The sequence below is a fragment of the Caretta caretta genome, chromosome 8, assembly GCF_965140235.1.
Source record: "Caretta caretta isolate rCarCar2 chromosome 8, rCarCar1.hap1, whole genome shotgun sequence".
Taxonomy (NCBI): domain Eukaryota; kingdom Metazoa; phylum Chordata; order Testudines; family Cheloniidae; genus Caretta; species Caretta caretta.
The window spans coordinates 15234687-15369576 of NC_134213.1; the positions used below are offsets into that span (position 1 = coordinate 15234687).

At 43.4% G+C, this 134890-nt stretch overlaps 2 protein-coding genes across 2 annotated transcripts; both read left to right on the plus strand.

The window, feature by feature from the left end:
* The first annotated feature begins 11511 nt into the window (after positions 1–11511).
* Positions 11512–72714, plus strand: SLC22A4 (solute carrier family 22 member 4). The gene is made up of 10 exons (XM_048862525.2): positions 11512–11904; positions 24235–24338; positions 28790–28944; positions 42117–42288; positions 47679–47805; positions 50695–50795; positions 51794–52008; positions 52682–52864; positions 64156–64291; positions 67394–72714. Exons 1-10 carry the CDS (start codon positions 11512–11514, stop codon positions 67473–67475), a joined length of 1668 nt encoding a protein of 555 aa, XP_048718482.2. The 3' UTR covers positions 67476–72714.
* Positions 72715–84175: 11461 nt separating this feature from the next.
* LOC125641927 (organic cation/carnitine transporter 2) lies at positions 84176–129171 on the plus strand. The gene is made up of 10 exons (XM_048862526.2): positions 84176–84626; positions 104178–104281; positions 107328–107482; positions 108526–108697; positions 113100–113226; positions 117359–117459; positions 120032–120246; positions 121673–121855; positions 122603–122738; positions 123714–129171. Exons 1-10 carry the CDS (start codon positions 84234–84236, stop codon positions 123799–123801), a joined length of 1674 nt encoding a protein of 557 aa, XP_048718483.1. The 5' UTR covers positions 84176–84233; the 3' UTR covers positions 123802–129171.
* The last annotated feature ends 5719 nt before the right edge of the window (positions 129172–134890 follow it).

Here is a 134890-nt window from a genome sequence, read left to right on the forward strand (position 1 = left end):
CAAGGGGAAATAGGTTTCAGAGTAACAGCCGTGTTAGTCTGTATTCGCAAAAAAGAAAAGGAGTACTTGTGGCACCTTAGAGACTAACCAATTTATTTGAGCATAAGCTTTCGTGAGCTACAGCTCACTTGCTCAAATAAATTGGTTAGTCTCTAAGGTGCCACAAGTACTCCTTTTCTTTAAGGGGAAATAGGTTACATTGCATAATGACTTAGCCACTCCCAGTCTCTATTGAAGCCTAAGTTAATTGTATCCAATTTGCAAATGAATTCCAATTCAGCAGTCTCTCGCTGGAGTCTGGATTTGAAGTTTTTCTGTTGTAATAGCGCAACTTTCATGTCTGTAATCGCGTGACCAGAGAGATTGAAGCATTCTTACAACTACAATACCCACCTGCGGAAGTGAAGAAACAGATTGATAGAGCCAGAAGAATTCCCAGAAGTCACCTACTACAGGACAGGCCTAACAAAGAAAATAACAGAAAATAACAGAACGCCACTAGCCGTCACCTTCAGCCCCCAACTAAAACCCCTCCAACGCATTATCAAGGATCTACAACCTATCCTGAAGGATGACCCAACACTCTCACAAATCTTGGGAGACAGACCAGTCCTTGTCTACAGACAGCCCCCCAACCTGAAGCAAATACTCACCAACAACTACATACCACACAACAGAACCACTAACCCAGGAACCTATCTTGCACAAAGCCCGTTGCCAACTGTGTCCACATATCTATTCAGGGGACACCATCACAGGGCCTAATAACATCAGCCACACTATCAGAGGCTCGTTCACCTGCACATCTACCAATGTGATATATGCCATCATGTGCAAGCAATGCCCCTCTGCCATGTACATTGGTCAAACTGGACAGTCTCTACGTAAAAGAATAAATGGACACAAATCAGATGTCAAGAATTATAACATTCATAAACCAGTAAGAGAACACTTCAATCTCTCTGGTCACGCGATTACAGACATGAAAGTTGTGATATTACAACAGAAAAACTTCAAATCCAGACTCCAGCGAGAAACTGCTGAATTGGAATTCATTTGCAAATTGGACACAATTAACTTAGGCTTGAATAGAGATTGGGAGTGGCTAAGTCATTATGCAAAGTAACCTATTTCCCCTTGTTTTTCCTACCCCCCTCCCCTCCCCGTTCCTCAGATGTTCTTGTTAAATCCTGGATTTATGCTGGAAATGGCCCACCTTGATTATCATACACATTGTAAGGAGAGTGATCACTTTAGATAAGCTATTACCAGCAGGAGAGTGGGGTAGGGGGAGAGAAAACCTTTTGAAGTGATAAACACCCATTTTTTCATGGTTTGTGTGTATAAAAACGTCTTCTGTACTTTCCACAGTATGCATCCGATGAAGTGAGCTGTAGCTCACGAAAGCTTATGCTCAAATAAATTGGTTAGTCTCTAAGGTGCCACAAGTACTCCTTTTCTTTTTTAGTAAAACTCTAAGTTAGCTTTGATAGCTCTTTAGCTTCTCCTAAGCTCTGTACCTCCCACTCAAGAATTGAGGAACCTGGACCTGAACTCTTTTGGCATTCCAGAAGCACAGCTGTTCCTTTGTCTCTTATCACCACCTCATCAAGGAAGGGTGTGAGTATATTAATCAAAGCTTTATACTATATAATATCACATGTATCCAATCTAGAACAATATTACAGCACTTGTAACTCTAATTATTTTACCATTTGATTATAATTCCATTTATCTCAGTAAAAGTTTTTAAGACTACATTTGTCTTAGTGTGAGCATCCTGTCATACCCCCGAGGGTCCTTTGCACACAATGTGTAGACTGATTCTGTGACAAGAACCTTACTATCTTCTGATCGGATTAATTGGCAAGCCTATGACCCATACTATCCAAATTAATAATATTAACCTCCTAAAATCAGATGCCTGCGATGGGCCCCATTCTGGGCCTGAAGGGGTTGTTGACTAATATATGCTGACTAGCATATATATATATATATATATATATATCATATTAATAATAGGTATTAGCCTCACAATATGTATATTACTATGCATTAAGAACCAATAACATTAAGCACAAATATTGTAACAGTGATATAGCCTCAAGTGGCCTATACCATAATCCTATTCACTTATGCTAAGTATCCCATAACACCTTGCATTTGCTGAAGTGAACATTTGGCATAAGCAGATAGGAAACTTGTGAAAATCAAGATACATTTGTTCTCTGCTTTAGTACAAGCTAGGGAAGCATCTTCAAGGGTCAGTATCTGGAATGCTAGTATTCAAAACAAAGATAACCAAGGAACAGAACAATAAATTGGGGAACTGGAACAAATTGATGGGCTGGATTTTAATGACATGTAATGAGATGTGTAACTTGTAAATTCATATAAATACCAACTGAAATGTGTAACCTGGGGAGCACATCTTCTGTATAAAGTGCATGTAATATGGCTGCACAGGACTGCTCTTTGGAGACTGGTATTGTATAGAACTTTTTTTTCCTGTACCATAATAATAAACCTGACTGACACTGGTAATTTGGTCTCTTGAGTATATTTCATAATGGACCAAAGTGTGGTGAAGCAGTTGGCTATACAATTTATCATCTGTGTTAGTAAGAGCCTGTGGGCTCAATCAGCCTCACCCTCAGTGTCAGACCTGGAGGGAAGAGTTAAAAGGGCTGGACAGTGGCTTAGTTAGGGCTGGTCAGGAAGGAGAGCAGCACTCTGCCTCAGGAAGTTGCATAGGACTCTGGCAGACAGAGCTTCCCAGAAGGCAGGTACATCTGCTACAGGGAGCCCAAGGCAGTTGGGAATGAAAGTATCAGGCAGTGAGTCAGCTCAGGATTCTGTGCCCTGGTATGTTTTTTAAGGTTTGTATAGCAGTGGTTCTTAACCAGGGGTATATGGATCCCAGGGGGTCTGTAAAGGTCTTCCGGGGGTTCATCAACTCATCTAGATATTTGCCTAGTTTTACAACAGGCTACATAAAAAGCACAAGCAAAGTCAGTAAAAAATAAAATTTCATACAGACAATGACTTGTTTATACTGCTCTGTATACTATACACTGAAATGATCAATTTATTTTGTAATATATGGTAAAAATGAGAGAGTACGCAATATTTCAGTAATAGTGTGCTGTGACACTTTTGTATTTCTAGGTCTGATTTTGTAAGCAAGTAGTTTTAAGAGAGGCAAAACTTAGGGATACGCAAGACAAATCAGACTCCTGAAAGAGGTACAGTAGTCTGGAAAGGTTAGAGTCACTGTTGTATATTACTAACCTTCCTTAGCCACTTACATGCTAATGGCAAAGTGCTGCTCTCTGATCTGCATATCCAATCTGCTGACTCCCATTTCACATTCATGCACAGAATGTGCATGAGCAAGAAGAGCTGAACTCTGCTGTGTGCATCTGAGAGTATAATTTGGCCCTAAGGATTTTTGTAAATACACTGAGGTTACTTTACTTCTCTCAGACCATCTGTCAACTCCAGCTGTTCAGAAAGTGCTGAGAATATATGGTAAAAACAAACGCGGGTGGGGAAAAGAGCACAGGGACTTGGTGCATTTGTATTTCACTGATGTACGCCCATTTCTGGTCAGTCCCACATCTGCCAAGTGTCCTGAGATCTGTGTTGGAGGAAAATGTGCTATCTCTGAGTCTGTCCTTCTGAGGTGTCATTATTGTACCATTATGACAGGTTTCAGAGTGACAGCCGTGTTAGTCTGTATTCGCAAAAAGAAAAGGAGGACTTGTGGCACCTTAGAGACTAAATAAATAAATTGGTTAGTCTCTAAGGTGCCACAAGTACTCCTTTTCTTATTGTACCATTGCAGCTCCACCTTCAGCTGCTTTCTTCCCATTTCGCCAACACTTTCTTGCACTCAGCCAGCTCCATAGCTGTTTGAGCTCTTCCTTCCAAGTAGGTTTTTTTCCGTTTTCGGCTTTTAACCTACCATTTGTAGGTCTCAGATGCATCTAGAATTTTTTGTCAGTTTATGTGGTGGCTCCTATACAGCACCCCACCTGCTAGTGCAAATGAATAAGTGGGGTATTTGAGGCTTTGAAGGCACAGGCTTCAAACAGCTACACTATTTTGGAGAAAGAAAAGGAGTACTTGTGGCACCTTAGCGACTAAGGTGCCACAAGTACTCCTTTTCTTTTTGTGGATACAGACTTACACGGCTGCTACTCTGAAAACTATTTTGGAGGAAAATGCACACAAGTAGGCAGTAAAATGAAGGAAGAAAACCTAAGTGAAGAAGAGGTGTCTGAAGGGGACCTGGTTTTCCTTGAGTGCTCCTTTAGCACTTTGATTATCCAATGGACCCACTGACTGTTTGGCAGACTTCCTGCTTCTGATGTACTTAAAATTTTTTTGCTATTAGTTTTTGTGTCCTTGGCTAGTTGCTCTTCAAATTCCTTTTTGGCATACCTTATTGTATTTTTATACATGACTTGCCAGAGGTTATGCTCCTTCCCCCAACTCCCGCTAACTAGGATTTGACTTCCAATTTTTAAAGGATGCCTTTTTGCTTCTGACAGGTTTCAGAGGAACAGCCGTGTTAGTCTGTATTCGCAAAAAGAAAAGGAGTACTTGTGGCACCTTAGAGACTAACGAATTTATTTGAGCATGAGCTTTCGTGAGCTACAGCTCACTTCATCAGATGTTTACCGTGGAAACTGCAGCTGTGACACATGGCTAGAAAGGGTTAAACATCCTGAAAAATAAATTACCCTCAAAAGACATGTGGGGAGATAATGTTTGTGTTTTTACATATGTATGAGTAGGGTCCACAATGTAATCAACAGTTCCTGTCTATACTGTATTCTGATCATTCAGAGGTCAAAAGAAGATCCTAACATTTAAATTAATTGTAAACATGGGATATCTTGGTATCCTTCTCTCTTTGAAATGTACTGTGAATGGTGGAGGAACAAGTGTGACATCCTATACCTTGGGGGAGCGTACTGAAATCCCCCATATTCCTCATTTTCATATAAGCGTGATCTTAAATATAAAGCGTGCCTTGTAAGATATATGGGGAAAGGTTATGATCTGCTGAAAGTCATTTCTCTAGCCATATATGTGTATCATTAATGCATATGAAGTTATAAGGATTGTGGTGTATGGTTGTCACTAAAACATGCTGTAAATTGGGAAATCGGCCAGATATCAGCTCTCCAGAGACAACAGCAAGGAAAGTAACCAACGCCCAGGCAGGTTTCAGAGGAACAGCCGTGTTAGTCTGTATTCGCAAAAAGAAAAGGAGTACTTGTGGCACCTTAGAGACTAACGAATTTATTTGAGCATGAGCTTTCGTGAGCTACAGCTCACTTCATCAGATGTTTACCGTGGAAACTGCAGCTGTGACACATGGCTAGAAAGGGTTAAACATCCTGAAAAATAAATTACCCTCAAAAGACATGTGGGGAGATAATGTTTGTGTTTTTACATATGTATGAGTAGGGTCCACAATGTAATCAACAGTTCCTGTCTATACTGTATTCTGATCATTCAGAGGTCAAAAGAAGATCCTAACATTTAAATTAATTGTAAACATGGGATATCTTGGTATCCTTCTCTCTTTGAAATGTACTGTGAATGGTGGAGGAACAAGTGTGACATCCTATACCTTGGGGGAGCGTACTGAAATCCCCCATATTCCTCATTTTCATATAAGCGTGATCTTAAATATAAAGCGTGCCTTGTAAGATATATGGGGAAAGGTTATGATCTGCTGAAAGTCATTTCTCTAGCCATATATGTGTATCATTAATGCATATGAAGTTATAAGGATTGTGGTGTATGGTTGTCACTAAAACATGCTGTAAATTGGGAAATCGGCCAGATATCAGCTCTCCAGAGACAACAGCAAGGAAAGTAACCAACGCCCAGGCAGGTTTCAGAGGAACAGCCGTGTTAGTCTGTATTCGCAAAAAGAAAAGGAGTACTTGTGGCACCTTAGAGACTAACCAATTTATTTGAGCATGAGCTTTCGTGAGCTACAGCTCACTTCATCAGATGTCTGATGAAGTGAGCTGTAGCTCACGAAAGCTCATGCTCAAATAAATTGATTAGTCTCTAAGGTGCCACAAGTACTCCTTTTCTTTTTGCGAACGCCCAGGCAGCGTGTCAAACAACCCATCAACAGCCATTGTCCAACAAGGGAGCTACAATGCAATGACTCACCTGCATGAGGCCATACCAGGGGAATTGCTCAACCTTTCTTGGAGAGACTCAGCAATGGGTTGAGAGTTTAGACTGCGTGCTTATATTTTATTTTATTTTGGTTACCACTCTGACGTTTTTCCTATCACTGAAAAAAACAACCTTTTATAGTCAATAAATTTGTTTATCTTTACCAGTGAGTTTGTATGAAGTGTGGGGCAAATCTGCTCAGGTTGGCAAAGACTGGTGTATGTCCATTTTTCATTGTTGAAGTGGTGAACCTATTAATAAATTTTGCACTGCCCATCTTGAGCAGTGCAAGACCGAATATTCCTGGGGTACAGTGCTGGGAGCTGGGGGGGGATTTGGCTGGTGCCTGTCTCTGCGCGATTGACGAGCGGCTCTGGGAGCATTCATGCAATATAGCTGGGTGTGGGGCTCCACGTGCCGTTGTGCTGAGTGATCGCAGCCCCTGGAGGGGTTTGCTGCTGGTCACTAGCAAGGCATTATGAGAGACAGCCCAGGCTGGGGAGAGTTCAGGGGGCACAGTCTCAGGCTGCATCCCAGTCCCAGGCTGCACCCCAGGGAGATCCCGTCACAACAAGCAAATGGCCTTATATTAATTCAATAGCTAACTACAGGTGATGGACCGCCTTCAAAGTCATGCTAATTACCTTTTGAACTCCAACTTGTCAGAAGACATGAAATTGTATAAAAGATCCTTGGGTCCTAATTCTGTCATCTCAGATCTGCTTAGGCTTCATCAGGGGAAGTTTGAGTCCCAAGACTGAGGTCCCAGTTATGCTGATATGCCCTGAATATGAGATTTGGACATTGGACTATAACCTATGAACTATTTCTGAAAGAACTCTTTACAACTACAAAGCTCACCATTTCTGCTATAAGAAAAGGAGTACTTGTGGCACCTTAGAGACTAACCAATTTATTTGAGCATAAGCTCACGAAAGCTTATGCTCAAATAAATTGGTTAGTCTCCAAGGTGCCACAAGTACTCCTTTTCTTTTTGCGAATACAGACTAACACGGCTGTTACTCTGAAACCTGTCATTTCTGCTATGAATCTGAACCTCAATGAATCGAACTCATGTCTGCATGTATATTAATCTTTTAACCATATTCTCACTTTTTTGTTTTTTAATAAATTTTAGTTTAGTTAATGAGAATTGGCTGTGGTGTGTATTTGGGTAAGATCTGAACCATTCATTAATCTGGGAGGTAATGTGTCCGATCCTTTGGGATTGGTAGAACCTTTTATTTTATATGATGAAATAAGATTTACAGAAATTTTCATCATGTTTTATGTGGGTACCCGGATAGAGGCCTGAGGCTGGATCACTTTAAGGGAACTCTGTTGTTTGGACTCCTGAGTAACCCAGTAAGGTAATAAAGAAGCTGTTTTATGCTGGCTTGGTAAATCTAAGTATTGGAATATCCACCAGCTTTTTGGGGAATGTCTGCCCCATTCTTTGCAGTTCACCCTAATTGAGTGACCACAGCTGGCTCCCCACTGAGACTCCGGTCACAGCGTCTAACTTTTTTAAAAGTCTCTTTTTAGCCCAGGTGGCATTTTTGGTCCTCTTAATGTTTTTTTTGGTTTGATATACACATTTAGTTTGAGCCTCTATTATGGTGTTTTCAATACTCTCCATGCAGTTTGCAGATATTTCACCTTTGTGACTGTTCCTTTTCATTACCTTCCTCATTTTAGTGTAGTTCCCTTTTGAAGTTAAATGCTACTGTAGTGGATTTCTTTGGCATTTTTTCCTCATAAGAATGTTAAATCTAATTACAATATGGTCACTATTACTGTGCAGTTTAGCTATCTTCAGCTCTTGGTCCAGATCCTGTGTTCCACTTAGGACTAAATCAGGGGTTCTCAAACTGGGGGGTTGGGACCCCTCAGGGGGTCACGAGGTTATTACATGGGGGGGTTGCAAGCTGTCAGCCCCCACCCCAAACCCCGCTTTGCTTCCAGCATTTATAATGGTGTTAAATATATTAAAAAATGTTTTTAATTTATAAGGGGGGGCACGCACTCAGAGGCTTGCTATGTGAAAGGGGTCACCAGTACAAAAGTTTGAGAACCACTGGACTAAATAAAGAATTGCCTCTCCGGATGGGTTTCACGACAAGATGCTCCAAGAAACAGTCATTAATGGTGTTTAGAAATTTTATTCCTGCATCCCATTCTGAGGTGACATGTATCGAGTCAATATGAGGAGAGTTGAAATCCTCCATTATTAAAGCATTTTCTGCCTTTGTAGCCTCTGTAATCTCCCTGAGCATTTCACAATAACTGCCTTCATCCTGGTGATGTGGTTGGTAGTATATTCCTTCTGCTATACTGTTTTTGTTCAAGCATGGAATTTCTATCCATAGAGATTCTGTGGTACAGTTTGTTTCATTTAAGGTTTTTACTTTATTTGACTCTATAGTTTCTTTCACATATAGTGCCACTCCGCCACCAGCACATCCTACTCTGTCATTCCTATATATTTTGTACACTGGTGTTACCACATCCCATTGATTATCCTCATTCCACAATACTTATCCTCATTTAATGCCAGGCACTCTAGTTTACCCATCTTAGTATTTAGACTTCTAGCATTTCTACATAAGCACTTGTATGTTTTGTCAATATTCAGTTGGTTGCCTATATGTGTTAGGTTTAAATGGGACTCTTTTACATTTGACTTCCTCACTAGCTCCTCCAGAACATTGCCCCATGCCTATGGTCTATCTGAGCACCCTGACAGAAACGCAGGCCACTAGGCCAGACTATAAACAATTACCTCAATACACTGTCTGGTGGTTAACCAAAGGACACTGAGCCCAACTGCAGCTTGCCCAAGGCCACTTGAAGGAAGAGAGGCCGGTGGCTCATTTGGAACTTGTTTGTTTCTTTTCTTCTCTGCCTTCACCTGTTTTTGTTTCCTCTGAACCCCAAGGAGTAAGCTGAAGGAACTCAGCCAGAGCTCAGAGTTCCCATTCTATGGACAGAGAGGTTAACCACCCCAATCTGGATGATGAGATTCTGTCCTTCGGAGAGTATATTACCCCATCTATCCCATGGAGGTGCTGCAGAGGGCCTAAGTCCTTGACAAGGGCAGAAAGGATAGCCTTCTGGTTAAGGCAAAGGAGCAGGAGATGGAAGTGGGCTGAGTTTGTGGCATTTGTAAAGCAGGGATGAGGATAAGAGGGGATGTGGAGGTGGTTGCAAAGCTAAATTAAAGGGATGTTTGCAGAGAGAGCTGAGATCAGAGGCTCAGGGCTATATAAGTGCAAAGCACTATGAATAAAAACAGCCACTGACCTTATACAAATTCAGCACAGATTTTTTTAATTTAAGGGGAAAGGAAATCTAAGCTTCCCCTCAAAGCTCTCACAGAACTCCAGTACTGTTTGCATAGCCTGTGGCTATTGTCTCTGCCTGCCAGACCAGCACTTCCAGCTTCACTTTCTCTTCCAGGCTTACCGGGGAGGCAGAGAAAGAGAGAGAGAGAGAGAGAGCGAGCCTCCTATATACCTTTGATATCTTGCTGTGACAGTCTGAATGATATGAGATTTCATAAACAATTCCGAGGGAGCTTTTAAAGACGTCACTGAACGGCACATAGCAAATCCCCCTACAATGGAGAGACTTTAGAAGCAGCCTTAAAGTGAATCCCAACAGATTCCCCTGCAGCGTTCTCCAGGAGGCAGCCTTGTGAAACCAGGACAATCTATGCGGGGGCATCAGCATCGTCAGCAGCTGTAGGAGGGGGTTCAGTCTACTTCTGGCCGAAGCTGTAAGGATGCTGCCACTAAGTCCAAAATACCTCAGAGGAGCAGTTTTGTTGCCTTTTGAGCAGCTGGAAGACCGCATCAACCCCATGTCCTGGGGAAAATGGAAGTACAGATACCATGGGATCCCCTTACAGAAGTTGTACACAGGGCCCACCCTTTCCCCTGTCCCAGTGGTGTCTCTGCTCTGCTCCAGCTCCCCCTCAGCCTGCCTTAGAGGGCTGCCCCCAACCCCCTGCACCTCCCACTCTGCCAGCCCTAGAGAGCTCCCTCACCCCCTGCAGCTCCCACTCTGCTAGCCCAGGGGGGGCTCCCTGACCCCCTGCAGCTCCCACTCTGCCAGCCCTAGAGAGCTCCTCCCAACCCTCCCTGCAGTTCCCCCATCAGCCTGCCCTAGAGAGCTCCCTCACCCCCTGCAGCTCCCACTCTGCCAGCCCAGGGGGGGCTCCCTGACCCCCTGCAGCTCCCACTCTGCCAGCCCTAGAGAGCTCCTCCCAACCCTCCCTGCAGTTCCCCCATCAGCCTGCCCTAGAGAGCTCCCTCACCCCCCTGCAGCTCCCACTTTGCCTGCCTTAGATAGCTCCTCCCAACCCTCCCTGCAGCTCCCACTTTGCCTGCCCTAGAGAGCTCCTCCCAACCCCCCCTGCAGCTCCCACTCTGCCAGCCCTAGAGAGCTCCTCCCAACCCCCCCTGCAGCTCCCACTCTGCCTGCCCTAGAGAGCTCCCTCACCCCCCTGCAGCTCCCTCTCTGCCAGGCCTAGAGAGCTCCCTCACCCCCCTGCAGCTCCCTCTCTGCCAGCCCTAGAGAGCTCCCTCACCCCCCTGCAGCTCCCACTCTGCCAGCCCTAGAGAGCTCCTCCCAACCCCCCCTGCAGCTCCCACTCTGCCTGCCCTAGAGAGCTCCCTCACCCCCCTGCAGCTCCCTCTCTGCCAGCCCTAGAGAGCTCCCTCACCCCCCTGCAGCTCCCACTCTGCCAGCCCTAGAGAGCTCCTCCCAACCCTCCCTGCAGTTCCTCCATCTCTGATGCAGCACGCCCAGAGGTGCTGGGGCTAGGAACTTCCAAGCCTAGAGGTGCTGGGGGGCTCAGCCCTGGCACAAATTAAGCACTGCCTCCAGGGCTGCCCTGCCCCACACCCCTGCAGCTCCCCCGCTGCCTGCCTTAGAGGGGTCCCCCCAGCCCGGCATCTCCAGGTCCCCTTGCTTGGCTCCCCCCCCGGGCAGACTCCCCGGCGGCAGAGCCCGGTGTCCCGGCCGGGAGGGGAAGACACAGGAGGAGGAGAAGAAGAAAGCGCGCCCGTGCGAGCGGCCCAGCCGCGCTGCGCCGGAGAGGCAGCGGGAGGGCACGGCTCCGGGCAGAGGGTTATCCAAGGCGAGGCGGTCCCCAAGCCGCGGCCGCACGGGAGGAGGAGGAGCCAGCCGGGGAGACCCCACCTCCGCGGAGGTGACAGGCGAGGCCGGGTGCGGAGGGCGCCGCGCCTCATGTCCAGACGGTGCAGTGCGCGCAGCTGCTGGGGACTACGGGGCATGCGGGACTACGACGAGCTGATCTCCTTCCTGGGCGAGTGGGGCCCCTTCCAGCGCCTCATCTTCTTCCTGCTCAGCGCCAGCATCATCCCCAATGGCTTCAACGGCATGTCCGCCGTCTTCCTGGCCGGCATCCCCGAGCACCGCTGCCGGGTGCCCCCCAGCGCCAACCTGAGCCGCGAGTGGCTCAACGCCAGCATCCCCCGCGAGCTGCAGGGCGGCCGGGAGGGGCCCAGCAGGTGCCGCCGCTACCGCCTGGAGTCGCTGGCCAATTTCTCCGCGCTGGGGCTGCAGCCCGGCCGGGACGTGGACCTGAGTCAGCTGGAGCAGGAGAAGTGCCTGGACGGCTGGGAGTACAGCCGGGAGATCTACCGCTCCACCATCGTCACCGAGGTGCGCCCGGGCGCGGGGCCGAGGGAGGCTGGCCCGGCGGGGATGTGGGTGCCGGAGCAGGGGACGTGGTGTGGGCGGCGCGGTGCCCGTGTTGTGTAATGCGCTTGCCTAAGCCCGCGGATGCGCCTCTGTGTCCGCATCTCCTGCCCCGCCGCCCTGCCGGCCCTTCCGGCCGGGGCCCTCCCGGGCAGGCGTGGCCGCTGTGCGAGTTCGTCCCTGCGGTTTAGCTCAGCCGCCGGCAGCTACATGGCGTTCCGCGCCCACGGGGTTGCGCCTCCGCCTCGCAGCGCCCTTGTCTTCAGCGGTGAATTTAAAAGCTGGTGCAGGCGATCTCCTGCCCTTCCACGCGGCCTCGGACACGTGCAGACATTGGGTGCGTTTGTAGCAACGCATGCGTTCTCTCTCTCTCTCTCTCTCTCACACACACACACACACACACGACAACACTATAAAGCAACAGCAGTCACGCCAGGGGAGTTGCAAGGGGGCGGCACGGAGATCCGCAGCGTGCAAACTGTCGCTAACTTCCTTCCTTTCCTATCCCCAGGCCGGCACTATGCTGATTTGTGGTCTGTAGTCCGTGATCATTGTTGATTGACATTTTCATGCCTTTTATTTCAATTAAAATGCACGCCCTAGAGTTTAGTTCTACAACAGAAGGAGCGTAAGCAGTGTGGTGTAGAATCGGAGCGTTGCAATAGTTAAAGGTGTCATTCAAGGGGCATTTTCATTTTTAAAATAATGTTTTCTTCATCCTCACAAGGATTTTATAACTTGGTCCCAAGATATTAGTTTGGAGCTAAGATTTGGCCGTATGGAATTACAGACTATAGTCAAGCCAAACATAATGGTCTTCAGTTACCCAAACACAAACTGTTTTGAAGATCCCATCAGGACTTGGTTTGGAATAAAACATAATAATAATCTTGACGCCACAAGCAATTGGTTCTTGGAACAGGCGATTCTGGAGGCTTGTTTTGATTATTCAGTCCTATTATTAGTCCAGAGTAAAATGCTGTGAAAACATTTTAATTGTCCTCTTTCCCTTCTTCCACCCTCTTTATTCTGGTAGCCTAGCAAGTGTTTCAATTTCTTGATATTATTGGTTGTTATTCAGATCACTCCTTTTGCTACCTTAAACTTCAGCTGATAAAACTGAAATCTAGGGTGAAATCCTGTTCCTGTTGAAGTCAATGATTCTTTTGCTAATGGCATCAATGGTGCCAGGATTTCATTTAATTGTTCACTGAACACTATGACTCATAAACAAGTCTTATGACATTGGTTCTTGAGAAACCTTATGAAACCAACAGACTAATCGGATATTTTTCCTGTAGATTGTCATAAATTGTTTTTCATGGAAAACAAAAAGCAGTTAGCAACAGAATAGTCAGAGCTTCTAGTGTAGATGAAAGAAGTTTATGCTGGCTCTCATGTTTTAACCCATTTTAGCAGACTATACTTTGGAGCTACCATACTATGAGGACGACACAGTGAGCTATGAAGAGTCATGCTAGTAGGTGTTGTAGGTGCTTAAAGAAACCCAGTCAACTTGAAAATCACACTTGCCTCAAAAATTTGTACCCATTGTGGTTACAAATAAGACCCACTTCTGAATCCGACTCCATGGAGGCAGACCACTGTGGCCACATAGTGCCCCTTTGATTTCTGTATAGCTTTACATGGACACAGCATTGCCCATGCGCAATTAGTTGCAGGGTAGAAAAATATTTATTTTTCCCCAGTCTGATTACTTGCGCATCTGATAGCACTTTAGCTGGTGTAAATCTGGCTGTGTATAGTCAATATGATGTCCCTTTAAAGTTGTGGTGTCTGGTGTTGCCAGTGATGAGCTGCCAAAATCTTAACAACTGGTTCTAAAAGGGCTTCTAAATTTAACAACTGGTTCTAGCGAACTGGTACAAACTGGCTCCAGCTCACCACTGGGTGTTGCTAAGTTGCTCTGTGTTGCTAGTCTCTGTGTTGTCTTAGTTTACTTGTTATCTGTCCCTGGCTTCATCCCCATATCCATGTTGACATGCTCTCGGGGTTCAAAAGGTTTGGCACTGACATAGGAAGGCTTTAAAGAAAATTCTTTATTTGGCATTGGCTTACAGCAATTGCCCGGAAGCCTTTGGCTTTCCTGACCTGACTTGGTGGCCAGTTCTGAGTCTAGCTGACTCGAAGTCAAAATCTTTATTCGGGCACTATATAATGTTACAGTTCACTTCAAAATATTTCAGTTATAGTAAATTGACAGCAGAATATTTTTAAATTGGATTTAAACATTGTTTTTTAAATTGGATTTTAAATCCCTTCCCTTTTGTCTCTTTAAAATGTAAAAAGAGGAACTGAAAGAATTTTTTGCAGACTTTTTCTGATTATCTTCTGTGTTTAGAAATTACAAGAATTTGAAGTTTGGTCTTCATTGGCCTTGTTGGAGGAGGTTTTGAGAGTCTCTGCTGTGATTGTGAGCTCACATGGCTTAACTGAGACGGCTCTGTGCCAAATATGTGGCAAAAACTCTTTCTCCATAATGTCTATTATACTAAATAAGTATTAACAGACAGACCAGTAAGCCATTAGCTGTAGTGTTACAATAGCACCCAGAAGACCAAAACAGATTGGGCTCCTACTTGGATTGGCGCTGTACCGATGCATAAGTGAACAGGCTGACTAAAATTCCTTCCTCTGTTAAATGCTCAGCTTTCATTCTCTTGGTTGTGTGTTGTAATTTCACTAGTCATCTGGGCCGAGATCCTCAGGTATTTAAGCACCTAGCTCCTATTAAAATCAGTGGGAGTTACACACTTAAATACTTTTTGAGGAGCTGGGCCCTAATTGCAATAATCCTTCAGGCTAGATGAGACCTGCATTTCCAGTGTGTGGGTTGTTTTTTAAAGCAAAAATTTTTTATTTAGGGAAGAAGGGGAAAAAAAGGACACAAGTCTAATTCTTTTCCTTTGCAGGTCAGCTATGAAAGGGCACTTTCCATCTTGGTAGACCTTCAGACTGACTTAAGTCAATCATTAATTCCCATTCTCAAGTATACTGTATGTGTAGTTATCTTTAAACGTTGTTTGTTTATGTAAAAGCTTAGTACCTGAATGAGCCAAACAGACTCTGTCTACACTACGGAATAAGGTCGAATTTATAGAAGTCGGTTTTTTAGAAATCGGTTTTATATATTCGAGTGTGTGTGTCCCCACAGAAAATGCTCTAAGTGCATTAAGTGCATTAACTCGGCGGAGCGCTTCCACAGTACCGAGGCTAGAGTCGACTTCCGGAGCGTTGCACTGTGGGTAGCTATCCCACAGTTCCCGCAGTCTCCGCTGCCCATTGGAATTCTGGGTTGAGATCCCAATGCCTGATGGGGCTAAAACATTGTCGCGGGTGGTTCTGGGTACATATCGTCAGGCCCCCGTTCCCTCCCTCCCTCCCTCCGTGAAAGCAAGGGCAGACAATCGTTTCGCGCCTTTTTTCCTGAGTTACCTGTGCAGACGCCATACCACGGCAAGCATGGAGCCCGCTCAGGTAACCGTCACCCTATGTCTCCTGGGTGCTGGCAGACGCGGTACGGCATTGCTACACAGTAGCAGCAACCCCTTGCCTTGTGGCAGCAGACGGTACAGTACGACTGGTAGCCGTCATCGTCATGTCCGAGGTGCTCCTGGCCACGTCGGCTGGGAGCGCCTGGGCAGACATGGGCGCAGGGACTAAATTTGGAGTGACTTGACCAGGTCATTCTCTTTAGTCCTGCAGTCAGTCCTATTGAACCGTCTTATGGTGAGCGGGCAGGCGATACGGACTGCTAGCAGTCGTACTGTACCATCTTCTGCCAGGCAGGCAAGAGATGAGGATTGCTAGTAGTCGTATTGTACCATCTTCTGCCAGGCAGGCAAGAGATGAGGATGGCTAGCAGTCGTACTGTACCATCTTCTGCCGAGCAGCCATGAGATGTGGATGGCATGCAGTCCTTCTGCACCGTCTGCTGCCAGCCAAAGATGTAAAAGATAGATGGAGTGGGTCAAAACAAGAAATAGACCAGATTTGTTTTGTACTCATTTGCCTCCTCCCCTGTCTAGGGGACTCATTCCTCTAGGTCACACTGCAGTCACTCACAGAGAAGGTGCAGCGAGGTAAATCTAGGCATGTATCAGTCAGAGGCCAGGCTAACCTCCTTGTTCCAATAAGAACGATAACTTAGGTGCACCATTTCTTATTGGAACCCTCCGTGCAGTCCTGCCTGAAATACTCCTTGATGTAAAGATACCCCCTTTGTTGATTTTAGCTCCCTGAAGCCAACCCTGTAAGCCGTGTCGTCAGTCGCCCCTCCCTCCGTCAGAGCAACGGCAGACAATCGTTCCGCGCCTTTTTTCTGTGCGGACTCCATACCAAGGCAAGCATGGAGGCCGCTCAGCTCACTTTGGCAATTAGGAGCACATTAAACACCACACGCATTATCCAGCAGTATATGCAGCACCAGAACCTGGCAAAGCGATACCAGGCGAGGAGGCGACGTCAGCGCGGTCACGTGAGTGATCAGGACATGGACACAGATTTCTCTGAAAGCACGGGCCCTGCCAATGCATGCATCATGGTGCTAATGGGGCAGATTCATGCTGTGGAACGCCGATTCTGGGCTCGGGAAACAAGCACAGACTGGTGGGACCGCATAGTGTTGCAGGTCTGGGACGATTCCCAGTGGCTGCGAAACTTTCGCATGCGTAAGGGCACTTTCATGGAACTTTGTGACTTGCTTTCCCCTGCCCTGAGGCGCATGAATACCAAGATGAGAGCAGCCCTCACAGTTGAGAAGCGAGTGGCAATAGCCCTGTGGAAGCTTGCAACGCCAGACAGCTACCGGTCAGTTGGGAATCAATTTGGAGTGGGCAAATCTACTGTGGGGGCTGCTGTGATGCAAGTAGCCCACGCAATCAAAGATCTGCTGATATCAAGGGTAGTGACCCTGGGAAATGTGCAGGTCATAGTGGATGGCTTTGCTGCAATGGGATTCCCTAACTGTGGTGGGGCTATAGACGGAACACATATCCCTATCTTGGCACCAGAGCACCAAGCCGCCGAGTACATAAACCGCAAGGGGTACTTTTCGATAGTGCTGCAAGCTCTGGTGGATCACAAGGGACGTTTCACCAACATCAACGTGGGATGGCCGGGAAAGGTGCATGATGCTCGCATCTTCAGGAACTCTGGTCTGTTTCAAAAGCTGCAGGAAGGGACTTTATTCCCAGACCAGAAAATAACTGTTGGGGATGTTGAAATGCCTATATGTATCCTTGGGGACCCAGCCTACCCCTTAATGCCATGGCTCATGAAGCCGTACACAGGCAGCCTGGACAGTAGTCAGGAGCTGTTCAACTACAGGCTGAGCAAGTGCAGAATGGTGGTAGAATGTGCATTTGGACGTTTAAAGGCGCGCTGGCGCAGTTTACTGACTCGCTTAGACCTCAGCGAAACCAATATTCCCACCATTATTACTGCTTGCTGTGTGCTCCACAATATCTGTGAGAGTAAGGGGGAGACGTTTATGGCGGGGTGGGAGGTTGAGGCAAATCACCTGGCTGCTGGTTACACGCAGCCAGACACCAGGGCGGTTAGAAGAGCACAGGAGGACACGGTACGCATCAGAGAAGCTTTGAAAACCAGTTTCATGACTGGCCAGGCTACGGCGTGAAAGTTCTGTTTGTTTCTCCTTGATGAAACCCCCCGCCCCTTGGTTCACTCTACTTCCCTGTAAGCTAACCACCCGCCCCTCCTCCCTTCAATCACCGCTTGCAGAGGCAATAAAGTCATTGTTGCTTCACATTCATGCATTCTTTATTCATTCATCACACAAATAGGGGGATGACTACCAAGGTAGCCCAGGAGGGGTGGTGGAGGAGGGAAGGAAAATGCCACACAGCACTTTAAGCACAGCACTTTAAAAGTTTACAACTTTAAAATTTATTGAATGACAGCCTTCTTTTTTTTGGGCAATCCTCTCCTTTTTGGGAGAGGTACCTGGAGGAGTGGCCAGGGCAACACACACAGCCTCTGCCCCTCTCTCCCCCAGGTTCCGGCCCCTTCCTGGAGCAGCGCTGGGGCAGGCAGGCAGGGAGCCTGCCCTGCCCCCGGTGCGTGCTGGGCCGGAGCCACTTCTTTGTTGTTTTCAGCTATCTCACTACATAAAGGGGACTAATTGCTCCTTCCCTTGAACCTGAAAGACGGGTGCTTAGCAAACCAGCTTGCAGGCCTCTGTTCTATAGATCACAGATCCACTTGATGACAGTTATTTACACCTTCCAGCAAAACAATACCCCCCCATTTCTGCCTATCCTGCCAATGAATTTTAAAATGGTGAAACCCCAAATGAATTGTCCCAGACAGAAATAATTTAACAAATTAATGTTTATACAAAGCTTAATTGCTTATATTGTGTCTTTCTGTCAGGATATATCCTATCACCGCTGTAGCTCACGAGAGCTTATGCTTAAATAAATTGGTTAGTCTCTAAGGTGCCACTTGTACTCCTTTTCTTTCTGTGAATACAGACTAACACGGCTGCTACTCTGCAACCCAGATCAGTTTTACTCCCATCCAAATCTACATGGAGTTTTCTTCTTCCTCTCTGAGCAGTTTTAGCCAGCTGCAAAGGGCCACTTTCAGGGCTTGTGAGGAGTGTCCAGCAGCAACTTGGGTATGGCATTGCAGTGTGGCTGCTCACACCTGGGTTAGGCTAAACCAGGTGCTCAGACTTGGGTGCCAATCATCCAAGTTAACTCTACAGTGAAGACACTCCCATAGTCTTTGGAGATCAATGCCACCACTTTGAACTGATTCTGGGAACAAATAGGAAGTCAGTGTATGTTTTGGAGAGTTGTTATAATAGGTGTATCCTAGCTAACATTACTGAACAGATAGTGTTAGGCTTGTCAATGCTGGGGTTTTTGGGGCAAGAATTCCCCACTATTGCTAATGCTGATGCAGCTAAAAATGTTAGTGCCTCTTACTGTAAAACACTTTTGTTTTCAGACTGTCCTGAGGAAAGTACTGTCTCTTTGAAATCAGTTAGCAACTTGCTTTTTAATATAGACTTCACTATGATGTGCATAATTCCCAGCTGTGCATCATTGAAATGGGAACTTTGGCTCATCATAAAATAATTATACCCGTCTAATGTGCAGCAGTGGGCAGGGCTGAAAATCTTCTGAATAAAAAGCTGAATACAAACCACCACAATTCTAATGTACCTGCAGAGATTACCCGCTCAGCTGATTTTTCTCAGTGATACTTTTGAAATAAATTTAATGAGATCTACCCAATGTTGGCAGCTGGCAGTATGGCTAAGAGTACAATATCTAATGCTGTCATCTTTGTGATTAGATGGGATAATCTCACTCGTATATTTTGTAGATTTGGTGCAATACGTGTGAAATTTATGAACTACAGACTTTATACAGTCATGAGAACCAGTGACTATTTTTGAGTTTCCCTTGAGCTTCTTGCTGTTGATCTTCACTCTTATTCTTGGATATGAGTTCAGCATTCCTGAGATTTATAGGCTCAGCCTTTTAAACAAGGTTTCAAACTGCATTTATTTGTTTATTATGAACTGGGTGGATTCAAGATACTTTTAGTGTAGTTTCCGCTAAGTATTATGGTCTCTGCACTATGTGATGCTAGGTTGAGCCCTGTAGCACAGTGGAACACTGAAGAAAATTAATCAGTAATTTCTGATAGAGTACCAGAATAAAGTGTTGCGTGTGGGAAGGCCAGTTGGATAATCCCCTAAAAGGGCTCTGTCGCTTTCAGCAATAAAACTGATCTCTGCTATTATTTTGGAGAAGTAATTGGTTTGCAAACCTGTGAATCCTAAGTTGTCACCTATTACCAGCAGCAGACAGAATTCACTGTTCTGCATGCCCTTGCTAGCTTGTAGTAATCAAGTTGAAGTACTTGGCTATTGTAGATGTAGTCTCTTGCCTAAATAGTTTTTGATACTGAAAGTAAACACAGCTTCCTTCCAAGTTTGCCAGGACTTTGCCCCTGGATGTGTTTGGTCAGGAATTCTGCAGAATGACTTGTTTGTTGGTAAATGAACATTTTATTCTGTTAAGATATTTCAGAAGGTGTGTTTATAGTTAATCTATAAAAGGGCTAAACTATAATTTAATTACTGCAGTCCATTTTTTGTGGCTGATTGTAAATTGACTTTATTGGCAATAATCAAGTCTTCATGTTTAAAAGTTGCAGGTTCGGGCCCAATAAAGGAGTAAAAGGATCTCGTTTATCCATGGAAACCTGGTATGATGCGAGGGAGAAGAGGAAAAAAATTGGCTAGTTTAAAAACTCTAAAATCAGGAGTTTGGTTTAGAAATGTAGTTTGTTGCCTCTCCCCTTTTCCATGACTGGTGATGGCACTCCATAAGATGTGCCTGTTGGACAGATGCTAATATCTCAGAACAACTACTGTCACATTTTAGTAAATGAAGTTGTGTTGTTAATAGTGTAATTATTGTACTCCATAGAGAAAAGGAGGATTCACACTTACTACCCTCTCCTAAATTCTAGAATGTAGGTGTTCAGTTGACAGAAAAGTACTATAGACTAATAGGCTTGGTGCCAATAAGAGGGAGAACGTAAATCTCCATTGAATGACACTAGATAGCTAATTTCATGCGTGTGAAAAGAGTCAGATTTCACACACTTAAAAATAGAATCCTTCCATTCACTGGCGGTTCTATTCCCTTGCCACCTCTGCTTGAACTGACAATGAAACGGTGACTGTCAGAAACAGTGACCGTCTTTGTGTTGAGGAGACCTGTCCATTGGGAGTTGTACCTGAATTCAATTTACAAAGACCACTCAGCAGCCAGCCAATCAGAATAAATGTTGGTTATGTCAGCAGAACCAAATCTGATCTACTGATCTAGATGTGAAATATCACATTGCCTATTTCTTGAGTCATCCGGTATGACTTGCTTAAGGACTTAGCCATGTGTCTTCTATAACATTAACAGCAATACTTTGGCTAACTCAACACGTTCTGGTTGACTGTTCTCTACTACAGTGGTGCGCAAACTCTTCCACTTGCCGCCCCCTCTACCATTCCTGGAATTTTTTGTGCCCCTCCTCCAGTTATTTCCCATTGCCACCTTTACTTCAGAGCTAGACAGCCGGCGAGTGGCAGCTGCTGGACGGGGCCGCCCTGAAAAACCCACTCCCATCCGCTCCTGCATTGTGTGTTGAATTTTTATCCCGCTCCTGCTATTATGGCAGTGGGTTCTGTGGGCTCCTGCAGGACCCACTGGCATAATAGTAGGAGCAGGATTAAAATTCAGAGTGGGTATCCTGGGATAAAAATAGAGTTGTGGGGTATTCTGTATGAAAATAAATGTTGTGGGTTTTTTCCCCCTCTAAATCATTTGAAAATTAGGCTGACAGTCTGAACAATCCACCATTGAGATTTCAGTGGAGGCTATTCTTTGTCTAACTATAGTACATTTGAATAGATTTTATTTACTTTTTCAATCATTGCCTCAGCATTATATTTCATGCGCCACCCACTGCATTACCGAAGGACAAGTTCCTGTAAAGGAATAGTTTTAAACATGATTCATATTATGTTGTACAGATAATATTGCTTTGATCTGATGCTTAATGAGCCTAGATTTATGGCGAAATGATCTAATCTGAAGTCGATATTTGTGAACTCTGAATTCAGAAGCAGTTCTGGCAAACACATCTTAACAAGTTTGTTTATTTGAACTTGCTGTGACAAAAACATACTCAATTGTCACTTGGCTGGGATGAGAATCATGAACATTCTAAAAATACCTTGTGCTATCAGGTTGATATAGGCTTAAACTGAAGATCAATAGAAATGTTTGGACTCAGTTTAAAGGTCCAATCAAAACAAATTCCAGTGATGAGAATAAATAGTGAACACTAAACTAGCTCTGTAGTTTATTAAATCAGAAAGCATTTTAAAGTTTTTAATGTGTGCAATGAGTTGACTTTTTTTTTAACCTGACAGTATTTTTTAGATATAGCAACAAGCCTTGTACTAGAGCAATGCAGGTACAACGAAAACTTTCACAAATGTGGGATCATGCTGCCCGCAAGCCTGTGACCCCCTTCCTCCCTCCCCACCCTGTTTTAAACCAGGAACCTCATCACATATGTAAATGACTCTTTTCTTGCTGAGCTCTTGTGGTGAGAGTCAAAGAACTGTTGTAGGACCCAGAAAACTCTTTGTTCCTGCTACTTCATTCAGGCGTGTGTGTGTAGGGGGGATTGTGCCCTCTCAGAGCTTCTGCCCTCACTCCCCCCCCATCCCCCCCATGTGTATATCCAGGGCACCATGATAGCATTGTTTTTGCAGTAGCTGTACTGGCCACTGCTCCTGGATCTCCATTCAGAAGAGCAAGATAAGGTTGCATTTCTCAGCATTTATTGTACTAACTTATTTTTCCCACAGCTTTGTGGGGAAGGAAGCTATGATGCCTCTGATATCAACTGTGCCATCCACCCCACCCTCTTTGGCACATGTAGAGCCCAAACTCCTAGGATGCCTCAGTGGAGGAACTTCTACAGGGTTCTATGAAGGAGATAATGCTGTGGAGCTCTTGTTCTCTCTCTAAACCCTCTTCCATGCTCGTGACACCACACCCCATAGTGGTGTTTTTTGGAGGGGGGTGAGGGGGTGAGAGAACCTGGATTTGTGCAGGAAATGTCCCACCTTGATTATCATGCACATTATGTAGAGAGTTGTCACTTTGGATGGGCTATTACCAGCAGGAGAGTGAGTTTGTGTGTGTGGGGGGGGGGGGTGGAGGGTGAGAAAACCTGGATTTGTGCTGGAAATGGCCCAACTTGATGATCACTTTAGATAAGCTATTACCAGCAGGACAGTGGGGTGGGAGGAGGTATTGTTTTATGATCTCTGTGTGTATATAAAGTCTGCTGCAGTTTCCACGGTATGCATCCGATGAAGTGAGCTGTAGCTCACGAAAGCTCATGCTCAAATAAATTGGTTAGTCTCTAAGGTGCCACAAGTACTCCTTTTCTTTTCACCCCATAGTGGGGAACTACTGGGCCCTGGAAAATAGCCTGTTGTCAGACTAGAAATATTTACAGTTCTTGTTGTAGTAGTGCGTGGCTCTCTCAGTGCCATAGCTGCAATCATCAACAAACCTCTAACAAAGCTGCATAGCTAATGTTTTGACTAAATGCTTTTCCCCCCAGTGAAAATGGAGCTGCTATAAATCCCATTAATTTAGAAAAAAAGTCAGAAAGGTTTTGTGAAGGGGATGTGCGGGGGGCGGGGCGGAGAGAGGGAGAGATTAGTAGTGAATATTTTATATTATGATAGCGTCTATGGGCCTCAGTCTGGGTCTGGGCCCCATTGTACTGGGTGCCATGCAGACATAGCAAAGACAGTCCCTGTCCTAGTGGGCTTAAAATCTAAAACCCCGGACAGATGAAGAAGTAGGTAATGGGGAGCCAATGATACAAGCATATAGTCGGAAAACGTTTGGGTGCTTGTCAGCCTTTTCGAATCTTTTCTGTCTTCCCCACAGCTTTCTAGCCTGCTCTGACCTTGTAAACGTGTCTCAATCTCCATTTTTTCTGTGTGGCCACAATAGCCAAGATTGCCAAAAATAACTGGTGGTCTTTGGGTGCCCAATTTAGGCTCCCCCTCTGGTTGTCTTGATTTGCATTGGTGGGTGCTCAACCCTTTCTGAAAATTAGGCCCCTTTAAGGTGTCTCAAGTTGGACATCCAAAAGTACCCTCCACCTCCCAGGGGTGTCTGTGTCAACCATTGTGCTGCACCCAGCTGTCACCAAACTCTGACTTGTCTGCTCTGTGGTCACATGTCTCAGAGTGCATTGTAGGTCTGATAGAACCTAGGGGCGGGGGGTGCGAGATTAAATTGGGGCCAAATAGGGAGGCAGCTAGAGTTGGGGCCTTACAGAAACCATATTGAAGGGGGAGCAAGGTTCCTTATCCTGACTTCTATGAAGTCAATTGTAATTTTGCCCATCCCTAGAGGACATTCCATTTTTTTCTTTTTTACTGTCTGTAAACTATGCTTCTGGGTAGCGAGCCATCGCTGTCTAATTAATATACTATGCCTAGAAGTGCCCGATATTCAGACCCAGGCAGAAAAACAAGTGTGGGCAAATTAGACCAAAGAATGTTGAAATCCATACACTTTCAAAATGAAATTGTTACTAAGCAGCTAATATAAATCATCTTTTGATCTGAATGATTGTGAAATGATATTAAGAAATAGGGAATGTTACATGTTGTTCTTTCTTTTGCAGTGGAATCTGGTATGTGATGATGACTGGAAAACCCCCCTGACTACCTCCTTGTTTTTTGTGGGGGTGCTTATGGGATCCTTTGTATCAGGACAGCTCTCAGACAGGTAAAGTACATGGAGAAGGTTAGCCTTGTTGCTTCTAAAATTTTACAGCTTGACCTTACCTTTTAAAAAGATGAGCGTAAGCCTTCCTTTCTGAGCATGTTTCAAGACTGATCTGTGCTCAATGAAAATGAGGGCGCTAAGTCATATACAGTGATATTTTAAAAGGAGCCTAAGGGAGTTAGGTGCCCTATTCCCATGACTGTCATTGGAATTGGGCACCTACTCCATTAGTTTCTTTGAAATTCCCAGCTCTGTTCTTCTGTTTGTTCAGTAGGCACCTTTAGAATTAATATCAATGATGCACTTCAAACTTAGAACTAATCTCTGCAAAGTGCACATGTATTTGCCTTGTACTCATACGTGGTGGTATCTGACCATTCAACAAAGGGTCAGTTGATGTTTCTTTGTCCATACTCTTCAAGTAGTTTCATCAAGAGTAAAACATCTAACATCATAATGGAAGATCCAGTCTAGGAGCAGTGAGATGGCTTGAACTCAATTCACCATTTTTGTCAGTGTACTGAAGAGGGTTTGATGGAGACAAACTGAGCAGATCCAAAATGAAGGGCGGAGCCAGCCCTAAATTACTGTAAATCCTAACATGATTCATCAGGAGCAGATATATTTTTCATAGATCCATTCTTCAGATAAAAGGCTAGAAGGGACCATTAGATAATCTGGCCTGACCTCCTGTATATCACAGGCCATTGAAAACCACCCATTTAATCCTGTATTAAACCTAAAAGCTTGTTTGGTTAATGTCTTTCTTCCAGAAAGGCATCCAATCTTGATTTGAAGACATCAAGAAGATATGGAGAATCCACCACTTTCTTTGTTAGTTTGCTCCAGTGGTTAATCAGCCTCACTGTTAAAAAAATATGTGCCTAATTTCTAATTTGAATTGGTCTGGCTTCAGCTTCCAGCCATCAGTTATTGTTATGCCTTTTTCTGTGAAAGAGCCCTTTAGGACCTTTCTCTCCATGAAGGTACATAGACACTATAATCAAGTCACTCCTCTCAACCCTCCTCCCAAAGAGCTGCCATGGTGGGTTTGAGGATGAGCTCTCGCTCCCTAGAGAATGCCTCATGCAGCTGGCATAAGATATAGCCTCTGACAGACAAACTCCTATCATGTCTTCTTGTTGCGGAGGGGTCCTTAACTGAAAGTATGGGTGTGAAAGGTGGGTGTCTAGTACCTACTAACCAGATTGCTCTGGACACATGGGGCTTGTTAGCTGTGGCTGGGAGCCCACCTAGGCGAAGGGACTCCAATTTCAAACTAAGAACTTCTGGCCTGGACAGCCAGTTTGTAAAATTTGTGCCAATCACACATGCTCTATGGGTCTTTGTCTTCGGGGAGTATATCAGTACAATGCTAGGGCATCCCCTGGAAGCAATATGTGACCGCTTCTCCTGAAGGCTGGGGAAAATGGGAAAAGGCTACTGCATTCTGGGTGCATGTGGCTAAAGGAGTGAGTCCAAGACCTATGTTTGGCTTTCTTGAATGTGGGAGCAATGACTGGGAAATCAAGAGAAGTAGCCAAGATGCTGAAGAGCAGGGGAATGCACATTATCTCCATACAAGAGTAAAAATGGAAGGGGTTGAAATCCACTGATATTGGGATGGGTTACAAGATAATGTATTATGGCTCTATAGCAAGGAGGAATGGAGTAGGTATGATCGTAGCAGTAATATTAAAGGATAGGGTAATGGACATCCAAAGGAAGAGTGACTGGCTGATGAAATAACAGTACTGAGCAGAGAACAAATATTGAATGTTATATGCAGATACGCACCACAGGTTGGTTGCATGTTGGAAGACGAGGAGCTCCAGATAGTGCTGGACCAGGTGATAAGTGAAGTACCACAAGTTGAGGACACATGGGAGAATACAGTGAGGGCCACAGTGATTGTCATGGAGAATGAGGCTTTGGAACTAGAAATGAAGCTGGTGTAGATACCTTAGCGTTAGCCCAAGCCCACATCTGGTTGTTGCCAGTACCTACTTTGTAAAGAGAAAGCATCACTTAATGACATACAAGTTCTTTGCCAACAGGCCCCAGATAGATTACTTCCTGAGAAGAAGAGGAGACTAGAAAGTGATCCCAGGAGAGCAGACTGCAGAGCAACATACATTATGCGTAGTCGATTTCCATGGGGGGAGGCTAATGGGGGGACGAAAGAGTGGAGTGGGAAACCTCTTTAAAAAAAAAAAAAAGAAAGAAAGAAAATCTTCAGAATTTCAGATAAATTCCGTTCTGCCTTGCTGCTGTCAGGGCCCTGGTAGGACTTTTTAGCAAAATTTTTGACAATAAAGAGTTGTATGTTCTGAGTTTCACCTGTGCTGTTGCAGAAACCACTCTCCAAGTGAGAGACTATTGTAGCCACCCTTTCTAATAAAAGCCCCTTAAACTCCACATACAGATCAGTGTGTCCTTATGGCTGAGGCAGGTATTCTGTGGAAAAATAGTATAGACTCATGTCATTAAAGACTGTATCATAATCCATATGCACGTCGGGGCCAAATTAAGGTTGCAGATGCAATCTTAATTCTGTCCTTTCCTAACTTTTGAGTGCTTGACTTTGCAACCTTAAACAGCATGTGGAGGAGTTGTGTGTCTTTAAATCCAGAGGTAAGCTTACAGTTATATTTCCATAAGAAAAAGGAATAGAAATGTAATATAGACAACAAGTGGAGAAGAAGGAGGTTGAAAGATGGCGAGAGGATTGTATAGTTAAATCATTGGTAGATTTCCACTACCTTGGTTTTATTGTTCCAGCAGAATAAGCTGCTATGAGATTCACTCTCCTGCATGAAGAAAAGGAGTACTTGTGGCACCTTAGAGACTAACCAATTTATTTGAGCATGAGCTTTCGTGAGCTACAGCTCATGTTGATTCTGCATCCGCTGAAGTCACTGGCAAAGCTCCCATTGACTTTAATGCATTGCAAGATTAGGCCTCTGATTAATTGTATATTTATCACACTTATTGGCACTGTGACCACCTTAGATAGATACATTTCTTGCATAACTGCAGCTGTTGTGTTACTGTTATCCAAATTGTGCGCTCTTCTATACTTTTGGGAGCTGAGCTATTTCTGCCAGTATGTGAAAATCAGAAGTGTCCTTCAAGAAGGGCAATAATATTAAGCCTTCTTTGTACTACCTATTATTAAAGTTGTCCAACACATCCCATTTTAAGAAACCCTTTTTTCTGTTGCTTATAGTGTGACCAAACACATTAAGGGTTTGGGTTGAAATTTTCCATGCCAGGTGTCTGACTTTTCTTTATTAAAAAAACAAAAAACAAACAAAAAAATCTTCAGCCAGAACAGTTCATTTGTTTCCAAGAATGAGATTAGGTCAAGGAGCTGGGAGGTGAAGTGAGAGCGGCATGGAGACTAGGGTCAAGGAGCTGGGGTGGGACTAGATTGGAACTTGGACAGTGAGCCCGGAGTGGGAGAGTGGGACTGGGCTGAGAAGTTTAAGGAGTGGAGAGTGGGTCTGGGTAGACAATAGGGTGGCCAGGTGTCTGGTTTTTGACCTGAAGTCTGCTGACCCAAAATCCAGTTACTGTGGGTGGGGGAGGCGCTGAGTCATCACCTGTGCCAGCCCCTACTCAGCCGGGGCCACCTCCTACCTGCAATGGGTGGCTGCAATTCCCAGTGCTGGCTCTGCAGACGAGTCCCTCCCGACCCACACAGAGAGTGGAGTGGGGGGGAGAGGGGAAAAGCAGTGAGCAACAGAGGGAGGGGGAAAGAGGTGAATGGGGGTGTGGCCTCAGGGGAAGAGGTGGGGCCTTCGGGGAAGGGTGTGTTTTTTAAATATTACAAAGTTGGCAACCCTACAGTAGACAGGAAGAATGGAATTGGGGCAAGGAGCCAAGGGTAGGGTAGAGACAGATTGGCACAGGGACAGGTTGGAAATGATGATATAATATTTGTGAAGCACTCAGATATTATAGGGAGGAACTTAATAAATTTGTCTTCAGAGTAGCCTTTGAACAAGGCCTAGAGCTCCATACTGAACAGTGAGGAGAAAATAAAATATTGAATAGCTTCTCATTAAGTGAGCAGTATCCATCCTGCATGCTGAACGAGAAATGGGATCTGGAAAAAATAGTATGTGATGATGTAATTAAAGGCTGTCATAATGTATATGCACAAGGGGGCTGAATTGTATCTGTCACAGAGATACTAACAACTCTCTTTAGGATGTCTGCTCTTCTGAATTATTTTTGTTAATGTCTTGAGTTCCAAAGAGCCTCCATTTTTAATGCTCCTAAAAATGATGGCCTAATAGAGCACTGCGCGTGTTGATAAACGATGTGGTTTTGAGTGGGATGAATGTGCTAGGTCTGTATTGCCTAGCCATGCACCTTGAAATTATTTTTATTCTGTATTTTTATTTTTTTTAAATATAACTTTCCTCTCCTTGTTTTTGCAAAAGGTTTGGCAGGAAGAGTATTCTCTTTGCAACCATGGCAGTACAGACTGGCTTCAGTTTTGTGCAGGTCTTCTCTACCAGCTGGGAGATGTTCACAGTGCTGTTTCTTATAGTTGGCATGGGACAGATCTCGAACTACGTGGTGGCCTTCATTCTGGGTAAGAACATGTCTGTTACATTAAATGCTTGCTGGGTGTGCTGGTGAATGACTTAGTTTTTAATTCCAAGCAGACCGTTTGATAAGAGCCTGTCACATTCTCCACCATGCATAATCCTCAATCTACTCCACTAGGATATTTTCTTGAAAAAATTAAGGAATCTCTGTAAACAAGCATGAACTATATGCTGAATGTACATTTTATTGTCTTAGACGGAAAGAGTATTTTAAAAGACTTTTAAATAATAATGAAAAAAGTTTAAACTGTAAACCACAGTGCCCAGTATCTTTATAAACTGAGGTGGAAAAGAAGGAATTCCCACACCCCCTTTTTTTTAACTACCTGCATTAGGACCCAATTCAGCAAATCACTTAGATATATGCCTAAATCCCTTTGATTTCAGCATATGCTTAAAGTGAAACATATGATTAACTGCTTAGCGAAATCAGGGGTTTAACAAACTTCCATATTCGGAGAGCTACTCAAATGGTGAATTCAGAGACGTTGCCAATAATTCAGGTGCAATAATGTTCCGCTGATAAAGGAATTTGAAAGAAGTGTATTATACTTAAGTAAGGTTTCAGAGTAACAGCCGTGTTAGTCTGTATTCGCAAAAAGAAAAGGAGTACCTGTGGCACCTTAGAGACTAACCAATTTATTTGAGCATGAAGTGAGCTGTAGCTCACGAAAGCTCATGCTCAAATAAATTGGTTAGTCTCTAAGGTGCCACAAGTACTCCTTTTCTTTATACTTAAGTAACTTTCTCTAGTTTTGTCAACTTCTCTCAATCCAGCTTGCGTGGAGTTCTATGAACACAGTAGTTCATGCTTTGCTCATGGAAAAACGTACTCTGGCACAGTCAGGTCTGAAACCCTCGCCCTTCATTTTCCTATCTCTCTAGAGAAAAAAACAGAGCTGTGGAAATAGTTCAAGGCCTGTTATCCAAAGAAACAGCTCTCAGAAAAGCCACCTCCACTCCCTGCCCACTCGACCCACCCACTTGCAGCAGTCTTCTTCACAGCCTGTATTTCAGTCCCATGCCAAAGTTGTACTTGGTGTAAATCCATTGGCTTCAGTGACATTGCACCTTCTTATGCGAGTGTGGGATTCCATTGATCATATTGCTTTAATAACAACAGTGTTGCAAATTAAAATGACCCTTCCATATGGCAAAACAAGGTAAAGTTTGTGACCTTTCACCAAAGATTAAGTTATTGAAAGGACTGTAGATTTGCATGTATTCTTGACAGTCAAGTCAATGCTGAATTATCCTAAATTATATTCATTCTGATTACAATTCGCTCTAAATTTCATATGTTGGAGAAAACAAATTGCTCTTGGCTGCAACTTTGCATACAGTGAGCCAAATGAATCCCTAGTGTAAACTTCACTGATGTCAACAGTATATGTTACACCCAAAGTCAGTTTGATCCAGTGTCTCAGCAAATTATTTTTTTTTTGTGCACTGCAAGGTTTTTGAGTATTTTTTAAAGCCTAAATTTTAAAACTATGTGGGTGCCTAGAAGATATGGATAGAAAGGTTTGGGACTCTTCCTGTAGTTGTAACTTTAAAAAATTGGAAAGAAATTAAGATAAACCATCTTGTTTAGGTACATTCTGTGAATGATTTTAATATTGCAATCTTGGCTGTTTGTTCCATTTGACTGCTTTATTTTTCAATGAGATTACATTAAATGTGTATAGTTCACTCACTGTGCCACCACTGGTTTTGGTTTTAAGCAGATGTTGATCAGACAGTTAAAACATTTAATAATTTTTCATTTTTAATCTCACTTGGTTTACAAACTTATTTTTCCTAAAACCAGAAGCATTGTAACCATATTATAGGCATGTTACAGGCCAGATTTTTCTTTTTCCATTAAAAATAGTTTACACCTAAGTTGTAATCATCAGCAAACTGAGTGGGAGCTGGAAAGGAAAATGCTGGTACAGCATGACCACGAATATTTCAAAAGAATGGACTTTTTTCACTTTGCATTTACTACAAAGCTTGATTTGCAAATGAGATGATTTTCATAATATTCGTTCCAACGGCAGCCAATTAATTAATTTAATCATCCATTTATCATTGTGTTGTTTAGTGTTGTGGTCAACTCATATGCTATTTCATACATAATCAGTGCATATTAAATAGATTTAAGTTGTAGAATTATAGAAGTATAAGATTTTTTTAAAAGGCCACACTATAAATAATCCTTAAACACCCAAGAAAGCATGCGTTTTTCTTTCAGCATATAGCTAATATGTCTTTGATAACAGGGTTACATCTGAATAATTACATTAGTTATACTGTGACTTTAAATACACACCACGTCATAGGAAAATAGCATCTGTAACGGGCAGTCCCTCAGTATGATACTGTGGTTGGGAGTATCTTGTAAAATGCTGATAACACAGGAAAAATGTACCCATTTCTATTCACTTGAGTCTGTGCCACTAGAACACTTGCAGTCTTTCCAAGCAAATTTTAGTGGAGAGATTAAGGGTGGGTTTATTTTGTAGAACTGCTTCCAAATGTGAAGGCTCACATTCAAGGGTTTCAGAGTAGCAGCCGTGTTAGTCTGTATTCGCAAAAAGAAAAGGAGGACTTGTGGCACCTTAGAGACTAACCAATTTATTTGAGCATAAGCTTTCGTGAGCTACAGCTCACTTCATCGGATGCATTCAGTGGAAAATACAGTGAGGAGATTTCTATAAACACAGAACCTGAAAAAACGGGTGTTAATCATGCACACTGTAAGGAGAGTGATCACTTAAGATGAGCTATTACCAGCAGGAGAGTGGGGGTTGGGGGGGGAGAAAACCCTTTGTAGTGATAATCAAGGTGGGCCATTTCCAGCAGTTGACAAGAACGTCTGAGGAACAGTGTGTGTGGGGAGGGGAGGGGGGGAGACTAAACAAGGGGAAATAGTTTTACTTTGTGTAATGACTCAACCACGCCCAGTCTCTATTCAAGCCTAAATTAATTGTATCCAATTTGCAAATTAATTCCAGTTCAGCAATCTCTCGTTGGAGTCTGTTTCTGAAGTCTTTTTGTGGAAGAATAGCCACTTTTAGGTCAGAAATCGAGTGACCAGAGAGATTGAAGTGTTCTCCGACTGGTTTATGAATGTTATAATTCTTGACGTCTGATTTGTGTCCATTTATTCTTTTACGTAGAGACTGTCCAGTTTGACCAATGTACATGGCAGAGGGGCATTGCTGGCACGTGATGGCATATATCACATTGGTGGATGTGCAGGTGAACGAGCCTCTGATAGTGTGGCTGATGTGATTAGGCCCTATGACCGTGTCCTCTGAATAGATATGTGGACATAGTTGGCAACGGGCTTTGTTGCTGGGTTAGTGGTTCTGTTGTGTGGTGTGTGGTTGCTGGTGAGTATTTGCTTCAGGTTGGGGGGCTGTCTGTAAGGAAGGACTGGCCTGTCTCCCAAGATTTGTGAGAGGGATGGGTCGTCCTTCAGGATAGGTTGTAGATCCTTGATGATGTGTTGGAGAGATTTTAGTTGGGAACTGAAGGTGACGGCTACTGGCGTTCTGTTATTTTCTTTGTTGGGCCTGTCCTGTAGTAGGTGACTTCTGGGTACTCTTCTGGCTCTGTCAATCTGTTTCTTCACTTCAGCAGGTGGGTATTGTAGTTGTAAGAATGCTTGATAGAGATCTTGTAGGCCTTTGTCTCTGTCTGAGGAGTTGAAGCAAATGCGGTTGTATCGTAGAGCTTGGCTGTAGACAATGGACCGTGTGGTCTGGTCAGGGTGAAAGCTGGAGGCATGTAGGTAGGAATAGCGGTCAGTAGGTTTTCGGTATAGGGTGGTGTTTATGTGACCATCGCTTATTAGCACTGTAGTGTCCAGGAAGTGGATCTCTTGTGTGGACTGGTCCAGGCTGAGGTTGATGGCGGGATGGAAATTGTTGAAATCATGGTGGAATTCCTCAAGGGCTTCTTTTCCATGGGTCCAGATGATGAAGATGTCATCAATGTAGCACAAGTAGAGTAGGGGCATTAGGGGACGAGAGCTGAGGAAGCGTTGTTCTAAGTCAGCCATAAAAATGTTGGCATACTGCGGGGCCATGTGGGTACCCATAGCAGTGCCGCTGATTTGAAGGTATACATTGTCCCCAAATGTGAAATAGTTATGGGTGAGGACAAAGTCTAGCCACCAGGTTTACCGTGACATTATCGGGGATAGTGTTCCTGATGGCTTGTCGTCCATCTTTGTGTGGAATGTTGGTGTAGAGGGCTTCTACATCCATAGTGGCCAGGATGGTGTTTTCAGGAAGATCACCGATGGATTGTAGTTTCCTTAGGAAGTCAGCGGTGTCTCGAAGATAGCTGGGAGTGCTGGTAGTGTAGGGCCTGAGGAGGGAGTCTACATAGCCAGACTATCCTGCTGTCAGGATGCCAATGCTTGAGATGATGAGGCGCCCAGGATTTCCAGGTTTATGAATCTTGCATAGCAGATAGAATACCCCAGGTCGGGGTTTGTTCTTGTGCTTTTTCAGGGAGTTTCTTGAGCAAATGCTGTAGTTTCTTTTGGTAACCCACAGTGGGATCAGAGGGTAATGGCTTGTAGAAAGTGGTGTTGGAGGGCTGCCGAGCTGCCTATTGTCATATTCCGACCTATTCATGATGACGACAGCACCTCCTTTATCAGCCTTTTGATTATGATGTCAGAGTTGTTTCTGAGGCTGTGGATGGCATTGTGTTCTGCACAGCTGAGGTTATGGGGCAAGTGATGCTGCTTTTCCACAATTTCAGCCCGTGCACGTCGGCAGAAGCACTCTATGTAGAAGTCCAGTCTGTTGTTTCGACCTTCAGGAGGACTCCACCCAGAATCCTTCTTTTTGTAGTGTTGGTACGAAGGTCTCTGTGGATTAGTATGTTGTTCAGAGGTGTATTGGAAATATTCCTTGAGTCGGAGATGTCGAAAATGCGATTCCAGGTCACCACAGAACTGTATCATGTTCGTGGGGGTGGAGGGGCAGAAGGAGAGGCCCCTAGATAGGACAGATTCTTCTGCTGGGCTAAGAGTATAGTTGGATAGATTAACAATATTGCTGGGTGGGTTAAGGAACCGTTGCTGTGGCCTCTTGTTGCATGCATTAGTTTAGAAAGTTTAGTGTCCTTAAGGGTTCAATCCACTGGAGAACCATGTGATAGATACTTCAGACTTGCATGGCATCCTCTCTCAGGGCTTGTTCCATAGCCTGCTGAAGTCAGTGGGCCCTAATTTAGCTGACTGTGGAAAGTTATCTCCTAGGGACACTTTACTGAATATTCTCAAGCAATCTCACTTGACTTAACCAAACACTGAGTTGTTAAGGGACATGTCGAAGTAAAATATCTTGCTGCTGTGCTGTCAACATTTTCATAATCAAGAAGCAGGGAGACAAGTGAACTAGTGATTTGTTCCAGAGGCCAGTTACTTTTTTTCTTTCTTTTTTTTTTTTTTATTAAACAAAATCTCATTCACCTCTGTCGGGCACTTTCTCTCAACAGCACAATGTGGCCTTCGAACCTATTTTGTGTCTCAAGTATCCATTTCTAAGACATCTGTGTACCACTGCTAGTAAAAGACAACCTTAAATTGTGAGATTGGCCTCCTAATAGAGGTGCAGGGAGTGACGCCTCCAGGGTTCTGAGGCAACTTGCTGCCACCTGCCCGGATCATGAGGAAGCCTTGTCTGTGCCTGCCATGGGTCAGCTCCCCAACTCCAGCAGCCATGGGCAAAACAAGCACTCTCCTCTTGGCCTGGCAGGCCCCATGTTACTCTGCAGGTTAGCAATAGGCCCTCGAGCCCTCCGAGTATCTCCCTGGCATATCCAGCCCTTGGTCCACTCGGTATTGAGAGAGATGCTGCATCCAAGCAACCCAGTTTACCTATTCCCCCTCAGATCACTGCTCTGCTTTACACACACTGCTTAGATATGTTTATAGTGAAATCAAGTACAAGTTTGTTTAACAAAGATTAGAGATTCAAGAAGTAGGAAGTAGAAGTATTGGAAAGAAATGGTTACATATAAAAGAAAATCATAACACACATTCCAGAGCCTTGACTCAATTAACAAAATACTCTCATGTCTTGTAGAAGATTGCTCACCCAAAATCCTTGCAGTGCTTTACAGCCAGGCTTGGCTGTGACCCTCCTTTCATGAGACAAGTATGCTGTCAGCTTGCCTCCCTGGTGAAGGATTATGTATGTTTCTTTGCCCCAAGATATACTTGTCCCACCATTTTGCCTTTATTTATAATCAGGACACCCACTTCTGCGTGTTTCATCTTACAGATTTCCTTTCTTGTAGATTTTGCAATCTCTCATTTTACAGTACACCATACTCATATGGCTAAACAGGGAAATAGGTGTCTGTTGCCTCCTACATGAAAGGAACATTCCAAGGTATGTCACCTTTTGGTGACCTGTCTTAAATCAAAGACCTTAAGAACATAACTTCCAGTATAGATACATACCTCCTTAAATACTATCCGTACATATATTTCACAATGATTATGTCAACTAGTGGGCACCTGGCTCTCGACAGAGACCTTACATGCCACTTTTCAGTGAACTGTTATGTATATATCCGACTCAGGGGATCCATATAAAACCCCTGGCTGCCCCTTCTGCCCTCTGCTGATTTGCACCAAGGGGTTCCTGGGTCACAAAGGGAAAAATAAGTTGTGGAGAAGATCTAATTTCCTCTTCCTCATCTCCCTTCTTGGATCTACTTTCAACTCCTCAGAAGCAGAAGAATTTTTCAATACTTGCTAATAAGTATAAGTGGATTGTCCCGCTGGTTGAAAAACAAACCAGGCCTCCTTGGTCAAAGCCTGGTGTTTGAAATAGGGATGTCTTTTAAAAAAATGTTTCTATGTTAAACTGAGATGCCATTTTGATACTAGCATCATGATAATTTCAGTTAAAACCACATACTGACAGCTAATCCTATTCTTTTTCCATCCCTGTGAAACACTAACCGGGAAACATTACTTTTAAATGTTCCAAAACACAATGTAAAATCAGTACTGTGCAAGGGGGCATGGCAGTGTCTCAGCATGGCTAATGAGTGTCACAACCATCAGCAGCATGGTGCTGATAAGTAAGTCAGGCCAGCAGAGATACAATTTATCCCCATCCAAATCCTGGTTGCTATCAGTCTCTTTCAGATGAGATTGTTTGAAGTCGAGAGGGGCAGTGCCAGGCCTTTGATCTAAGTTCATGGATCATTGCTGAGCTGTACTGCACTGACAGGTTTCTGAGCTAGTAAAGTTAATATTAAAAAGATTGTCTTTTGCTCAGTGGTCTCTAAGTCAGTGCATTTGCTGAACTGAAAATCCTTTTAGAAAAATGTGTTGGGTCTCTTTTTAACTTACAATATTGTGGATTAATTTGGAGACACGGTGATTAACGGGAGCTGTATTTGTTCTCTAGTGATAACTATTCCTACATAAAACCCATCTACTAGACTTTGTGAGTTTAGGTGCTGATTAGGTAACCTTAAATGGTTTTTAACTGTATAACCTCTCAGCATGTAAGCTGGGTAATTGGCTTCCAAACTGACAGTGTACCTGGTTTTGTTCTCCTCAGTATTTCATGAAGATTAACCAGTACAAGAGAGCAACTTAGTTCTGGGAAGACAATTAGAATGTTATGTCTTGTTTTACTGTTTAATCCATCCTGTTTCTAAACTCTCTCTGTGCATTTGTGTGTGAAGTTAGCTATCCACTGTTAGGAGACAGGGTTGTGTCTCCTAAAATAGTTTTAGATCAATGTTCTTTTACATCCATCTGTACATGGATAATTTTTAGGTGGCAAAAAACTATTTTACTGTCTCTACTGAACCCTGGTTGGATTCACTTCCACCACGACATGATGATCAGTGTGTGAGAAGTGATTGACTTGGGTGATGGAAGTGTACTAGGTGTCCCTGTGAGTCATGGAATGTTGCTAAGTTTCTTATAGCATGTTGAAGGTTTCTTTTAACACTCTAAGGGTGACCTGCCTCCATTACAAGGCAGATTAATTAGCTTCAAGAAGCAACTATATTAAATGACTGTGATGTTGAGTTGGAGCCTCATTAAATATTATGTATTTTCCAGCTCCTTAAGAAATCACTAGTTTCTCAAGAAAATCTGATTATGAAAAATTAATATGGACTTCTGCTCTTAGGATTTGTTTATAGGCTTGCTGCCTCTGAAACTTTCATCCCAGGATGATTGGAGGGGGAGGGGCTGCATCAGATAGGACTATACAGCAAAAGGTTTCCTCTTTTTTTGTGTTCATTAGAGACGTTGCTTTAAGTTGAGCTTCTAGAGAGGAAGAGTGACCCACAGATGTGTAAGGCAGCCATTTGAAGTTCAGTATCCTACAACCTAGCCACAGTAACTAAATAGTCATATTGTTTTGAAAAGTGTGCACCTTTCCAAGAATCTCTCCTTTCATTTGTCATCTAAAATCAAATTGTATGACTAGAAATCATTAAATATTAACTTTCCTGCTCAAAAACGTAGACACTGTTATAGAACGGCCTGAAAAAACAGCTGGTTCATCCAATGTGTTCCTTTGCATTTCACAGGACTGCTCTTTACATTAGTGGGAATAATTTCTTTTTGAACCTTTGATTAATTTCTGCACTTATGTCCTTCAGCTGTCTCCAGGAAAGTTTTTTCTACAAGAACTTTTTCTTTCCTTCCTTAGCTTCAGGCCTCTATTACTTTCCATGATTACCAGATTTTTTGTGGTCAAGTTATGTGACTATAAAAATACACTTCATTTGTACAGGTATTTTGGTAATGCCCTCAAATTGTTCTCTTTTGGCGGGAAAGAATTATAAATGTACCTGAGAGACTTAATCTTATATTAGATCTTATTTTTGGATTATCACAAATTTTAAGGTTCTAGGCATTTTTAACAAAATGTTTAAACCCCATAATTCATTGTTTTTTAAATACCAAACTTCTCATAAAGACACAAAACAAACAACAACCAGGGGAGAAGATTATAACTTTGCTCTTTTTAAAAAACAAAAACATGAAAGGTGGAGAAGATACTTTTTGAAATTGCTTAATGGGGAATTATTCATGAGCTGCTTGCTCAGGTGAGTCAGTCTCATAAATAAATGCAGCTCATAAATAGACCTTGTGCATTTCTTCCACAATAGCTTTTAGGCAATATTACAATGCACTTTTATGAACTACATAACTCCCTATACTCCCTTACACCTTTGTATCTGTCTGCTTGATGTTGTTAATTGAGTCCACATCATATTCAGTGAGTAAAGGAGTCTAATGCCCCTAATGGAAAGGAAATGTCTGAGGACCATGTGAGAGATGGGGTAGAATTGTTATGCACAGACTTTAAGAGAAGGCTAGGCATTTTATTGGAAAAAGAACTAGGTAACTGAAGGCTTACACTGTTCCTCTCTCTAAAGGACTAGGTATCACATTGGCACAATGTGTGTGCTGAATGAGCCCGCTGTCAAAAATTTGCTTTGATTTAGGGATGCATGGTTATTTGAACTGTAACTCTATTACAAGATATTATCTTTATTATTGATGTAATATATTTATTATTATCTTCAATTTATGATCATGTTATTGTCTTCATATTGCAGTCCTTCTCTTCCAAAACGAAATTATAGATTGATCCAACCTCAGTACAAACTTGCAGTCCTTTACCTGGGAGAATCCATGTCAGTTTGTCCATTAATTTCAATCCACAGACCTGCTTCTCTTCAGGATCTTTCAAAACTGGATTATATGATAACTCTTAAATTGGAAGATCATTAAAAAGGGAAACAGATTCACTCCTAGTAGAACATTCAGTTCCCGAAACCTGGTGTTTGTTATAAGTGATCTATTTTAAGCTCCAAAGAAGACACAATCTGTCCTAGACAAGGCATTGTGAAAAATTAATAAAAACAACAAAATTCTGTCCAGTTTCCTGGCTAAAGTTAATTTTATTTTTTGCTACTTATTATATTAATTGTGCAGGCCATTAACAGTACTGCTAATCACTGAACTAGTCTGAACTGCGAGGGTATTTCTCCCCTCTTTGCCTTATGCAATATCTCAGTTGTATTTTATCTTGGATAACCACTTCCATCATCTAGTGGAGTGACTCAAAATGATGATAGTATGACATTCCAGCACTGCATGTTCATGACTCAGCGGTGTTATTGATGCAATGTCTCAGCACAGTCTTGGTGCAATGATGGGGTGTTGCAACACATCCTCTTTCCTGACTTCATAAAAACTTTTGCCTTTGGAGCTGCTGGGAAGAGGCCGGGTTTTCTTCTTTTCTCCCATTTCCTTCTTTCCACTGCATTTTCCAGCACTTTACAAGGACAGAGATAGGCACGCTCTGTTTATTTGCTCAGTTCTCACCGAACTGCATGTGGCCAGACATAAATGCTTTTATTCTACATTGAAAGTCACTGTTGGAGTTGCTAGAGGGATGTTACATGATCACAGATTAGTGGGAAAGTGATCTGCATGTTGGCAATAGGAGGTGATGTGTCCACATGACCATCTGTTTATTGAAATGTGGTCCATGGTATAAGAAAGTTGAGACTCTCCTGTCTTGAGAGAGGATGCAAAGAATAGGAATAAGTGGGCAATGATTAATAATAAAGTGACCCAGGAATTGGAACTAAATCTAATGTTGTTTTAATATTATTAAAGAAACAGTGTCAGGTTAAAAACATTCAGGGTATTTTATAATAGCACATTAGGTATTAAAACTGAAAATCTTGTAAACATTTTTAATTTTTCATAATTTTATGCTGTCTATTCTTTCTGTACATCAGTGGGCATGGGGGATGAAAACACAGGGTAGTTTGTTTAAATTTCAGGTTCTTATGCACTAACATAATATTCTTGTCTGGGCTACAAAAGCACCCAGGGAATATTTAAATCTAAAAAATGCTATTTTCTGAGTTGTTTGTTTTAATTTCATGGAAACAACTTCTTGCAAACCGTAAATTACCTTAGTCTGGGCTAGTCCAGTGGCTCTGAGGAGGTGGCTTTGCTTTGTGTCGCTGGACCATTGCTGCGTTTAAACTAGCGGAAGTAACTAGCTGGAGATTCCCCTGTGGAATCCCTGGGTGCCATGCAGCCAGGGGATGTGCTGGGGTTGAAGTGAGTGTGGCTGAAATGTGCTGTGCTCAGGTGATCCTCAGATGCTACAAATCGTCCTGCGGCTGTTCAGGCTATTGTAATTTAGATCAGCCCTGAGCTGTTCTGATTTGTGCTGAGGGTGCCCTGGAGATCAGGAAGAGAGAATAAAGGTGGCGTAAAGTCATCTTCATACCCCTTTTGGGTCCTACGCCAAATGTAGCTCAGCCAGACTTGAGAGCTAGGATCTGTGTGTGTCCCCTTATAACGGCTTCGAGGGGCTGGATAGTGAGGTAACTAAATTTACTAGCATAATATTTAGGTAAGTCAAAATTGGTAAGGATTGTAAGCAACTCCAGAGGATCCAACAATATGTAGTAACTGGGCAACACCATGGAAGACTGATTTCAGCGCAAGCAAGTGCAAAGTGTTCAGCCCAGTATGTGGTAACCTAAGCCATATGTACCTGCGCTTGGTTCCAGATTAGTTATAGCTTCTATAGGGAACACTGAGACAGCCTCAAACTGAACAGGTAAAAGGATCTTTCTCCATCATGATGTCAACAAGGAGAAATCTACCATTGTGGTGTTTCAGAGAAAAATACTGCTACTATGCCATTATATGTAGGTGGTGTATCCTCCTCAAGAACAGTGCATTCAATCTAATTCATGTAATTTTAAGGATCTGGAAGACTCAAAGTTTGAGAAGGGCCATAGAAATGATCAGAGGCTTATACGGACTTCCAAATAAGACAAGACTGAAAGACTAGGAATGCTTATTTTGGAGAAGTATGGTAGGAAATATAGGCAAAGACTTTCAGAGATGAGTGTCTGAAGTTAGGGTCCCAAGCACTTATTTAGACACCCAAAGAAGTGGCACTGAGCAAATTCCATTGAAGTTAATGTGAACTATTAGGTGCTTGGCATTTTAAAAACCAGGCCAGCGAAGGCCTCAAGTGTCCCTGTTTATCCTTTCCTGGGACACGAGGGCACTCAAAATTGATTGTAATAGAAGACTGCGTTATGCAGCTGGTGAACCTGTGGAATGTGCCACTTCAGGGAAGAACTGAAGCAAAGGATTTAGCAAGATTTCAAAAATCTGTTGTATGTTCGTGTGAATAACAGTATCTGTGGTTTTGTGGCTGAAATGTAAATTCTTGGATCACTCAGTTCTCATGATTCAGGGTAAAAACTGATTGACTGGAGTGAGCGAGAGATTCGCTGCCCTCGTCTTTAGGTGCTATTGTAGATGAATAGGTGAGGCAGTTCTATGCCTTCCTCCAAAGCATCTGCCATTGACCACTGTTGGAAACAGGGCACTGGACATGTGGCCCCATCAACTAATATGGCAATTCTTTAATCCTGATATATTTGGAGTGAGCCATGTTTCAGTATAAACTTCCTTTGTGTTCTGTTCCCAAATTACTTAAAAACTGCTGGGAGATAGGAACAAGAAGGCTTGATTAAAAGGACACTGTCTGCTGTTTTTTCTCTGAACTCCCCAGTCTTTGCAATGGCAGAAATGTAAGTCTCCTCCTACTTTTGTCCTGTCCGTTGGGCAAGTATTGATTCTAGCAGTGCAGAAATTCAGAGGGGTGGTGAAACAAAGCTCTGAAAAAAAGCCCATTTATTTTGTTGTCTTTGCAACATCATAGATGTCATGAGGACTATGTCTAGTGTTGAAAATAGCTGTGTATTACTTGAAATCTGCTTTTGCAGAACCAGCAGGGGGCACTGAAAGAGGTGGGTTCCCACACAAATGGTGGCTGGCCTTTCAATTACTCAGTAATGGCTTGGCAACTTTGAAATCTCTTATACAATTAATATCTGGAAGACTGTCCCACCAGATTATCTTCATGTTAAGGTTGGTCTTATTTTGTGCCAGAACTCCTTGACAGTGTCCCTTTAAGTGTTATAAGGGAAATGACTCCATTTTAAAGATTATATTAGCTGATTTTTGTAAATGCGATAAAATATTTAGACGTGGTTTTTACAAAAAGAGTTAAAATGCTAATCCAAACTCCCTTGTTTTGAACAGGCACAGAAATTCTTGGCAAATCAGTTCGTATTATATTCTCTACATTAGGAATTTGCACATTTTTTGCAATTGGCTACATGTTGCTGCCACTATTTGCTTACTTCATCAGAGACTGGCGGATGCTGCTACTGGCTCTCACTGCACCTGGGGTGCTCTGCGTTCCACTGTGGTGGTGAGTTTAATTGTATTGCAAGGTGTTCGGCTTCAGAAAGTCCCATCTGTAGCTGGTAACCTCCAGTTTAAATTGTGAAATAACCAGTTGGATTATAATTGCTGTGGTTTTAGTATTCTGCATGCCAAGTGAAGGGATTTGCCTTGAAGATGAAACATTTTCAGCCAGTTTTAAGATAACTTATCTATGTGCTGAACCCTGCTAACACGGCTAGAGTCCATCTTATGCTGGCTTTGCAGTGCTCTTCGGAAATTCTTTCCAGACTATCAGACTCTTAACCTCAAACTCTCTTTATAACCTTTTTGTTATCTCCTTTATTATTGCTGGATGAGTTGTACTGTACAAACTTTCCCTTCCAGCTTTTCTTCCTTCCTTTTTTAGAAGCCTATTTTCTATGTGGATGCAACTGTTGGAATGCAACAAAAATCTTCCTTATTGAAATGCTACCCAAAACCTGTGTGCTTTGCTACACACAATATTTATGTCTGAGAGGGCTGGATAAGGGTAAGAGACTGGGGCAGGGAGGATGTTTAAAACTTTCTCCTTGATCTTTAATTACTCTGATCTTTTTCATAACTCACTTTTAGTCTCTCACCACCTCTGGGCACAGTGTTGAGCCGTTAAAACAAAAGAAAGTGTGGTGGAGTAGGGAAGCCAGCAACTAGATGTTTGGCCCAGCAGGCTCGCTGGAATCCAGGGTTCTAGCTTAGAGCCAGATCCTGCAACTTGTACCATATGCATGGACACTGCCAACAATAGGGCTTTGCACAGTGCACCTTCGTTAAGCAGGTTACAAGATTGGGGCCTAAATGCAAATAATTTACCTTAATATGATCATTTTAGTGAATCTTTACATCTTGGGTGCAGTGCCCCAGGGTACATCAGATTCCCCACTAGAGGGAGATGCTAGAGGCATATGGGGGTGAGCTGAGGAGAAAAAAAATCTCAGCCCTAACATTTTGGTGCTCAATTTTCATTTATTTTCCCCCCACCCCCAGTAAAGTTTGGTCACAGTTTGGGAGGTTTCTGGGAGCAAGGCATTTTGTTCCTCTAATGTGGCCTTGGAAAAGAAGTGAAAATCCAAAAAACAAACAATGGATTAACCCAGTAGACTATAACAGATCCTCTGTCAGCAGTTCTGAAAGCTAATCTTATTTGCTGTCTAGATGGTATCTGCGCCAAATGCCATATAACTCTTCCAAGAGTGGCTGTGTGGATTGATAGGCTGTAACAGTTCACAGCTTCTTTGTCAGAGTTGTGTAAACCTTCAACGTGTTACTTTTGGAATATGAAGTCAGCCATACAGCAGGAAACCACCCTGATAAACCAGGCATCTCATGTGCATCTGTGCTAATCCATGCAGCATTATCAAATTCAGAGCAATCCAAGGTTAGTTTTTCCTAAAAACAACATATCAGAATCCCTTTATCTGTCTGTGATGCCTTTTCCTTGCAAAGATATGCTTTGCTACTGAAGTAAAACCATAGCATGCCGCTGCTAGGATGAAACATGGTTTTGTGTATTTTAAAATTATTTGGGGAAACCAGTCCTGTAAAGTAAATAACTTTTCAACATAACTCTCACTAAAAACAAACAAACAAAATGTTTACATGCCTAGGTTAAGGGGTTAGGTTGAATTTTAGTCTAAAGGAAATGTAAAATGTGCCATTATAAAGATGTGTTGCTACCACCTTCTCCTAACCCCCCATACCAGCTGAGCGAAGGGAGTTCTGACGGGCTTATCCAGGTCCTTGCATATGTGGGTTACAGTGGCATGGTCACGAAAACAAAATTCTGTACCACAATCAGGTGCATGATTATTTAGCGTGCGCTGTGGAAGCTGCACTGGAAGAGCACACTAAACAACGAAGTGTATACGTTAAATGCACTTAGGCAAACACAGCCCCAGGGACAGCTCGCTGGGTCAGTATTGGTCAGTAGCTTGTCCAGGGAGGGATTTACATGAGCACCATGACCTCCTGCAGGTTCATTTGGCTGGTTGAACAGAATGTCATAGCTTCTTTGGCTCCACCCTGTTTTTTTTTTCCTCAGCCAATTGGATGCCTCATCCTGTAAGGGGATATGCTAGCCTATCTGGCCTTTAGAGACTGGGGATGCTGTCTTGAAGCTGACCTGACTTCCTGGGACTTGGAGATCTATGGCTCTGAGTGCCTTATACCTTTCAAAATATTATATGTTCAAATTTAAAGTGGGGGAGAATCTTACAATCCTTTGGAAAAGGTTTCCACTTAGATCCATGGGCACCATCATATTCATTTCTCAGCTGTTGCCACTATGGGTCCTTCCCTCTTTCCTCCCCACTTTTCTTATCCCTGCTCCTTTCTCCCTTCCCTTGCTAATAACACCAGGCACCGGCCTCTTTCCCATTAAACCCTGGCTGGCTGAGCACACAGCCAAGTTGGAACTGGCCATGTGTTGGAGCTCTGGACCTGTGAAGACCTAAAACAGCCTCTGTAACAGGGCCTGCGTTAAAGGTAAGTTTTCTGTTCTTGGTTGTGGCAGTCAGGTGAGCTGAGGTTGGGAGGAGACAGCTGTTCCCCAGTTTGTCCAGGAACGTGACTGACTGGCTGGCTAGGAATCTGACTGTCTGCGTTTGAATGTGTGGAGCTCGGTATTGAGCAGGGGTGGATGTAGCCTTTCGAGCACCATACTAAACTCTTCTTAGGCTTGGTTGTGAATTGTAGCCAAGGGGTGCGCCAACCACCCGCAGCAGCGCCCTCTGCCTCAGCACCGCAACTCTAGTCCTGGCATGGCATGGAGGCCACAGGGGTGGAGCTAAAGAGCAAACCTGCCCTCCTGTCCTGCGGGGCTTGGCTCGGTTCCCTGCTGTGGGCGTTGCGACCTGGCGCACTGCATCACAGCACCACTCATGTTTGGCGTCCTTGATTTCATAATGTCTGAATCCATGGACTTGCGCTAAAGCCTCTCCTGGTATTGGATCACAGGGTGAGGAGCATCTGGTCCCTATGTGACAGGCAGCTCCATCACAAATACCTGCTTAACAGGGCTTTATGATGGGAATGCAGACAAGCCACTAACTGGCTCTAGGTCTAGGTCTAGCACGCTTACCCAGATCCTTACTTTTTTACTTTTCCCTGTTTTGCCAGTTGGGAGGATTTCAGCAATAGGCTTTGGCAGTGACCGTTTACCAGACATAAAGAGATTCTCCGTGCTTTTTGTTTCTCTTTGCATGCAGTTGTCATGCTGGATTTTGAAAACATCACCCTAATGGATTTCATATGGCTAACCTTAACCCTGACCATTCCACACTCCACTCCTTGGTTTTTTATTTTGTTTTTTGGTCTCTCCTTTGCACTCATTTCCCGCCCCGCTGCCCCCATTCCTTTTTAAATTGACACCAATTTAAACAAACCTTACCTCACTCACCACTGGATGGCTATGCACTCCCAGTGTGAAAAGAAAACACTGGAGACAAGACGGGAAAGCCTGATGTTTTTGATTGGCCCTGTAGGCAGATTAGAGGAGGGATGCTATGCTCGCTCTTTCTCTGCATCTGTGGAGTGAGTGCACTCATTTCCTGATAGAGGGGAGAAATGTGAGGTGTCTCCCTCACCCCCCAAAACATACATATTCTCTTCAAAAAAATTATATTAAATATTCCTTCTTTTCATGCTGGGCTGAACCAGGAAGCTCCTCTCTTGTTCTTCTGAAACAGCCTCATTTATGGTAGATTAAGACCTCAAAAAGAACAATGTCTTTATTGCACTGTTAAGTAAAGCAAATCAGACTTATATCCTACACAGTGTGACATACCATTCAGCTCCATCTTTCTGCTCTTTGAATTTGGCTGGAAATATGAAATAAAACCCTTTAAAAATGATTTTCAATGCCTGCTTGCTATCATCAGACTTGAGAGATGGTCAGATGTTTGATTCCCTCTCCAGAGTGGCATTTTAAATAATGCTTCTATTTAACTTGAAATGCTTTAGAATCCTTGACTTCAGTGTGGCGTTGCTCGCTTTTCCTCTGCGACACACAGCATCATTTTGTTAGTGGGAGTAATGGAGGAAAAGTAGGTATTCAAACATAAAAGTCCAATTGGAAAAGCTGACTGTCGCTAGCGTATAAATCCTATGAAAGCTATGGTGGCTCACTGAGCTGTTGCACTGGCCTCTTGCTGCTGGAGACCTAGATTCAAAGCCCTGCCTTGGGGTACCAGTGAAGTTGTGTTTGGTGGCTGTTCTTCCTAGTTCTTGTTTGCATTGCAAAACATCCATAAGGATTGACCTGACTCTCATCTTCCACTTCAGGGTCTGGGACTGTAGAGGCAGAGAGATGGTAGGTAGGGATTGAGGTACATTGGCAGAGGTATGTAAAGGAAGCTTGCACAGTGCTTGCTAGTGGCTCTTATGAAGCAATGTATTTACTTAATAACTTTTATACAGTGAAATAAGAACTATCCTGTCAAAAGCTTAGTAAGATAAATACTCCAAAGGGATTCCGAGTATCCCTTGCTTCTGCAATCTGCATTCGTATTCATTAACTGACCTGTAAAGAAATGCAGTGGGAGAGACAGTAGTAGAAAAATATTAATCAACCCTTTAAGAAGGGGTCTAGCAGCTGCTGTTGCAGATCATGAAGGTATCTCGGCAGTCTCTGACCTATTGACTTACCATTGACTTAGGAGAGCAAGACAGCAGCAGTTAGGATTGAAGGATTTAGAGTTTTTAAAAAACTGGGGAAAGAGAGGCATGTCCTTCTAGTCTGTGTTTGATATTAATGGACATCATGATGTTTGGATTTTACCTGCTGGATACAATCATGTCCACAATGTGGCACTGCTACCATTCTCTTAGCCTGATCAGTTTTGTTTTATGAAGATAAAGAAGGTTGTGTATAAACTCTCTATGGCAAGTAGCCTTTAAATATGTCTGCACTTTCCTTTAAATATCACCACCACAACTCTACACCATTTGTGTGCTGTATACAACTTTTGTAAGGATAACTTGTTTATATGATTGATATTTATGCTACCTAACTATTAATATTTTTGCTATTTACCAAGAAACTTCTGACTCTCTGATGGAATTTAATTATCCCCTTAACATATATGAATACAACTAATTTCAGAAACTAGTTATAGGAAGAGGGCCCTGTCCTGCAAGTACTTGACCATGTGAGTAGTTACCCATGTGCTTGAGCAGTACCATTGAGCTCAGTGGTACTACTCATTATGGGTAAAGTGACCCACATGTTTATCTATCGGGACGTTTGGACCCTACCGCAGGAAGTGATCTATTACTGAGATTGCAAAATCTATCTCCAAAGTGTATTTAATAAAGATGATTAAGTCAGGAGTTGTGATCATTGTGGAAATGTTGATTCAGTCCTTCTGAAATTTGTTGCAGGTTCATTCCTGAATCTCCCCGGTGGCTGATCTCCCAGGGAAGATTTAAAGAGGCAGAGATCATCATCCGAAAGGCTGCAAAAACAAATGGCATTGTAGCCCCAGCTATGCTGTTTGACTCCACAGAGGTACATTTTCATATGTCCTGCCACAACTGGGTGGGGTGCGGTGTGGGGAGAGAGGGACTATATGACCTCTTGAGGTCTCTTCCAGTTATCCCAGAACTGTAGGGAGTCTAATCTGCTGCTTGGCAACCTTTGCTATTTTCCTGTTCAGGCAATTCATTTCCAGATTATTCTGATAAGGCAGAATATGTTTTCATATGTCCTGCCTCAACTGGGTGGAGGCGGGGAAGAGAGGGATTATATATGACCTCTTGGGGTCTCGTCCAGCCCTAGAGTTCCGTGATTCTAATCTGCTACTTGGCAACCTTTGCTATTTTCCTTTTCATTTCCATATTATTCTGATAAGCCAGAACATCAAACAGTTCAGAGCACAGCTCTGTCACCAGTTGTTTAGTAAATTGTCCAGGTTCAGTACTTGCTGGGACATGAGGCAATTGGTGGTGGCTCATTTGCATCAGTAAGTCAAAAATATGCAGCTGCAGTTGATTATTTTTGCAGTAAGATCTGTACTCTTCAGCAATGACTTTCTCTGGCTTTCAGTCAGGACTGGCTTGTCTCATAGGTTTAACAAAGTGTCTATCATTAGGGCACTGCTGCCTCACTCAGAAAAATGAGAAATTAAAATATATCTATCTTCATCTTGGTTGGATGCACTATTGACAGCTGATCATTTATTTAAAGGTAGCTCTTCCAGATGGAAGGATCTGTGTGGAGCAGCAGTTCTGGTACCCAGATTTTATAATGCATATGTGCACCTGCTAGTAGGAGGCACCAAAGGAGAAAGCAGGGCTTCACTGAAGAGCCTGTCAGTCCTAGCATGGCACTAAAGGGCACCCTCAAAAGTGCCCTTAATAAATAAACATGTATAGTGTGTAGGCAGTTCCGTTGCCCCATTGCTAAGTAGTCCTTTTTTACTGGCTTAATACACTGTTGGCCCTGTGTCTGTGCATGGGGATTTATTATTTGTTTTCTGGGGTTTTTTAATAATGATCTGGTGGTAAAAGGGCTCCATTTTAATTAAGAACATTTAGTCCTTTCATAGGAATGATACCTCTTGGTTAATCTTCTTAGTTACAAAGAAAAAAGCCTAGCTCAGAAAGCTTATTAGCATTTAAAGGTTGACTGCAACACAAGTACACTCATAATACAGTGACTTAGCATTTGTGATCTTGTCTCCCTCTAGTGGCTAGCTCCAGGAGCATAATAGCCAGCTAGTTAACTCTGCTTAATCAGATGGTAGGGGAGTCATACTCTTTGATGATTACGATCCTCAGTTTCAGTCCCATGAGTCTGTGTTCATTACATGTGCACATGTCTTTTACATGAGACTTTATATATTGTTTTCATATAAATAGCCACTTATTAAGCTCCAGATAATCCACGGCACAGTACAAAACCACATGTTGTTATGACTTTTCTACAAGAAAAATGTGTTCTTTGATGAACTTGCTTGGCAGCATAAACTACTCAAATATTGTTCAGTTTTTGGTTATGCCACTTAAAATCTGTTCTCGAAAAGCAAGTGTGTTTTGGGGGTGGGAATTTTGTCCTAGGACAGTTGTGAGAAAGAAAAGCACTTCCTTTATGTCCTAGCTGTAGATCAGCTGCATGTTTAATACTTTACAAGACTTTTTCTCAGGCTCCAGGAGAAAAGTCTGCTTTTCATCACTGCCTCGTGCCTTTCAGATTAAGTGGCAATACAGCCCCTCCCCTCCCCCACTCACAACCGTACAAGTCTGATCCTGATGTCAGCCTTTTACATTTGCCAGTGGATGATGCCTGCACAATGTCTGTTCTGTTAAAATAACCTTAGAGCTTCTGAGCGATGCCAGATGGACGTTCCTAGAAAGTGAAAACTTCTAGCTAGCCAAACAGGAACGGCCAAGGAAGCAGCATTTCAGCTTCCCCGAGGCAGGCCAGGAGTGTGACACAGCCTTATCCTCTGGGACTGAGAGATTAGCTCTGTTTTATGCCCATTCAGTCCTGGGCTGGCCCCTCACCTGAGACCAACTTGGTATCAGTTGTGGCAGTGGCCTTTGTAGTAATGGCACGAGTCTACTAAGCCCTGGCCCGAGATCACCAGCTCCTTTCTTCATCCTAGGGCGCTAAATGGTAATAGTTTTGGGCCACTACTGGCCCAGGCAGGATGTAATTCTTATGTGGGACCTACCTCCAGGCTCTGAATCAGCTGGACCCAGCAAAGAGGACCCTGCACATGCCAGATTGGCTGCAGAGGGTCTGTTTCCAGCACCAAATGGTCTCTCAGCCTCTGCTAACATGGGGAGCAGTGGTGGCAAATATCATCACAGTTAGTAATTGAGTTCAGGGCTGAGCACCAATTTCCCATGTGCTCTTGCAACCAACTGCTGCTCAATAGGCAGCCGAGCTTGAGGATTCTTTGTTTCACACTGATCTGTGTATTCTGAGATCTGTAGAGATCTCAATAGGCAGCGTGCGGGAAACTGCCTTTGTCAGTGAGGCCGGGGCTGGGAGTGCCTTTGTACGGCATGAAGGAGGGGAAGTTAGTGCAAGTCTTTTCCCCCGTTAGACTTTCTGTTCTTTGATGACTTGGTAACTGATTTCTAGATCGAATTGGTATGGGTATGTCAGTGCTGCCGTGTGTCACAACTAACTTAAAAGTTACTTTAGTCTCTACCCCCAGTGGTACTCCAATCAAGCTTCCTATGAAACCCCTTTGCTGATGCGGAATTGGTTGGGTGGCTGTTGATTTGTGTATTTTCTGCCCTTTCACTTTACTTGGAAGGGTTATGTGGGGTTATATTTTCATAACCTCCATCCTCCCAAATCTGTGTGTTAAGATTTTTTTCCCCACAGATTAGATTGATCGCTTCCTATAGGGATATTTTGGGTTTGTTTTCCTTTTCCCCTAAGATGCAGGATATGAAGTTTCAGCAGCAGCAGAAGGCATACATCTTGGACTTGTTTAGAACCCGAAATATTGCAGTTATCACTGTTATGTCATTGTTGCTGTGGTAAGTGGATGTGTGACCCTAAAGCACACGGATAACAATCAATCTGTTTGTGATGCCTGTTGTAGTTTTTTATAATAACCGGTCTCATACACTGGGACCTATTTCAAACATGGGAATCTGCGTAGGGTGTTCAAATACCTGCATTAAGGGGCTTGCATCCGTGTTTGGGCAGGTAGAGATTTGTGCTCCTCAGTGTGCATGTGAGCATGCAAATTTATGATGACTCTATTGATGTTGAGCATTTATATAGCACACGGTGTACTCAAAGTGCTGCTGTAAAAAAACCAACAAACCCACAGTCTTAGCCACACAACATCCATGAGAAGTACACATTACTGTCTTGGGGGTATAGCGAAAGAGGTCATGTGGCTTGCCCAGGCCATATAGCAGTTCAGTGGCAGAACAATAATTAGAACCAAATACATGACTCTTAATCTGTGATCCATTCTTTTAGACTCCACTGCCTCCCGTCTAGAGGAATTGGCTAATTCCTTTTGCATGTCAAATTGAGGTGTCCCAAGATTTGAAATCCGATCTTCCAGCTCTCTTATGCAGAACCATAACATTCAGATGCTGTAATGGAGCTTTTTATGAATACACCGAGTCTTTTAATAGAGTTTGCTCTAGGGAGAGGTTCCCTAAAAATGGGATTGTAGATGGCATGCTGTAATGAACTGAAACGTTTCAGGACTTCCTACTTCACTTTATTGTTAATGGCTCCGTCACAGTGAAACACCATTATGAATAACTTCCAGTGAGCCTTTCATTTACCATATTGTATATGGGAGGGAGAGTTAAGTTAGGGCTCTGTGGAGAGGATTGTGTTTGGGCATTTTTAGTACAAAAAGAAGCTGCAGGTGCAAAAAACTTAGCAACTGTGGTGTAGCTATTGAAATTCTGAAAGCCATCCCATCCCTGCTGATGTCTGGTATAGTGCTGTTTCTGAAACAGAATCTTGGGTAATACTGTAGAGACTTTACTTTTTATGCATCTTTCAGGATGTTAACATCAGTTGGTTACTTTGGACTGTCTCTCAACACTCCCAACTTGCATGGAAATGCCTACATCAATTGCTTCCTCTCAGCCATTATAGAAGTTCCAGCTTATGTGATTGCTTGGCTGCTCCTCCGAATCTTACCTCGGCGGTATTCGATATCTGGCACCTTGTTCTTAGGAGGAGGGGTTATTCTCTTCATTCAGCTGGTGCCTACAGGTATGAGCTTCAACTCATGACGTAAAAATAAAATATATCCTACAGTGCCATCTAACTGCTCCAGCAAAGGGTTGGAAACCAGGAAGTTACCAGGTGAAATTTGCACCAAACCTCAATCATTTGTGGCTTGATTTGATTTTGGGTTGGTTTGTTACTTTTTCATACAATTCTGAGCACCTGCAGCTCTCATTGAGTTCACTGGGTGTTGAGTGCTCAGCACTTCTGAAAATCAAAGTATTGATCCGTTTATGCTTCAGATGACCAGGTCATAAAATTGGATAAATGACAGAACACAGATGCATCTGAACTGGAGACACTACTTACAAAAATCAGAAGTTCTTCAGATTTCACCGTAGACTTCAGTAGAACCTAAATGCATTGCTGATTAGATATGAATTTAAGCATGTGCTTATCTAGTTTGCTGAATCAGAGCCGTAATGCATTTCAAGTGCACTCTCAGACTGGGAGTGAACCAAAGTCCTGGTAGTATAAAATAAGCTGCCTGCTCAAGTTATGAATTGGCGAATCTAGGGCTCAGGGGTGGTTATGATAAGAGAAGACTGCAATTACAGAGGGGGGAAAAACTAAAGTCTTTGGGAGGTAAAAACAATGGAGGTAACAAGCATGGGAACTTGATGCAGCTTTATTGATCCTCATTTAATTTTATTTTCAGACCTTCACATCCTGTCTGTCTTCCTGGTGATGCTGGGGAAGTTTGGGATCACATCCGCATTCTCAATGCTTTATGTCTACACTTCTGAGCTCTACCCAACAATAGTAAGAAACATGGCAGTTGGAGCTACTTCCATGTCTTCCAGGGTGGGCAGCATCATCGCTCCTTACTTTGTTTACCTTGGTGAGATGTCTTTTATCATTTGGCTTGAATTTAAACACATGGGAGCAAACTGCACAGAACAGTTATCCCAAAGAATGGGTGCAAGCTAGAAAGTCCTGGTGCTCCAAAGATGTTTAAACCAGCTTTTTAGATATTGTAATTTCAGTCACTTTCCTCCATTTTGGGCCATTTTGTTTTACATCAAGGGAAATAACTGGTGTTACACCACTATTGCACCTGTATAAAATTAGAGTATCAGGCCCTTTTATTCTCTTTGATTGAGGCAGGTGCTTTCCAAACAGAAGAGGCCTTGTACCCTGCTCACAATTCAAAGGCAAAGAGGGATAGCAAAGGGGTGAAACATACAAGTAGAGCGGCTGAGATGATACTTTGCCACATCTTGATAGTGCACACTTGAAAACTATTCTCAGTCACTTCTGAAACTTGCCATGATCAGTCAGCTAGTTTCCCAAGGGCATAATGGCCCAAATGGGCCTTCATTGCATAGCGCTCAGCGTAGAAGAGAGCACAGAGACTGTGAGATGCTGAAAAACAGGCAGATGCAGGTCAAATAATCTCTTGGAATCTACACTTTTTTGAAAATGGTACTTAGAAAATATGCAGTATAAAGCATACACAGTAGTGTGTACATGTAATATTTCTAATTACACACAAAACACTATGTTAAAAGAAATGTTAAGGTTGCAAAGTCAAACCTCAAAAGTAAAAAGAAATTCAGCCCCGTTGTGCATATGCTAACAGTCTTTAGATGTTCACATAGTATTTTATAGATGGAGAGTGAGGCACTGAGAGATTAAAGTCAAAAGTATCCACTCATTTTGGGTGCTCAATTTGCGATGGCTAGGTCCCTATGAAGTGCCATATGACGCTTAAAGCACAGCTTTGATCGACTTCCATTGCAGAGCTGTGTGCTCAGGACGCCTATATATCAGATCCCAGGGTCTTAAGTGAAGCGATGAGAGACCACCTCTGAGAAGTTTGGTCTAAATGATTTAACTAGCCTTACATAGAGAAACTGTGTCAGAGCCAAGGATAGAATCCACTTCTTCAGAGCAGCATTCCGTTGCCTTAGATATGAGACAACATGCTGTCTCTTCCTACAATCTGCTGCCTCATTCACTACACCCCTTCCAAGTTCTGCAACAAATGAAGCAGGGGTCCTAACAGATAAGCCTCCTTCACTACAGAACCCGGATTCATCCCCAGAACAGGCCCATCCTGAATGAGATGGGTCCTGCAGAAAAAATGGTATGTGATCAAATAATTAAAGACTGTACCCTAATGCTTATGCACAAGAGGGTTGAGTTGCACAGACTTAATTTTGGCACTTTTGAGTGCTTGACTTGCAACCCTGGTGTTTTTAATGTAACTTTTTGTTTGCGACTTCTTTGGTTTTAAAAAAGCAAATGGAAATAATAGAAATTCCATTAAGTGGCATCATATTGACACCCCCTGGTTCGTCAGCAGCGTAGGAACTTTTAGATCTATTTCACAGGCCTCTGCCACTTGAGCTAATAGAGTAACAGATAGCTAGAGTAGCTTGTGATTCCCTACGTGGACCAGCAGTAGTAGGGGATGAGACTCACACACTTTGCCAGTGGATTTCACAGGTAGCAGAGAAATGGTGAGACTCCGGAATCTTGGTTTCCATTCCAGATTCTGAACAGGAATGAAATAGATATGGATCCTTGTGCACATTTTCCCCGAAGCTTGACCCCCCTCCTGCCCTATCCCTTCCAACCTGTCCCAGTTGGTCTCTTCACTACTCCTAGCTCCGTGTCCCAGTCCCATTCTTTAGCCCCACCCAGTCGCTGTCCGTACTCCTCAGGTGTCTCACCCCGTCCCAGTTTCCTTGCCCACCCAGTCATAGTCACCCCCGCCCCTCCCAGCCAGTCAGAGTCTCCTTGCTCAGTCAGTCCCAGTTCGGCTTCTCAGGGCACGCAGGGCTGTGAGTCACCTTGTTGCCAGCTTTCTCCAGTGCCTGTGCCAGTCAAATATTAGCTCCCTAACACAACCAGCCTGTCAGGCACATGAGTGCTCTCCTCTGCGCTACACCAGCCCTGCCTTTGCCCTGCAGATTGACAGTAGATGCACTGCATCCCTCAAGTTCCCCCCTTGGGGAGTCCAGCCCCTAATCACTGGATATCCACAGAAATCCCAGTCTGGAACAGTGTTTCCCAGTTTACTAGTTTTCACTTAGCCCATGGCTCCTGTATCACACACAGCATTTGTTCGAAGGTAGTAACATAAAAGATAATTTATTTGAATCTCTTTTTTTTTCTTAAACAGAAACAAGTGGAGTGAGGGAAACAAATGGTTACATATGAAACAAAATTATAAAACATGAAGTAGGGCCTGCCCTTATTCGTAGTTACCTGTCCTAGCTAATAAAGTAGATTCTCACTCCAAAATTCAGTCTTTTGCAGCGCTGGCTAATCCCAAGGAGCTAGGACCCAGTTTTTCACAAAGCACCTCCACTCATCCAGGTACCTCCTCAGTGGACGGATGTAGAATGTCTTTCTCCACCCTGTGATATACTGAATCAGTCTTTATTCACAGACAGGGCGCTCCCTCACTCCCCTGTCTTTCTTCTCACTTCCAAGTGGTTTTGATGTTTAATTTTTCTGGGTTGGTGCAAAGATAAACCACTGAGCAAAACATTATGTAATCAGCTAGCCAGAGGGAGGTGAGAGCTTCCTCCGCTTGAATGGGCCAGCACCATTCCCTGGTGACTCACTTTCACTTCAAGACCATAAGGGTATAATTTTAAATATAGTAACATTATTCCTTAACTGTTACCCATACGTGCATGTATTGATAAGTTACAAGCTTTCAGCAGAGACCTCACATGCTACCCTTTATGGATAACTATCATGAAGCCAATGTGTTAGATGTAATGAGTTTGTCTTGTCTGAGACGAGTTGCTTGTACGGAACAGTGACCCCTTTGCCAATTGGCACCAATGGGCCTCTGTGTGATATCCCCTTTCCAATCTGTCTCTCCCCTCCCATCCCACTGACTCCCAGTCTCCCTCCATGGACTCCTCATCCAGTCTCTGCCTCCCCCGACCTTCCCGGCTCCCTGTTCCAGTCCCACTCTTCCCCCCAGCTCCTCACCCAATCTGTGTCCTCCTCCCCTGCTTTCCCCCCTGGCTCCCAGTATCACCCCCTCGTACCGCGCAGTTCCCAGTCCAAGTCTCCTTGCCCAACTAGTACCAGTCTCCCTTCCCCAGCTTCCAGTTCCAGTCTCCTTGCACAGGCCCAATCTCAGCAGATGCCTTGTCCAAGTCTTCTCCTTTCCCTTTTCCTCTATCCTGCTTTTGTCCCCTATGCATTCCAGTCAGACAGCTTCCTCCTCCACACTGTCTGAGTGCCAGCAGGGGAGTTCTTGAGAGCACAGGAGAGACAGGCTCCCTGCTCTCAGTACCAACACCTGGCCCCACTCTAACTATGAGCAGCCATTACAGGGCAAATTCTTTTCAGCAACTGTAGCCCTGGGTTGGAACGTGCTCATCTGCTCTGCGGGGATGGACCACATGCAGTCTGTCACAGGTAGGAGCTGAGAGAGTCTCGAGCATACTGAGGGAGGACAGAATCTTCAGAGGTTTAGCTGCTTCTAGCAAGACTCCACTGAGCATATGTAACCTGCAGGTGTTTTCCAGAGGCTTATAACTAGGCCAAATTTGGGTGGTTATTTGCTGGGATGGCAAAAGGCATGTTCTGGACATGAGGATGACCACACTCTCTTCTCGTCTTTTCCCCCTCCACCGCCCCTCAGAGATGGCAAAGGTTCCTAACAAAACAATTGCATTAACCTTTTTAACAAGGGCAAAACAACTTATGTTTCCCTAATCTCTGAAATAGCTGAACCATCTTTGGTGAAACGTTAAAATAATAATAATGAATAATTCAGCCTGAGCAGACACTTCAGCATGGAAGGTTACGTTTTGGCAAAGCTATAAACAACGAAAAACAGGATCTTGCCATGGGAATTATCAGATGACCCAGCTGGTCCTATAATAAATTTTCTATTGCTCTATGTTCTCACGTATAAACATTATGGCTTTTAAACCAATGTAACTCCATTTACTTTAAGGGAATTAATCCTGATTTATGATGATAGAGAAAGTGAGAGGAGAACTGCACGTATACTGTGTCATCTATGTGTTTAAACGTGGAAAAATTTTCAAATCATTTAACACCATGTGATTCTCTCATCTAAAGTTTTCACAGCTATTACAGTCACAAAACTAATAGCTTGTGGCCAGGATTTCTGTTTGTTCTTTGTAATAAAAAAGGTTCCCTCTATTTCAATCTCTCTGTGTTTGTTCAGCACATAAGGCAGTGTGGCCTTGATCCTGCTTGGGATCCTTGAATGTTAATGCAATGCAAATAATCATAAATAATAATGCAGAGGTTATTCAAATAGTAAGGAAAAAATGTGATTTTTCTCATATTTTGTATTCAATGTCCGATGGGCCTGCTTTCAGGACCTTGGCACACTAATGGAGGAAGTCACACATTTAAAATAGGAAAAGGTAAGTTTTAGGAGAATGCTGTGAGCTGTTGATATTTGCTTCAGCCAAGTTAGGACCATATAGTTTAGCCAGTTATTGAATGAAGATGGAGATCAAAGCACAAACTTTGGCTCCCTCTGATATATCAGAGATCTTTGGTGGTTAATCCTAGCTTTGTTCTCTACATCATAAAGGGTATGTCTACACTAAGGAATAAGGTCGAATTTATAGAAGTCGGTTTTTTAGAAATCGGTTTTATATATTCGAGTGTGTGTGTCCCCACAGAAAATGCTCTAAGTGCATTAAGTGCATTAACTCGGCGGAGCGCTTCCACAGTACCGAGGCTAGAGTCGACTTCCGGAGCGTTGCACTGTGGGTAGCTATCCCACAGTTCCCGCAGTCTCCGCTGCCCATTGAAATTCTGGGTTGAGATCCCAATGCCTGATGGGGCTAAAACATTGTCGCGGGTGGTTCTGGGTACATATCGTCAGGCCCCCGTTCCCTCCCTCCGTCCGTGAAAGCAAGGGCAGACAATCATTTCGTGCCTTTTTTCCTGAGTTACCTGTGCAGACACCATACCCTGGCAAGCATGGAGCCCGCTCAGGTAACCGTCACCCTATGTCTCCTGGGTGCTGGCAGACGCGGTACGGCATTGCTACACAGTAGCAGCAACCCCTTGCCTTGTGGCAGCAGACGGTACAGTACGACTGGTAGCCGTCATCGTCATGTCTGAGGTGCTCCTGGTCGCCTCTGTGAGGTCGATCAGGAGCGCCTGGGCAGACATGGGCGCAGGGACTAAATTTGGAGTGACTTGACCAGGTCATTCTCTTTAGTCCTGCAGTCAGTCCTATTGAACCGTCTTATGGTGAGCGGGCAGGCGATACGGACTGCTAGCAGTCGTACTGTACCATCTTCTGCCGAGCAGCCATGAGATGTGGATGGCATGCAGTCCTTCTGCACCGTCTGCTGCCAGCCAAAGATGTAAAAGATAGATGGAGTGGATCAAAACAAGAAATAGACCAGATTTGTTTTGTACTCATTTGCTTCCCCCCCTCCCCTGTCTAGGGGACTCATTCTTCTAGATCACACTGCAGTCACTTACAGAGAAGGTGCAGCGAGGTAAATCTAGCCATGTATCAATCAGAGGCCAGGCTAACCTTCTTGTTCCAATAGGGACAATAACTTAGGTGCACCATTTCTTATTGGAACCCTCCGTGAAGTCCTGCCTGAAATACTCCTTGATGTAAAGCCACCCCCTTTGTTGATTTTAGCTCCCTGAAGCCAACCCTGTAAGCGCCCCTCCCAGCGTCAGAGCAATGGCAAACAATCGGGCATCTGAGAGTGCTGTCCAGAGCAGTCACAATGGAGCACTCTGATGGGGCTAAAACATTGTCGCGGGTGGTTCTGGGTACGTGTCGTCAGGCCCCCGTTCCCTCCCTCCCTCCGTGAAAGCAAGGGCAGACAATCATTTTGCGCCTTTTTTCCTGAGTTACCTGTGCAGACGCCATACCACGGCAAGCATGGAGCCCGCTCAGGTAACCGTCACCCTAGGTCTCCTGGGTGCTGGCAGACGCGGTACGGCTTTGCTGCACAGTAGCAGCAACCCATTGCCTTCTGGCAGCAGACGGTGCAATACGATTGGTAGTCGTCCTCGTCGTGTCCGAGGTACTCCTGGCCACGTCGGCTGGGAGCGCCTGGGCAGACATGGGCGCAGGGACTAAATTTGGAGTGACTTGACCAGGTCATTCTCTTTAGTCCTGCAGTCAGTCCTATTGAACCGTCTTATGGTGAGCGGGCAGGCGATACGGACTGCTAGCAGTCGTACTGTACCATCTTCTGCCAGGCAGGCAAGAGATGAGGATTGCTAGCAGTCGTATTGTACCATCTTATGCCAGGCAGGCAAGAGATGAAGATGGCTAGCAGTCGTACTGTACCATCTTCTGCCGAGCAGCCATGAGATGTGGATGGCATGCAGTCCTTCTGCACCGTCTGCTACCAGCCAAAGATGTAAAAGATAGATGGAGTGGGTCAGAACAAGCAATAGACCAGATTTGTTTTGTACTCATTTGCCTCTTCCCCTGTCTAGGGGACTCATTCCTCTAGGTCACACTGCAGTCACTCACAGAGAAGGTGCAGCGAGGTAAATCTAGGCATGTATCAGTCAGAGGCCAGGCTAACCTCCTTGTTCCAATAAGAACGATAACTTAGGTGCACCATTTCTTATTGGAACCCTCCGTGAAGTCCTGCCTGAAATACTCCTTGATGTACAGGCACCCCCTTTGTTGATTTTAGCTCCCTGAAGCCAACCCTGTAAGCTGTGTCGTCAGTCGCCCCTCCCTCCGTCAGAGCAACGGCAGACAATCGTTCCGCGCCTTTTTTCTGTGCGGACGCCATACCAAGGCAAGCATGGAGGCCACTCAGCTCACTTTGGCAATTAGGAGCACATTAAACACCACACGCATTATCCAGCAGTATATGCAGCACCAGAACCTGGCAACGCGATACCGGGCGAGGAGGCAATGTCAGCGCGGTCACGTGAGTGATCAGGACATGGACACAGATTTCTCTGAAAGCATGGGCCCTGACAATGCATGCATCATGGTGCTAATGGGGCAGGTTCATGCTGTGGAACGCCGATTCTGGGCTTGGGAAACAAGCACAGACTGGTGGGACCGCATAGTGTTGCAGGACTGGGACGATTCCCAGTGGCTGCGAAACTTTCGCATGCGTAAGGGCACTTTCATGGAACTTTGTGACTTGCTTTCCCCTGCCCTGAGGCGCATGAATACCAAGATGAGAGCAGCCCTCACAGTTGAGAAGCGAGTGGCAATAGCCCTGTGGAAGCTTGCAACGCCAGACAGCTACCGGTCAGTTGGGAATCAATTTGGAGTGGGCAAATCTACTGTGGGGGCTGCTGTGATGCAAGTAGCCCACGCAATCAAAGATCTGCTGATATCAAGGGTAGTGACCCTGGGAAATGTGCAGGTCATAGTGGATGGCTTTGCTGCAATGGGATTCCCTAACTGTGGTGGGGCTATAGACGGAACACATATCCCTATCTTGGCACCGGAGCACCAAGCCGCCGAGTACATAAACCGCAAGGGGTACTTTTCGATAGTGCTGCAAGCTCTGGTGGATCACAAGGGACGTTTCACCAACATCAACGTGGGATGGCCGGGAAAGGTGCATGATGCTCGCATTTTCAGGAACTCTGGTCTGTTTCAAAAGCTGCAGGAAGGGACTTTATTCCCAGACCAGAAAATAACTGTTGGGGATGTTGAAATGCCTATATGTATCCTTGGGGACCCAGCCTACCCCTTAATGCTATGGCTCATGAAGCCGTACACAGGCAGCCTGGACAGTAGTCAGGAGCTGTTCAACTACAGGCTGAGCAAGTGCAGAATGGTGGTAGAATGTGCATTTGGACGTTTAAAGGCGCGTTGGCGCAGTTTACTGACTCGCTTAGACCTCAGCGAAACCAATATTCCCACCGTTATTACTGCTTGCTGTGTGCTCCACAATATCTGTGAGAGTGAGGGGGAGACGTTTATGGCGGGGTGGGAGGTTGAGGCAAATCGCCTGGCTGCTGGTTACGCGCAGCCAGACACCAGGGCGGTTAGAAGAGCACAGGAGGACGCGGTACGCATCAGAGAAGCTTTGAAAACCAGTTTCATGACTGGCCAGGCTACGGCGTGAAAGTTCTGTTTGTTTCTCCTTGATGAAACCCTCCGCCCCTTGGTTCACTCTACTTCCCTGTAAGCTAACCACCCGCCCCTCCTCCCTTCAATCACCGCTTGCAGAGGCAATAAAGTCATTGTTGCTTCACATTCACGCATTCGTTATTCATTCATCACACAAATAGGGAGATGACTACCAAGGTAGCCCAGGAGGGGTGGTGGAGGAGGGAAGGAAAATGCCACACAGCACTTTAAGCACAGCACTTTAAAAGTTTACAACTTTAAAATTTATTGAATGACAGCCTTCTTTTTTTTGGGCAATCCTCTGTGGTGGAGTGGCTGGTTGGCCGGAGGCCCCCCCACCACGTTCTTGGGCGTCTGGGTGTGGAGGCTATGGAACTTGGGGAGGAGGGCAGTTGGTTACACAGGGGCTGTAGTGGCAGTCTGTGCTCCAGCTGCCTTTGCTGCAGCTCAACCATACACTGGAGAATACAGGTTTGGTCCTGCAGCAGCCTCAGCATTGAATCCTGCCTCCTCTCATCACGCTGCCGCCACATTTGAGCTTCAGCCCTGTCTTCAGCCCGCCACTTACTCTCTTCAGCCCGCCACCTGTCCTCCCGGTCATTTTGTGCTTTCCTGCACTCTGACATTATTTGCCTCCACGCATTCGTCTGTGCTCTGTCAGTGTGGGAGGACAGCATGAGCTCGGAGAACATTTCATCGCGAGTGCGTTTTTTTTTCTTTCTAAGCTTCACTAGCCTCTGGGAAGGAGAAGATCCTGTGATCATTGAAACACATGCAGCTGGTGGAGGAAAAAAAAAGGGACAGCGGTATTTAAAAAGACACATTTTATAAAACAGTGGCTACACTCTTTCAGGGTAAACCTTGCTGTTAACATTACATACATAGCACATGTGCTTTCGTTACAAGGTCGCATTTTGCCTCCTACCACCACGTGACTAACCCCTCAACCTTCCCCCCTCCCTGTGGCCAACAGCGGGGAACATTTCTGTTTAGCCACAGGCAAACAGCCCAGCAGGAATGGGCTCCTCTGAGTGTCCCCTGAAGAAAAGCACTCTATTTCAACCAGGTGACCATGAATTATATCTCACTCTCCTGAGGATAACACAGAGAGATAAAGAACGGATGTTGTTTGAATGCCAGCAAACATACACTGCAATGCTTTGTTCTACAGTGATTCCCGAGTACGTGTTACTGGCCTGGAGTGGTAAAGTGTCCTACCATGAAGGACGCAATAAGGCTGCCCTCCCCAGAAACCTTTTGCAAAGGCTTTAGGACTACATCTAGGAGAACCGCAAATGCCAGGGCAAAGTAATCCTTTCACATGCTTGCTTTTAAACCATGTATAGTATTTTAAAAGGTACACTCACCAGAGGTCCCTTCTCCGCCTGCTGGGTCCAGGAGGCAGCCTTGGGTGGGTTCGGGGGGTACTGGCTCCAGGTCTAGGGTGAGAAACAGTTCCTGGCTGTCGGGAAAACCGGTTTCTCCGCTTGCTTGCTGTGAGCTATCTACAACCTCCTCCTCATCATCATCTTCTTCATCCCCAAAACCTGCTTCCGTATTGCCTCCATCTCCATTGAAGGAGTCAAACAACACGGCTGGGGTAGTGGTGGCTGAACCCCCTAAAATGGCATGCAGCTCATCATAGAAGCAGCATGTTTGGGGCTCTGACCCAGAGCAGCTGTTCGCCTCTCTGGTTTTCTGGTAGGCTTGCCTCAGCTCCTTCAGTTTCACGCGGCACTGCTTCGGGTCCCTGTTATGGCCTCTGTCCTTCATGCCCTGGGAGATTTTGACAAAGGTTTTGGCATTTCGAAAACTGGAACGGAGTTCTGATAGCACGGATTCCTCTCCCCAAACAGCGATCAGATCCCGTACCTCCCATTCGGTCCATGCTGGAGCTCTTTTGCGATTCTGGGACTCCATCATGGTCACCTGTGCTGATGAGCTCTGCATGGTCACCTGCAGCTTGCCACGCTGGCCAAACAGGAAATGAGATTCAAAAGTTCGCGGTTCTTTTCCTGTCTACCTGGCCAGTGCATCTGAGTTGAGAGTGCTGTCCAGAGCGGTCAGAATGGAGCACTCTGGGATAGCTCCCGGAGGCCAATACCATCGAATTGTGTCCACAGTACCCCAAATTCGAGCCGGCAACGTCGATTTAAGCGCTAATCCACTTGTCAGGGGTGGAGTAAGGAAATCGATTTTAAGAGCCCTTTAAGTCGAAATAAAGGGCTTCATTGTGTGGACGGGTGCAGGTTTAAATCGATTTAACGCTGCTAAATTCGACCTAAAGTCCTAGTGTAGACCAGGGCAAAGTCTACGGGTATAACTTCAATCCGAAATAATATTGTCGTGTCCAGAATACATGTATTCTACATAAGATACTCTCTGGTTCCTTGGTTTGCACCTTTTCTGAAAGATCTCTGATGTTCTGTGCTATTGTGGTTTGCAGATTTTGCATCCTGACCATACACTTGTGCACAATTGTAAGGCTTCTGGCAATACTAGTAACTTTCCAGTCCCAAACCTGATTCTGCCTAGACCAAGGGCACCGTCTGTCACAGGAGCCCTGTTGCTTTCCCCACTTCTAATCAAGTTTTTGTAAATGTGCTGTTAGTGGAGGAAGTTTAATTTCTATTTAATTAAGTTTTATTGTGAGGCTAAGATTTGAGTCCAAATAAAAACAACGACTGAAGGCTCACTTCCTCCAGCAGTGGTACAATTGTGTTTATCTCGCCAAGACATTTGTTATCCTACATGGAAGAAGCAACATGTAGGAGCTGTTAAATGGTACACAATTCGTGCCAGAGTAGTAACTGGCAACACCTTATGAGATGTGATCATCCCCTATTACAGTTTGGCATATTTTTAATTGAAAAACCCTTTGGATAGGATTGGCAGGTACATAAGTAACTCCAGTTTGGGATTCACTTGTGCTGACTTCTAGGTGGAAATATTGGCTAACAAATTATGCAAAGTGAATTATACAATATAGTGGTGTCCTGAATATTTATTCCATCTATGAGCTCGTTGTGATGGTTGGTGTATAACTAATGTTGCCATGTCCTGTGTTCTGCCAGGTGCCTATGACCGATTCCTGCCTTACATTCTCATGGGAAGCCTGACTGTGCTGATAGGGATCCTTACCCTGTTTCTCCCAGAAAGCTTTGGAAATCCTCTCCCTGAGACCTTTGACCAGATGCTAAGAGTAAAAGGGTAAGTGGATTTCATTCACTCCATAGATCTGAAACATACAGCCACAACCAATTCAATATCATCTCCTCATTACACTCAACAAATGAGTATTTTACAGGTCTGTTCCAATAGACCAGGGGTTCTCAAACTTCATTGCACTACGACCCCCTTCTGACAACAAAACTTGCTACATGATGCCAGGAGAAAGGACCGCAGTCCCAGAGCCCCAGCTGCCCAGGGCTGAAGTTCTCGGGCTGAAGTTCTCAGGCTTCAGCTTTGGCCCCGGGGCGGTGGGACTTGGGCCCCAGCAAGTCTAATTCAGCCCTGGCGACCCCATTAAAATGGGGTGGTGACCCACTTTGGGGTCCTGACCCACAGTTTGAGAACTGCTGCAATAGACCAAACCTTTCAGAAGTGGCCTCTGATTTTTAGTGCCTGACTTGATACACATTGGGACTGATTTTTCAGAATTGCTGAGCAACCGTGACTCCCAACTGAAATCCGTGTGTGTGTGTGTGCTCAGACGTTTTGGAAACAACACCAACAGTGTTTTGAGATAAGCACTCAGAAATCAGAGTCCTCTCTTGAAATGTTATCCTGAATGGCTCCAGTACATTAGAGGTCTTCACTGTTATTAGTGGGCTTAGTACACAGAGCGTTTAACAGACCGAACTTTCTCTTGTATGTTGAGGGCAGCACGGCCCAGTGGATTGAACTCAAAGCCAGGAATGCCTGAGCTGTGGGGTTAATATTCATTATGGAAGCACAACCAGTGTGTCAGGTGCTATACAACAGCGGTTCTCAACCAGGGGTCCGGGGCCACAAGCAGGTTTTAGGGGGTCTGCCAAAATAAACCAGAGAGTAGAGCCAGTGTTAGACTCACTGGGGCTTGGGGCTGAAGCCCGAGCCCCGCAGCCTTGGGCTGAAGCCGAAGCTCAAACAAATTAGCTTTGAGGGCCTGCTGTAGTGTGGGGCCCTGGGCAATTGCCCTGCTTGCTACCCCCTAATGCCAGCCGTGGCTTTTAATCTACTGGAAATACAGAAAGAGTTGTTGTGGAACAGGCAGGCTGGGGAGTTTTCATAGCATGTTGGGGGGGGCCTCCTGCTGTACAAGACACGGAAGTAAATGTGGTCCCCTGCTGGGGTACTTTTGCTTAAATAGATGAACAACCCAGAATGTCCCAGGAAGAAGGTTTTGTCTGAGATGATTTTTTTAAGATAGGTGGATACCAGCTTTTTTTTTTTTTTTTTTTAATTGAAGTCTGTTTTGAGGCAGGGTTTGGAATAAGAGGTTGGGAGCTGGATTCATTGAAATCAGGATAGAGTCTCAGGCGTGTTCCAACTGCTACCGCTGACTTGCTTTGCATCATCTAGGGCAAGTCACCACCCCTCTCTAGGTGCCTTTCCCTGCATCTTTAAAATAGGGATAATATTTTCATCCCTCACAAGGGTGCTGTATTAATTAGATCATGTGTATATTAGAGAGACAAGGTGGGTGAGGTAGCACACAATCCTGTAGAGAACATTACCAAGTTTTTGTATTTTCCCTTGTAGTATATAGAAAGGCTATTCATTTAATAGGATTGTTCTTGTTTCATTTAAATAGCGCTTTGTTCTTTGAATAGAAAGGGATTGGGCTCTACTATGAAAACAGGATTTCAGCATTTATAGTTCTTTTCTTTTGGTGGATAAAGAGCTGCTGGTATAATCTGACACAGATTACCCACCACTCCCACCCCCTGAAGCTCCTTCATGTAGTTATTAAGAACATGCAGTGCTCTCTTGTTACACTGGACACTGCTGTTTGGGTCACCCTGTACAAACATGTCCACTGAAATCTTATGCATGAATGCACACGTGTGGAGATTTGGCACATAGTATCTCCAGTTGGTTCTAATGTTTGTTATAACTGTTTTACAGGGACGGTTTGTGATTAAAATAAGGTAGTTACAGAATGCTATTCTGTAACTGTTTCCCATCAGACCATTAAGTACTACCCTAACCTACTGCCCATGTGATTGCAATGCATCTGCAGAGCTGCCCACATACTGGGCAGTCCGTTCTCAGAACTCCTAGCATTCCAATGAGACACCGATACTTAATATAGTGCTCTGCCGCAGCAGGTGCCAGTGGGGATGGGGAGAAAGGGCTGTGTGGTGAGGCAACATACCTATCTCTGAAGAGAGATGTAGTACTGTACTTTGTGTATTGTGGCTTGTGCTTTAAGTGACTGTACTTGTGCATCTTGCAATTGTAACATTGTAAGAGGCAAATCCTGTCTTCCTTCCCCAATGGGTGAAGAGAGCCCTGGATGCACGTAACTCTGCTGTGCGGGCTGAAGGTAGGGGAAAACTGATGAGCCTGGACAGATATAAACCTCTTGTGCTCCACCAAAGGGTTTCCAATATGCTGCAGTTGAGGGGACATCTGAGGTGAACCCAACTATGCATATGTGCTGGCCATTTTCTTTCTACCTCCTTCCACCACCAGGGAAAGAGTGGGCCTTTGCCTTTGGGGCTGTGGTAGCCATGGTGCTACTCCCCTACCACACAGCCATGTTATTCTGGCTCAGCGCTGTGGGCAGATTTGCACTTAAGAGCAATAACTATTTGGAGAAGGCTGGAACTGCCTCTAAAAGCCTACCCATGATGGGCATAAGGGCCTGTAATTCTTGGGGAATGAGGTGCTCCTGAGGAAATGTCTGCTGCTCCTTGTGACTGTTAGGGGTTTCCTCAGTGTCTGATCAGTGATTTGTAAGTTCTTAAATTGATAAAACCTGAACTTCAAATACGGGGCACAGTAGAAATTTTGCCATGAGTCTCATGCATACACTTCCTAAACACATGCTCTTTGTGTGGGTGGATGAAATGATCTCCATTGGACCACAGTGAGTGTTGACACGCAGTGTCGCAAATGTTGTTCATTTTCTCATCTCTTCAGTCCAGAAGAGGGTCCCTTCTAGAGCATCACATTCCAGTGTAGTCGGCTTTTCTGCAGTTTTATATCGGAAGCCGTTTTCAGTGGTGCAGCTCGGTTATTTTAGCCGTTTCGCTTGGGAGCAGAATGTGTCATGTCTGGTTCCTATAAAATGTTCTGTAGCCATCAAATTTTATTCATTTTCAGATTCAGAAACAGACAACACACCAAACACATAAGGAGTTCAAAGAAGATTGAAGACTCCAAGACTCAGATAACACCGCTATGATAAGGCTCTGCGTCTCCTGATGGGCTGGAAAAAGAAGAAGGACTGCTGAATGCATTTCCTACCAGAAAAAAATCCTGGGTCAAAACTACTGGTGCCACATAGTTCCAAACCTACAATCTACAGTACTATTGTACTAAATATAGTGCTGTGAAGATGCCATCTATTTCCATAGGATTCCCCATAATTTATCCTCAGTGACCTGATTTTCTGCGGTTTTGATAAGCTGTAGCTTCTGTTAAGTAGGGAGCTATGAGCGCTCAGCACCCTTTTGAAAATCAGGCTATAAAAGAGCATTAGGAACAGTCACAGCACTGACTCAGTGGAATCTTGCACTCAAAAGCTGCTTAAACGTGAATTGAAATACCAAAGTAGTTCAAGATTCTAATACCGGTATTTTCAAATGAGAACTATTTCAAAGTCTTAATGCTTAAATGAATATTAAAAAAACCCCAAAACCAATATTAGATGAAGAGTCAAGTGAAGCGCTGCTTACAGTGCAATACACTTTATACTTCTGCTGTTAGTTCCGGCACTACAGGCTTTCGAACAAATACTGTAGTAGAAGAAAACAGTGTTATAATGCTTTCTTAACAAAAACGATATTTTAGTTGCATATGTACTTTGTGGCCAGATTAAATCTGTCTAGCCTGCTGGATTGATAATGGCTAATCATTATTCCGAAGGTCACATTCCCCTACTGTGCAGAGGACCAACAAAAGGAGTATGCGCCATTTAAGTCTCAGTCTGAAAGCTTAAGGGGAATTTGAGTGCTGTATTTGTCTTGTGCTGGCCCTCGGCACAGGAGTGAATTTCACCTTAGTAAGTTTAAACAAAGAGAGAAACTTCATAACTTCTCACCTGTTTAAATTGTGTAACTGGCATGCACTGCCCTCTGGGCTTCATGAATCTTTTTTGCTTTCACGTTGAAGCCAGTTGTGGCTGAGACACAAGTGCAACACAGCACATGGTAATGGCAGAGCAGCAGCCGTTTATGAAACTGAATCTATTGGGCAAAGGTATTCAAACAGAAATTCAGTGTAAGTGCAAAAGACTATTTGTTTCAGGCTGAAAGACTCTGGCTTTGAAAATCAAACCTTTCTTTTGCATAAATGGTTTTGCCATATTGATAGTGTAGCGCAAGGCAGCCATTGTCCTGGGCCAGGGTTCTGTTCCATTGCTGCTATCTCATCTCTTTTCAAACAGAGTTTTCTTAATAAGGCATTTGCAATATTTAAAGATTTGATATAGCTGATTTTTTTTTTTAATATAGAGGAAATTCCCTTTGGTCTAACATGTAGAATAACTGTTTAGATTACTTCAGTTAACATTCTCATCCAACCCTTGATATTAGCATGGCATGGAGCTGTTTACATGAGATATGGGGATTGGGCTTGGTATATCATGGCCATATTTTTATGAAGATACTTTCTATAAAAAAGGCGGTACTTATTCTCCTTTATGTGATCAGAGACTTGGATATTTCTGAAACCAATTGAAATATTTTTATACTCCTGTAACTTCTCAGGATCCCAGAAAACTTAATTTTCCATGTTTTTAATTAAAAAAAACCAAACAAGTTTGTCTGTGTTTTTGACAGCTTGTCTTTATCAGTCCATTTCCTGGGCTTGTAGCACTGCTACATCTCATATAGTTTAAGTGTTAGCAGCCTTATTTTTAATGAGAATGTTTTTGATGTTAGGGGCTGTACTCAGAAGATTGTGAAATTGTTCTAACAAGGACTTTAAATTGTGTCTATACCTAGCAAAAAAGGAGTTACTTCACCCGATGGAGCATTTGCAAGAAGACATTCTGTCTTCTAATAAATCTCTCCCAGCTTTGAACAGTGATGCCTGAAGAAATCCACAGAGTGTGAATCTATGGAGGGATCAAGAGGAGCAAAAACTCCAGTTTCTGGCACTATTATTTTATTTATTTTTTCTTAAATTGTAAAGCCTTCCTAAGAGAATTGCATAGGCTTAAAATGCTGCTGTACAAGTTTTAACAAACACTTGGTTTGGCCTAGCACTGCAGTCTTCATGGTAAGTTGTCTGTCAAATACAGTCCTAATTGTAACATTTTTCAAATGAGTTATAAGTTGGGGCTCAATATGGGAGCTGTATATTTATGAGCAGTCAGGGTACCACTTGTAAAGCAGTGCTTTGGGGTTGGGGAAGGAGAGGATTATTCCCATTGACTTTGCTGGGAGCTGTGTTATTCCTCTTGTGCACAGATAATCGCATATACCCTGCTGTCTCTGTATAATCTATCCTCAGCAAGATCTGAAGCTGGCTTATTGGAGCTGCTGAAGTATGGATGAAAGTGTGGCAGTTGCCATTAGCTTGTTTTTCTTTATAATAAAAATGTGCACTGACTTATTATATAACCTACTTTCTCTGTGGACTATAACTGAAAAGAGTGACGTCTCCTATGTGTATTAAAACTTTGTGAAAGGAAGTCTTTCTTTAAGACATTGACAAAATTATGTTTTAGTAACTGGCTATTAAGGTGTTTTGAATCTGTTTGAATAGGCTCATAAGGTGTGGGGAGTGGAGGGGAAATGCAAGTGAAATCTAATCTGCAAGCAGGTGGGAAAAGTTTTGATAAAGATAGAAGTTCGTTTCACAGTCTTCTGCACCAGGTTGGGCTTGGTGGAACGTACTTTAACAATAGAGCCCCAAGAGAGAGCCCCTGCTGCAGCCAAAGAAGGCTTGTTCTTGGTATTAAAAGCCTGTGGTATTTGCAGACTTCTTTAAAAGTTTGCAGAACTCTAGTGACTGATGTCTGAGACTAGATCTCCTCATTATAAATTGTTAAATGCTCTCCAAGTCTTAAAAGGACGCTGTCTAGACCAGGGGTTCTCAACCATTTTCTTTCTGAGACCCTTCCCCTCACCCCACCCCCCACCCCACACACACACACACGGTGTAAGAGCTCCATGGCCCACCTGTTCCACAACAACTTTTTCTGCATTTCCAGTAGATTAAAACCCAGCGTTGGCATTAGGGGTCAGCAAGCAGGGCAATTGCCTGGGGCCCTACACCACAGGGGACCTGCAAAGCTAAGTTGTTCGGGCTTCAGTCCCAGCCCCAGCCCCAGTGAGTCTAACACCGGCCCTACTATCTGGTTTATTTTGGCAGACCCTCTAAAAGCTGCTCGCAGCCCCACAGTGGGTCCCAGACCCCTGGTTGAGAACCACTGGTCTAGACAAAGCCCTTTTTGGAAGGATGACAGGAGAGTGGCTTTACTTTGTCTTATTCTTCAGACTGCGGTGAGGAGCAGCTTCCTTATTGCTACTGATGGATGCTTAATCAGAATTTTATTAGAGTTTAAGCAGATATGTCTGTCAGGGCTCCTTCCTCACTCTGAATTCTGGGGTACAGATGTGGGGACCCGCATGCAAGACCCCCTAAGCTTATTCTTACCAGTTTAGGTTAAAAACTTTTCCAAGGCACAAATTCTTTGCCCTTGGAGGGTATGCTGCCACTACCAAGTGATTTAGACGAAGAATCAGGGAAAGGATCACTTGGAGTTCCTGTTCCCCCAAAATATCCCCCCAACCCCCTTTCATGGGGAGGCTTGAGAATAATATCCTAACCAATTGGTTACAAAGTGAACACAGACCCAAATCCCTGGATCTTTGGACACTGAAAAAAAAATCAATTAGTTCTTAAAAGAAGAATTTTATTTAAAAAAAAAAAAAGAAAAGAAAGGGTAAAAATCCCTTCTGTAAAATCAGGTTGGAAGATGACTTTACAGGGTAACAAAAGATGCACAAAACACAGAGGAACCCCGTCTAGCCTTAGCTTCAAAGTTACAACAAAACAGGGATAAACCTCCCTCCAGCAAAGGGAAAATTCACAAGTTGAGAAAACAAAGATAAAATAATACGCCTTGCATGGCTGTGCTTACAATTTCTGTAATATGAGAGACTGGTTCAGAATGGTTTGGACAACATGGATTGATGTCCGGTCTCTTTTAGTCCCAAGAGCGAAAACAAACACAGAAACAAAGAACCCAAAACAAAGCCTCTTTCCCCCAGCCCCGCCCAGCCCAGCTTTGAAAGTATCTTTTCTCCCCATTGGTTCCTTTGGTCAGGTGTCAACCAGGTTATTTGAGCTTCTTAACCCCTTACAGGTAAGGAGGAGTTTTAAGCTACCCTTATGGTTATGACAATGTCTAACTCACTTGGGGCCCAACATTTCAACTTTGTAAGACACTTTTACCAAAAATAACCCCTAACCCCAGGTGTTTTAATGTTTGAATTGCAAACATTGCAGAGGGCATATGTTTAAAAAAATAAACTGTTTTCATAGAGTATGTGTATTGGTCACCTGAAAATGAAACTGACTAAAGAAAAATGTTGCAGACTGACTGCACTGACATTCATTATCCAAAGTAAGACGAATGTAGGAACCAAACAAACAACATAAATAGCGGAAAGTAAATTAGATTTTTTTAAAAATTAGAAGAGTTTTAAAATCCAGAATGGTAAAATAGAAGGAAATATATTTAAAATATAACGTAAGCGGACAGTAACCCTATATGTGTATGACATTCCTTGAAAATGGGGGATGTTCCCCAGCTTATTATTAGACAGGTTGAGAAGTCATTTAACATTTAGTTAGCATGGAATAAGTGGCGGGGGGGGAGGGGAAATGGGAGTACTATGGTAAGCTCTTCCCGAATAGAGAACTATCAAGGTAGGGCAGTCTTTTGGCCTAATAACCTTAAAAGAACACTATCAGTGTAACTGATTCTTAAGGCCCCAATCCTGCCAGCTAATTGGTGTAGGTGCACTCCTGCGTTAACACAGCGCCCCTTGGAAGTCAATGGGGCTCTGCCTGGGTGCAAAGCCTCTGCCTACATGGATCTATTTGTAGGGTCAGGTGCATCCTTTCATGAAATTTTAAAATAAACATTCTGAAATACTAATTTTCCATGTCCATTTAATTTCCTTTATGGTGGTTAAGTGTAAATAGATGTTCCCCAAGTTGAGAATGTTCTAAAGGGAAAGTTTAATATTCAGTGTAATATTTTTCATGTTTTCATTTTCTTTTTGGGGATGGGGAAGGAGGGTTCTTCTAATTATTAGTTGCCTATGGTGCTTGATGAGACACATGTAAGTTGTATCTAATGTTTGTGGAACTATAGTCTGTTTATATGTGGTGGGGTTTTTTGGGTCTTCTCATGATTTGTATCTGTCATAAAGTCTGGAAAATAAAATCTTATTGGCAACAAGCATCAGTGAATGTGGTTTTTACTATGAATGAACTTGCTTCTAGGGCCAAATACAAGCATCTGGTTACTCAGATTTTTTTTAAAAACTGAACAAATATTCCAAAGTCATATTAACGAATCACTATTGCCTGCTAGCCTTTTCCAGGTCATGTCACAGCTTTACTGGTTCTCTGAGCAGAAGGCACTCACTGAAACTGTGAACCTGATTAAGGAAAATGGGCAGAAAAGCAAGGGCCCAGGGGCCTCAAAAATGAAACAATAAAGAATATAGACGCAGTAGATGGCTCTCGTGTGAAATTCAAATTATTCTGCAGGTTTTGGAATTGTGACCTTATTCTGAAGGCAGGTTTGTTTTGTTTTTTTGCTGACATACATGATATATTTTCACTTTCCGTGGAAACAGATCTTGAGGGAAAGCACCTCCAAAAGGGACTATCAATCTTTATCATTTTCCTGTGCCCACAAGACCTGGTGCCTTCAAGGAGGCAAACTGCAAACTGCTGACAAACTGCAGATTTAACCCCATCCAGACTGTTGAGATGTTCCCTTATGCATTTCTAAGCTATTTACTATCCCACATAGCTTTTTCTGAGGATAATTCACCCTCTCTCAGTGCCCAAATTGATTAATCGATGCCAGTGCCATGAAGATTAATCCTTCGAGAAAAGGGCAGCGCAATTCAGATTCCATACCAGAAGAAGGCTCCTTCCTCATGCTACTGAAAAGTCCTCATGCCCCAGCTGCTTATGTTTTCATACCTTACTGATCTAACTGCCTGTACTCAAGTGTTAAATTGCCTCCCAACCCCACGGATATGGAAGCTTGGAACTTGATGGAATAATTAAATCTTGATAGCTAAATTTCCAGCTGGAATGCAATTTGTGCTGTGATAGATGAATGATTTTAATGGAAAACAGCCAAAACAAAGTGGTTTACTCCACAATATTATTTTTAACATTCTATCAAATATAAGCAATTCACTGCTCAATTATTTGACTTAGTGGGATATTTCCCATTGAAGGAAGCATAGATTAGTGCTTGAAACAGAAGACTGGGAACTAGGCAATTTGGTTTTAGTCCTATATGTGACATGGGCCTGGTCTACAGTAGGGGGGTATCAACCTAAGATATGTAACTTCAGCTCCGAGAATAGCGTAGCTGAAGTCGACGTATCTTAAGTCAACTTACCTCGTGTCCTCACGGCGCAGGGTCAACTGCCGCCACTCCCCCATCGACTCCGCCTCTCACCACGGTGGAGTACAGGAGTTGACGGCAGAGTGATCACTACCCGCCAATCCTGTGGGTAGTGTAGACTACCGATGGCTTGCTGCGTGACTTTGAGCATGTTAGCTAATCTCTCTTCTTCATTTCCCCATCTAAAGTGTGACTATATACTTCACTATTGAATGGGCTGTGTGGCTTAATTTATTTTGAATAATGTTTTTAAACTGCATAGATGTCCTAGGATAGAAGTGCAAAGTCTTACTATTATTGCTCCCAAAGAGGAAGGCTTTTCAATTTTTAGTAGATAGGAGTTTTCTGTAGTTAGGTTTTATAATGGTACTGACCAAAGTTCAGAACTCTTATCACAATAAGCTTAATCACTGTGACATAAATACAGTTGTGAAAGAAGTTGCTGTTGCTTTGAGTACGTGTCAGTATGCCAAGTGCACATGACCAGAAATCTTGGAGTAACAGTGTCTATCAGGCCCCTGTACACACTCTGGCCTCCTTGGGCTTCTGTACAAGGGCATAAAGGGCGGAGTGGCTGCGACCTTCCCTCAGTTCCCTCTGATTGCCGGGGCAGTGAGATGGAACCTGGCGAGTGTCCGACCACTAGCTCTTAGCTTCAGCTAAACCTTACCACAAACCTTCTGAATTCTTCAGAACTCCTTGGCTACCTTTATCTTTGACCAATATACTGGCAGGGGGGAGGAGAGGAAGAGGGTCTAGCCATCTTGACCAAATGAGGATGGCTAGACCCCACCCCTTCTCTCCCCTGCACATAGAATCATAGAATCATAGAATATAAGGGTTGGAAGGGACCCCAGAAGGTCATCTAGTCCAACCCCCTGCTCGAAGCAGGACCAATTCCCAGTTAAATCATCCCAGCCAGGGCTTTGTCAAGCCTGACCTTAAAAACCTCTAAGGAAGGAGATTCTACCACCTCCCTAGGTAACGCATTCCAGTGTTTCACCACCCTCTTAGTGAAAAAGTTTTTCCTAATATCCAATCTAAACCTCCCCCACTGCAGCTTGAGACCATTACTCCTCGTTCCTGGAGGTCTTTTACATCCTGGAAAGACCTCCTGTACAGGGTTCCTTAGCATGGTAAACTCAACCTTCATGCTTCAAGCCATGCCAATCCTGTGATCGACTAATACTCTTGTAAGATAGACACAGAAGGTGCCTTTCTACCTAGGGGAATTGCACATACCTAGCAGTTGCTCAGTGTGTCTGTCATTTTTTGCCAGAACATGTAAGTCACAAGACACAAGGCTCAAACGCCACTTTTTGGCACAATCTATGAATGTCTCATCAGACCCTGAGGAGACAAGCTCTCAAATCCTGCTAGTGGACAAGCCAGTGTTATCCAGAAGACATGCTACACCCAAGGCCCGGGCAGAAAAGATGGTACCAAGAAAGGAGCTAGTATTGGCATCAATGCCAGCACTGCGCCTGACACCTACATCATCTGAGATCGTAAGTGTCTGCTTTAACACACAGTCTGGCATCAACAGCACAGAGGCTGAGTCTCCAGGCAGAGCTCAGTGTCTTCTCATAAAGAACAGACAACGCAAAGCCTCTGGAGAGAAGTCCATCAGGTGTGTCACACTTGATCTTCTCACATCCCACAGTATCAAAAGTCTTAACCTCTGTTTGGAGACCTAGCTCCCCTTTGGGACCTCACTGTCAGTCACCTGAAGCTTATGCAGCCTCCCTCAGAACCACTGCCAGAATGTTTGATGCACCACCTTACCATTAAAAATGGTCTTTCTGGGGGTCACCCCCTCAACTCAGAGAGTCAGTGAACTCCAGGCTCTCATGGCTGGAGCATATTTTACAGTCTTTCATAGAGACAGGAGGTGCTCAGACCACTCCCCAAGTTCACCCTTAAGGTGGTCTCAGACTTTCACCTAAATCAATTGACTGACAAGGTAATCTTCTTCCCAAAGCTGCTCCCTGAGAAGAAACTGCACACCCTGGATGAATCCAGAGTGTTACTGTATTACCTTACTGGGCCCAAGTTCTTTTGTCTTTCTACCTGTCTCTTTGTGTCTGTATCTGGCCTGTCCAAACACCAAGCTATCTTACCATGGAAAATGTCCAAATGGATCACACACTGCATTCGTACTTGCCATCAGCTGCCAGGTAAGCCTTTCTCTTCTAACATCAAGGCACACTCCACCAGAGCACAGGCTGCATCTAACGCCTGCTTCAGTAATGCTCCAGTCTTGGACATCTGCAATGAGGAGTAATGGAGTGACTTTCCTGAAACATTATGCACTTGACATGGGTGCCAGGGCAGATACCAAGTTTGGGACAGCAGTAACTCCAATCACTATTTGATACAGCTAGAACACCTCACTCCCACCGTCCGAGGAGGTTACTGCTCACCCGTCACCAACAGCAGGATCCACGCTGACACATAGTCGAAGAAGAAAGAATGGTTACTTACCATGCAATAACTGTGGTTCTTCACAGAGTACTTTGGTATGGATCCCACAACCTACTTTCCATCCCTGAGTCCTTAGTTATGACAGGGTTTCAACTGCAAGGGAACTGGGTCAGGGTTGCAGCTGCTGTTCCCTTTATACCCTTGCACATGAGGTGGCATAAGGCACATGCCGGGGCCCCAAAGATGCTGCTACTCAAAAAGGTCCCATCTCACAAGCATGAGGCATTTGCACCCCTACATTGGGATCCACACTGACTATAACATCTCAAAGAACCACAGTTACTGTAGCGTAAGTAACTGTTCTAATTGGGACCTTTTAGTCTAGAATTTTAAAAAATATGGTTCAGTTTAGTAGTAGAACGCCATACCCATAATTAAACTTTATTAATGTCTAGCACTCTGTCCCAGAAAGCAGTATCGGAATCAGACATCAATCCTACAGCAGCAAAAGTAAAACTCTAATTGAATAGACTTTTAAACAAAGATCACTGAAAGAGTTAAACAAATTTGCAGCATCAACCCAACATAAAAGTCCAATATACCAGGTAAGCCATGTTTTTTGATGCTATCTGCAATGGGAGTTTGAAATTGGGCATCTTAATGAACGTCAAAGTATGGGGTAGGGCTTATATCACTAAAAACTAGCATTTCCTATTTAAAAGCCTGATGAAATTGTCAGCAGTTGGCAGGAAATGGGTTGGGGAGCAGAGGGGCAACTCGAGTAATTTTTTAAACAATTTCCTTGCATGATGTGAGCCTTGTACTATTTCTTTGAAAGTCTGTGAAGCTGCTTTAGTTGAGTTCCTGTAACTCACTGCTTCATATTCTAAAATTTGCAGTCTATCAGGCTCTTTAAAAACAGAAGAGGACTGTTTATTTTTAAGGTAACCTGCACATTGAGAGATGTACAGTAACGTTTGAGTTACATGCTGGATGTCATCAAACAGGTGAAGTCATTTTGCACCTGCACTCATTTTAAAATGTTGTCTTCCATTCCAAGTCCTCAATCTGCAGTTTTTGTATGGTTGCTGTTTGGTGTAATACACACATATGGACTCTACCAGGGCCCAATTTCCCAAGTCTTTACATGTACATGTTCGCAGAATCAGACGCCTGGTCATGTCCTACTACCCTTGGAGATCACTGGAACATTCAGACTGCCTGTGAATGATTTAGGTATATTCATATGTTCTCCACACTTTGAGTTTTCTATGACTATTCCACAGACTTTACAAATGAGAAAAGTGAAGCACAGTACACTGGGGAAATGTATGCAAAGTTACCTGAAAATTCCCTTTGTGTGATAAGATCTGCTACAATAGATGATTTCAGCCTGCTTACATCTTGGGGGCAGAACAAGACCTGTTAGTTACGGGCAGCGGGGAAATGCACCACCCCTGAAGTTCCGTTCAGTTGAGATTACTGCCACAGCTGGGCTAGTTCTATCTGGCTTTCCTAAATGAGACTCGATTTGTTTTTTGCAAGTATAGTTAGCACAAAGTTTCTCCAACAGCGTGAGCATGGGTACAGTTTCCCCTAATGACATAAACCTGAAGCTTTGGATGTCAATTTTCATCACTGTCCTGACTTGTAATGATTCCTCCATTTTTAAGGTGGGCTGGATTTATGGAACTTACCACTTAAAGTTGTTTTTCAGGTAAAATCTCATAAATTTTCCATTCTTGGTTGTGCTAAGGCTTGCAGATCAATTACAATGTGATTTTTTTACAGCTATATGTCTCCAATGTGGGAAGCAAGGTCATCTTTTTAAATATGAACAGATGTAATAGAATGAGATGCAGGAGAGGAGGGGGAAATAACTGGATAAATTGCATATGAACTTTGGTCTGCTCAGTGCCTCAGTTTCCCCATCTGTAAAACTGGGATAATGATACTGACTTTCTTTATAAAGTGCTTTGAGATCTACGTGCTGTTATTTTTTAAGTACATCATTGCATGAGACAAGTGTTTCCAAAAGGCTCCAATACAGATTGGATTTTTGTTTCTGTAACTGTACTTGTTTTCCTTTTTGGGTGTTTTTTTGTCTTCTGTTTACAATCCTCTGAGATGAGATCTTCTGCCTGATACTCTGTGACTGATTTTCCTGGCACCACATCTATTCATTGTGTCTACTCTGAAACCAAGATAAGCCAGAAGCTGTCTCATTCTGTTTGTTTCTTCTTTCTCTTGTACAGAACTGCCCAGGAAGAGATGAAAGGGAATTTCCTTCATCCTTAAAGCTAATATTAATACTCCTATGATCCTAGAAGGATTTGCCTTATAAAATGTTAATGACCGAAGTTGAGAAAATGGGAAAGCAAAGATAAGCCTCGTTTAAGACCTTTTTCAGATGTTTCAGACAGAGCTATATTCTCATTTATCTCTGATTCTCCGAGACTAAGGATAGGAGAGGGTACAGCCCTTTATGGGGAATGGGTTGTTTCCCTGCTATCTGAAATAGATGGCTGGTTTCCTCCATATATCAGCATTTCTGTGGGTTGATAAGTAATGGGAATGGGACAAAACCGTGCCTGTGATTCTTGCACATCTCCATTAAATACATCCTGGGAATAATGTCCAGTAAATTCATTTTGATCCAAGCTGTGGGTAATCGTTTGGTCTCAGCATGAAAGAGCCTGGCACCAGTTTGGGGGTCCAACGATAGCCAGGCCTGAGTTACAGTCCTGCAAATTGCCGCAAGGCTGCTGAGGGCAGCTCTTGACCTTGCCTCAGCACCAGCGAGCACTCACAAAGTGATATTCTCTCCCATTCTACTTCAGGGACTGCTTCAACTTGCCATCTGGTATTCCTTTCTGTGGAGTCGGGCGGGGCCAGGCATGGTTAAATCTCTACTTCTCTGATTAGCCTCAACTTTCTGAAATGTTCCCCACTAGAGTACTAAGAGCCAGGAACTGAGCTGCCTGGGCACCTGTTCTCCGGGAGCACCGTTCCCTATACCGGCATGAAACAGATTTGTGTACCGCTATCTTTTCCAGAGAGGGAAGCCCTTTAAACAGTGGGATTTTAAGTTAAGAGGGACCATGCCTGCAAAATCATCCACCCATGAAAGCACTGCTTGTGCAAAGTCTACAGGGGCCTTTAAGGTCTCAGACGACATCTCTTTCCTCGTTGTGCTAAGGTCCACAACTCCACTACAATGAGTACTTCAGCCTGAGGGAATTCCAACCCTTTATTCCAAATGTCAGACTAAAATTCAGCTCAACGATTTGTCTAATTCCAAGCCATGTCCTGGGGTTGCATTTGACTTTTGAGGAGACTCTCCCCTCAGCTCCACTTCCTGCTCTGAGGCACTTACAGATGCTGCAGGCTTCAGGGAGAGAGCCAAAGGCAAAAGGAAAGGCCCGTGTCTCCTGCTTCCTCCTCCTTGTTGAATAATGTCTCATTGGGGAGCTTAGCCAACACTGGGGTCAGAATGCAGTTTACCCTTGAGAAGGCAAGACCGCAGGAAAAGAGCCTGGCAGGAGTGGAAAATTTTGGCTCCAGGAACAAGGTTCAGACACTATTTCAGCAGCCTATTGTGGGTGGGGTTCCCTCCCCCTGTAGAACCCTCCCTTTCCCCTGCCCTGATCAGGGTTTGGATGTACCAACAGAGCCAGCAGAGAATCTCAGCAAAACTAAGAAAGATTGTGCCTAGATCCTGTGCTGGGTGTGCAGCTCAGCTACCTCCTCTGTCTCCACCCCCTACTCAAGTTGCAGTTGGAGGGTGTGCTACAGGGCTGCTGGACTCAGTCCCCTGCTTCCACCTCAGTAACAGGCTCACAGAGATTCGCTACTGCTATCCTAGGCTGGACTCTCCAGGGGAAATGCAAACCTATTTTGGTCATATGGCCCCTACACAGAAGAGATGACAAGCCTTGTCCTCTTTCTGACTGCAGGGAGAGTCCTCATCCCCTGCAATATTTTTGGAGCAATCCCTGAGCCAAATCTCACTCCTCCTCTTAAAGCAGAATCATAAGGATAAGTTCCCAAATGGGAAATAAAATTAAAAATAAGCAAATAAAATCTGCACCTAGAACAGCTGCTCACCTTCACAGAGAGCAGCATTGTAGATAAACTCAGGAAAGACCAAGCCACAAACCTGTGCTGATTTTTTTTTAAGGGAGCCCTGAACAGAACAAAAAGAAAAGGAGGACTTGTGGCACCTTAGAGACTAACCAATTTATTTGAGCATGAGCTTTCGTGAGCTACAGCTCACTTCATCGGATGCAAAGCTTATGCTCAATTAAATTGGTTAGTCTCTAAGGTGCCACTAGTACTCCTTTTCTTTTTGCGAATACAGACTAACACGGCTGCTACTCTGAAACCTGAACAAGAACAGAATCCCTGTGCTTGAAGCCCTAGGTGGTGTTTTCTTCTATGTTTTAAGTAATTATTCTAAAAGACTTACAGGCACTTTTTTTTAAATACAGTACTACCATAAAAAGGTCATGCCCAGGGTCTGATTTAAACTTAGAAGCAAGGCAACTCAGCTAAGAGCATGAGCCATTTCTTAGCCCACTCTGTTGAGCCTTACCTACTGAATTAGGGCTCGTCTTCGCTGGCAACGTCAAAGCACTGCTGCGCTTTATGGTGGCTGTGTAGTCACAGCATAGTGCTGGGAGAGAGCTCGCCCAGCGCTATAAAAAAAATCACCCCATCCAGGGGAATAGCTACCACCGCTGGGAGCACAGCTCCTAGCACTGGTACACTGGCACTTTACAGCGCTGAAACTTGCAGCACGCGGGGGGTGTTTTGTCACAGCCCTGAGCAAGAAAGTTGCCGCGCTGTAAATTGCCAGTGTAGACAAGCCCTGAGATTTAGAATTGCTGAGGCCAAATGCCCGCACCAACAAAGTGGGGGACAAGCAGATCTAATAAGGGTAGATTCCACAAGGAAAGCCGAGGCTACCACATGGTGCAGCATGCTCTGCTGCTCCTTTTAAAAAAGTAGGAATGTCCTGGGACTTGGGCCATTTAGTGCTACTGAACGCAGCCAGCTGTGGGGCGATGACTGTACAAACTGCCGGCTGGAAAAACCACACTCTATGGGGCCATGGTGTTTGGGGAAGTTCAGCAGCCTGTCTCCTTTCTTAGCATTTTCTGGAGCCCTAGGGAGAAATTCTGACTCTTGGTCCTTTTGGGGGACAGTGACTGAGTAAAAAATACCCTGTTTTACCTTTAACACACCAACAGAGCAGAGCGGCAGGGCTAGGCCCGGCCTACATTCAAAAGTTAAGTTGACCCAGCTACGTCACTCGGGGCTGTGAAAAAAACACACATACCCGAGCAACATAGTTAAGCAGATCTGTCTCCCATTTTAGACAGCGGTAGGTTGACGAAAGAATTCTCCTATCAACATAGTTACCGTCTCTCAGCGAGATGGATTAACTACGCCATTGGGAGAATCTCTCCGGTGGCTATAGTGACTCTACACTGAAGTGCCTCAGCCACGGCTTTCCTTGTGGAGTCTACCCTTATTAGATCTGCTGGCATAGACCCACTCTGAATCACATACTGGGTGGAATATCTAGTGAGGTGGTAAGTCTGCTTCTGAGTTCTCCTTTCCCTTGACTTTGTGACCTTTCATGTAAATTTACTCTATGTAAATACAGGTTCTTAAAGTTTAATTGTTTTCTTACATGGTAAAAGTTAAATTTTCATCAGAGAGATGTGTTATTGCTGTCTGAGATAAAATATGGTTATGTTGAGAAGTAGTGACTGCTTACATCACAAACCTCTTTGAGTGTAACACACTCTTCAATTAACATAACTGCCAGGATAAATTAATCACAAGCCCCCAACCTAAAACAAAAGGGAGGTTGTGAACCAACCTGCCCAGAAATTTTTGGACTGAATAGGCAGAGGGGTTTTGCTGAGTATTGTTTTGGATATGTGCATGCATGAGCAGAGACAGCCTAGTCACAAGGAGCAGCCGAAAGCGGGGTATGACCCTGAAAGAAACCTAGGGAGAGATTTCTTGGGTCAGAGGTTCAGGCTGAAAAGTGTGTTCTTGGGGCTCTGAGCAAAAAAACCTGTTTCCTGCTATTTGATACTTTCTGCGTTGGGAGTCACAAAGGTTTTTTTAAGCAATATCTATCGCTGATTTCTACTCCCAAATGGAACATTTCCAGGGCCCCAACCTTTGATTAGCCACTTGGGTGACAATGTTTAACTGCTAAGTGAGGCTGCTTTACCTTTGACTCACATACTGTAAATGAGAACTGTGGATAAGATTGCAAATAGTTGCGCAACACTTCAAGGTTTATTTGGTTTTGCTCCATGGCAGCTTCTGTCAATTGCCATGAATGGTTTTTGGGGAACTACATCGTAGGAAATTTGGCCTGCAGCAGCACAGGAAGGGTCTTCTGCAACACTCCATAAATATCTGAAATTAGTGTTACTATACGCAACCCAGCCCTGTTGAATTACATGTGTGGTCCATGGAATGTGCCATTCATTTCAGGGGAGGGCAGATGCACTAAATCACTCATATCGCACCCAGGGTATTGCCCCTGCATCTATCTCCCACCTCATCTGCCTCTGAACTCCTGGGGGCTGCCGCCATCCCCACTCACTGTTCCTACTCCAGGCTACTGATCCACTGAGTCCTATGCCCCCATCCTATCTGTCCCTGGGGTTCTCCCACCCCATACCGTAAGCCCCCTTCTCTAGCATCCTGCTCCATTCCCCAGCCCATCTGCCCTGTGGTCTGCTCCCTGTCCCATATCCCTAGCCTTCCCCACCCATCTGCCCTTCCCCATGTTCTAGTCCCCCCTCTCTATTTGTCCCCCACTGTGTTCTGAACCCCACTCCATCTTTCATCTCCCTCTGGGTCCTGGCCTGGACTCTATCTGTGTCCAGGCTTCAGTCCCCCTCTAATATCCCCCCTTGTTCCACCCATGTATTACATGCCCCCCCTCCAGCCTCATATCAGGGACCCCCCTGTATCCTAGGGTGCCCTCCAGACGGGTTCACTGGGAGGGGAGTCTCCTTTCAGAGAGGACTAGATCACAGCCCATTAACGAACTGCTAATGCGGGTTAGCACGGTGCACCACGTGGACAGGGTACGGCAGGCTGGGATGTGGCAGATGTATCCTGCATGTTGGGAGGCATTTGACGCTAAATTCATCTCCTGTTAAAGCACATTGCCTTGCGCTGTCTCCGCTCTCCTCATCTTTCCTCCATTATTCTCCCACTCGTTACACTTCGTCTTAAACTCGACTGTAAACGCTGCAGGGGAGAAGTGGCCCCCAGACTGGCTGAACCCGCACAGTGGACCTAGACTGGGACCCTACTCTGCACGGGGGGCAAGCGGCCACACAAGGAGGAAGGAGATTCAGGCCAACTGGGAGCAGGACGCGGGAAAGATGCCAGATCCATTACACAAACCAGGGGCTGCATCTTGTCTCCGACCCAGGGCCAATCCCTGTGGCTGCAGGGCCCGGCTGCTCCCCTTCAGCCCGGCGAAGACAGGCCGTGTCACCGCCCCCGGCTGCGGCTGGAGCCCCTGCCCGGCTGCCACCGGCTTTCGCGCCCATTTGCTGGCCTGGGGCTCCGGAAGCCGGACGTCTCCGCGGCGCGCCGGGCTGGGGGCTGCCCCAGGGACGGGGCCCAGGAGCTGAGCTGGGCTCGGCCACGGCCCCAGGATGGGCAGCGCCAGGGCTCGGAGCCTGTCGGGGGCGGGACGCCGCAAGCCGGCGCCTGCCAAGCCCCTCCCCCCTCCCGCGGCTCCTTCTGCGGCGGCCGCTCGCTCTCCGCGCCAGAAGGGGCCGCGTGTAGCCGCCGCCCGTCAGCGCCGGACCCCAGCGCCGCGCGGCCGCCGCTCGCCGGCGGCTCCCCGCCATGCAGGACTACGAGGTGGTCACCGCCTTCCTGGGCGAGTGGGGCCCCTTCCAGCGCCTCATCTTCTTCCTGCTCAGCGCCAGCATCGTCCCCAATGGCTTCACCGGGCTCTCCATCGTCTTCCTGGCCGGCGCCCCCGAGCACCGCTGCCGGGTGCCCCCCAGCGCCAACCTGAGCCGCGAGTGGCTCAACGCCAGCATCCCCCGCGAGCTGCAGGGCGGCCGGGAGGGGCCCAGCAGGTGCCGCCGCTACCGCCTGGAGTCGCTGGCCAATTTCTCCGCGCTGGGGCTGCAGCCCGGCCGGGACGTGGACCTGAGTCAGCTGGAGCAGGAGAAGTGCCTGGACGGCTGGGAGTACAGCCGGGAGATCTACCGCTCCACCATCGTCACCGAGGTGCGCCCGGGCGCGGGGTACGCCCTGGGGGCCAGGGGCGAGAGGGGTGGGGAGTGAAGGGGTCTTGGGGTGATGGAGAAGGCTGGGGGGTGGGGCCAAGGCGTGGGATGCTGCTGGGAGGGGTGTTGGGAGGGGGGGCACCGGGAGTGGGGTGCCCAAGGTGGGAGGTGCTGGCGATTGGGGGTCGGGAAGGGGGGTGCCAACCACGTGGGGCCAGTGTAGGAGTTTGGAGGGCTGGGGTACGGGGTCTGAGTGTATCGGTAACCGCTGGAGGCACTGGGGACTAGCCTGCCCTGCCATGTTGATGATGTGCTGATTTGGTGCATAAATGGTCAGTAATACCGAGAGATACTGTGCTTTGCTTCCTAGTCCCCTACACATGACATGGGACAGAATTCTACCTGTCAGTCCCTCTGTCGCAGGATGTGGGACCTAGTGTCTACTCAATTTATTTGAGCATAAGCTTTTGTGAGCTACAGCTCACGAAAGCTTATGCTCAAATAAATTGGTTAGTCTCTAAGGTGCCACAAGTACTCCTTTTCTTTTTGCGAATACAGACTAACACGGCTGTTACTCTGAAACTAGTGTCTACTGACTCCAGTAGCTACTGTTTCAGTTGAGATGTGGAGTGGATGGGAGCTCTGAAACTTGGTGGAAGGGGAAAAGTGGGCCCATGGTTACCTAGTGTGTAACAATAAGTATGCTTGCAGGAGGGGAGACTGCAGGCCATAAATACACCTGTCCTCTAGTTTGAAGTCCACTACCTACACACTTCTGGGACTGCATATCCAATACTGGGCGCATTACTCTGGGGACCTGTTCATCTTGAGTTGCTTACTGTAGCTACATCAACCCTACACTTTCCCCTCTTGACTTTTCTCTGACTGTTCAGGTCACTGAATGTATTTCCTTCCTCCCTCCCTCCCTCCTTCCGAAAGTTTTAACAGGTTAACTAATCATTGCTATGTAAATATGAGAGACCAAACTAAAATCATTACAACAGTGAGCTTTTGTTTAGAGAAACATTATACAGTAATACAGTCATCAGCTCTCTCCATTTAACAGGGTGCTATCAAATTACAGAGACTTTTTACAAAACCCAGGACATATTGTTTTTGGTGATCTTATTAAATCAAGTGAAACTTCTGATTACACATTTATGAAATCAGACATGCCTACCAAATGTTAATATTAAAATAAATTGGACATTCCCTAGTGAAGCAAGCCACTTTGCACAGAGAAGTTTGTGCTGGGCTTTGCTGATGTCTCTTTCTTAACTGAAGATCTGGGTAGGTGTTTGCAAAGGAACCTATAGTTGGCCTCTGCAGCCTGCCTGTTTTTATATTGTGTCTTAAATGTACATGCTGTTTTTAAAATAATTTGGAATGCCAAAGTGTGTGTACTGGAGAGCATACAGTTTAATGTAGATTATTAAAATATACAGGACAAGAGTTCAGGTTAGTGTTGGAAGCTATTGCTGAAGGAGAGACTTGGAAGAAAAAAAAGTTATGTCATCTCTATTTAAGCTGCTGGAAATGTGGCTATGAGGTAGAACAGTGATATTGTGAAAGTTTCTGTCTTTTTTCCCCCCCGCACATCATATGTAACTTTGTCTGTCAAGCTCTTGTGATATTTTTCCCCTGCTGAAAGCTTCTACAAGAAATGGAAAAAGACCTTTTAAAAATAAATAGCAGGAACAACATGCACCATTGTGCTTCTCTGCAGCAGTGCCTAGGAGATTGCTGTAACAAAGGAAGTTTGAGCCTCTTTTGATGTAACCTGCATACTTCAGTGGCTTAGGATTTTGCTGTCCCAGTATTAAATTTGGCACATGAGATTTTTTTTTTTAAAGAGAAGGCCCATGATGATTTTTCACACCACTGTACCAGCCAGTGTAGACAGGGCAAAACTTTAATTGGTTGTTGACACCTGTTACTGAGCTTTGGTTAAAAAAAAAAAAAAAAAGAGTACTTGTGGCACCTTAGAGACTAACCAATTTATTTGAGCATAAGCTTTTGTGAGCTACAGCTCACTTCATCGGATGCATACTGTTCATCGGATGAGCTTCGATAGTGACTGAGGCTTGAATGATTTTCACAGCTGATTTTAGTGAAGTTTTGTCATCTCCACACCAGCTTTCACCTTTCAGCACTGATGCATCACCTAAATTGCTTTTTAAGATCTGCTTTAGACACTTAACTGTTCTGAACTTCTTTCTGGACACCGCCCAAAAGCACTATTGCAAAGGCCTAAACTATTATTGTAGAGAACATAAAAAACGGAGTCTTTTTAAAATTATTTCAGTTCACATGACATTGTGTTGTTTTTATTTTGAATGCTTCAAAGCTCAATGGCTTGGTGGTTTAGACATGGTTTCAGCCTATAATTTGTCTCCTTGCTGACAAAACCGTGTACTGAGTTTCAGCCCAATTGCAAATTAAACTGGCTGAATTTTAAACTTCAGAAAGCAGGAGAGTCTGGTAACAAACTGTAAGAATAAAGGAAGCTGATACAGTGCGTGACACTAGAATTTCAAGAAAACACACTGTCTGTGCAGTTTGGCTGATATTTTGTTTGAAACTATATTTTGTTTGCCTGATCCCTGTGTGTGCGGGAGTTAACTTGGCAGTCCCAGACTTCATGCATCATGACTTCTTTTACAAATGTTTATGCTTCTGGGTGAGTTTTGCAAGAGCTGTGGCCTTTCACCCACTTACAGGTTTTCAATGTTAAACTTGTTTAACTCTCTAATCTGTTGGCTCATTCCTGCCCTTTTATGATTCATTAATCTTATGTTTAGCTGTATATCTCTCTCTGACTTGTCAAGATGGCCAAGAGGACCTTTGTCCCAGATTTCAGAGTAACAGCCGTGTTAGTCTGTATTCGCAAAAAGAAAAGGAGTACTTGTGGCACCTTAGAGACTAACCAATTTATTTGAGCATGAGCTTTCGTGAGCTACAGCTCACTTCATCGGATGCATACCGTGGAAACTGCAGCAGACATTATATACGCCCAGATCTCTGTGTGTATATAATGTCTGCTGCAGTTTCCACGGTATGCATCCGATGAAGTGAGCTGTAGCTCACGAAAGCTCATGCTCAAATAAATTGGTTAGTCTCTAAGGTGCCACAAGTACTCCTTTTCTTTTTGTCCCAGATCTGGCTTTAACTGAAATCTAGAAAAAAAAATGTTGCCTGAAGCATCTTCTGTCTCATGTCACATGACCACAGTAAAGGCCCTCACTTATGTGACAGTCTTTAAGGAGCAGAAGTGGTTTAAAATGCCTTTCCTTTGCTTCTTCCTATCTAAAAGCAAATCCCTCTTTCTCATGTCAGTCTTCCTAGTGTACATTTAATAACAGAAGATTGCAGTTAGAGATGCTGGTATATTTGATCATTTTATACATACTGTAACTGCTTTTTGTATTTGTGAGTCATTTCAAACACTATAAGTGGAGAGGTGAATAAAACTTCATGCCCTCAAGAAAACATCCATGTATGTAATTCTTATTCCTTTTTTATGTAAGTAAGTGGCAGAATGAAATGGTAATAAAAAGTGATATATGGGTCTTAAAACACTTAGAGGTGTGATAATTAAATGAAGGGCTAAATTCCTCTTCCAGTTACATCTGTTAAACCCTGCTATCTTCAGTGGCAGTGAGCAGGTGTAACTGGGAGCAGAATTTGGCACTGAAATAGAATGAGACAAAGGGACTGTAGAGGAGGAACAAAGAGGAAGTAGACTTGTCTTGGATAACGCAATGGTCTTACATATTTTGGCCAATTTAAAATGTGCTCAACTTCTGGTCTGCTATTCTGAAAACCTCTGTTCAGTCACTTTCTAAGTGTTAAGATGGTAGGAGTAATTGCTGCATGCCAGGTGGTAAGTATCATAATTTTATGTCATGTGTGTGTTCATCCTTAAATTTTTCAGTTTTTTTTTAGAATATCCCGTTGCAAAATTTACACTAGTGGGAATATGAAATCAAGTGGTTAAGGGCAAGATTGTACATTTTTGTTTGTTCCTTTAACAAAATGCAAGCATTATTTGACTTTAAAAAAAGAAACTTTATTCTAAGCCTACCTCTCTCTTTTATTCTTGTTGTTGTTGGAATTACAGTAGTGCCCCACGGCCTTACTCAGTATTGGTACCCTATTGTGCTGGGCACTGTACAAACCTATAGGAAGAGACCGTCCGTGCCCTCCAAAATTCACAATGTAGGGCTCTGATCATGTAATTAGCTCTATGCAGGCAGACCTCTGCACCTTTGTAGAGCTCATATGAAACAAATTAACAGGGGGTGTGTGGGAAAGTGGAGACAATGGTACCAACAGTTGGAATTGCCCACGGAAGCATAGACCAGCAATGTGCCTAAGTTCCAGGTATTCAAGTTTACTTTTTTTAAAGAGTAAACAGGAGAGATTAATGAAACTGCACGACCTTGTTTATATAACAATGCAACCAGTGGCTGAAGTTCAAATCAAAGCTTTTTCTACCAAGTTAAATATTTACTGACGTCGACATGCATATTATAGTGGTGGTTGAGCATAGCAAAAGTCATGTCCGGACTCTCATTAGATTTCCTCCTCTTCACATGTTACCAGCTTTCTTAATACATGTGCTCTCTGTGTGTATTAATTTGTAATTAAGATAAACAGAATTAAGGGTAGAATGAGGGTGTCCACATGGGTTAATGCCATTTAACTAATCCACCTTTTGTTAATTTGGATTAATTTTCCTGAATGTCCCTGTGTAAACAAGACTTTAGTTAAGCTTTCTTTCATAGCTAGGCTACTTCTGCAGGGCAATCAGAAGTGAAAAGCAGTCCGCACTTCTGTCAAAAATGAGCAGATATGATACTGACTATACACGGAGAACAGATGTATTCATTGGGAAAGCTACTAACATATGAAGATGAGGAAGTCTAATGAAAGTCCTGATTTCAGAATCTTTGTTACTGGTCATGTCAGAGCAAGAAAAACATTTATCTTGGCTTTCAAATTACAGGCTGAATATGCTCACAATTTGAAAAGACATCCTGTTTACTTATATCAGGGGACTGCAACCTGTCAGAAGTGGTGTGCCGAGACTTCATTTATTCACTTTAAGGTTTCACGTGCCAGTAATACATTTTAATGTTTTTTAGAAGGTGTCTCTCTCTATAAATCTATATATTATATAACTAAACTATTGTTGTATTGTAAAATAAACAAGGTTTTCAAAATGTTTAAGAAGCTTCATTTAAAATTAAATTAAAATGTTGATCTTACGCCGCTGGCCCACTCAGCCCGCTGCTGGTGTGGGGTTCTGTTCACCTAGGCCGGCAGCGGGCTGAGCGGGGTCTGCAGCCGGGACCCCAGCTGGCAAGGGGCCAGCAGCCAGAACCCCAGACCGGCAGTGGGCTGAGCAGCTCAGCCTGCTGCTGCTCAGGGGTTCCATCCGCTGGCTCCTACCAGCCTGAATCCTGGCTGCTGGACCCGCTCAGCCCGCTGACAGTCTGAGGTCCTGGCCCTACCCACATACAGTGGGTACCTACCTTCTCCTTAGTTCTGGCCATTCTCTTCCTCTCTCTCTGCACTGAGCTGAGGGTGGGAGTGCACTGAGCACAGGGCTGGCGGTGAAGGAGCAGGCTGGGGGTTGGGGTGTAGGGTCTGGCCAGGAGCTAGAATGAGGGAGGGGGCTCAGGGTTGGGGCAGGAGGTTTGGGTATGGAGCGCTTACCTGGGCAGCTCCCATTTGGTGGGAGGGGTACAGGTGGGAATGTGCGGGGGGGTGCAGGAGCTCCCATTTGGTGCTCAGGGTGGGGGTAGGGATTTGGGGTGTGTGTGGGGGGGGCTGGGGATGTGGGGGGTGTGCAAGAGTCAGGGCATAGGGTGTGGGGGGCCTGGGTATGTGTGGGGGTGCCAGAGTCAGGGCTGGGGTTGTGGGGGGGGGGTGAAGGAGTCAAGCAGAGGGCTGGGTGTGTGTGAGGGGGGTACAGGGCTCAGGGCAGGGGCCTTGGGGGGTGTGCAGGGCAGAGGGCTGGGTGTGTGTGTAGGGGGGTCAGAGATGGGGGCATGAGCTGGGGTTGTGGGGTGCTCACGGCAGGGGGCTGGAAGGGATATGGCCCGCTTCCCCAAGGCCCTGCCCCTGCTTCTTCTCTGCCTTCCCTCTGACTCTGCTCCTCCCTTGCAAGGGCCATCAGCTGATCGGCTGGCAGGGACAGAAAGGAGGAGGAGGGGCAGGGACCCAGCACACTGCGGGAAGAGGCAGGGGAGCTGTTAAGAGGCAGGGGAACCGGCAGGACCAAGCTTCTGCGCCTTGCCCCCTGTTCCCGCAGGAGGGGGCGGGGAGCGGAGAAGAGCAGGCCGGGCTGGATTTTTAATGGCACCCTGCTGCCTGCCGGCACCCCGTGCCATTAAAAATGGGCTTTTAAAAAGGAATTGCACTTGAAGGATCTTTTTGATTCTACAATATTGGATCATAGAAATGTAGGGTTATAAAGCATCACAAGAGGTCATCTAGCCCAGCCTCTTGTCCTGAGGCAGAACCATGTAAACTTCGACCATCCCAGCCAGGTGTTTGTCCAACCTGTTGGCTCTTTTTAAGAGCAGGTTAGACTTCCAGTGATGGGGATTCCACAACCTTCCCTAGAAGCCTATTCCGGTGCTTAACTTTCCTTCTAGTTAGGAAGATTTCTGAATATGTAACCTAAATCGCCCTTGCTGGTCTTGCTCTACATTCAGTGAACATGATGAATGCATTATCACTGTCTTTTTTTTCTAACCGCCCTTAAACATATCTGCAAAAAGAAAAGGAGTACTTTTGGCACCTTCGAGACTAACCAATTTATTTGAGCATAAGCTTTCGTGAGCTGCAGCTCATTTCATCGGATGCATACTGTGGAAAATACAGAAGATGTTGTTATGCATACAAACCATGAAAAAATGGGTGTTTACCACTACAAAAGGCTTTCTCTCCTGCTGATAATAGCTTATCTAAAGTGGTCACTCTCCTTACAATGTGTATGGTAATCAAGATGGGCCATTTCCAGCACTAATCCAGGGTTTAACAAGAACATCTGAGGAAGTGGGGAGGGGGGTAGGAAAAAACAAGGGAAAATAGGTTACCTTGCATAATGACTTAGCCACTCCCAGTCTCTATTCAAGCCTAAGTTAATTGTATCCAATTTGCAAATGAATTCTAATTCAACAGTTTCTCGCTGGAGTCTGGATTTGAAGTTTTTCTGTTGTAATATCGCAACTTTCATGTCTGTAATCGCGTGACCAGAGATATTGAAGTGTTCTCCGACTGGTTTATGAATGTTATAATTCTTGACATCTGATTTGTGTCCATTTATTCTTTTACGTAGAGACTGTCCAGTTTGACCAATGTACATGAAAGAGGGGCATTGCTGGCACATGATGGCATATATCACATTGGTAGATGTGCAAGTGAACGAGCCTCTGATAGTATGGCTGATGTTATTAGGCCCTGTGATGGTGTCCCCTGAATAGATATGTGGGCACAGTTGGCAACGGGCTTTGTTGCAAGGATAGGTTCCTGGGTTAGTGGTTCTGTTGTGTGGTATGTGGTTGCTGGTGAGTATTCGCTTTAGGTTGGGGGGCTGTCTGTAGGCAAGGACTAGCCTGTCTCCCAAGATTTGTGAGAGTGTTGGGTCATCCTTCAGGATAGGTTGTAGATCCTTAATAATGCATTGGAGGGGTTTTAGTTGGGGGCTGAAGGTGACGGCTAGTGGCGTTCTGTTATTTTCTTTGTTAGGCCTGTCCTGTAGTAGGTGACTTCTGGGAACTCTTCTGGCTCTGTCAATCTGTTTCTTCACTTCCGCAGGTGGGTATTGTAGTTGTAAGAATGCTTGATAGAGATCTTGTAGGTGTTTGTTTCTGTCTGAGGGGTTGGAGCAAATGCGGTTGTATCGCAGAGCTTGGCAAGGTAACCTATTTCCTCTTGGTCCATCCTTCCTCAGACGTTCTTGTTAAACCCTGGATTAGTGCTGGAAGTGGCCCATCTTGATTATCATGCACATTGTAAGGAGAGTGATCACTTTAGATAAGCTATTACCAGCAGGAGAGTGGGGTTGGGGGGGAGAAAACCTTTTGTAGTGGTAAACACCCATTTTTTCATGGTTTGTATGTATAAGAACATCTTCTGTATTTTCCACAGTATGCATCCGATGAAGTGAGCTGTAGCTCATGAAAGCTAATGCTCAAATAAATTGGTTAGTCTCTAAGGTGCCACAAGTACTCCTTTTCTTTTTGCGAATACAGACTAACACGGCTGTTACTCTGAAACTTAACATATCTGAAAGCTTATCAGTTTGCTCTTCAGTCTTCTTTTCTCAAAACTAAACATGCCCAGTTTTTTTTTTTAACAGTTCCTCATAGGTCAGGTTTTCTAAACCTTATCATGTTTGTTGCTCTCCTTTGGACTGTCTCCAATTTGTCCACTTTTTTCTTAAGTGCGGCATCCAGAACTGGATCCAGTTCTCCAGCTGAGGCCTTACCAGTGGCAATTAGAGCAGGATAGTTCCTTCCTTTCTTACATATGACAATTCTGTTAATTCACCCCAGAATATTAGCTTTTTTCACAACTTTATCACATTGTTGACTCATTCAATTTGTGATCCATTCTAATCTTTTCAGCGGTATTACTGCCTAGCCAGTTCCCCATTTTTGTTGTTCATTTAATTTTTTCCTTCGTAAATTAAGTTCTTTGCCCTTCTCTTTATTGCATTTCATCTTGTTGATTTCATACAAGTTCTCCAATTTGTCAAGATTATTTTGAATACTAATCCTGTGCTTCAAAGTGTAACTTTGTGTTATCTGCCAATTTTATACGCATAATTTTCACTCCATTATCCAAGTCATTAATGAAAAGATTGAATAGTACTGAAACCAGGGCTGACGCTCTGTGGGACCTCACTAGGTGCATCTGCTCATTTTGACAGCCAACTATTGATAACTCTCTTTGAGTATGGTCTTTCAACCACTTATGCATCCAATTTATGGCAATTTAATTTATACTTAATTTCCCTAGTTTGATTATGAGACCGTCATGTGGGATTGTGTCAAAAACCTTACTAAAATCAAGATATGTCCCATCTACTGCTTCTCCCCTATCCACTAGGCTAGTAACCCTGTCAAAGAAGGAAATGCTGTGGGTTTGTTCTTGACAAATACATGCTTGCTATTTTTTATAATCCTATTATCCTCTAGATGCTTACAAATTTAATGTTTAATCATTTGTTCTAGGTACTATATTTGCCCTTCTCCAGTCCTTTGGGACCTCACCTGTCCTCCATGATTTCTCAAAGACAATTGCTAATGGTTCCAAGATTGCTTTAGCTAGTTCTTTAAGTAACCTAGGATGAATTTCATTAGGCCCTGCCAACTTGACTGCATCTAATTTTAGATAAATATTCTTTAACTTCTTGTTTCCCTATTCTGGCTTATGTTCCTTCCCCTTATTGTTAATATTAGTTGTGTTAAGTATCTGGTTAGAATTTACCCTCTTACTGAAGACTGAAGCCAAATAGGCATTGAACACCACAGCTGTCTTGATGTCACCTGTTCTTAGCTCTCCTTCCCGGCTAAGTAGTGGACCTACACTTTCCTTCATCTTTCTCTTGCTCCAAATGTATTTATAAAACCTCCTATTACCTTTTATGTCCCTTGATGTCCCTTGCTAGGTGTAACTCATTTTGTGCCTTAGCCTTTCTGATTTTGTTTCTACATGCATGTGCTATTCTTTTGTACTCATCCATAGCAATTTGTTCATGTTTTTGCTTTTTGTGGGATTGCTTTTTGATTTTCAGTTCATTGAAGAGCTCCTGATGGAGCCTTTTACAATTCTTCTTATCTTTCCTTTGCATCAGGATAGTTTGCTGTTGTACTTTTAATATTGTCTCTTTGAGAAACTGCCAAGTTCCCAGCACAGAAAAGTGCTCCTTTTTTGCCTCTCAGTTAATCAATAGCAAAAAGCCAGAGATACTTACCTGAAGTAGCCCATATTTGTATAGCTCAGTAGACAAGCATTTCAGTGTTGTTGCAGTGAAAATGAAGACATCACCACCTTAGACATAACGCAGACAATATATTTATAGAGCTAATGTTTCCATGACTCTTTAAAACTAATTTTAGCATTAAAAAAAGAAGTTGCTGGCTAGTTCACAATTATATCCATGCTCCTTTCTCCACCACTCCTCCCAAATTCACCACCAGCACCATTGTTTTGGGTTTATTTTATTGTATTGTATTGATTTATAAAGTAATGAAAAAGCTTGACATTTCCCCATACTTTCTGTACGGATGAGACCCTTGTAAAGGCTTAGCACAACTTCAGGAGAAGCAATTCAAGAAATATACTGTATCCTTTTGTAGATGTGGATCTGGTTTGCATTTTTGGATAGTTTATATAGTGTAATAGCGCACCTTGGGCGTTGGGCACTTGATAAATGTAAATAAATAACACAGAAACGTGTGATAATTCTCAGAGGGACAGGTTCTTCCTTCACTTATGCCCATGTTACCCCATTAAGTGTAGTGGTTTGCATGGGTATAGCTAAAGGCAGAATTTGGTTCAAAGTTCATAAGTAGTGAATGGGGAGAATGACAGGTCACTTGAAGGTTCTGCCTTCATTTACAGGGTAGCAGATGGGAGGGAAGCACAGGGTCGACCAAAACAAAACCGTTACTATCAGCTCAGTTTTAAAAAGGAAATTTTAGCATGTAGAATACTTCCAATTTCTTGTTGTTTTTTATCTTTTATGTTTGCCCGTGCTGGGATCAGAAAACAATAAATGGCATAGCCTGAAACTGCAAGATTCAGAAAAGTCTTCCCTATATAACGGGTGAAACTGAGCAAGTCTCTAGGGGAAGTATTTGATATTTGTAATGGTCTATCTATGTTTGGTGTCTGTAGGAACACTCTTAAGGAAATAGAACCTCATTAATATCGGAGTAGTGCTTCTGTAGTGGAATAGTTCTTTGTAATCTCATAGACGTTAAGGCCAGAAGGGACCATTATGATCATTTAGTTTGACCTCCTGGATATTGCAGGCCACAGGACCTCACCCACCCTCTCTGGCTGAGTTATTGAAGTCCTCAAATCATGATTTAAGTACTTCAAATTAGAGAGAATTCACCATTTACACTAGTTTAAACCTGCAAGTGGCCCATGCTGCAGAAGAAGGCGAAAAACTCCCAGGGTCTCTGCCAATCTGACCTGGGAGGGAAATTACTTCCTGACTCCAAATATGGTAATCAGTTAGACCCTGAGCATATTGGCAAGACCCAGCAACCAGACACGTGGGAAAGAATTTTCTGTAGTAACTCAGAGCCGTTCCCATCAAGTGTCCTATCACAGGCCGTTGGAGATACTTGCTGCTAGCAGTCGCAGATCAGTTACGTGCCATTGTAGGCAGTTCCATCATACCATCCCCTCCATAAACTTATCAAGCTCAGTCTTGAAGCCAGTTAGGTTTTTTGCCCCTACCGCTCCCCTTGGAAGGCTGTTCTAAATTAATCTGAGAAACATGTCTACTTCGTGGGGAGTAATAAATTACAAACTACTGGCTTGGCAGTTACTTCTGTTTTGATTTTTTAAAAATGGGATACTGTCATATTATCTTGTGAGTTATGGAACGGCTGCCGTCTGAGGAGAGATTAATAAAACTGGGACTTTTCAGCTTGGAAAAGAGATGACTAAGGGATATGATTAAGGTCTATAAAATCATGACTGGTGCAGAGAAAGTAAATAAGGAAGTGTTGTTTACTCCTTCTCATAGCACATAGGGGTCTCCAAATGAAATTAATAGGCCACAGGCTTAAAACAAAAGGAAGTATTTCTTTACACAACGCACAGTCAACCTGTGGAACTCTTTGCCAGAGGATGTTGTGAAGGCCAAGACTATAACAGGGTTCAAAAAAGAACTAGATAAATTCATGGAGGATAGATCCATCAATGGCTATTAGCCAGGAAGGGCAGGGATGGTGACCCTAGCCTGTTTGCCAGAAGCTGGGAATGAGCGACAGGGAAAGGTTCACTTGACAATTCCCTGTTCTGTTCATTCCCTCTGGGGCACCTGGCACTGGCTACTGTCGGAAGGCTAAATGGACCTTTGGTCTGACCCAATATGGCCGTTCTTATGTTTGTATGTTATGTTCTTAGGAGGTCTGACAGAATCACAGCACAAGCTGAGCAGGGTCAAGCCAGGTCATTGTCTGGTTGGGAGTCTTAGGGTTTGTCTACACAGTGCATTAGTCTGCACTAGAGGGATATAAATTGTAGCGTGCACCAGCATGTTGACACTAACAGGCTTGCATGAATCCTGCTGGTGCACCCTAACAGTTCCCTACTGCATGCTAATGAAGTCCTGTTTTGTGACTACATTAACAGTATAATTTACATCCCACTAGTGCCGACTAATGCACCATGTAGACAAGCCCTTAGACACTGCAGGATTTGGTCATGTTAATTTACAAAGTGTTGTTCTTCCATCTGAGTTAGGTAGGATTTTACAGGTGTAGTGGATGCATGTAAAAATGTGGTCTTGACCAGTTGAGGTTACTGAAGATCTCACAAAACTTTTCATAAGAGTTATTGTGTTAACCTCAGTAGCCTGGCCAAATTTTCAGTTAAGGTAATTACAGTACATTCTTCTCTATCTAAACTTCCCCTGCATTTCTGATTTGGTATGATAGTCTTCTTCACTTTTTGTCTTGAATGTTATTGTATAGCTTGGCTGTACTTGTTTTAAAAATCGTAGTATTTCATCAGAGTGTTACTTTCATTCCATTTGTGATTGAAGTGCTATTTGTGAGGAGTTTTCAAAGTTCATTCCTTTTAAATAAAAGGTACTATGTAAATTTTCAGATCATTATTTGATTACAGGGCATATGATGAAAGAATAAAGGAAATGCCAGTTTAACAGGTTGAATTCTCTTATTACTGCTGTGATAGTAATCCTATTTAAGTGTAAAATTAAATTTTTTAAATACTTTCCATTGTTGAATTAAAGGATTAGAAATTCATAATGACTAAATTCATTAAAATGCTTTAAGTTTTGGACCTGAGTTTCCTATAATGCTAGGAATTTGGGGGTTTACTTTGGTTCCAAATGCCCAACTTTAAACAAAACAGGTTGTAGAGAATTTTGGAAATATTCTCCAGAGAAAAGCATTAATTACTACGACAAACAAATTAGGGCTTTGTACAGAGAACAAATCAAACATCTAATAGTGTGAGGGATATTAAGTTCTTTCCACACCCATTTTATTATTTGGCATATAAACAGCAAGGGTGGGTTATGGACTACTATCAGATGAAGAGACTGGGAGTCAGATTACATGGAGTCTGATTCACAGCTGTCCCACAGACTTCTGTGACCTTTGTCAAGTCACATGACCTGTTTGTGCCTCTTCACCTATCATTAATGGAGTGTGACACTCACTTGCCAAGTGTGTTTTGAAACCGATCAAATGTGTAAAATTGTTATTGTTTCACCTACTCTCTTGTTATGACCTTTGCTTTTCCAATACATTCTGTGTGACCCACCTGACCGATATCTTGAAGCTGTTTTTGACTCTGCAGTCAATCGGCCTGACAGTCAGCTTCAAATAATGCAATGTTAAGAGTGTCTGGGAGCTGAAGTCTTGTAAAATGGTAACATTTAAATAAAGTATGTTCTCCAACAGCTTTAGATCACTATACAGCAAGAATACTCTGTGCCCGTGGTTTTGAGTGGTAGGATTCATCATGTTCCTAAACACTGGTGTCTAACATATTAGAAAGCAGCATTTCTGGCAGTTGTTTCACTCACTGCAGCCTCTTAGAATCCTCAGGAGATTTGATTACTCTGTTGCTAACATTTGCATAGAAACGAATGCTGGATTTGAAGACAAAGACCAGGCAGCTTTAAAGATTTATACAAAAAGGGGGTGGGGGTGGAAGGAAGGCTTTTTTTATGAACTTATTTTGCTTTTGATGTAACTGGGCCCATTCTCCTCTGCTACGTGGAGTGGCTCTGAGCTAAGAAAAAAGTGGGCAGCAGCTGCCCAGGATATGCTTGGAACCATTGAGAAGGCCTTTTGGGAGCCTGGGATGACTGTCATCCCAAGGGAAGAGAGTAGAACCTTTAAAATAGATTTTTGCACGTTATCAGGACAGAGGAACTGAACAGCAAGAGAAGATGGGAGCATGGAAATAAGAATGCCTGTCCCTCTTCACTCCACTTCTGACATACCTGCTATGCCCAATACGTCATTGTAGGCAAATTCCATGAACTCTATTAACCTTGTTGAAAGGATATTGGGGAATGAAAATTACTCATTTCTCTGGTCTCAGACATTCTATATTCAGTCCTGGACCAATGCCAAACAGCACTTCTAGTGGAAAGTGACAACCCAGGTGACCTTTAAGTATAGTGGTGCAGGCTTTGTGTTAGTTACACCTCAGAGCTTTAGTCCCTGCAAGATATCGGGACTGGCTACACCCAGCAGGAAACATGATTCCTAAAGAATGGCAATACTTCGTTATTGTGACAGCGGTGGCTTTGTAGACCACAGTTTATGAACCATTTCCATATGCCACTAGAAAACTGAAGACTCCAGACTTCATTTATTGTGCTCATTCATGACCAAACAAGTCATGAGATATTGGACCTTAAGATTTCAACATTCTGATTGCTATCTGGCCCACACTTTTATTGACCTACTTAAAATGACTTTTTATTTTTAACCACTGATGTTCCACAAACGGAGGGCCTTGGAAAGCTGTGATTCCAAGTTGCTCTCATTGGTTTCTGCTTCTAGCAATTCTCAGCATTACAACTCCTAAACCGCTTTATTAGAGTGGAAGAAAAGCCAAGATGGTAATTGGAGTGGCATTTTAATATTGGATATCTCTCCATCTGCTAGTGTAAGTAACCGTTGGCAGAGTAGTATGAAAACTTTTCAGTACCGTGAACATTTCCAAGAAATGGCCCTGGGCCAGTGACCAGAAGAAAATTTTAGTCCCTGGACACACACTGTAAGTGGACAGCATGTTATCCATAAAAGCAGGTAGCTAAACATTACTTCATATAGCTAATTCACAAGTACAATAGGACAAGTTGAGAATAATCACTTATGTATGGACTGCTTTTGCCAGTGACTCTGTAAATGGCTTGACACAATCTTTGGCCAATTGGATCTTTGCCCCATGTTAGTAGTAATGTATTTAGATAGATGCCCATTTCCATTGGTTGCAGTAGTAGGTGGAATGGGTGAAGGGGAGGGTCTTTACTAATGCAAGATTCGAGATTGGTATTTACTATGCAGGGGGTGGTGCTTTATTGGTATATTTAGTAATAGTCAATTGTAGGTGATTTGATGGATTCAATTTGTTTGGCAATGGCCACTTGCTGTATATTTTCAAGGTGTTAAATGTGCTGTGCTATGCTAAGATTTCCCAGTCAGTTTAGGCTCCCTAGTTTTGTTCAGTGACAGGAATGTAATAGACGCTTTTTTTTTTAATTGTTTACTGTGTATGTCTGATTGAATTCTTCTCTAGTTCAGAGTCTGAGATTAGCAGTGTGCTGTTTCCTTGTCAAGATAGAATGGCCATTTTTTTTCCTGTGCCTTCTGTGTTGTATTATGTAGGAGACATCGCATGTTAGGACGTGGAGTGAAGCCATGTTCAGTGAATTCTGACTGAGAGAGAACTTTAAAAGAACAATCTGTATTGCAAACTCCAGTTTGTATAAATGGGACTGTTTCAGGCAAGATTGGTGAAATTTACATTCGCATTGGGTGTGAAAATGGTCTAATCCACTGTTTAGTTCAATATGCAGAATTATTAAAGTCTCACCAACCTGTTCAGGAAAAGGTTTCGTGTCTCATATCAATAATGGAGAATGTCCAATTTTTAATCCAGTATTCCACTGAGCATCTTTTTTGCATTTAATTTGAGATATTTTTGGAGGACCTACCAAGGTTAAAGAGTGGGTTCTTCCAGCATCTGCTGTAACACTTAAAGTAATGGTTTGTATGCAATAATAATGATTAACAGTGCAAAAAAGGCAATAAATATTCCTCTTCTATATCTGGAAAGTAGCTGGACAGTGCATTAATATCTCTCTATTGCTACAGTAACTAGAGTGGACATTTAACTTTAGTAGATGCAATTTGAAATTTTAAAATCTGCAGGACCAGATAACTTGCACCTAAGAGTTTCAAAAGAATTGCCTAAAAAAATATGAGATATTAATGTTGATTTTTTTTAACAAATCTTGGCGCACTGAGGAAGTTCCAGAGGACATAAAAAAACTAATGCTGTATTAGTATTTTAAAAGGGTAAACAGAATAAACCGGTTAGCCTAACATTAATCCAAGACATAATCATGGGTCATCTGATATGGGAGGAGAACAGAAAAGAATTGAAGAATAGTTGCAGAATTGGAAAAGTTCAGCAAAAAGCTACAAGAATGATCCATGGTCTGGTAACTTGCCGTATGGTAAGAGACCAGCTGAATCTATGTAGCTTATCAAAAGGAAGGTTAAGTGGTGACTTGATCACACTCTGTGGGTACGTCCACACAGGGATAAAAAAATCTGCAGCTGGCCCAGGTCAGCTGACTTGAGCTTGCAGGGCTCGGATTCTGGGCTGAAAAATTGCTATGTAGATGTCAGGGCTCAGGTGGGAACCTGAGCTCTGGGATCCTATGTGGGTGTAGGGTCCCAGAGCTCAAGTGTCATCCCAAGCCTGAATGTCTACACAGCAGTTTCTAGCCCCACAAACTAGGCCCCAGCCATGGCTGTGCCGCAGGTCTTTTATCTTTGTGTAGACATACCCTATAGGTACCTACGTAGGGAGAGGATTTCTTTTACTAAAGGGCTCTGTAATATGGTGAACAAAAACATGGAATGATCTCGTGCCTGGAAGCTGAAGCTAGCCAAATTTAGACTGGAAAAAAGTTACAGATATTTAACAATGAGTAATTATTGGAACAGCTTACTTAGGGATATTGTGAATTTTCCACCACTCAGAGTTTTAAAATCAAATTGGATATGGTTTAAAAACATGCTCTGGCTCAACCAGAAGTTTATAGATTTGTACATTTTTAAGGCTGGAAGGGACCATTGTGATCATCTAGTCTGACCTGGATTGTTGGTACCAGAGGCTCAGTGGCATGGGGATCTTGGGGAGCCAAAAGGTACCGGAAGGAAGATACTGGACCCCTGAGATTTACCCACACCCCAGAAACAACTTCACTTACAGTCTGAGCCTTTCCCCTCTTTGCCTTCAGACTATTTACCTGTCAGGAGGCAGCGCTTCGTCAGCCCTTAAGGAACTAATAGTGAGTGAAGATGGATCGGGGCTGGATTTTTCCATGGGGGTTCTGGGCCCACTGACAATGCAGTGCTGGGAAGGAGGGACGCTATCTCTCCATTGTGAGCTAGGACTCTAGAGTGGAGCAAATGCTGCGGCCCCTAGATTCCTACTACTCTCTGGCTCCCACTGACCATCCCTATTCCCTGCAAGGAGCCAGTAGTGGGAGGGTAGGCTGCACAGAGAGTAGAGGCAGGGGGGAGCTCATAGCATCTCTGTGCAGGGTTGTGGGACCAGCAGATGAAAAGAGTGGGCTAGTGTAAGGCTGTTGGCTGGATGATTGTGGGGTGAGTTTCTGCTGATCTGCACTGAGGACAGTTCTTACTTCTTTATGGAAAGGGAGTGGGGTAGGAAGGAGGGCATTTGTGGAGGAGGTTATGGAGGTACTGAAGAGGACAGTATTTTCAATACCTTAGTACACAGCAGAGAGGAACAACTGCAGTTCTCTAAAGGCCTGGATGCTGGATGTTGTCAGCTGGTTTCCTTGAGGAGGAAGCATCTCTGACTTGAGGTTGGTACTCTGCTCTGGGCCCCTGGTTTTCTCCCTTCCGTTGTGCAGGCCTGCTAGTCTTTAAGAACTTACGACTCTGCAAAGGGCAGTTATCAAGAAGAAGGGGAACTACTGGCAGCTCAAGAGACTGCTTCCTTCTCTGCGATGCAAAGCTCTCCCTTGGATTGCTTTGTTCTCTGACTCTCCCTATTAGGCAGCAGGGTCAGGATCCACTCTTTAAACAATCCGTAGCATTTGTATCAGTGCAACTCTATGGATGAGTGAGACAAGCAGGATTTGGCCTTGCCTCACAGGCAGAGCTAGAATTAGTACTCCTGAGTTTCTGGCTTCCAGTCACATGCTCGGCCTACGATTAAGCGCACCGCTCCTGCTCCTCTTCCCCAAAGCTCATTGGTCCTCTGTTAAATCTCTTTAACAAGCAAACCTCAGCAGGGAGTGAATGCCACAACTATTCCTGTGGAGGTGATAGAACAGCTAGCGATGGGTGACTTGGCTTCCCTGCTGGCTTTGTTTTGTTTGGCTCTAGTAAACAATTTTTTAAAAAAAAATTCCAGATAATATGAATAAAATTAAGCCTCTTTCATTACTTACTGTTAATATGTCACTGTAAGATTTAAAGTGCTTTATGAAGGCTTTATTAGTGCAATAACATCTGTTCAGCCTTCCCTGAGCTACGTGAACAGTTGTGAACTATTGCATGCCTTTGTTGATTGGATAATTTTTTCCCCTTTCCTTTTCCCCACAATATTTGTCAGTAATGAGACTCAAACACTTGATCTTTTTACTGTATGTGTGTGTGTTTGTGTTTGCATTTCTTGGAAGGGAAGTTTATGACCAAAAATTCCCAAGCAGAATTTCTAGAGCACTGTATCTTTTGTTTTCCTTCTTTTTGCATATATCCTTTAAGCCTAGCTGGGGGGTTTACAGTAAGAACAGTATCTGGAAATTCTGCTCCCGAATAACTGCATCATCTGTACTCTTGGATTGCAAAGCAGAGCAAAACCAAAGTGTTTAGGAGCATATCACAAAACCCAGCTTGCATAACTAGCCACAATGGATAGCTTGTTCTTTGCTCAGTAGAGGCCTGTCTCTACTTAATATTGTTTTGAGGAAGACAGTGTTAAGGTAAGAGAAGTTTCCGTTGCAGTTCTCTGCATTTTGCCCCAAGACAGAAATCCAAAGATCTAATGGAAGACTTTTTAAATTATCCTTTTCTTTTCTTTTCTTTAATAGGATGTTTCTTTTGTCTTTCGCGATAAGATAAGATTAGATAAGGCCCATAAAGAAACACTGTCACACTAGTTGATTTATCTTTGTTTCAAAGAAGAAAAATCCCTTACGTCAACTTTGGGGGTGGGGGAACTACATGTGACGTGAATAATATATTGTTACTGAGGCCCCAAGTTTTCCAAGATGACAAGGAATTCACCCCTGCTGCAGAATTAGGCCCTGGATTCCAATTATGCCATTTAAATGATCTTTCGTGAAGTTATATTTTGGGGCCTAAACAGGTTGACTTTTTTGTTTGTTTGGTGGGGGCTTTTTTCCTTTCAGAGTGTATGCTTTAATCATTTACCATCAAAGTATTTGGATTAACTCTGGTTAATTTAGAAGAAAAATCAAAGTGTTATTGGTAAACGTTTAATGTTAAGGCTCGCTCTTTTTCTCTTGCAGTGGAATCTGGTATGTGACGATGACTGGAAAGCTCCCTTAACTACCTCCTTGTTTTTTGTGGGTGTTCTGGTTGGATCCTTTATATCAGGACAACTCTCAGACAAGTAAAGTATATACACCAAAACTTATAGTTATCTATCTCTGATTTTCTAAAAGCACACTTAAAAAATTAAATGAGCCAGTGGTGAATGCCTGACCTGTTCAAACTGTAGCAAAGTGGATATACTCTTAGGTTGGGCCAACACTGATGAGAAATGGTCACCAAAAACACTATGGTTATAGCGTTGATACTAACAACGAGAGCACTAATGTGGATTGACTGCCGGCATTTTTACCCCAGACAATCTAATCTCATTGTAGACAGAGCCTTAGCCTGGCATAAAGTCAGCTACCCTAATCAAAGCAAAATACTATTATGGGGCTTATATTTTTTTCCCAAAAGCCTTTTTTCTGTATTTCAAGTCTTTTTGCAGCCACAAATTAAAACAGGCAGTAACAATTGTTGGGTAGGTTACATAGAACTCAGACCTCTCACTGCCTGATGTGTTGGAGGAAAATTATGGGCTGCTACTGAAAAAATCAGGCCAATGTTGTACTATTTGATTTAACGTGGACTATCTCTTGTTATGGGTACTTACCGCAAACATGTTTTCCTTTCTCTAGCTCAGTTCAATAACTCCCTTTGTACAAGCTTTCATAGTTTCTGTTGTACCCTATGTGGTCAGATTTAAGGTCTAAGTCCAGTAGTTTGTGTTTGTGGAAGCTAGAAAACACGAATACTGTTCACCAATCTCTAATAAAGTGGCTTATTGACCTAGCTACTAGAACCATGGGCTGTCTTGTTTATCAGCACCAGGGTGAAAACAAAATGGAAGCATTCTTGTATTTGAAAAACCCAGTTTTTTTAGTTTCTTGCATTTCAAAATATCTGAGATCTAATGTGCAATACATTATGTGGCATCTACCTGGTTTCCAGTGAAATCACGTGCCACCCTTCTACTTTTCTGATTTAATAGTAGTACTCATACATGTTTAATGTCTGGTCTTTTGGGGCCAAATCCTGAAGTTCTTACTTGGACGAAGCGCCCGCAAGGATTTAATAGTTTGCCTGAGTAAGGTATTTAGAATCCATCCCTCTCTTCTTACAACAGGGAGGGACTCTGTTGTCGGGCTGTTTAGGAGTGTTTCATCATGCACTATTAGGGTATGTGTATGCTGTGATAAAACCCCACCACACCAAGTCTCAGAGGCTGGGTCAGCTGACGTGGACTCATGGGGCTTGGAGTGCAGGGTTAAAAATAGCAGTTTAGGCCTTTGGATTTGGGCTGGAGCCTAGGCTCAGAGACCCTTTCCCTCTTGCGGTGTCTTAGGGTATGTCTACACTGCAGTTAGACACTCATGGCTGGCCTGGGCAACCTGACTCGGGCTAAGGGGCTGTTTAACTGCAGTGTAGATGTTCTGGATCTGGCTGGAAACAGGCTCTGGAACCTTCCCACGTCAAGGGTCTGAGACATCCATAACATCTACATCACAATTAAATAGCCCTTTAGCCTGAGTCTCCTGAACCTGAGTCAGCTGGCACAGGCCAGGCATGGGTTTTTACCTGCAGTGTAGACATGCCCTTAGATTCCAGGCTCTAGTGCAAGCCTAAACATCTTCGCTGCAATTTTATAGCCCTGCAGATTGAGTCCTGTGAGCCTGAATCCGGGCCATCCACAGCCCTCATCCGGGCCATCCACAGCCCTGCTGTGTGTCTTTTATTGCAGTGTAGACATACCTTTAGGTTATGACAATCCTGAAGCTAGATTCAGCTCTCTTGCTACCTTAATGATTCCCGAGGAAACATTGCTAAGGAGCCCAGAAACATAACCACTGGTATAGGTACAGAGTGTCTCTTCCAAATGCTAATGTGATTATTGTACCGAAGCAGGCATGATGGACAGCCACACGTTGTCCCAGGAGAGACTAGTTTGGCATAGTTTTGCTCCCAGGGGATTTCTCCTTTATGATATGTTTTACACTCTAGCGCCATCAAGCAGTGTGCCTCAGAAACAGTGTTGCAGACATGTTGGAATCTGCCTTCCTCCTACAGAGCAGGCAGATAATAATCTGAGAGGCAAGAGTAATGGAGTAAATGGAGAAATAGCAGCTCAGAATGGATTGGTGAGGAAAGGCCTTTTTCTGGTTCATCTGTGCATCTTATCCCTCCAATCTGTCGAAGTCTTATACTGCACTTTGTGGTATCTGGTCACCATTGTTGTCACTCTCTTGACCAAGTTTAATTTTGAAGTAGGGTTACATGAAATCTGTGTTAAGCAGGATTCCCTGCATCAAAGTACATTGTCTGGTACTCTTGCTCCTTGAATAGTCCCATTGGAAATCAGTTAGGTTAGTCACAGAGCAAGGTACTCCTCAGTGTAACTGAGTAAGGTTTGCAGAATTGGGGCCCTTAATGACTATAGACTGGCACGGGGCCAGAGTTTTTCCTCTTCAAAAGACTCCACTTCTCTGCCTTGTGTTTACTGTCCCACTCTGGGGCATGGAAGAAAGCACTACTTTTGAGTCACTGACCCCTCATATTTTGCATTTTAGCGATAATTCACTTTCTAGGTGTTTGCACTTGTCCACACCCATTCCATCATCCCTGAAAAGAGAACCTCCCACCACATTCTCAAAGAAATCTCTTAAGGTACATCTGCACCACAGCTGGTAGCATGCTTCCCAGTGTGGAAAGACAGACAGACACGTGCTAGATCTGCTCAAGCTAGCATGCTAAAAATGGTGGTGTGGGCATGCCAGCAGCTTGGGCTAGCTGCCTCAGTAAAATCACATCTGTTGCCAGCGTACTCGCCCAAGACAATGCAACCACGGTTATTTTTAGCAGTAAGCAGAGCTAGCATGTGCCTGTCTACCCAGTCTGAGAAGCGAGCTCCTAGTGTAGACATACCCCGAATTGCAGCACATAAAATTCTTCCACTTTTGGAGTGGAATTTTTAGCTTGTCTGAAATATTTGTTTACTTGTTCCACTTTCTGAGACATTTTTTTCGTTATAAAGACCCCCTATGTGCAAAACTAATTTACTGATCTTGCTGTTATTTTCATGACTGTTTCTTATGTAACCCTTTCATTTTTGTCTTTGTTCACGAAAGGTTTGGCAGGAAGAAAGTTCTGTTTGCGACCCTGGGGGTGCAAACCTGCTTCAGCTTCCTGCAGGTCTTCTGTAGCAGCTGGGAGATGTTTTCAGTGCTCTTTGTCATCGTCGGCATGGGACAGATCTCTAACTATGTGGCAGCTTTTGTACTTGGTATGGGAGTTTGTTATGCATAGCACATTTTCAGTGTTGTTGTTTCCCCTGCTCTCCTCATTTACTAATGGTTTGTTTTTTTATTTTTTCCCAAGCAGCACTGTTAATAAGAATATAACCTTACCAAGCATGGCTAACTCCTAATCCATTTGAAAATTTTCCTTTTAGTAAAATAGCCACACATCAAAATAAAATGCTTTGTTTACCAAATACTTAAATGAGCAAAGGGAGTAAATCAGAACAAGTCTTTATCTGAAGCAAGATCTCTCCAGTGAGAAGATGCAGTTAGATGCACACTCATAGTCATATGTTGGAAGACGTGTAGAATGAGTTGTGCCCAGTTGCTCTGGTGAACTGCAGTTTGGATCCAAACACATGCAAATTGTACATATGATATTGTAATTTTTAATTGTGATTAAACATGTAAGCACAACTTAAGACTTCTTAAAACAATCTGTGATAAAAGTTAAACTGTCACATGGATTCTGTCATTGCATCCATTCTATGATAGCTAAGCAAAGGTGTCTGATTGGAGGACAAGTAAGACTGACTATGAATCTGTTTAAGAGAGATCTCTGAATGCTTTTGTTTTAAAAAGCAACTTCACTGTCTAGAGCACTGAATTCTTTGTGGCCATAACAAAGCCCAGAACAGTTCTGAAAATGGTGTTTAGCTAATTGCTGCAGCAGGCAAAAAACGTGGTTTATTGTTGTAGGTTTTACCAGACTGGTGCCTTTTGGTGTGAGTCCTTTTGGAATCCAGAAGGCTTTTACTCATTGAGTTAGAACAATTTTAGGGTCTAATCACATAGTTTTTATTCATAAAATTACTACCTTTTGGTGCAGAATCAGGCCCTAAGATAGATCTGGCAGCGCCTCTTTAAAACAGGAAAAACTGCAACTGATATAGTGCTAACAATTGTAGCATGTGTGAGGAACAGTTTTGCTAAAAGTAGCATCCGTTCTTGTATAGTGGTAAAATATTTGGCTGCTATTATTTCTGATAAGTTAAAATGCTAATCCACATTCTCTTGTTTTGAACAGGCACAGAAATTCTTGGCAAAACAGTTCGTGTTATATTCTGCACACTAGGCGTTTGCATATTTTATGCAATGGGCTACATGTTGCTGCCGCTGTGCGCGTACTTCATCAGAGGCTGGCGGACGCTGCTTCTGGCTCTTACTTTACCTGGGCTGCTTTGCATTCCACTGTGGTGGTGAGTGTAAATACTTTAAAAGATGTTTGGCTTCAGAAAGGTTCACCTACAGCTGACAGGGTTCAGACTTGAGGTTAACATAACAGAAATGTGGAATCTGATTCAATATTGGCCTTTAGCAAGAGGTTATGACTGAAACAGTATGAGTGTGTCTGACGTTTCTTTGGGGGTGTTTAATAGAATAATAGACAGTAGAAATCTTTAGTTTTCATTTCTTCTGCCAGATTTTGCCATTGTAGTACAGAATCTTAAATTTCCTTTTTAAAAAATATCTTTAAAAAAATGTATAAAACTACTTTTAAATTTAGGGCTGTCTGGCTGTGAAATTAAGGTTGATTCTTGTCTCAATAGCTCTGGATTTACACTGATGTAACTATGCTGGCTTCATACCAATAGCTGAGATTGGAAACTGGTCTATAAGTGTCATAGAAACACCCAAGTCCTACCTACACTTAAAGCTTCCACCAGTAGTACCGCATCAGGGGAGAATTACTGCTCTGAAGTTGGTTAACGTGGACCTGTGGTTTTCAACCTGTGGTCCCCGGCTCCCTGGGGTCTGCAGACTATGTCTAAGGGATCCGTGAAAGGTGACTATGAAAATAAAGTTTCAGGTCCCAAAAAAGGCATTCCGTTTTTCTTACCAATCAAAAGTATGTGAATAACCCCACCGACAGGTCAAAACCCAGAAATATTATCATTACCATAGAAACCCACAGTTAGCCCTTCCTCATGTTGTGTCAAATGTCATGCCAAGCAGGTGCAACATTTATAGTTGAATTGTATTCAGTCAATTTTCAGCCTGGTGACTGAACTTTGTGACTTTGTCCATACCCATAACTATTTCACGTTTGGGGACAATGTATACCTTCAGATCAGCGGCGCTGCTATGGGTACCCGCATAGCCCCACAGTATGCCAACATTTTTATGGCTGACTTAGAACAATGCTTCCTCAGCTCTCGTCCCCTAAAGCCCCTGCTCTACTTGCGCGATATTGATGACATCTTCATCATCTGGACCCATGGAAAAGAAGCCCTTGAGGAATTCCACCATGATTTCAACAACTTCCATCCCACCATCAACCTCAGCCTGGTCCAGTCCACACAAGAGATCCACTTCCTGGACACTACAGTGCTAATAAACAATGGTCACATAAACACCATCCTATACTGGAAACCTACTGACCGCTATTCCTACCTGCATGCCTCCAGCTTTCACCCTGACCACACCACACGATCCATCGTCTACAGCCAAGCTCTGCGATACAACCGCATTTGCTCCAACCCCTCAGACAGAGACAAACACCTACAAGATCTCTGTCAAGCTTTCTTACAACTACAATACCCGCCTGCGGAAGTGAAGAAACAGATTGATAGAGCCAGAAGAGTTCCCAGAAGTCACCTACTACAGGACAGGCCTAACAAAGAAAATAACAGAACGCCACTAGCCGTCACCTTCAGCCCCCAACTAAAACCCCTCCAACGCATTATTAAGGATCTACAACCTATCCTGAAGGATGACCCAACACTTTCACAAATCTTGGGAGACAGGCCAGTCCTTGCCTACAGACAGCCCCCCAACCTGAAGCAAATACTCACCAACAACCACATACCACACAACAGAACCACTAACCCAGGAACTTATCCTTGCAACAAAGCCCGTTGCCAACTGTGCCCAAATATCTATTCAGGGGACACCATCACAGGGCCTAATAACATCAGCCACACTATCAGAGGGTCGTTCACCTGCACATCCACCAATGTGATATATGCCATCATGTGCCAGCAATGCCCCTCTGCCATGTACATTGGTCAAACTGGACAGTCTCTACGTAAAAGAATAAATGGACACAAATCAGATGTCAAGAATTATAACATTCATAAACCAGTCGGAGAACACTTCAATCTCTCTGGTCACGCAATCACAGACATGAAGGTCGCTATCTTAAAACAAAAAAACTTCAAATCCAGACTCCAGCGAGAAACTGCTGAATTCATTTGCAAATTGGATACTATTAATTTAGGCTTAAATAGAGACTGGGAGTGGCTAAGTCATTATGCCAGGTAGCCTATTTCCCCTTGTTTTTTCCTACCCCCCCCCCCCCAACGTTCTGGTTAAACTTGGATTTAAACTTGGAGAGTGGTCAGTTTGGATGAGCTATTGCCAGCGGGAGAGTGAGTTTGTGTGTGTGTCTGTGTCCCCGGGAAAAAGAAAAAGGGTGGGGGGTGAGAGAACCTGGATTTGTGCAGGAAATGGCTCACCTTGATTATCATGCACATTGTAGGGAGAGTGGTCACTTTGGATGGGCTATTACCAGCAGGAGAGTGAGTTTGTGTGTGGGGGGGGGCAGAGGGTGAGAAAACCTGGATTTGTGCTGGAAATGGCCCAACTTGATGATCACTTTAGATAAGCTATTACCAGCAGGACACTGGGGTGGGAGGAGGTATTGTTTCATGATCTCTGTGTGTATATAATGTCTGCTGCAGTTTCCACGGTATGCATCCGATGAAGTGAGCTGTAGCTCACGAAAGCTCATGCTCAAATAAATTGGTTAGTCTCTAAGGTGCCACAAGTACTCCTTTTCTTTTTGCGAATACAGACTAACACGGCTGTTACTCTGAAACCTTTCAGGATTCTAACTCTTACATTCCTGTCTGTATGCGTTGGTGTGTGCTTTTCCCCTTGTGACTCCAGGTTTAACTTGTTTGTCTTTCTTTGCATTTTGTTGTTTGGGATATTTTACAGATACATTGTTTGTTTGTCCATGAATGGAGTATACTAAAGTAAATATCGACTTATCAGTTTTAAATCTGTGTATAGTATCATCAGTCAAATAGCTACGTAAAAGGACTTACAGTCCAGATACACCCCCAGCCCTGACCCCTAAACCCCCCCTACACACACTCCAGCCCTCTGCCCTGACCCCTGCACCCCCCTACACACACCCCAGCTCTCTGCCCTGACTCCTGCACCCCCCTACACACACCCCAGCCCTGACTCCAGCACCCCCCCACACCCTATGCCCTGACTCCTGCACCCTCCTCACACACCTCCAGCCCCCTGCCCTGACTCCTGCACCCCCCCCTTGCCAAACCATGGGCCAAGACTAAATAAAAACGCTATCTGTGTGCAGTCTGTGCAGCTGCAGTTTATGGGACACTGTCAGATCAAATTTTACCCAACATTTGGTTTTATTTTTAAAAAAAATTACTAGAAATGCTTCCATCAAATTGAACAAACAGTTCAATACAAACAAGCTTTACGGAATAAATTGTCATTCTCCTCTGCAGCGTTTGCAGCCTGAACAATGCAGCACTGTGCTAGTTTGTGAGAACCGAATATCGAAGTTGACCATGCTGGGTGATATGCGGTTTGTAGCAGGAACAAAATTAGAACTTTAAAATGTTAACTTTTAATAAACGTAATTATTTGTACCATAGGAAGGGAAATATTTTTCTCAGGACTATTCTGTCATCACTGCTGCTGTCAGGCAAACAAGGAATAAACAAAAAGCCATGTTAGTTCAAGGTCCATTAGAAATAATCAGTCAGATCCTAACCCCTGGCTTCCACCGCCTTTGCACTAGGTGGGGCTGATCAGGGGAGGAGAGTAGAAAGGTGGTGGAGAGCTATTTCCTACTCAAAACCTGCTCCAGAATCCTGTGCCTTGCTTTTTGAAAGGCCAGGTTTCGCCTAGCATTTTGGACACAAGGGAATGATTTGCTCCTTTTCCCATTGAAGTCCATGGACTTTATTGAGAGTAGGATCAGGCTAAGAAAGGCAGAACTAGAGACCACTGGTAGCTGGGAGATGAGTTGGGATTGAGGTCTGTGGAACTTTTATTCAGAAAAAGTAGCATTTGGGCATCTATATGATTTCAGAATTTTCCTCCACTGAATACTGTTTTTATGGAATACGATAATCCTTAATAGTCCACAAGGTGGAGCTACTTCTCTTCCTACATAGTAGAAAGTACAATACATAATTGAGTCGACTTTCTCTTGTGAAGGCAGCTTGTGTATAGGTGTCTCATCCCATACTGATATCTACAGTTGTTAACTTATATGTATCACTGTCCAAATGTTACCCACCTACAGCACAATGTCATGTGCACAGTTTCACACTGCCTTCGTTTCTTTTGATAAAACATTTTCTTCCTGTACTTCGCAAGTTTGATTTGTAGCTTAACTTTTTAGTCCCTTTTAAGTCCATGAACAAATTTCAATCTGTTTTTCACAGTATATGCTCATCTGCTTTGCATAAATGTGTGTTGTGTTTTTGTTTTTAATCACTGCAAGGTACATTACATTTTAAACTATTTATGCCTGTGGCGATAGGTATGTGTGTCTTTGCAGCCGTGGTCAGTGTGGAAATGCAGACGTTGTTGTTCTGAAACTTGTTGCAGGGTCATTCCAGAATCTCCCCGGTGGCTGATCTCTCAAGGAAGGTTACAAGAGGCAGAAATCATCATCCGAAAGGCTGCAAAAACAAATGGTATTACAGCCCCAGATGTAATATTTAATCCTATGGAGGTAAACTTTCATGTGTATTAAAACTGTCTACCTGATCCTCCCTATAACGTCCTAGGCACTTTCCAAACAGATGTTCACCCCATATCCTTCCTCTTCGTAAATCTTCTGAACCTCCTGTGACTTCCATTCCAGGAGCACTCCAGCCAGAAAGAAAACACATCTCTGTGTTCTGCATTGTACCTGTTTGTGCCTTTTTGATTGTAGTCTCTTTAGGGCAGGCTCTTTAATTTGCTTCACGGTTTACTTGTTACTCTGTGGCTTGTACATACCCTGCACTAAGTAGACTATCTGAAATGCTGTCTTCTCCTCTGTAATGCAGTAAATCTTCTCCCCCTCATGAGAATGGACTCTGCTTCTTTATATGAGACAGCTGACACATGCCTGTGAATTCTCACTTCTCAGAGTGCTGGAGCCTGGCCATATGGTGGGGAGATTCCTGAGATATCATATAAGATGGACTTCGCTTTCAAATTTCCTCCAGCCATTGATTTTTGAATGTAAAGATCGTTGTCCCAGATACAGATGTAAAGCCCCCCCCCCCCCAATGGTGAAACAGAATAAGAGAGCAGATAGCAAACAGGCAAAAACCTGGCCTTAAACTAAAGGGATGAATGAAAACCCATGGATCCCTACATGCTATTTAGGACCATTCCTAGAGAAAGAGAGCCCTACTCAAATTATTTGAGGACTTCCCCTCAAAACTAAAGTCTAGCTATTTGTTTTAGTATTATACAGCTCTTATGTGGTCAGGGCTCTATCTTCCCTGAATAGGACCAAACCCAAAAGTCTGCCAATGTCACTGGGGGCTGGTGCTGAATGTTAAAGGGAGAGACTGTAACTCCTCAGATTGTAAGCACTTCATTGCAGGGATTGGGTCTACCTCTGTGCTTGTATAGTGTCCAGTCCAGCACAGTCCTGATCCTGGTCAGGACCTCTGGGTATTGCTGTAATATAAATATATCCAAGCTCAGCATTACTCTCAAAACCCTTTAGGGCGGAGTCGTCATTATGCACTGCTTTCCTCTTTCTTCTTCCCTCAGCCCCACCAATATTCTCCCCCCACTCCTGGAAGTTTTCTTTCTGTCTGAGCTGGGCTAAAACAATGTAGGATTTGAGGTGGGAAAAATGTGTTAATATCCAAACTTGTCTCACTTTTGGAGGTCCCACGAGCCCATTTGGGTGCCACTGATTCTGGAGGATGAGGGACTCCTGGACTCTGTTCGGTTAAGGAGCAGTAGGGTTTCAGATTAGAGAGTTACATTCAAAGCATCATTTCTATCTCCTAGCAAATGACCGGCCTTCTCAGCCACTCCCATACCTTCCTTCTGGGACCTGCCCCATTGAGGATTTCATTGTCTGTGTATCCAGCTACTAATGGGCAGAGCCTCTTCTCACAGATAGCAACTGTTAGAACTTACACTATGTTCCTGTTTTTAAGTTTCCTGTTTGTTGATTTCTTGGCAGCTAATGGTGACACAACTGTATAGTTCTTAATAAAGATCATATGATTTACAAGAAAGGGTGGAGAGCTGCACTGCTGCAAGCAGTTGACACGTGACATATATGTCTTTAGGGGGCAGCACATTTTCAGGAAAACAAAAGCTCTAGTTCTTAATGCTACTAAAAATGTCAGGCTTTTTTTAACAGACTATGATTTATAAAAACAACAAAAGGACCCTGCGAGGTGATGAGCTCCACAGCTTGGGCTGCAGCCGAAGCCCAAATGTCTCCACCACAATTAAACAGCCTCTTAGCCCGAACCCCATGAGCCCGAGTCAGCTGTGACGGGCCAGCTGCAGGTGTCTGATTGCTATGTAGACGTACCCTCAGAAATAGTGTACATTCACCCACAGTAGCTTTATCAGCCTTATTGAAAAGCTGGACTCACACTAGATCAGATACAATTTACAGCACATTGGTGAGGGTTTTTTGGTGTTGAGGGGTGAAGTTTAGGGCTGTTGTTCAAATTAGTAATTCTTATTCATGCAAGTAGTTTCTTTGATTTCAGTGGGACACATTCTGTGTATAAGGATTCCTCACATTGGAGGCAGTTCTGCCACCATTTTTCATGTAGAAAGTACTTTACTCCACTATTTTTCCCGTTGAAGTCAATGAAACTTCTTTCGCAGTAAGGTAATATTCTGCGAGTAAGGGTGGCAGATTCAGGCCCAGTAAGATTGCAGGATTAGGCACTATGTAACTTTTGACAGTTTATTAGGGTCAGAAGCTCCAATGCAGTTGGCTTATAGGGACTTGATTTGGTATTAAGTATTTTATACATTCTTACATTGAGAACTAGGGAATGCGGTGTGTGTAGCTACTGTTACAACAGCCTCAAAGATAACACATTCCTTCCATTCTCTGCATGTGCAAACCTCACATTTATTTACATGCATTTCTATGCTTCAGCTGCAATTTAATCTCAGAATGACCTAGCTGAAAAGGATGTGGACAAACCAGGCATTTCCTCTATCTCCAGGAACCAGCTTGTTGTAAAAACAAGAAATGTAGAACTGAGGCTGATCAGGAAATTGGTGTGGTGTATCACAATATAGGGTTGATCAGATGATAAAACCAGTGGTTGGATTGTCCAGCATACCTCTTGAGTGTTGATTTGTACGGATTAAAGTAGTGAATGTTGTACCCCTAAAGTAACCTAATGCTCTAGGAGAAAATGCTTCTAAACAAAAACTTCTGAAATTTACAGTAGCAGAGTATGCTATAACATCATCTGTCTAGTGCAAGTTAAAACTAGTGTTTGAAAGGTACTATTGAAGTGCCAAATATTGTTTAGTATTATTACTAACATGGTTAGGGGGTTCAAAGAACCAACATAAATTCTATCTTTAGAATTTGCTGTCCTCGGCCATTTTGAATTTAACTTGAGAGGAGAAAGGAACCTCCTACACAATTGTTTTTGCTTGCCTTCACTCAGTGTTAATCTCCACATATAGCAGTTTATGGAATGAAGCTAACGTGCAAAAAGCTCTTCTTATTGCAGTTGTAGAAATGGAAGTTTTCACCTTAACATAAATTGCCAGGGTGGATAACTATCATGATTAAAAATTAAATCAGATTGTTTCCGTGTTGATAGTTCTTTACTTCTCATTTCATAGTCGTGAATTGCTAAAGTGGATACTTGAACTTATTCCCTTATTTGATTTCCTAAAAAAAAGACCAGTCCAGCATTATTGTTACTTTGAGAACCACACAAACTCGGACATGAAATTGTGAAGTAAATACCTTGTGCTATATTTCCAACCAACACCATCTTCTGATGTATCAAACGCCCGCAAGTCAAGGATGCTGAAATGCTTCGACCAGGCTATTAAGCTCCATCAGGGTTTGCAGTTTGAAGTCAGTGGGACTTATGCTCCGAAGTCACTTACATGCTTTGGAAAATCCTTCCCTTAGATATTTAAATATAGGTTTAGGAGTCTAAAGTTAGTCAGAAAAAAATTAGTTCACAAATAACTTTTCTTTGTTAACACTGAAGCAATTTTGTTTTGAAGTGACAAAATTTGTAGCCAATAAAAGTAGTTTTGAGTAGAAATAGAATTTTACCCTCTGATACTGCAAACACTTGTGCAGATGTTTAACTGTAGTCACATGAGAAATTCCGTTGAAATCAAGGGACCATTAATGTAACTAAAGTTACATACCTGCTTAAGTGTTTGCAGGATCAGAGCCTTAACTTTCAATATTTTGTCTCTTGCTAATAGCAGTTTTGTTAAGAGACCCTACCAGTAATGACATTTTAAGAAAGCATTTTATAAATTAATTATAAATTTTAATTTAAAGTTGTAATAGCACAAATTTTCAAATTAGTTTTACAAAGCCTGAACAAGATTTAAATCAATGATTTTTTAAAAATCCTATGATTTAAATCAAGGGATTTAAATCATGTAAAAGACTACCACTTCTCTTAGTAGTTTGTTCCAATGGTTAATTATCCTCACTGTTAAAAATTTGTGCCTTTATTTATAATCACCCTGATTTAAATTTCTCTGCCCGTAAGGTGTCCTAAAGCCTCTCAAGATGTTTACTGCAGTCCATATTGCTCATTCAGAATAAACGTTTTGCAATACAGAATTGGCTGTATTGACAATGTGTCCATGTATTTTTCCCCTAGCTACAGGAAATGACTTCCCAGAAGCAGCAGAGGCACACCATTTTGGACCTAGTGAGGACCCAAAATATCCGATTTGTCACTATTTTGTCAGTGATTCTTTGGTAAGCAAAAGTATGCTCCTAGAACGCACGAATACAAAGGCCACTGAATGATAAGCACCTGCTGTTAGAAACTGCTGTGAAAAAAAAAATTAAGAAAAAAGGAGGCACAGACAAAGTTATTTTTATAAAGTTCAAAGGCCAGTAAACTTCTTGCTAATGCTACAAGATTCAGATTAAACAGGTTGGTTTTTCATTTAAGGATTACAAGAAGTGTCTTTTTTCAATAACTAATAAAAAAAGACTTGTGAGAAGAGCGAATATTGACCAGTGTCGAATATTGACCTGTGTGTTCTCACTGCTCTTGAACTTCTTGCAGGGATGTCTGCTGCCATTGTAAAAAGTGCATGGCCCACTCTGCCCTCCAACTTCACTTCCAGCAGCCACCATAGAGTATCTCTTAATAACTTGGAAAAACTAGCTGGCATCTCCTGCCCTATAAATAATGTGTTCTGTATGTTTCGGGTATTAGTACTAGGAATAGTATAGTATAGGGTAGCTGCAAATAAAGGGGTGCATAACCCACCACACATCTCAAACTATATGAGATGAGTCTGTTGCCTCTGAACAAGTGAGAGCCCCCTAATCAAATCCCTTTGCCAGACTCAAGGAGGTAGGGCGGAAGTCTGAGGCCTGGTCATCACATAGTGTGTAAATCCCCCTACAAGAATGTTCTTTGAGCATCCATATCTGAGCATTAAGCTTTTCCAACATGACAGCCTAATGCAAACTGCATTGGCAGAGGGTGGCTGGTCTAGATTTGATGATGCCTTGAGCTCAGTAATAATTTTTGAAAGCACAGATTCGAATATATGGCAGAACAGCTGGGAATTCAGGATTCAAAGGGATCATTTGTGATAAGAACCATTCTTCTATCTCATTAAATTCTGCCAAACAATTATTGTTTGTAAATCATAGCTTAGGTTGCCAGGTCACACCAGAAAATCTGCATGGCTGTAGTGACTTAAATATTTCCTTCATCATGAGGCTTTTCCTGGTACCTTACAGATGGCACGTTTACATCTCCACAGGTGCACTGATAGCTTCTTATTTTGTTTTAAGCAATTGAACCATGAGCATTTTTTTGCTGTGCACGAACCCAGCAAGAAACAGATTGTCTTTTGGCAAACTCGTTGGTTATTTATTACGTGTGCAGTTAGCATTATAGGGCTTGACCTCCTTGAGGCTCTAGGCCAGGGATCGGCAACCTTTGGCACACGGCCAATCAGGGAAATCTGCTGGCGGGCCGGGACGGTTTGTTTCAGCCAATCGCAGCTCCCACTGGCTGCGGTTCGCTGTTCCAGGCCAGTAGGGGCTGCGGGAAGTGGCTTGGGCCGAGGGATGTGTTAGCTGCTGCTTCCCATTGCCCCCATTGGCCTGCAATGGCGAACTGCGCCCAGTGGGAGCTGCGATCGGCCGAACCTGCAGACAGTGCAGATAAACAAACCGTCCCGGCCCGCCAGCGGATTTTCCTGATGGGCCGCGCTCCAAAGGTTGCCAATCCCTGCTCTAGGTCTTGATAAATAATAATGATAAAGGTGAGAGCTCTGTGCCTATGTGATTCATTCAGAGATTTCCCAGTACAATAGCTGTGACCTCCTCATTTCTTTAATGGTTGTCTCTTGTTGGTGAAATGTAACCTTCCCTGGTCAATGTGTCTCAAGATATTCTAGTTCCCTAGTTCTTTACATGCTCTCTTGTTGCAGAGCCGCAGTGAAGTCCCAGTTTTCTTTTTCGGAGTACAGTTCTCTCAGCACAGAGCTCCCTCTCCCATTCCTTGTCTCTAGCTAATAATATCTACTGTAGGCCTCATTTTAATTTTGGAAACAGATTGAGTTCAGTTGTCTAGATTGTTACCTTTCATACTAAGACTGCTATTATTTATTAGTAGTAGTATGATTATTGTAATCACTCTAATATGGGTGCACTGCTGCCCTTTACTTGGTGCAATTGGAAATGTTCAGCTGTATGTTAGAAACTCTCTGCCAGCAACAATCAGAAGTTCTTCAGACAATGTAGCAGGGATCCAGTCTAAAAGTGACAAATGCATGAATCATTTTTGCTAGATCTGTATTGGAGAGAAATTGACATGGGCATCTCGTCAGTCAAAGGTAGCAGAAGCCATGTGTGGCCACTGTTGCTACAGGGGCAATAGTGAGGGTCCAGTAGATTGTGCTTACATGGACTCATGCATCAGCAGGGCTAACAAACGTCTCTGCAATCATCTAGTCAGATTGGATTCATTTTTAAACTCAATGGGAGTTTTTTGTTTTTTGTTTTTTTTAAAGTTGCTTTAAATTCAGGAAAAAATGGAAAGATCAATTCAGTATCTAGAAGGCCTTGTCTGAGTCTGTTACACCACTGTGTACAGCAATAAATCTACCTGATACTAGCTTCAAAGCTAAGAGAGCCTGGTAGGCACTGACATTCCCTACATAGGCAAATCAATTTTAATATTTTGCAGAGTAATTATGTGAGAGGCACTTGGCAGTCTGTGACCATAGGAGGCTGAGGGAGAGCAGGAACAAGTCTGTCTGTCTGTCTGTCTGATTCTTTCCTATTTTGTGTCTTTCAGGATGATAATCTCTGTAGGCTATTTTGGCCTCTCACTTGACACTCCTAACCTGCATGGTGATGCCTATGTAAACTGCTTCCTCTCAGCGGTTATCGAAATTCCAGCCTATATTATAGCCTGGCTGCTTCTCCGAAATCTCCCCCGACGGTATTCGATGGCTGCTGCATTATTCTTGGGAGGCTGCGTCCTTCTCTTCATTCAGCTGGTCCCTCCATGTATGAACTTTTTAGCTGATATCAACCAGATTTTTTTAATGGGTAAATTCCAGTGCCTAGCACTGGACAGCTATGTGAAGTATTGTGGAGGAGAAGAATCTTTCTCCAGAGCTGTAGACCAAAAGCAGATTCTCCTTACCCATCCTTGCCCTTTCCCTCCACATCTGCTTGCTGCCGCACAGGGAGCTCATGTGACACAAGGGGTATGTCTACACTAGAGCTGCAATTGTAGTTTCCAGCTCGGGTAGACTTACCTGGGCTAGCTCTGATCGAGCTAGCATGCTAAAAATAGAAGCGCAGCTGTGGTAGCACAAGCAATGGGGCAGCCTAGAGGGATGGTATGATCATGTCTGAAACCCTAGGTACATACTCGAGGTAACTAGCCCCTCCTCCCACCCATGTTGCCATGGTTCCTCTTCTACTTTTAGCACACTAGCTCAATCAGAGCTAGCACAGGTATGTCTTCCTGGGGTGGAAATTACACCTTCAACTCTAATGTAGACATACCCAGTGTCAGACACATTCCTAAGCCTTTTCTTTCTCTAAAGTAAAGATAGTTTGTTCTCTATGGTCTGTTAAGATTCAGACTCTAGTCTGGTTTTGCCCTAATTTACACCCTGGTGTCCCAATAAATTCGTGGTGTGGGACAAGGTTTAGACCAAATGGAGTAGTCAATTGGGTGGCATGGATGGTACCAGGACCTGGCATAATCCTGCAGAACTTGTCTCCAGAAGAACCAATTGTCAATAATGTTTTTCCTACTTCGGTCTCATTAAGAACTTGAATTTCAGGAGAGCTATTATGTAGCCTTTGTGATAAATAACAATACTAAAAGTAAGCAAGTGTAGATACTTTTTAAAAAAAGTGAATGTTTGCTAATTAAAAAATATTTGAAGGAAGGTATCTCATACTTAGAATCCGACCATTAAGTAGCCTTCTGCTAGGTACACTAGAGATTATCATACTGATCTGTTGATGGCTTTGACCATGTGCTTAGGGCTTGGTGTATAAGCATGTTATTGCAAATCAAAGAATAAATAAATGAAAGGGAGAACTGTCTTGCTTATTCTCCAAGAGTGACAGTGGGTTATATTATTTGCTACTCCTGATCTTTAAATCACCTGTACATTGGTATGTGTTTTATTACAAAGCTAATCCTACTAGCTAGGGTGAACCAGGATCTTAGAAATACATTGCCAATGTGTTTCTCCTTAAGCTGTCTCTCTGTTCTCAAACTTTATAGGTGACAGGACTGGATGACCTTAGGAGGAAGATTGTTTTATTAAGAGTCTTTATGTTAAAATGAATCAACCAAAAAACCCCAACACTGGAATTAAGTTGACAAGAAGCAAAAAATAAAAATGGGGTTAATAGTTTATTAAACTTGTTACAGTTTATTGATGTTCTGATTGGATCTCCCTTTCAGACCTTCATGTCCTGTCCATTATCTTGGTGATGCTGGGTAAATTTGGGATCACATCTTCCTTTTCAATGGTTTATGTTTACACTGCTGAGCTGTACCCAACAGTCGTGAGGAATATGGGAGTTGGAGCTAGTTCCATGGCCTCCAGATTGGGAAGCATCCTCTCACCTTATTTTGTTTACCTCGGTAAGATACCAGCTATTGTGTCTCCTGCTAGTATTGAAAACAAAATCGAACAAATGCAAGGGTAGGCTGATTTCTGTAACTGTGAACCAGTGCTTCAGTTAACCCGTGTTATGTCTGTATAGTCATGCTCTCGTCTTGCCTTGTAAAGTCCAGGCTTTGCCCTATATTTGTCACAGATTAGTCAACAAATATCCTATAACAGAATCACAGCTGCTTCTACTCTTCTCAGTGAGTAACCTTAGCTCACAGAAGGCATTTAGAAATTCTAACATTGCTCAATACTTTGTGGTTTGGAAACACAGAACTCAAAGAAATTATACCCATATAATAGGATCTGTATTTGGCCATTAGTTTCCTAAAGAACATTTGGCCTCAAAAAATCACTGAACAATGATCCTGACAGAGTATCTGTGTTTTAGAGTATCTCTTTGTTAGGCTTCTGAGGTGACATCTTATCAGGATGAATGGGGCAGTTCACTCTTCTCTCTTAGCTTTTTTTTTTTTTTCAGGCTGTCTGGAGACTCCGGGAAATGCCACTATGAACGAATTTTTACCATGTGAAACTTATCTTTGCAACCACGGGGACTAGTGACTTAACTTATTTTATAAAGTTTATATCTTGCAGCACAATGGTGCTGCAATTTAGACAGCTGTATGTTTGCGTTATACACAGGACTCAAATATTAACCACTGGTTCATCATGGTGGTGATGTAAACCTGATATCAGCATATCCTATGTTCTTTTAGGTGGCTATGACAGATTCCTACCTTACATCCTTATGGGAAGCCTGACTGTGCTGACGGGAGTCCTTACTCTGTTTCTCCCAGAAAGTTATGGCATGCCTCTCCCAGACACTATAGAGCAGATGCTGCTGGTTAAAGGGTAAGTGTTACCTTCTAATCTTCTCTCTCAAGAAAATTCTACCATCTCTGAGAAAAATATCTACATAAAATACAGTTCCCTCTTAGCTCTTTGGTCCCCAGCGGTCCTTTAGGGATGGTAAGCTAAAAAAAATTAAGATCTCAAATCAGCAATAGAATTGGCCAAATTGAATTCCACTGAGTTACAGCAAAGATGACTACCAGCAATATGCTGTGCCTACCATACATCATGCTGCTTGAAAGTTGTTCAGAAATTGGAGGGAGTTCTTAGAAGAACAAAAAGGAGTTGTAAGGATTAATGTACGAGAGACAACTGAACAAGCAAATAAAATGGAGCATGGGTAGGCATGTATAGTTTGTCTTTGATGGGTTTGCACAGGAGTCATTAAAGGAAGAATTTGGCCCTACTAATGGAATTTAATTGTGATTCTGTTGATGATTCATGAGCCTGAATAGAATCCAAGTCATTCTTTCAGAGTTGTGTGGCTCTGGGCGGCTCTGTGTGCATGAGTACACAGTGCCCACAGAAAATAAACGTGAAAAATGAGCTATTTTATGTAATCTTTTTAAGAGTATAACCACATTTAAGATATTTAACATAAACATCCTTAACATGTAGCAAACATGGTAAAAATGTTGAATTGTTGTTTCATAGTATGAAAGTTCATCATCCAAATAATTTCTCCTGATACGAGTATGGGTAGAAAGTCCCCTGGGTATCAGTTGGAGGTGTTCAGCACTTTCAAATCCCATGGAATTGCAAGGTCATTGAGAGTTTTCAGCACTTCATTTTCTGATTTAGGAAGATGCTTAAGCATGTGAGTCATCCCACTGACGTCAGTGGGCTTTTAAAGTAAAGCACATGCTTAGGTACTTTGCCAAATCAAGGCCCATATGGACAAACTTACATTTAGGATTTTGGAGGGTACTGTTTTAATTAGAAATTGCACTATTCATTGTTTTTCCTTGTTTACAGACTCAAGTACAGACATACATCTAATAGCACAAGGGTTTCAAAGGACGAAGAAGAAAGCCCAGTGATTCTTAAAAGCACGGCTTTTTGATGACACTACACTGTATACTTCACGATGGACCGAAAAGTAAACTGACTTTTCTTTTAATTTTCCTTCCAGAAAGGGCTAGTAGCAACACTTTGTGTCCTGTAATTATAAACTTATTTATTAAATGAAACACTGTTTTCAATACGTTCTTTTTATATGAAAGTAGATACTGTATATCCCTTCATGAGATCTCCATCCACAGTTGTTTAATGTGTCAAAAACACAGAACTCTGTTGGATAAACACAGTTTATAATTTTAAGAATGACTGACACACTTACTGTAGATCTCAATATCTGAAAGGTGCTTGTTACTGAGTGCTGATGGAGTGACTTCAGGCCTTAAGGAGCTTAAGATAACTCATGTTAACAAGAGTTAAAAATTGCCAGCTCTTTCCAAATTGTAAGAAAAAGCTGCCAGTGACACTGGATTTCTCGACATGCACAAACACACACATCTGCTCCCAGGCAGGGAGCTTGTTATAAAGTAACAAAGGTGGTGAAAATACCTGGCTTGGCAATTTTACATAAATCATACACAGGTGGCTTTGCACATGATTAATTCCTGAACAACTTCAGGGATGAAAAAAGAAAAACTTTGACAAATGAATTTGAAAATTTGACTTTATTTTAGCTGGAAATGTATTGAGAAGATTTTCTTGCACAAATCATTTGCAATATTGAAGCTTTGCTAGCAAAGTGATTCTGATTGTTTCAAATATCGTTTTAATATGACACAGGGTGAAGTTGTTTACATCTGATATTGGGGTGTGTCCTATTCCAGGTGCTTATTTATTTTTAAAACTATAAATAGGTTTCATCTGTGTTTCTTGTATCCTTTTAGGATACAGTATCCAAGCTAATCCTTCTAAGTCTTCTGTACAGTTTGATTGGGGGCAGTATGTCTATTTTCAAAACTTTCTATTTCCTCTTTTGTTCTTTTTTTGTCAGTTTCCTCACAATATGGAGGGCTAAATTCCACTCTCAGGCATACCCTGTGCACCTACATAGAATTGAATATGAGAGGGTTACATGGGTATAATTAAGATCAATATTTAGCCTCAAGTCCTGGCCATAAGCTCAACTAAGAGCCAAGAATGTCATTTTACATGTTCTGTTTTCTCACAAATATCATGAAATCGGTGAAATTTTTTTTAAAGAGCAAAACAAAGAAATCGTGTTGAAAATCTGCCAAGAGCCAATTCCTTTGATTACAGAAGCTGCCTTGGTAGCATTTGTGTTTCTTTCAGGAAAACTTCTGTTTCGTTCTCATTTGGACAATGCTGAAAGCACATTTCTTCACCCTGGGACAGGTTTAAGAAATGAATTTCATAAAGCATTCTGTGGTACTTTTTAATTTTTTTGGAGCGGTTTAATAAATAGAGTCTTACCTTTCAGTAATCAAAGCTGTTAGAGGCTTTTTTCTGGAAAAGCAGCTATTTACAAACGTTTAACGTTTTACGACAGTGTTAAATTTAGCAGCAGCTAATTATCTTGATAGCCAGGGTGCCTTATTCTCTCCCTCCAGACCATGCTGTAGCAACAGGTTTGGTAAGTGCCTCCTGCCTTATAGAAGTATGTTTTAGACCCTTCCTCTCTTTCTTGCCCTTACTGTGTGCATGCACGTTGCATGTGCTGTGTGTGCGTGAGCTGACCCTGATCTGATTCTGTAGTTCTGCCTGCCCACACCTAAAGGTGTGAGACTGTATGTACCTTATCCCTATCTATTAAATCTCTTATCAGATGTGCCATTGATATGTCTTTAATCATCGGATGGAAGTAACTAGAAGTTGGCAAGTGTTACTGTATTTTGGGGTATAGAACTGACAAATTATGCTGTGTAAAAGGGAACTGCAAGTAACATGCAGGGCCCCTATTAACTTTTAAAGGGAGATTTGTTGTTTCATGCTCCACCCTTCTACATTTCCTTGCCCTGTTAGGGCCATTATGAGATCTGGAGTGAGATTTGCAAAATTGACTCAGGTCAACACCATACTCTACACTGGTCTCAAATCATACACCACTGCCTTATAAAATCCACTTGGCAGGGACTTGTCACTCTGTCAAGTCAAATCGGCGACTCTTTTGAGTTTGCTTTCGTTAACTCTGGTTACAGTGTTTTGGCTATATTTGCATTTTCCCCTCCTAAGAATTGCACTTTGCAACATTCCTACCAGAAGGGCACAAACAGTCTCTTAGAGCATATGTCTACACTTCGCACTGGGGTGTAATGCCCAACTCTGGGAGACATGCCTGCGTTAGCAGGCAATAGGCTAGCCTGCTAAAAATAGAGGGTAGCTGCAGCAGTGCCCGTGGCAGAAGGGGCTAATGGCACCAAACACATGGAATTACACCTCGAGGTCAAGTGCAGACATAACCGACTTTCTGTGTCCTATGCATGAGAATCTGTTCAAAAATATAACTTAAAAGTCCACATGCTGTAAGACTTCAACAGATGCCTAATCTAAAACTGGAATTAACTCTTGGCCAAGGTCTGAATTTCCCTTAACACCCTTAACGTTTAGCTGTTACTTTCCTCCGCTGATTTATTCCATTATGTCACTTGACAATGAGATTTTCTTTCTTGAATTTTTAAATGTTCCAGTGTTTACTGAGCAATCTTAAGGACAATGGTTGAGCCAGCTGAACGGGGAATTTCTCAGTTGTGATGCAAGGCGGATATACCATGGCAATAACGAACAATTCTGATACCACAGCCTGTATTTTAATGCATATTAGTCTTCTAAAAATGGAAAATATAACACAAAATATCCTCTGTGCTTCTGCAGAGTGTATGGATATTAATATATTAATCTGATTCCCATTTGACAGTTTACCCCGTGCACTGTTTTCACAACTGGTTTTGTTAACGGGTGGCACTACCCACCTGGGTTATTTTTCTGTATGACTGAGTGGATTCTCTGATTTGAAAAGAATGCACTAATTTTAGTAAAATAAAAACCAGCTCAGAATCTAACTGAAATATTCCTCCTGTGTTCTTTTGGGGAGGTATGTTAATAAGATCAATGTGCAGGTGAAGAGAGTCACAGATAAAATCTAGACTAGAGGAACACGATTCAGGTAATCACTTTCAAACAGTGACGTCAGTAATGGCAATAGAAGGTAAGGTCTGGAGGTGTTTAGCACAGTTAGAGATACTTGTAGAACATTTTGGTGGCACCATATTATATCTAAACTTTGGCAGAGTTACTCTGAGTGCTACATGTTCAGACCTTTGTAGCGTCAGGACATAAACTCAGTAATAGTCTTTAAAGATTCTGTTGGCCTGTCACTTCTTTTTCGTGTTTTGTAGGTTGGGGTGGCATTGGGGCCTTCTGATCTGAACACATTTTTTCAAACTCAGGTTTTTGGAAATGCTCCATTCTTTCTAAAAAAGCCAACACGTAAATTTAATCGAAGCCTTCCTCCTTCCATGAATCACTTTCCAAACTAGAAAGACCACTATGAAAGTAACATTAGAACAGGGTCCTTTAGCACCAGGTAGAGTTCCAAGGTGAGGTCATCAAGGTGTTTTGTGTAATTCCATCTGCTATTATGTAAAGGCTTTTAAAATTGCACCGTGTTAAATTTTTACAAGTACATTAGTTAACAGCAGATATACTGTACAGAACATAAATATGTGGCTATAAAGAAGGCTTTAACTGTGCTTCAATTAATAACTGAGGGCCCTGTTCTGTCACCCTTACCTTAGTCTGTGAGTAGTCCTATTGTTTTCCAAGGATTAAGGTACTACTCATTGGAAGGGTGGCAGAATCTACCCCTGAATGAGGGGTTGTGCTAAGATGGTAAATTCACTGTAATATTTACACCAGGGCAGCATGCAAAATGGATTCAGGCTGTCTTCAATCTATAAAAGCTGGAAAATTCAGAATGGCTCATGCATTCTTTTCCTCATCCGCTAGGAATCACTGCCTGTATGTACATAAGATTCCTTGCTGATAGAGAACCCCCATCATCGCTATGAGAGACATGGCGTAGTGGTCATGAGCACAGGGCTAGGATCCAGGAATGCCCAAGTTCTAATTCCAGCTCTGAGACTGACTCCCTTCATTGTTTTGGACAAGTCACTTTGGCCTTGGTACCTCAGTTTCCCAGTATCTCCAGTAAAATGAAGATACCACCTCTCAAGGGGGTTGGAATTAATGAATGTTTGTGAAGAGTTATGTAAATGCTCAGGATGATTCTCTGCCATTTCTGAGCACTAGTTAGAATGTTTGGCTTTACTTCTGAATCTGGCTGGTTATTGTTCTGTAGCATCTGCTGCCAGCTGATCTCAGAGCACTTGTGATGTTAGCTTCACTAGTGCTGGTACATCTCTCTCTCCGTCCCCCCTTCACACCCCTAAATTACAGATTGGGAAAGAGAGGCACAAAGAGGAGGTGGCCAGGGCCCCACAGAAAGTCTGTTACAGAGCCAGGTTTAGAACCTGGGTTTTCTAGTCCCCAATCCTGTGCTTTCAGCCACAAACTCCTTCCTCGGTGCTATGTAAAACTGCACTTTCGAGAGGGCTTCCTTTTGAATGTAGGGCACATTTAAAATTTACAGGTTTCAGAGTAACAGCCGTGTTAGTCTGTATTCGCAAAAAGAAAAGGAGTACTTGTGGCACCTTAGAGACTAACCAATTTATTTGAGCATGAGAGCTGTAGCTCACGAAAGCTCATGCTCAAATAAATTGGTTAGTCTCTAAGGTGCCACAAGTACTCCTTTTCTTTTTTTTTAAATTTACATTATTCTCCCAAGTGCATGGTGAGATGATCTTCTGTCGCTAGATTTTCATTTGTTCAGAGCATCCATAATAATACCACTGCCATGGTGCAGATGTCTTGGAACCTGCTTGCCATGGGTGCGGTAGACGCCTGGCTTGACACAACAGCTGTGCTCTTTATGTCCTGGTTCCAAGTGGCTCATCCATTATTATAAATTGCTCTTTGAGGCCCTAAGCCTGCAAGCACTTAAGCCCGTGAGTAGCTCCACTCACTGGAGTACTCCTATTGAACTCAGTGAGACTGCTCCTGTGAACAAAATTGTCTGTGTTACGATTTGTAGGATTGGGCCCTAAACTTGTACAACTGGAAATTATTTGATCACAACGTGAAATCAGCTTAGATAGCGTAGTGCCTTGCTTGCAAATGCATCTTGGGGCACTTTATTGTACCACTTATGCCCAGAGCCTTGTATATAGAAAGCCAAATATTTTCAAAATCAAAGAGTGGTTTCTTCTGTGAATGTAAATACTCTTTAAATATAATAAGGTTGATTTAAAATAGTTGATTCTTAAAGCATTTTCCTGTAAAAATTGTGATAAGATTATTTGTAATATTCTGAATAAAATCATTCTAAAGAGAATTCCAAATACGAAGTGTTGTCCTGGTGTTCTTTTATGCCTTCATGGTTTTTTACTTTATTCATTAACCAGATGAAATATGGACCGTCCAGTGCCGCCTCCTCCCTTTTTCAAACCTTCCAGGCCTTATCATGCTTCATCTCACATGGTATAGTGCCCTTTCTCGTGGATTTCAAGTCAAGTTTGCTCTAAGCAAATGTCACAAGTAGGTCTTCACCAAGGGGAGCATTGTCAGTTTCCACTGCCAAATGAGTGCAGGCTTGCAAAGAGGTGACTGGGATGGAAAGGAATTATGTAACCCATGCCTGCTTGGTGGGTCCTCTGTCCTCCTCTAGTGGCACCTTAGACCATCTAGAGACTGAGTAGTCTGCTACAGCCTTAGCTAAGAGCCAATTGGCTTTTAGCTCATGCAATTGAGGCTCATACACTAAGCTTCAGAGGTCTCAAATTTGATCGCTCGCACCCACCCACCCGCCAACAATTGGGGTCTGTCAGTGTTACAAGAGCAAGAAACTGAACTTTGCCAGGTAAATTCTGTACCAGCCGTTCCTCCACAGATGCTAATTAACCGAGGGTATGTCTATGCTTCGAGCCTGGGATATAATTCCCAAGTCAAGGAGACCTACCCATGCTAGCTGTGATGGAGCCTAGTATGCTCAAAATAAAGTAGTCGGGGTGGTGCAAGCAGTGGGAGGGGCTTGTCACTCCAAGTACATGCCTTGTGTCTCGGAAAGGCATGTCCTCCAGGCAGCTAGCCTTTGTGCCACCAGGGCTGCACTCTGTAGCATGCTAGGTTGATCTTCTCATGCTGCAAATTATACCCGAGCTTAAAATGCAGACAAACCCTAAAAGAGGAAGGAATTTTCTTAAGCTAGAGCAGGAGTGGCCAACCTATGGCTCCGGAGCCACATGCAGCTCTTCAGAAGTTAATATGCGGCTCCTTGGATAGGCACCGACTCCGGGGCTGGAATTACAGAGGCCAACTTTCCAATGTGCCGGTGGGGTGCTCACTGCTCAACCCCTGACTCTGCCACAGGCCCTGCCTCCACTTCAGCCCTTCCAGCCCCCTCCCCTGAACCTGCCATGCCCTCACTTCTTCCCCCCACCCCAAGCCTCCTGCACGCCACAAAATGGCTGATCAGGAGGAGGGAGGGGAAGGTGCTGGTCGGCGGGGCTGCTGGTGCGTGGGAGGCGCTGGGAGTGGGGGTTGATGGGGGGCTTCTGACATATAACTGTGTCTCTTTGGCAATGTACATGGGTAAATTCTGGCTCCTTCTCAGGCTCAGGTTGGCCGCCCTTGAGCTAGAGCATCCGGTCAGGTATGTATACTCTCTACCAACAGATGGCAGCATTTGCTCAGCTCACTGTGTCTATAACAGCAGTTGTTGCTATCTAACTCATCCATTCAGACATTCTAATTATAGCACCCAATAAATCATTAAGAACTTTTCTCAAGGTTCCCATATGCGAGTGTACACGAGCGCATCTGTTGGCCTCATTTCCAGAGGTTCTGAGCAGCCAGAAATCCCATTTAAGTCAATGAGAGGGGCAAGTGGTCAGCACCTTTTGAGAATCAGACCATGTAACTCTATAGTAGGACATAAATGACTCTTTAGAATTGATAAATCTGTATCTCGCATCACCTGTCTCTCTTGCTTTTCTTTCTCTCCTGCACATACCCTTCCCAACCGCCTTTATTTCCCATTCCCACTGCTAGGTTCCTGAACGGATGCTTCCCCATTAGGCCTTTGCTATTGCCATTTCCAGCAAGAGCATCAGTAATTCTAATTTGCTTACAAACTCCACAGATCTCCTGGAAATCTAGCACTGAGATGTACTATACAAAGTCTTTCTGAACTGCTACTGCCATAGTGTATGGCAGTAGTTCTCAACCAGGGGTATGCAGAGGTCTTCCAGGGGGTACATCAACTCATCTAAATATTTGCCTAGTTTTACAACAGGCTACATAAAAAGCACAAGTGAAGTCAGTACAGACTAAAATTTCATACAGATAATGACTTGTTTATATTGCTCTACATACTATACACTGAAATGTAAGTACAATATTTATATTCCAATTGGTTTATTTTATAACAATATGGCAAAAATGAGAAAGCAATTTTTCAGTAATAGTGTGCTGTGACACTTCTGTATTTCTAGATCTGAATTTGTAAGCAAGTAGTTTTTAAGTGAGGTGAAACTTGGGGGTACTCAAGACAAATCAGACTCCTGAAAGGGGTACAGTAGTCTGGAAAGGTTGAGAGCCACTGGCGTACAGGTCAAAACTAGATGGGTTGTTTCTTGCACAGCCTGAAATAGACAAGTCATGCAAGTTGTTCTACTGAATGGCCAAGATCCCCATCATTTGTCTTTCTGACTCACGCTGTATTATGTTGTACATTTCTTGAAAAGCAGAAATAACTACCAGAAGCCAAGTTAGCTTTTGTTGTTGTCTTTCATATAGTAGAGGAGACTAGGACAGCAGAGGAAACTGGGAATAGCATTGTAGGTGCTGTCACACCCCAGGGTTTGAAGTGGTTTCTATCATATACAGGGTTTACAGTTTGGTTTAATGGCTCTCAGCACCCATAAATAGCATAGACTTTCACCTCTATCATCACTTCACATTTGGACCAGCTTGGTATATGACCAGAAGTTGCAATCTGATGGCTGTTAGGTGGCTGCTACCTGGAAAGGTGGTATCAGAGCAATTCCTAGTAGATAAATGGTGTCTTCACCTTTGAGGAAAAGAAAACCACTATCACAATTGACATCTCTGCTGGCAACCTAGTAGGAAGGCCAAAAACTGAAGAGCCATGGAAACTGAACTACCTTTCCCCAGAGAGGAAAAAGACACCAAAATTAGATTTATTCACCATTAGATTCAGTGTTTTAAAAAGATGTCAGATTTGGGTCCTTAAATATTTAAACTAGGGTTGGTTACCTGGTGTGTGTTTAGATGCTGTCCTGTTACAACATAATTACTCGCAAAAAGAAAAGGAGTACTTGTGACACTTTAGACACTAACAAATTTATTTGAGCATAAGCTTTTGTGAGCTACAGCTCACTTCATCGGATGCATTCAGTGGAAAATACAGTGGGGAGATTTATATACACAGAGAACATGAAACAATGGGTGTTACCATACACACTGTAAGGAGAGTGATCACTTAAGAGGAGCTATTACCAGCAGGAGAGTGTGGGTGGGGGGGGGGGGGGGGAGAAAACCCTTTGTAGTGATAATCAAGGTGGGCCATTTTCAGCAGTTGACAAGAACGTCTGAGGAACAGTGTGGGGTGGGGAAATAAACATGGGGAAATAGTTTTACTTTGTGTAACAACTCAATCACTCCCAGTCTCTATTCAAGCCTGAGTTAATTGTATCCAGTTTGCAAATTAATTCCAATTCAGCAGTCTCTCATTGGAGTCTGTTTTTGAAGTCTTTTTGTTGTAATATTGCGACTTTTAGGTCTGTAATCGAGTGACCAGAGAGATTGAAGTGTTCTCTGTCTGGTTTTTGAATGTTATAATTCTTGACTTCTGATTTGTGTCCATTTATTCTTTTACATAGAGACTGTCCAGTTTGACCAATGTACATGGCAGAGGGGCATTGCTGGTACATGATGGCATATATCACATTGGTAGATGTGCAGGTGAATGAGCCTCTGATAGTGTGGCTGATGTTATTAGGCCCTATGTTGGTGTCTCCTGATTAGATATGTGGACACAGTTGGCAACGGGCTTTGTTGCAAGGATAGGTTCCTGGGTTAGTGGTTCTGTTGTGTGGTGTGTGGTTGCTGGTGAGTATTTGCTTCAGGTTGGGGAGCTGTCTGTAGGCAAGGACTGGCCTGCCTCCCAAGATCTGTGAGAGTGATGGGTCGTCCTTCAGGATAGGTTGTAAATCCTTGATGATGCGTTGGAGAGGTTTTAGTTGGGGACTGAAGGTGACAGCTAGTGGCGTTCTGTTATTTTCTTTGTTGGGCCTGTCCTGTAGTAGGTGACTTCTGGGTACTCTTCTGGCTCTGTCAATCTGTTTCTTCACTTCCGCAGGTGGGTATTGTAGTTGTAAGAATGCTTGATAGAGATCTTGTAGGTGTTTGTCTCTGTCTGAGGGGTTGGAGCAAATGCGGTTGTATCGTAGAGCTTGGCTGTAGACAATGGACCGTGTGGTATGGTCTGGATGAAAGCTGGAGGCATGTAGGTAGGAATAGCGGTCAGTAGGTTTTCGGTATAGGGTGGTGTTTATGTGACCATCGCTTATTAGCACCGTAGTGTTCAGGAAGTGGATCTCTTGTGTGGACTGGTCCAGGCTGAGGTTGATGGTGGGATGGAAATTGTTGAAATCATGGTGGAATTCCTCAAGGACTTCTTTTCCATGGGTCCAGATGATGAAGATGTCATCAATATAGCGCAAGTAGAGTAGGGGCGTTAGGGGACGAGAGCTGAGGAAGCGTTGTTCTAAGTCAGCCATACAAATGTTGGCATACTGTGGGGCTATGCGGGTACCCATAGCAGCACCGCTGATTTGAAGGTATACATTGTCCCCAAATGTGAAATAGTTATGGGTGAGGACAAAGTCACAAAGTTCAGCCATCAGGTTTGCCGTGACATTATCGGGGATAGTGTTCCTGATGGCTTGTAGTCCATCTTTGTATGGAATGTTGGTGTAGAGGGCTTCTACATCCATAGTGGCCAGGATGGTGTTTTCAGGAAGATCACTGATGGATTGTAGTTTCCTTAGGAAGTCAGCGGTGTCTCGAAGATAGCTGGGACTGCTGGTAGCGTAGGGCCTGAGGAGGGAGTCTACATAGCCAGACAATCCTGCTGTCAGGGTGCCAATGCCTGAGATGATGGGGCATCCAGGATTTCCAGGTTTATGGATCTTGGGTAGCAGATAGAATACCCCAGGTCGGGGTTCCAGGGGTGTGTCTGTGCAGATTTGTTCTTGTGCTTTTTCAGGGAGTTTCTTGAGCAAATGCTGTAGTTTCTTTTGGTAACCCTCAGTGGGATCAGAGGGTAATGGCTTGTAGAAAGCGGTGTTGGAGAGCTGCCTAGCAGTCTCTTGTTCATATTCCGACCTATTCATGATGACGACAGCACCTCCTTTATCAGCCTTTTGATGATGTCAGAGTTGTTTCTGAGGCTGTGGATGGCATTGTGTTCTGCACAGCTGAGGTTATGGGGCAAGTGATGCTGCTTTTCCACAATTTCAGCCCGTGCACGTTGGTGGAAGCACTGTATGTAGAAGTCCAGTCTGTTGTTTTGACCTTCAGGAGGAGTCCACCCAGAATCCTTCTTTTTGTAGTGTTGGTAGGAAGGTCTCTGTGGGTTAGTATGTTGTTCAGAGGTGTGTTGGAAATATTCCTTGAGTCGGAGATGTCGAAAATAGGATTCTAGGTCACCACAGAACTGTATCATGTTCGTGGGGGTGGAGGGGCAGAAGGAGAGGCCCCGAGATAGGACAGATTCTTCTGCTGGGCTAAGGGTATAATTGGATAGATTAACAATATTGCTGGGTGGGTTAAGGGAACCACTGTTGTGGCCCCTTGTGGCATGTAGTAGTTTAGATAGTTTAGTGTCCTTTTTCTTTTGTAGAGAAGCAAAGTGTGTGTTGTAAATGGCTTGTCTAGTTTTTGTAAAGTCCAGCCACGAGGAAGTTTGTGTGGAAGGTTGGTTTTTTATGAGAGTATCCAGTTAATCTTTCCCTGTTTGTTGTAGAGGATGTTGATCA

Coding starts and splice junctions, on each gene's coding strand:
- SLC22A4 (XM_048862525.2), top strand. CDS start 11,512: ATGCGGGACTACGACGAGCTGATCTCCTTCCTGGGCGAGTGGGGCCCC. Junction 11,905..24,234: donor GCTCCACCATCGTCACCGAG/GTGCGCCCGGGC, acceptor TTTCTTTTGCAG/TGGAATCTGGTATGTGATGA. Junction 42,289..47,678: donor CTCTGCGTTCCACTGTGGTG/GTGAGTTTAATT, acceptor AATTTGTTGCAG/GTTCATTCCTGAATCTCCCC.
- LOC125641927 (XM_048862526.2), top strand. CDS start 84,234: ATGCAGGACTACGAGGTGGTCACCGCCTTCCTGGGCGAGTGGGGCCCC. Junction 113,227..117,358: donor TAATATTTAATCCTATGGAG/GTAAACTTTCAT, acceptor TTTTTCCCCTAG/CTACAGGAAATGACTTCCCA. Junction 120,247..121,672: donor CATTCAGCTGGTCCCTCCAT/GTATGAACTTTT, acceptor TCTCCCTTTCAG/ACCTTCATGTCCTGTCCATT.